General features: G+C 45.7%; 1 protein-coding gene and 1 pseudogene across 2 annotated transcripts; one reads left to right on the top strand and one right to left on the bottom strand.

The window, feature by feature from the left end:
* The first annotated feature begins 34,877 nt into the window (after positions 1–34,877).
* On the top strand, positions 34,878–69,672 carry LOC102927040 (transcription initiation protein SPT3 homolog pseudogene; annotated as a pseudogene).
* A 6,667-nt stretch (positions 69,673–76,339) lies between these two features.
* Positions 76,340–101,410, bottom strand: LOC102926738 (nmrA-like family domain-containing protein 1). Of its 2 annotated transcripts, none has more exons than XM_076548614.1 (5): positions 101,252–101,410; positions 88,632–88,870; positions 86,005–86,251; positions 84,093–84,283; positions 76,340–77,257 (listed from the first exon to the last, which is right to left on the bottom strand). In XM_076548614.1, exons 1-5 carry the CDS (start codon positions 101,289–101,291, stop codon positions 77,078–77,080), a joined length of 897 nt encoding a protein of 298 aa, XP_076404729.1. In that variant the 5' UTR covers positions 101,292–101,410; the 3' UTR covers positions 76,340–77,077. The 2 variants fall into 2 exon arrangements, with proteins under 2 accessions (XP_076404729.1, XP_076404730.1); XM_076548615.1 differs by lacking the exon at positions 101,252–101,410 and adding an exon at positions 94,470–94,555.
* Positions 101,411–101,966: the final 556 nt, after the last annotated feature.

Below are 101,966 nucleotides of genomic sequence, written 5' to 3'. Positions count from 1 at the left end.
GGTCTCCTATTCCTTGTTCTCCCTCTCTTTTCTTGGAATCTGGATGCAGACATCCACGGCTGGGCCCCTGGTGGAGCACTGGGAGTCTAATTAGTGAGAAAGAAGAGGGTTTATATGAGCGAGAATTGTTGAAGCCAAGGTTGGATAAAGCACAGGGACAAATAACCAAATGAATGGAAGCACAGGATCTATGAACCAAAGGCTGAGGGGCCCCCAACTGGATCAGGCCCCCTGAATGGGTGAGACAGTCATTTGGCTTGATCTGTTTGGGAGGCAGCTGTGTGTTGGTGCCGGGTCCTGGGCTCGTTGCATGAGTTGGCTGTTTGAATCCTGGGACCTATGCAGGGACGCTTGGCTCGGTCTGGGAGAGGGGGAATGGACCTGGCTGGACTGAGTCTACCAGTTCGATCCCGGTCCTCGGGGGAGACCTTGATCTGGAGGAGGTGGGAATGGGGGGTGGGGGAGGGGGAGGGGGAGGGGGGCGAGAGTGGGAGAACAGGGGAATCTGTGGCTATTATGTTGAACTAAATGATGTTGTAAAATAAATTTACTAAAAAAAAAAAAAAAAAAAAAAAAAAGAAAGAAAAGCAGAGACACAAAAACAAGAATCTGACCCCAGGGGTTGGAGGCAGGGATCCTACCCCAACACAAGGTGAGCTAAAATTGCCCCCAGGACCGCTTAGTAATTTTTTTCTCCTTAAAGCATGATTCGTTTGAACCTTGGATTGTGTGCAAAGATTAACTAGGCAGGGTTTTTGAGTCACAGAGTTTCTTTCTGGCTCAGCCCCTTTGGTTGGTATTTTGAAAACTGGTAAGCAACAAAGACCATGTCCTGATTTTCTCCCAACAGGTTTTGCTTTGGACACATGAAATACTTTATTGATGATAGTCCCTCAAAAGAACTAGTGTGTGTGTGTGTGTGTGTGTGTGTGTGTGTGTGTGTGTGTGTGTATTGATAGTCCCTCAAAAGAGCTGTTTATATTTTTTTCCTGGCATCTTTCCTCCATGGCCATCTCTTGGGGAAAAATACATACACACACAGAACACTTGAGAGAGATGTGGAAGGAAGTCATTGATAGAGCTGTGTAGCATTTTGTGTGCAGGGTTCCTGTTTCATCCTTGCTCTGCACTTTTTATTTGGGGCATTCAAGACTCCTGTTACAGTGTAGAGACAAAGTAGAGCCTCTGAGAGCCTGGAACAGAAGGCTTTCTCTAAGTTATCTCCTATCTTTCTTTGCTGTTTCACAAGCCCTTAAGTGTAGAAACATCCAAGACTGAATTGGTACACAGCCTCTTCAATGGGAACTTGTGGGGAATGAGTGTCTGCCGCATAAAACCCATTAGCTCCCACGGATGAGGAAAAGATGCTGGGGGAAAGGGGGCAGGGTGTGCCGGACAAAGGGGCCCTCCTCTCCGATTCCTGATGATAAAGCTCTGACAGTCGTCTCCCATTGTGTGCAGGCTCATTATCTAGCCTAGGCTCAGACCCAGATCATTAACCTAATGCCGGAGGTCACCCAACACGGTTGCCCTGCTAGTGTTGGGTGCTGGGGTAAGGGAGCCAGAAAACGGAAAGTTTATTCTCCACGGGGTCCCCTTTCACGATGCAAGTTAGAGGAACAATGCCCATTCGGCTGTTAGATGACAAAGAGGTAGTCTGAGGGCAAAAGAATGTGGTTTGAAAGCCAGAGCTCAAGTCTAAATTGTCATGCAGCTGGGACTGAGTGTGGAAGGAAAGCACCAGACAGTAGGGGACTTTGGGAAGAGCCGTTTGCCGGCAGTCAGGTAGTTGGGGCATAGTGTGGCTCCAAAACGCAAGCGAAGGGGGGTTGGGGGTGGGGGGTGGGGGTGAAAGGAGTCCTGAAAACCGATCCTAATACAAATGTAGAAGAAGCACTGGTTCTCTGGGGTGCAAGTGTATTGTGCTTCCTATAGACGGAGGGATCCACAGCGGGACACAGGAAGTTGTGTCCTGGTGCTGGCAAATACACAGACCCTACGTCCAGCCTCTCCATAGCCCTTCCAATTGAAGAGCTGGCTCTACACCCAGGCTTCCATTTGTTGACCTTGGCAGTGATCCTCAGATAGCTAACCATTTGGTAGCACTTTACAGTTTACAGAGCACTTTTTTTTTTTTTTAAAGTCTCCATTATCTTTTTGGCAAGCTTTCTTAAATGGAAACACTTGGTTGAAATCAAATCTGAAAATACGGCTCTTGGCCTCCAGAATTATTCTCTTCAGAATGTTCGCAGTAGCTCCCGGCGAACCCAGGCTAGCCTCTGGGTGATCTTGGAGGGCATCCTAGGTCAGTGAGGGCACTGGTGAGGTGCCACTTCCCAGAACACCTAGGAGGAAGGGAGGAGGAGGAGGCATTTCCCAGGGAATTTAAGGTGTATGTGCACTTGGGGTTGAGGGTAAATAGAACAGTTCAGAATATCTTTGCTTCACCTTTACATAACGCAGTTCTCCAAGCATACATTGTTCATTTTCTAAGCATCCACTGAGTGCCTACTGAATGCAGTCACTTGCTAAGGGCTTTAGAAACAGCAATTTCAAGTGAAAGGTTGCTCTGTGGCATGGTAATGCTTAAGATGACCCTTCAGATGTTTAATGCTCTACTTGCCAGCCCTTAAACACTGTTCCATCAGCTGGGCGGTGGTGACACACGTTTTTAATCCCAGCACTCGGGAGGCAGAGCCAAGTGGATCTGTGTGAGTTGGAGGCCAGCCTGGTCTACAGAGCGAGGATCCAGGACAAGCAGCAAAACTACACAGAGAAACCCTGTCTCAAAACGAAAAACAAAACAAAACAAAAAAAAGACACTTCCATCATCTTATTCTGACCATCTTGCCTCGATGCTGGACAGTTAACCACTAACCTTTACCCCTACTAGTTGAATGTTAACCCTAGAATATTAACCCCTTGTGTACTCTAGGGGGGGTGTAAGTACAGGGACTGGTGTGCTGGGAACTCCCGGCAGGTGCAGCTTACTCAGGTGATCTCAGAGCATCAGTGGTGTCTGCTGTGTTGCCCTTTAAACACTGAGTAGGTCTCTCCCCGAAGGTCCTGTTTCCATAGTGAAGGGGAATGCGTCTGGTTTCCATCACTCAGTTATGTCCAGGTTGCCAATGATGTGACAGACACTTGGGTATGGGAGAGTTACAACGGAACCCACCCGGGCCTTTCAAAGCTCTCAGGCTACTGACAAAACTTTTCTCTAGACGAAACTAGAACACATAACACTGTCAGCGTCTGATAAGTAGCAGCATTCCGTAGCAGGTGCTACTCCGGGGTGTGGAGCTGAGGGCAAGCGAATACCAATCTTTGTGCTTGGGACTTTATGTGACCAAGGGCCCCCCTCCCCCCCCAAAATGGCAAAAGGAATAAACAAATGCTAGCATTTGCCAGAAGGTGTTAACCACTGTGGGAAGGGGTGCCGGGAGACCCTGAAGGTGGGGTGATGGGTTGCAGCTTTAAATCTTGAAGTCAAGGAAGCCCTCACGGTTGAGCAAAGACTTGAAAGAAACTAGTGCCAGGTAGAAATCTGAAGGCAGAGTGAAGCTGCCTGGGGGTGTTGGGAAGGGCGTGGACTGAATTACCGGTGGGAGTTGGGTGGTCCACAGTGAGAGATGGGGAGCAGTCCTCCACGGGCCGCACAGACATTCACGATGCCAGGGTTTGCTTGGTTCTCGCTTAGCTGTTAAGAATGATCTGAGCTCAGAAGTGAGCTCATCAGAAGTTCACTTCAAGAAGTGGTCTTTTGACATCTAAAGTTGAAAGGGACTGGAGAGGACAAGAAAGGAAGCAAGAAACCCAAAAGCCTGCAGCTGCCAAATGCAGACGACTGGGCAGGGGGAGGCATACCCGGTTGCAGGTTTAAGTTGGCGCCAGTAAGTTCTGGACAGTTGGGGCCGAGACATGATTTGTGATTGGGGAAGAGCAGGCCTCCACCTCCACCCAGGACATAATTTAACTTACGCAGCCATTAGAAATCAGATGGGGAACCGGCGAGTTGGCTCAGGGGCGAAGAGCATTGACTGTGCTTGCGGAGCACCTGAGTTCAATTCCCAGCACCCACAGGGTGCCTAGCAACTGTCTCTAAGTCCAGCTCCAGGGGCCCGGCACCCTCTCTGAGGGCACAAGGCATGCACACAGTGCACATACATACATACACGCAGGCAAAATATACACATAAAGTGTAAAATTAGAAGAAAAGATCAGAGGCGGGACATCAACTGGGATCCCGAGTCCGGGAGTTTAGGGAGGAACTCCAGGCGGGAGCTAGAAATTAGAAGTGTGTTCGGTAGCCCCGAGAGCTGAGACTGGATGGAATCCCTAGGGGAACAAGCGTAGATAGAGGAGCTGTGCCCTCTGACACTCCACAACTAAGACATGGGAGAAACAAGAGTCAGAAAAGGAGACTGGGAAATTGGCGCGGGAAGGGAGGGTGGCCGCCAGGAAGCATCTCCCGGAGGAAGGCAGGGTCCGCTGGCTCGTTCAGGTGATTCTAACCAGACCTGACGGAAGAGGACCCGGACTGGCAAGAATAGTCTGGGTTGACTTGCGCAAGGCGTTCCATGGTATGGCAGACCTAACAGCTCAGCACGGCTGGAATGAAGGCCAGGGGAAGCCCGTGGATTTCAAAACCTTGGCTTGAACTCAGCTCGGCCCCTTGCCGGTCCTGCTGCCTCCAGGCACAACTTCTGGATGAGTGGCCGGATCCTTGCCCACAAGTTCATAGAGCAAAAAGCCTTTCGAAGAAGGAGGAGGAAGGAGCAGGGGCTGTTGCTGGTACCTTCCCGCCCCTTTGGGGTTCTGTGTATTCTTGTTTATGTTCTTAAAGCGCATTCCTACTTTTGGAACATTAAATATTTGTTATTACCTTCTTCGTATTTTATAATTAGCGCGTGTTCTTTGTGAAAAACTTGAAAAATCTGTAACCAAAATGTAAAACTGCTTCAGAAATTCAAACTAGAGATCACGTTTAACACCAGTGTGCTTCTTTCTCGGTGCTGTTTTTAAAATACACAAAGTTGGGCTGGCAAGGTGATTCAGGGAGGAAAGGCATCTGCTGCCAAGCCTGATGACCTGAGTTTAATTCCCAAAACCCACCTGAGAGGAGAGAATCAACTCCCCAAATTGTCCACTGCCCTCCACCGGTGTGCTGTGGAATGTGCTTACCTGCACACACATGCACATTGATTGACTGACTGATTGATTAGCTTGTTTTTGTTTTGTTTTTCAAGACAGGGTTTCTCTGTGGAACAGCACTGGCTGTCCTAGAACTTGATCTGCATACCAGGCTGGCCTCAAATTCACAGAGATCCACCTGCCTCTACCTACTGAGTGCTGGTATTAAAGGCATGCACCACCACTGCCCGGCTTATTAATTAACTTTTTAAAAACAAAATTGGCCATTACTTCATTGTACACAATTTTGTAACTTGTTTCTTAAATATTTTAAAATCTTTCTTATCAAAAAATATAGTTGAGGAGATGCTCAGTGGGTAAAGCTTTTATCCAGTCTTGAGAGCTGAGTTCAAGTCTCCAGAAATCATGAGAAGTCGGATGTGGAATCATGTACATCTGTAATCCCAGAACTCCGGGCAGGGACAGAGAAATCTCTGGAAGTTCATAGGCTAGCTTGTCTGACATAAAAAACCTGGCCATGGGGGTGGGCCGTATTAGTCTCAAGCAAGGTAGAGGTTTGGACCAACATGCAAGGTTATCCTTTGGCCTCCTTCCACACATGTGCTGTGACACCCTTGTGCCCCCATGCACACATAATACATATCATATACATACATGTAAAGATTTAAACATTTTTTACTGTACAGCACCATTTTTAATGGCCGCATGCATGCTATTCCATAGAACATGTTTACGGAGTCACATTTGCTGGGGATAAAGGTACCACAAAATGAAGCTAAGTATCGGCATCCACTGAGATCAAACAACAGTAAGCAACTCCTGTCAATGTTACCCCTGGAGTACCTCTCAGATCTCTCTCCGTCGTCTGTCCCGTAACTCAGCCCACCTGGACTGTGTGGCCAGCACTTAGCAGGCCTCACCTCCTCCTCCCTTGTCCCACCCCAAGCTCTTGTCCATAATGTACTGAGTGATTTTTTGTTTTAAAGCTCTAGACATCCCCACGGGCAAAGACGTTGCGGTTACACCACCAGATGATACTCCGTCTCCAAAGTGGGAACTACACACCCTGCACCTCGGTGATCTTAAAAAGAGAGTAAAGCTGGAAATACATAAATGGCAAACAATGTTGCATAGTACTATTTACGTGACGTCTTTTTTTTTTTTTTTTTTGGTTTTTTCGAGGCAGGGTTTCTCTGTGTAGCTTTGCGCCTTTCCTGGAACTCACTTGGTAGCCCAGGCTGGCCTCGAACTCACAGAAATCCGCCTGGCTCTGCCTCCCGAGTGCTGGGATTAAAGGCGTGCGCCGCCGCCACCCGGCCTATTTACGTGAAGTCTTAAATAGACAAAACGAAGCTACAGTAACAGAAATCAGAAAGCAGTAAACAGGGCTGCAGCATGGACAGCCGAGACATGCCTACTCGGCCCCAGGACCCACACAGTGTTACACCACCTTCATCCCTGACCTCTGACCGCCATGACGTCCACGTGACCACACCTCACCCAAGGAGAAGATACTCCGCGGATCTTGCAAAACACTGATTAATCAATCCCATGTTGTCTGCTGCTTTTAGTGGTTACCACTTCTTAAAGCAGAACTTCTCACTGCTTAATTATTCACCCATTTGCAAGATTAGTTGACTGCTTTTCCCAGCAGAGTATAAACTCCATGAAAGCAGAACATATTTATCTGGCTAACTGTGTTATCTTTAAACAGAAATCCCTAACTGAGGGGCTGGAGCGATGGCTCAGCAGTTAAGAGCCCTGGCTGCTCTTCCAGAGGACTTGAGTTCAACTCCCAGCACCCACATGGCAGCTCATACTGTCTACAACTCCCAGTGGCCCAGGGGGGTCTGACCTGCACACCTGTGGCACAGAGACAAATGCAGGCAAAATACTCATACACATAATGAAAAAATAAAATGTTTAAAAATAGTTTTTCAAAATATCTAACTCAGTGGACATGGAAAATGAGCATCGTTGTTCCCTGGACATTAGGGACGTGTGCAGGGTTCTGCCCCGTCTGGTTCATCAGCCACCTGCACACATGTGGCTTACACACACGCATAGATGAATAAAAGTTTTTTAATTAAAGCATTTTAAAAATTATATTTATTTGACAATAAGGCTCTATATTTTAAAAGTCATGTTGTATTGAGTACCCGTGATTGTAAGTTCATGTTTATCAAAAAACAAAGATGTAACTAAATCTGACATACAATTATTAAACCAACATTTCATAAATGAATATTTCAGCGAGCTCCATGGGAGGGTGACCGTTTTTCCACTAGTCTGAGCAAGATGAGCCTGGACTTGGTATCAGTTCTATTCCGACTTAGCAATTTTGAGTGAAGTAGTGAAAAATACCCAAAGGGAGATTTTTTTTTCTTCTGCTTGGTTAGTATTAAGACTGTAGCCTTATAGATGACTGCCCTGTGCTTCCCAGCATCCTTTGCAATGCAGCTGTGCCTATTATTAATATACAATTAATATAATTATTAATGGCTTCTCAACTCAAATTCACCATTTTTTTTTTCCTTTTGCTTTTTTGCATCTCTGAAATGGTTGAGTCCTTGAGACCTTCAAACATTTTCCTTTAGCGTCTGGCTCCGTCAGTGGGAGACGCCAGCGTGATGGTAAAGAGAAAGGATTGGCTTCCTGTGTGCACAATCCCGTGATGATCCCTTGCTTCTCCAAGACCTGGCTGCCACAGTGTCCAGAAGGCAGCTGACTTTGAGTGGCTTTGCAGTAGAGTGCTTCGGAGTCCCGTGGGGCTGGCAGCCTCTCTGGTGCCTGGCTCCTGCCACGCCGCTGTGTCCAGAAGCACCTCCCTCCCTGGCAGGTTGATAACACAGTTCCTGACCGGCTTCCCCCAGTGGTGGGTTTCTAGCAGATTCTACCAGCAAGGCACTTTGGGCCTTCAGCAAGCCAGAGTCATGGCCTCTTGTCAGTAAAGGATTAACTCATTCTGCATTGTCTAAACACTGCACATTCCACAAAGGTCTGGCCCCGACCTGGCTCCTGGAAAATAACCTTTAAGCCTCTGGGATATCCTGTGTGATAAGACGGTCTTTACTTACCTGGGACCTTGAGCTGTACCAAAGAGTCTTTACTAACAGTGTGGTTCTTGGTGGGGTCTTTAAACTGTGTGGCATGAGTTGGTCTCTAGAGGACCTAGGGATCCAATAACTAAAGACCAGTTATGTGGACAGCCAGTCAGATCTACGGGATTAACCTCAATACATCCCGGAACATCAAGTCTCACCAGACTTCTGTGATGGACAGCACTTTATTAGTGTCCCCGCACATCGTTGCTGAAAGAGTTCAATGCTATAATGACTCCAGAGGGGGACAAGTGGAGGCTTGGACCTGTGTCCCCCAGACACTGCTATGTGCCTGTCCCCTAGGCTGGCTCCAGTCTGTATCTTTTTACTCTAATGGGCCTCAACCCTGCCTGTCACCACTTTTCTGGGTTCTTTCTCACAAATGGCTGAGCCTAGTGGTGACCTTTGGCCCTCAAATACACCTCTCCAATGAAGCCTGGATCTTGAAAAACAATGTAAGGACTCTTCTCAAGTCCTCTCCTCTTCGGAGCGCTGCTTGCCCTGGGCTTGGGGACGGCCATTTGTGCTTCTCAAGTCCCTGGGAGCTTAGTAAGTCCTCATGTGAGACTGGTCCTATGCAAATTACTTTGTGGTTTCTTTAGTTTGGACCCAGATGGATACAGTGGTCATGCTAGTCGCTTGTCTCTAATTAAAGATAAGCAAAAACAAGACGTGTTATCTATGGTACAGGGCTATGAGATGAACGTGCGCTTCCTCCATATGTCTTTCCATTTGGATGGAGATGGTGGCGGGACCCCAAGCATGGTGGAGCCCGGGATGGAAGAAGCCTGGGCTTCTCACTCACCACATGCTCAAGAGCCAATTAAGAAATAACAGTTCAGCTTACCCTATCTAACACACTTCGTTCAGTTAAAAAAACCTCTCTCTCTCTCTCTGTCTGTGTGTGTGTGTGTGTGTGTGTGTGTGTGTGTGTGTGTGTGTGTGTCTGTATGTCTGTGTGTGAGTGTGGTAGTTTGAATGTAATTGGCCCCCATAAGCTCATAGAAAGTGACACAGTTAAGAGGGAGTTGAATAAGTGTGTCGCTGTGGGGGTGGGCTTCGAAGTCTCCTAGGCTCAGGATACCGCCCAGCATCTCATCTCAGTAAACTTCATGTTGCATGTAAGAAGTAGGACTCCCAGCTACTCCAGCACCACATCTGCCAGCACACTGCCATGCTCCCCATCATGATGATAATGGACTGAACCTCTGAAACTGTAAGTGAGCCACCCAGTGAAATGTTTTCTTTAAAAGTTCTGCTGTGGTCATGGTGTCTCTTCACAGCTATAGAAACCCTAACAAAGACTGTGAGTGTTTTGCCTTCATGTCTGTCTGTCTATTCACCTGGTGCCTGCAGAGGTCAGAAGAGGGTATCAGATCCCTCAGAACTAGAGTTACAGATAGTTGGGAGCCATCATGTGGGTGTTGGGAACTGTACCCAGGTCCTCTGCAAGAGCAGCAAGTGTTCTTACCTGCAGAGGCAGCCATTTCCAGGTCCCCACTGTGTGTGTGTGTGTTTAATAGCAATGCCACTCCAGGATTAGATATCTTCTCAAGTCATATGCCAAAATTCACATGCAAATTTTTTTTTTTTTTTTTTTTTGCCTTGGGGATGGAACTAAAGTCTTTCCATGAGCCGGACAAGTACACTGTCACTGACGGGCATCGCCAGCCCCAGGAACTGCTTTACCAGTGATTTACCAGTTCATAGCTCTTCTAGGTCCTTCTTCAATTTTGTTGAAATAAGAAACTGGAATTCTGGGGAATACACCGAAGAGTCTTCACCAGGACTTAGTTATCAAATGACTCTACATGTTTGGTTGTCAAAGGGCAGATTCCAAACAGGTCCCAGCAACATCCAACACAACTTGTTAGAAGGTAGACCCTCAGATCCCAAACATGAGAGATCAGAAACTCTAGGGAGATGCTGGAGCTGGCCAAACTACTTAGGAGGCTGAGGCAGGACGGTTACAAGTTTGAGGCTAGCCTGAGCAACATAGAAATACCTTTGTTTGAATATTAATAATAATAATAATAATAATAATAATAAGCAGGGTGATGGTGGTGCATGCCTTTAATCCCAGCACTCAAGAGGCAGAGGCAGGCGGGTCTCTGTGAGTTCCAGGACAGGCTCCAAAGCTACACAGAGAAACCCTGTCTCAAAAAATAAGAAATAATAATAATAATACCAAACCCCAGGATGAGGACCAACAATCGGTGTTATAGCAGGTGATTCAAATGTGCTTTCAAGTTTGAGAACGATTACTACACATTGTACTTGTAATTCCATCTCCAGAACCCCATTTGATCTGATGGTTTCTAAATCATTTCAGTATTGAGATATTCATGTCAACATACCTTTGCTGTTTGTAGTAGTCATCTATTGGTGTATAAAAACGCCAGCTCGAGGGCTAGGTAGCTGGTCCAAAGGAAACGTAGAGGGCTTGCTGGGAAAGTATGAAGACCTGAGTTCGAATATCAACATCTACTTAAAACGTCAAGCACAAGAGTAACTGCCTGTAACCCCAGCAATGGAGAGGCAGAGTTTGTGGCCGGCCAGCTGTACTGAGTTCCAGGTTAGGTAAGAGACCTTGTCTCAAAAAACGAGGTAGCCAACAATTGAGGAAGACACCCAGTGTCAACCTCTGGCCTACACTACACACACACACACAAACACACACACACACACACACACACACACACACACACACACACACACACGCACGCACACACACACACAGCCACTGTGTCAGAAAATTACATTTTGACAGATGTGTTACATCTGAAATGCCGCTGAGAAGACTACTTTCATGCTCACAGTCAGTGGCCCGCTGCCGGCCAGAGGCCACCCTCAGCTCCTTGCCATGAGGCTTGCCAATAGTGCCGCTCGCTTCTTCAAAGCCAGCACAGGACACTTTCCTAACACAACTGGTGTTACGCCAGGCATAGCGAGGCACATCTGTCATGCCAGCACTCGGGAGACCGAGGCAGGAGGATCATGAGCTTAAAGCTAACCTGGGGTCCATAGTGACAGTTTGTTTAAAAGAGAGAGAGAGAGAGAGAGAGAGAGAGAGAGAGAGAGAGAGAGAGAGAGAGAGGAAGAGGAAGAGGAAGAAGAGGGGGAGGAGGAAGTGAAGGATGGGAAGGAAATGAAGTAAGGCAAGGGACGGGAAAAGACAAGACCGGTCTTATGTTGTGGCACCTGCCTGTAATCCCAGCACTACTGAAGCAGAAGCTGGAGGGTCGCTTGTTTGAGGGCATTCCAGGTGACACAGGGGGATGTTATCCTGTAAACAAACAAAAATTTGGTATTATAATCTCATGTGACGTAATCACGAACATCTCATCGGCTGTGCAGGGTGGTGGTGACAAGCTGGCCATGCAAGCAGTGGAAGAATTCCCCAAGACACCAAAAGGCAGAAATGGGGACTTTATTAGATAGACTCCAGGCCAGCCACAGCAGACGGCAGAATGGAACTGCGCAGAGACATCCTAAGGGGCTGATTTTATAGGGCAGAGAGGTCCATGGAAGACCAGGCAAGTGGTGTTTCAATGTCAGCGTCCTGGAACAATTGCACTTGGGGCTTATTGCAGTTGGCAGCAGCCTGGCCATCTGTCCTAACCTGGAGTCCACACTTAGCTCTTGGGAGAGCAACAGTGTCAGATTTTTGACATTTGAATGACGGTCTTGTCTTCAGTAGCTTAAGTTGAGTAGGAATGATGTACGGGCCCTTACCTACCTATTACTGTTGGCCTGCCAGAAGTAGAACAGTGATGTCTCCAGGTCTGGGACAGGCAAGATGATATATATATATACAGATAGAGAGATAGAGAGATAGAGATAGATAGATAGATAGATAGATAGATAGATAGATAGATATAGATATATGGATGGATGGATGGATGGATGGATAGATAGATAGTTATCTTTCTTGTATAACTATTTGAAGCCAAATTTGTTGAATTCTAAAGAAACAAACCTGATAAAGCTGCTGAAAGGCAGAAACCAAAAGCATAGAGCAAACAGACAAAATGTTACCAGAGGGGTAAGATAGGCCAGCCACGGCTATTCCCATTTTAGCCATGTTGGTAAACTGCCAGAGAGAGGCAGTGGCAGAAGCAGGCCTGCTGTGTTGTACCCACAAGGAGAGAGAGCAGGAAGGCATGAGCCTACCATGCCATGGAAGGAGAGGCTGTGCGTGCGTGTGTGCATGTGTCTGTCCGTCTGTCCGTCTGTCTGTCTGTGTTTAAAATCCCTGTGAGGCAGAAGCAAGATAGAAGACAGGCTTAGAGGGATTGGGGATTTAGCTCAGTGGTAGAGGCCCTGGGTTCAATCCTCAGCTCTGAAAAAAAAGAAGATAGGCTCAGATATCTCCAATTAGTGTGTGCCCATTGTCCAGTGATGTTCCTGTGGTCCTCTGGGGTCTGAGACTCACGGGTGGAGTTAAGGATCTGTCAGGAAGCCTGGGGCTGTACAGGCCTGCATGCCTAGCCTGGGAATGATTGACAGCCCCTGGTAGGATAGAGATTTTCTCTATCAGTAATAAAGGAGACATTAAACAGAGAACTAGATTTTTATTTACTCAGATCCAGATAATTAGTTATGGCAGAAGAATAGAATATCTTCAAATGATTTTTATGGGAGTTGAGATTTGACTGTGAAATGTCCCCCATAAGCTGGGAGTGGTGGCATGGGCTTTTAACCCCAGCACTCAGGAGACAGAGACTCACAACAGTCTGTAACCTCAGTTACAGGGATCTGTAACCCATTACAGGGGGTCTGATTCCATCTTCTGTCCTCCAAGAGCGCTGCATGCACATGATGAATACACATGCATCTAGGGAAACACTCATACACATATAATTAAAGATAAATGTGTAAAGTTGTTTTGTTTTTATTCATGTGTAGGTGTGTATCCACATTTGGGTACGTACATGTGAACTCAGATAGGCATCGGGTCCCCTGGATCTAGAGTTACAGTTGTGCGCCACTTAACATGGGTGTCAGGCACTGAACTTGGGTCCTCTGCAAGAGCAGCAAGTGCTTTTAACCTTTGAACTGCCTCTCCAGCCCCTGGAATTCTGTTGTTAATAATCCCAATTATTTTATTCTGTGATCACGTGTTCCTTCTGCATGTTTGATACCGTGTAAATGACCAAAACATAGCCATTTTCCTTTAGCTGTGAAGGTCAGTCAAGATTCCTCAAGGTTACTCTTAGGGACATAGGAGGAACTCAGGCTCCCTAATTTTCTCTACAAGTTGTGCCATCTGCTGGGATGGGTCAGTCTTGCTGAAGATGTGACTTTCCATTGAGGCACAGGGGACATTTCCCTCTAATGACCCACCTCTTTGTGAGGGGGTGCACGGGTCGGAGTCCCACCCCGGGAGTCTCCATGGCTCTCTAAGGAAAAGGGCAGGGGACTTAGTGGAATTGCAAGGCCCTGTTATAGAAGATTCATCATGCTAGGGGCCTGGCTGACTTTGGAGGTCAAAGGCCAAAATCTTGACTGTTTTTGAATTCGACCTCCAAGCTTTGATTGTCCAATACCGCGAAACTGCAACAGAGTCACTCTGAGAGGCTGGATCACCTGGGCCACCTGTTTTCACTGGTGTCTGGAACCCTTGTTTTGAAAACACACAAACTTTTAAAGGTAACATACATATCGCATTAACACAAGTATGGAATATGTGGTGTGCACAAGTCAGTTAAAGATGATGTTTTTGTTTTGTGTTTAAGCAGGGTAAAAGGCATCTGTCAACTTTATAAGTCTGTTTGGACTGTATTACCAAACTGTAATATAAATCTCTATCCATGTCATATGAAAGGATGGCATGTAATAGTAAGTCATGAGGACTCTGTAGCTAACAAGATTTATCATGTCTCGTCTCGTCTCCAAGCCGTTCCCAGGCAGAGGGATCAGCTTACATGCCACCTGTCCTGTATCTTTCTTGACTTCCTCCCCCAAGTCTGTAGCCAAGATACTCAAGCGGTCTCCAATGGTCAAATCTGATCTCTATTAACCTGAAAGGAATCCACAGACTTTCATTTTCTGTGGAAACAAAAGCATAACCTCTTCCCCAATGTAATACATTTTTTGACTTCCATTTTAAAGTTAAGGCATTCCTAAAGTATGTAGGCTGGTTTAATTCAGGAGTCCCTTCCATAATCCAATGTCTCTCAGCAGCTGTTGTCTGTTCATGAGTATTCAAAAAATTCAAAATAACAAAGCACCATATAAGGTCCAAACCCTCCGTGTTATATTTCCCATCCTTATATGGCTTGTTTGTTTTTTTTAATTACTTCTCTCTTTAAAGACTTTATTATTTTTAAACTATTTTTTATGACTGTCTATATCCTTTTTCTTTTTTTTCTTAAGCCTACATACATTGTTAACCACACTGTAACCTGTTTAGAGATTTTTTTTCCATCTGAACTTGCTTTGCTGCATATCTGTAATCTGTTCTGTCTGCATGAGCAAAACCTTAAACCGCCATGCAGCTCAGCTCATGGCATACTGGCGCCTCAAGCCTGCAGGCAGTAGCCAGGAGACATGTTTGCGTACTGCAGACCACATGAGAGCCTGCAGGATGCCGTATTTGGCTCCATTTTTGTGTGTTTGGAACTCTTCTTTAAGCTTTCTCAGGTCTTATGTGGAAATATATGGCCCCACATCGTACACCAGTTGTACCAAGTCTTTCTCTGTCTCACCAGCCAGCTCCCAAATCCTGACATGGAGACTTATTATTAATTATGAAACTTGTTTAATACCTTAGGCTTGTTTTTAACTAGCTCTTATAACTTAAATTAACCCATATCTTTTAATCTACCTTCTTTTACACAGCTTGGTTACTTCCACTCTGTAATGCCCATGCTGTTTGATTGCCATATGGCTGGTGATTCTGCTTTTCTTCTTCCCAGTGCCCTCTGTGCCTGGAAATCCTGCCTAGCTATTGGCCATTTAGCTTTTTATTAACATCTTCACAGTGTACCAAAAGATTATTCCACAACATTTCCCCCTTTTTTGTCTAAATAAAAAGGAAAAGTTTTAACTCTAACACAGTAAAACTACATACAATAAGAGCAATTATCAGTTAAGACTTATATTCACAATGTCCAGTTTATTCAAGAGTCCCAGTGTTAAATTTCCACAAGAGTTTCTGGTGAGAAATGGCCTTGGACAGTGCATTGTTTTGGTTTAAGCAAAAAGAGAGGAAATGCCTAGAGATGGAATAATATGTTAACCCTGGGATTGCCTTAGACAGCAAATGGCTACCTTTCCTGATATACAAAGGAAGAGTGTCCAGTGGTACAGGCTGGACAGGAGACTGGGTGTTGGGTCCACTGGTGGCAGGCTGGGCCCACAACATTTACACTTTAGAGTAAGTCAGACATAGTGAAGAGGATGCTTTCCCAGATGGCGTGCAGGGCCCCACTGGCCACCTCACAGAAGTGGAAGAATGTTTTCTGAAGGACAGAAGGTAACTTCTCTCTACTTTCCTGAACTCCTGAAGTTCCTGAAAAAGTGTGGTACAAAGGGAGTGTTTCCGGGTTAGCAGGAAGAGCGATTAGAGAGAGCCATACCGGCCGAGGAAAGGACAGGAGGAGGAGAAGCCAAAAGAGAGGAAGTGGGGGTAGAGTTGTCGGGTGGAGTGGTGTCTTTTGCAGCACCTGTCATATGAAATATTGTGACAGCGTAGAGCACCATTGTGCACCCATGGAACACCAGTGTTCAGGATCATGAATGAGTTCAGAGAAGAATACACAGGGAGGCCTTCCTTAGAAATAAGTAAGACTCACTAAAGCAGCTAAACCTGATGCAGATGGAATAATCAACCAAGTTACCAACACAAGACGACAATGGGGACCTCAACACAGTTATCCAAACTGTAAAATTGACTCAAGCTGTGGATTATTATTATTATTATTATTATTATTATTTATTTTTAATTTATTTTATGTGTATGGGTGTTTGGCTTTGCCTGCAGTGGTCATAAAAAGATGCTAGATCCTGTGGAACTGGAGTTACATTCAGCTGTGAGCCATATGTGAGTACTAGGATTCGAACTCTAGTCCTCTGGAAGAACAGCCAGAGCACTTAACCGCTGAGCCATTTCTCCAGTCCTTTGGGCTATGGGTTATTATTAATGTTACTGGTGATGCCAAAAAGAAGGTACCTCTTTGACAAATGGATGTTCCCAAGGGTTGTGAATTCTGGTGGTGAGCTTTTAGGAATAATGCAATTAAGTTATTCATTTAAAAAGCCAAAATAGCCTCTTTAATTTCATCAGACGTCATGATTAAATTTCCCATGTATTTAATGAAAAAGGAAGGTATATACTGGTGAAAGGAACTAGCCAAGCAGCTAGCATGTAATCTTATTTTTTGTTAATAGAAGGTGCAGAATCTTATTATCTATCATCTGAAATGAGTATCAGCTATAATTATAACAAACATTTCCTAATACGGGCTGATAGAAAGGGCTGAATGATGCACAGTCTAGATGCGCTCATTTGAGATGTCCTAATAGCATGTACTCTGTGAGCATGTATTTCATTTCATTAGTTCAGCCTGGTAACAACTTCAAACCCATGAAAAGCAGGGGAAAAAATAGCATCATGAGCACTAATCAGCACTTGGCTTTAATTCTTGTAAGCTCCTCTCTGCTCCCCTTGTTAATGAACTTCAGCTCCTAGATGCAAGGACGTTCCCCAGGCTTATGGTTGAGTAGATTGTCTTGCAAGCTGGGCTTGTCTGCCACTCTCTCATGCTGGGATACTGATTCGGCATTTTGCCAGGGATGCTCCCGAAGAGTTGTGCGTGTCCCATCATCACACCACTCTGACAGCTACAGAGGGCATCACTAGCAGGAATGCTGTCTTTGATGACTTTGCTTTTGGTTCTATGAGTAGCTGTTCCTGTGAACTCAACCGAGGTGTCCAGCAACAGGTTTAAAAAAAAAAATGTGGTGCAGATGCACAATGGAGTACTATCTAGCCAAGTTTTCAAGTATTTTATTTATTCCGTGTGTGTGTGTGTGTGTGTGTGTGTGTGTGTGTGTGTGTTTGTGCTTGTGTATGTGGGGGACATATGTGTGTGGAGGTCAGAGTACAACTTGTGGGAGTTGGTTATCTCCATCATGTGGGTCCAAGGCATCAAGCTTGGTAGCAACCATCTTTGCCCTCTGGGTCGTCTTACCAGCTCCAGCCATTAAAAAAAATAAAATTTTAAGTTCTGTCTTATTTTTTTTCCAACACAATGGGCCTGGAGATCACAATGTTACCTGAAATAATCCAAGTCAGAACATCAAATGTGGCATGATTTTTCACTAATATGTGGACTCTGGAGAAGCTGAGCTCATAGGTGCTGTGTGGAATAGTAACTACCAGAGACCAGTGAGGGTAGGTGAGTGTTAAATCATAGCCAGATAAGGGGAACGCTCTGGTGTTCTACCCCACAGAAAAGCAACTCTAGTCATAAGCAATAGAGCTATTTAAAATAGCTAGAAGGGGATTTTGAGCGTTCACATCACAAAGACTGCTAAATGTTTGAGATGATGGACAGCCTCAGTACCCTGAGTCATACACAGGATATTAATGTGCTGAAACAGCACACTGTACTCATGCAGATGAACAATTTTTCTGGCCAATTCTAAAAATAGCGAAAGAAATAAATGAAATAACTTTTCTCCTATTGCTTAATAATAACATCCACCAACTAAATATTACCTGATTTTTTTTGTTGTTTATTTGTTTGCTTTTTGTGGGGGGTGTTGGGACAGGGTTTCTCTGTGTAGCCTTGGCTGTCCTGGAACTCACTTTGTAGACCAGGCTGGACCCTAACTCATAGAGATCTACTTGCCTCTCTGCCTCCCGAGTACTGGGATTAAGAACATACACCACCTCTACCTGGCTCACCTAAGGGTTTTGTTGTTGTTTTGAGATAGGGTTTCTCTGTGTAGCTTTGGAGCCTGTCCTGGAGCTCACTCTGTAGCCCAGTCCGCCTGCCTCTGCCTCTGCCTCCCGAGTGCTGGGATTAAAGGTGTATGCCACCACCTCCCAGTTCACCTAAAGATTTTTAACAGACTCTCCACCTCCGGCTCACCTAAGGGTTTTTAACCAACTCTGATATATCCTGCCTGGAAAAGGTTTCACCATCATTACACCGCCGGGCTGTTGTGTTGATAGCTGGTACCCCAGGGACAAACTCACACTGGAATGTTACCTACAATGAAAGCATTGGCTTGGCGTCTGTGGGGGCATGGTTTTGTTTTTCAGTCTTCTGGGATGATTGGCCAGTCTCAGCACCAGAGGCTCAGGCAACTACCAGCACTTTGTGTCTCTACCACAGAAATCTCTGCTTTTCACTCCGCCGCTTTGTGCCTGAGCTGTCCATAGCAAAGAGTCCAGAAAACCTGGGCTCACACTTTCACAGCTTCAAGTCCCACAGAAAAAGACTGCCTCTTCTGAAATATGACAACAGGGGAGTTAGAGCTCAGTCTCCTCGACTCTGATTGGCTTAACTTGACTTAGACCCCCCCACCCCAAAACCAATCATCGTGGTTAGGGAAATGATGCCAGGGTTGATTTATATGCCTGATCCTGAAGTAGGATCAGTCCCAAACTCTACAGGCTGAGTAGTGTCCCTACGGAAAAAGAAGAGGTTCTGTTAATGAAAGAGACAAGCTGGGTATGGTGGTATACTGTTGTGGAATATTAGTGTAAGATGTGTTACATTTATTTATGCTGTGGAATATTTGTTTAATGATGCAAAGATGTGTTGCATTCTTTTATGTTGCATTTGTTTTAACTCTGTAAAGCTGTGTTACTTTGCCTGGTGTAAAACACCTGATTAATCTAATAGAGCTGAACGGCCAATAGCAAGCAGGAGAAAGGTTAGGCGGGGTGGTGGGCAGAGAATAAATAGGAGGAGAAATCTAGGGAAGAGAAAAGGAGGAAAGGAGGATGCCAGGGGTCAGCCACCCAGCCACCCAGCCACCCAGCCACCCAGCTACACAGCTACCTAACCACCCAGCCACCCAGCTACACAGCCACCCAGCCACTCAGCTACATAGCCACCCAGCCACCCAGCCAACCAGCCACCCAGCCACACACCCACATAGTCACCCAGGCACACAGCTACATAGCCAGCCATAGAATAAGTAGGAAAGAAAGACATATAGAATAAAGAAAGGTAAAAAGCTCAGTGGCAAAACATAGTTAAAGAGAAATGCTATAATTTAAGTTAGAAAAGCTGACTAGAAGCAAGCCAAGTTAAGGCTGGGCATTCATAAATGAGAATAAGTCTCTGTGTATTTATTTGGGAGCTGGGTGGCAGGCCCCCAAAGAGTAAAAAAATAAAAAATAAAACCCAACTTCAGTAAACACCTATAATCCCAGCATTTAAGAGGCCGATGCTGGAGGATCTATGCAAGGACAGCTTGGACAAACCCGGAGAGTGGAGGGGGAGGGGGCAGGAGGCAAAGCCAACAGCTGTCCACTACAATGGGTCATTTCATTAAGATGCCCAAACATCGCTTAAGCCATTTAAAAGACTGAGATTGTAGGATAGAAAGTGAAGCCAGACATCCACACAGTCTTTACCTCAAATTCATTCCATATCCTAATTTATATATTGATAATAAAGAAAGAAGAAAAGCAGGTTATATAGCCCTAAAGAAAAATGAAATCATGACATTTGCAGAAAAAAAAAATGGACAGAGCTCAAAATCATTATGTTCGGTGAAACAATCCAGTCCCAGAAAGACAAACATCATTTTTTTTCTCATATGGAATATCTAATTTTCATATGTGTACATAGGTGTTTGAAGGTCACAAGACTAGAAAGGCGATCTGAGGAAATCTCAGAGATCTTAAGAAGGGTGAGAAATAGGGCAATAGAATTGTTACACAGGAAACAAAAGAAATCAATGTAATCGGAAGAGAACAGGTGTTGGAGAGCAAGTGAGAATGAAGAATTACCACCCGTGTGTATGAGATGCCAAGACTGAACCTGTGTCTTTGTACGCCAACCTAAAGTGAACAAATAAATCAGTGGGAACACAATACCATCATTTTTAATAGATGCTAAAAAATTTAATAAAATTTAGAGAACAAATATTTAAGTCACTAATGCTCAGCAGTTAAAAGCACTGGCTGCCCTTCCCAAAGATCCAGGTTCTATTCCCAGCACCTTCATGGTGACTTGCAACTGCCTGTAACTCCAGTTGCAGGGGACAGACATCTTCTTCTGACCTCAACAGGCAACAGGCAAGCATGTGGTGCACATATATACATACAGGCAAAACATTCATACCAATAAAATAAATATTTTAAAGTATTTGTAAATAAAGCTGGGCGGTCGTGGCACACACCTTTAATCCCAGCACTCAGGAGGCAGAGCCAGGTGGATCTCTGTGAGTTCAAGGCCAGCCTAGGCTACCAAGTGAGTTCCAGGAGAGGCACAAAGCTACACAGAGAAACCCTGTCTCGAAAAACCAAAAAAAAAAAAAAAAAGTATTTGTAAATAAATCACTAATAAGCCAGGCAGTGGTGGCACACACCTTTAATCCCAGTACTTAGGAGGCAGAGGCAGGTGGATCTCTGAGTTCAAGGCCAGCCTGGTCTACAGAGTGAATTCCAGGACAGCCAGGGCTACACAGAGAAGCCCTGTCTTGAAAAAAACTAATAAATAAATAAATCACTAATAAACATGGGATGGATGAGGATTTAAAGTGGCCATTATAATAGAATTAACCCTAGCTAAGAATCATCAATAGACACTGAGTGAAAAGTTTGAGGACTGACTAGATGTTTTTAAAGTCTCAGAATAACTCTCCAAACATAATCATCAATTATGAAGGACACAGAGGTGTCTTAACAGTACCAGTCAGCCATAAGTACTCAATATAAGATCGCCGGTTGCTTTAGCTCAGGCTGCTACAACAACATACTACCGCCCGGGTAGCTGATGGAGAGCAGAAACGTATTTAATTCTAGAATTTGAAAGCATGAGACCAGGGTAGAGCATGGCGGGGATCTGCAGGCTTCTTCCTGTGATGTCCTGAAGCAGACAAAGGGTGAAAGAACTCTAACCTCTGAAGTCTCCTCTACAAGGACATGAGTCGGAAGGGCTCCATCCTCGTGACCTAATCACCTCTCATGACCCCACCCTTCTAACGCCACACATGGTTGTCTTAGTTACGGTTTCAGCTGCTGTGGAGAGACATTATGAACACAGCAACTCTTATAAGGAAACATTTAACTGGGGCTGAAAGTTCCAAGGTTCAGTCCATTGTCATGGCAGGAAACATGGCAGTTGCAGGCAGGCATGGTGCTGGAGAGGAGCTGAGAGTTCCACATCTGGATGAGCAGGCAGCAGGAAGAGAGAGAGACACTGGGCCTGGCTTGAGCTTCTGAAACCTCAAAGCCCATCCCCAGTAACACACTTCCTCCAACAAGGCCACACCTACTCCAAGGAGGCCACACCCCCTAATAGTGCCGTGCCCTATGAGCTTATGGGGCCGTTTTCATTCAAACCACCATAGATGGTTAGAATGCCTATATGAATGGGGAGGGAGGGGAGCATTCAATCCGTAACCCTAACAGTAAATAGGACAAATGAACGGCTCATGCTGACACAAAGCTCTGAGGGAAACAGTGTAGTTCCTTGACTCTCCTGAAGAGAAGCTGAATTATATTCCAGTCACGAGGAATCATCAGGCATGTTCAAACTGAGGGAAGGATGAAGGAAGGGAGAGAAGGAGGAAAAAAAGAAAAGAAAAAGCAAATGCTGGCCTCACAGAAGCTGAAGCAGGAAACCCCAAGTTCAAAGCCAACTTGGCCTCTCTATTCCTTAACAAAGTCAATGTTAAGAAATACAAAGTAAAGCTAGGGACTGTTTCAGATAACAAGCCAAACCGTGACAGGCAAACACAAACATGATCCAGAATGTTCCTTTGTAAAGGATGTGACAGGGAAATGTATAAACCATTAACAGCCTTCTATGTGCAGATAATATCATATTGACATGGACTTCCTGATTCTGATCGTGGGGGTGGGGCTGAGAGATGACTCAGCGGTTTGCTCTTGCAGAGGATCCCAGCTCTGTTCCTGGCACTCACAACCATCTGTAGCCCTGCCTCCATGGGATCTGACACCTTCTCTGAACTCATGTTGTACACATACTCACACACAAACACATACATAGGTAATTTTTAAAATCTGAAAGAAATACCCTGAAGTATTTAAGGGTAAAGAAGAATCCTGTGTATAATAGCTCAGGAACACACACACACACACACACACACACACACACACACACACACACACACGTTTTCTATTTAGAAAGGGGGGGCAATTTGTAGTAAAATGTAATATTTGGTAAGTCTGGGTTAAAAATAGTTGGGAAATCTACTATCCTTGCAAATGTCTGTAAGTATGAAATTAAGAAAGTTAAAGTTACAAAGAAATTGGTATAAAATTTTTAAATCTCTTTTAATGTAATAAAGAAGAGAGGAATAAATTGGTCAAAGGATTTTGGTTTGAGCAAAACAAGAGAGAGTAATGGAATATATGTGTCATGAAAGCAGATGGCGGGTGGCGGGGGTGGGGGTGGGGAGTGGAGGAAGCTATGTCAGGGGGAGGGAAGGATGGGAGAAGCAGTACAGGGCAAATGAGAAGAAACCGTGATGACAGAATCAGAAAAAAAGCATCACAACATCACAATGAAACCCAGTGCCAACCAAAAATAACTAAGAAAAAGGCTTTGATCGGGTTTTAGTTTAGAAACATCAGCATGCATAAATACACGCGGAGAACGGGCTGAGGAGCGCACTTAGGTCAGGAGACGAAGGCTGACAGAATAGAGAAAGGAGGCCAGCAGGCCAGGGATCTAGCGCCCTTGGTAGAACGTTTCATTAGCGTGTTCGAGACTCTGGGTTCTATAGCAGCAAATAAACCTGGTGTGGTGGCAGATGCCTGTAATCCCCGAATTCAAGGTCATCCTTGTCTGTCCAGGGAGTTCTGGGTTTCTTTGTTTTGTTTTGTTTTGTTGTTGTTTTAAGATCCTGTCTCAATAAATAAATAAGCAAAAGAGAAAAAGGGGAAAGCCGTGATTATTGGGGGCAGGTATGTTCAATGCAGGATATGTAGAACTACCTATCAAAGAATGCAAAGCACACAGCCAATCACCATGGGACAGGAGACTCCCTGGTGAGGGACTGGGGATGGACAGGCCCGAGAGGGTGCCCGGGAGTGCACAGACAAGAAAGACACCTTTGGGCTGGGCTTCTCACTTCATAATTTCATAATTTCACTTCATAATTTCATGTGTCTGGAGCTCAGACACATGAAATTATTTTCTGTGTACAAAGAAGCTTGTTAAAGAGAACCATTCTCTGACAGATCCAGGACCCTTTTCACTGGATAGGGTCTCTGCTGACATTTCCAGTGGTTGCTCACGAGGAGGTGCTGGCCCAAAAAGCAACAGGAAATTTGGGAGTCTTTTTAGTAGGTTTAAGACAAGGGGACGCTGTTATTTCGTGAATGAGACCAAAGATGTTAAACTTGCAGAAAGAAGAGCTGTGATCCAAGTCCAGCCCACCCTTGCCGATGGGGTTGAGTGGCAGCCGGGCTCCAAAACCAGTGTTCTACACCAGACGACAACATTCGGTCATTTCAGTGCTGTTGGCACCTCTGAGGTCAGCAGAGGTCACCAACACGTTGACACAGGCAGAGGGACTTCTAAGCGGGCCATTTTGTCGTTCCCCACGGCTGAGCAGCCTCATGGGTGTCCTAAGCCATGATCTATAACATCTTGAATAATAACCAGGTTCTTTGTGGGAAACCTGGGTTACAAACCGTTTTCACTTACACCCTTTCATTCAGTCTCCGCCTTTGCCCCTTGCAGCGGTTACTCCAGCTTTACAGATGAGCTGTCCCAGACTTCCTGGCCAGTCGGCGATGTGTAGAGCTATGCCAGATCTTTGTCTTCTAAAGCCAAACACCAACTTCTTCTTAGACCGTCTACTGCCCCTGGGGTACACGCCTGTCTTGGTCCTACTCTGTCTGTCTAGCCTCCTCTCCTCCTTGTCCTCCTTCCTCCGGCAATTAATTCATCTCCCTTAGATGAAAACTAAGGAGTAAATAGTGGGGCCTCCAAGTGGCCCATACAACAAAGATTTACAAGGGTGTATGTAGGCTTTTGGTTGGGTGTTGTTGGTAATTATAAAACCAAACTACCGATCAACTTTGAAAATGTTAAAGTTGTGGTGCGTCCTGCAAAAATGTGCCAAGACTTAAATTTTTGTATAATCAAGCACATTTGTTTTTGTTCTCATAGTATTCAAAATTGCTTTCCTCTTTAATGAATGGAAAACTTACATATGGAGGGGGAGGGGGTCTGGAGAAGCTGTGGGGGTGATTGTGAGGCAAAGATGATTCCTGATTCAAACCTGAAAAGATCCCTATTGTCCTTTTCAGATGGGCGAGCAGAGAAGTCAGTGCCTAGGGAGACAGCGTGGTTGGAAGCGTCCAGGCTGAGTCAAATCAGGAGAGGAAAATAAAGGAAGGAGACTAGAAATTGGAACGTGCTTGTGAAGACGAAAGCAGATTCTTCCCTTCCAAGAAAGAGACTAGAGCCCCAGCAGGGCCCGGGAGACAAACCCAGCTTCTGCCTGGAGAGGAAGTTAGGCAAATGTCAGCGTTTCTCAAATAGCCTTGCCCAGAAAAATGTGTCAACAAACACCCAGCCAAACTTCACGGATACAACGCAAGGCAACTCGGCCGAGAAACCGGGGATGCATCTCCTGAGGGAGACGCGCTTGAATTGAGTTAAAAATACATTAAATTCACAGTCACTCAAGAGCTAAAGACCCAGAAAATACCTCTGGACTTCAGCTTTGAAATCCTTCGATTTCCTTTAAGGTAGGTGTCCTGGGTTGTTTTTCAAGCATTATCTGGGTTTGCCTGGGGCAGTGGAGGAATGACCCTGAGATGGGAAGCCTGATTTCACCTTTGAGTGGAGTGGTGTTCCCGACTGCAATTCCAGAGGGAATTCTGGGAATGGAAACCAGGTCCAGAATGCATCTCTGCAGCCTGGCAGGCAGCAGCAGTTAACAGTTTCAGGTGAAAATCGAGCTTCTTTTTACAGGAGCCTACAAGATGCCATGGAACCCTTCAGAAATCCTAACTTCTGTCTCCAACCAAAGTAGAAAGATTAAAGTCTTTTTAAAATAAGTTTGAAAGTTGTTTGAAAATAACTCCTTCTCACACTTGTGAAACACTGAGATCCAGATGTGCCAAAAGGAAGGGAATAAGTATTCTTGATTCCCTACTATGAAAAATGAGCATTTTGTTGTATTTATTGCATTTTAAAGTGTTTTAATTTTAGGGTTAAAACCAATCTTAGATATTTGTTTGTTTGAGACAGTTTTATTCTAGGGCCCCTGGCTAGCTTTAAACTCACAGTTCTCTGCCTCAGCCTCCCAGGCACTCAGATTACATGGGTGCCTGGCTTAATTTTGGGTTTTCGAATGGTTCAAAATTAAAATGCTGTAAAAATAAAAAACAACTTTTGAGAAGTGAACATTTTTAGTTGTAACTTCCTAATATTCCCTGATACAACTACAAGAACAGACACAAAATTTTTTTCTTTAAAAAAATTATTTTAGCCAGGTTTGGTGGTAGATGCTTTTATTTCCAGTACTTGGAAGGCAGAGGTAGGCAGACCTCTATGAGTTCGAGGCTAGCCTGGTCTGCAGAGTGATTTCCAAGACAGCCAGGGCTACATAGTGAGGCCCTATCTCAACTATTATAGTAATAATAAATAATAATAATAATAATAATAATAATAATAATAATATTTACTTCTATTAATTTTATTTGTTTGTCTGTTTTGAGACATGGTCTCATTGTATAGTCCTGGAACTCACTATATTGACAAGCCTGGTCTGGAACTCACAGATCCACCTGCCTCTGCCTCTGCCTCCTGAATGCTGGGATTAAAGGCGTGTGCCACCACATTCAGATTTTATTAGTTTTAATTATATGTATGTTTATGTTCCTACATACAGGTATGGGCACGAGAGTCAGGTGCTATGAGAGGCTGTAGCGTCAGATCTCCTGGAGCTCAAGTTACACATGGTTGTGAGCCACCCAACGTGAGTGCTGAGAACAGAGCTGGAGTTCTCTGAAAGAGCAGCAGGTTCCCTCCACCACTGAGCCATCTCCAGCCAAAAATTATTTTCTTTTAAAAAAAAAATTATTTGTGTGTGTGTGTGTGTGTGTGTGTGTGTGTGTGTTTGCGCGCGCGCGCGCGCACACACGCGCGTGCCATAGTGGTTAGGGACAGCTCTCAGAAGTCAATGCTATGCTTCTGCCTTGTTTTGAGGTAGAGTCCCTGGTTGTCTCTCCACTTGGCTGTACACTCCAGACTCGCTGGCCCATGAGCTTCTAACAAACACAGATTCTTATTTCACACTCCATCGCAAAGAATGGCATTTGGCAATGCATCCTACCGCATTCATCTTTCAGGTGTTTATGCAGACAATGACTTTTTACTGACGTTAGACCAGACTTCTGTAACAAATGTTTTTTAACTTAAGGATTTGTGTGGACATTTATGCTATCATTTTCAAAGGCTATGATGACAGGAAAAAGCCCTGAAATATTACTATGGCTCTCTGCCTCCCTCAGGATAATCTCTGGGATAGGAAAGAAAAATACTGTGGTCCTTGAAGTGCCAAGGCCTTGGATGACTTCAGGCTCAGCCAGGTACCAGCCATGTGAACTTGGGTGCTGAGCCACAAATCCCAATACTTAGATCCTTCTCCCTCACTCTTATGTTCCGGGGCTGTCATGAGAATGAAAGAGATGATTAGGGAACACTCACTTGATGTGAGGCAGTAAAGTACTAGAATATCCATATAACTGTGTCATACGCTCATGGCTGTACACACTCACACACACACACACACACACACACACACACACACACACACAGGTGGGGGAGGGTGCTTGTGTTCTGAAAGGAAGCTCTATTTGTTTACTTGTTTTTCCAGTAAACATCTTTACACAAAATTTTTGTTTTCTAAGAACATTTCTATTGTTGTACATTTCATATAGATGGAGGAATTAGGAAAAGTAAATAACCAAAAAGGATAAAATTGAACTAATCCATAACTTATTTGCAAAAACCCCTCCAGATATTTCATAAGTACATATGTGTATATGTGCAATTTATGAATGGTTCCTATTTTACATAATTATTCTTGTAATTTCCTCATGTCATACACAATATAAGTAATCTTTCTAAGTTCATAACAATAATCTTTATCATTATTAATAGTACATAGAATTTGGTTTTGGTAGCAAACATACAATGCTTTTTCTAGGCATTTTACTCCTGTAGGATACTTAAGTTCTCTGAAGATTTTTTTTGCTATCATATGCAATCTCATGAGGCCATTTCCATGTCCAAATATTCCTATGACTCAGAGCTTGAGAGATGGCTTAGTGGGTAAGAGCTCTTCTGAAGAACCTGAGTTCTTGTCCATGTCCATGTCAGGTGGCTCGCAACGGCCTCTATTGCTAGCTCCAGGGTACCTGACACCCTCTTCTGGCATTCAACAGCACCTGCACACAGACAGTGTGCACACAGATGGCATACACACACAGAGACACACTCACAAATACATAAATGAAATTACATCCTTAAGAATTCCTATAACTTAAAGAAATCAGTTTAGTGCTGGGCGGTGGTGGCGCACGCCTTTAATCCCAGCACTCGGGAGACAGAGGCAGGCAGATCTCTTTGAGTTCGAGGTCAGCCTGGTCTACAGAGCGAGATCCAGGAAAGGCGCAAAACTACACAGAGAAACCCTGTCTCAAAAAAAAAAAAAAAAAAAAAATCAGTTTGGAATAGGGTATATGCTTTCTTTCATTCTCTCAACAAATACTCTTAAGCTCCTGCTGAAGGGGCTCTGGCCAGCTCGAGCATGGCGTACACGGCTCTGGCAGGCTTTGCCCTTCTCTCCCATTCCCTCTGCCTTGCTAAAAACCATTAGATCACACTCTGGCCATCAAGGTCTGTTCCCTTATTTGGCCACTTCCTCCTTCTGAGGCTGACCACCAAGGCCCAGCCATCAAAGTATTCAAGTCCAGCAATCAAAAGTCCCTTCTGATTCACCTAACTAATTAACATGCCCAATCAAAACATACCACCGCATCCTAGCCCATTCTAACACAGACCTCCCCTTTTTCTCTTCTTAAAAATTACACCTGCGGGCTGGAGAGATGGCTCAGAGGTTAAGAGCACCAACTGCTCTTCCAGAGGTCCTGAGTTCAATTCCCAGCAACCACATGGTGGCTCACAACCACCTGTAATGAGATCTGGTGCCCTCTTCTGGCCTTCAGGGACACATGCAGACAGAACACTGTATACATAATAAATAAATCAATCTTTAAAAAAGAAAGAAAAAAAATTACACCTGCAAGGTCATTTGCTGCTGTTTTTCTGCCTAAGTCAGAAAGCAGTCACTTTAACTTTTTCTTCCCTACTTAACAAAGGATATCTCTGTGAAAATAGGCATTTAGATGTGGTTTGTGCCCAATCCAGGTTCCAGGAGGGAACCTTCACTGCGTGGGGGTCTCCTTCACTTACCATTTGCTATGAACTGCACAGAGGTTAGAGCTGCAGACAGGAATCTGACACAGGAAGTATTAATCTAGGAAAGGACATTGAAATAAGCCTGGCTATGCCCTGAGCTCACTCACCTCCCTGAGATTTTGCATGTGCCTGGCAGGACAGATCTTACAGCCCTAAGCCTTCCTCTGGGGGACCCACTCCACTCTAGCCCATAATGTTTCGGGATGTTTGTTTACACTGTAAAGATGTGTCTCTGCCTAAGGCACCTTCTGATTGGTTTAATAAAGAGTTAAATGGCCAATAGCAAGGCAGGAGAGGATAGGCAGGACTTCCAGGCAGAGAGAGAACTCTGGGAAGAAAAAAGGAGGAGTCGCCAGCCAGACTCCAAAGAAGCGGGTTGGGCAGTATGGAGGTGAGGAAATGAGCCACGTGGAAGAATGTATGTAAAGTTCTGGTCCTTAAAGGCTATTATTACAAACTGTTTAAGGTAATTAAGAAATGTAGGTTAGTCACCTGAGTGCAATCAAAATATCCCACAACAAATGTAGATTGAAAAATATGGGTTAATGTAAGTTAGCTTTTATAATAATTAATAATAATAAATAAATAAATAATAAGTCTCCATGTCATTATTTGCAGACTGGCATCCCAATGAGAAAATGCTACTACACTATAACATGGACTCATCCGTCAGAATCTAGTGCAAACAGCCTCTGCTCTGTGGTGGCTTCCTGATGCCCAGAAGAGAATGAGATGCTCCTGGAGTGTGACCCAGAGTCCTGTCATGGTCCATTTGTAATTATCCACAGGCCATCCTACCTTATGCCCCTTCCCACTAAGGGCTTCTTGGAGTTAGAGGCATTGTTTTGCTTTATTTCCAGCTGTGCTCAGGAAGATGAATATGATGTAGACCGCTCTCACTGAGCATGCACTGACTGAATTGCATTAAGCAACATGTGCTTAATGAAACACTGAATAAAAAACTGAAGGGGCTGGGGAGATGACTCAGCCGTTAAGAGCACTGGCTGCTCTTGCAAAGGACCTGGCATTGGTTCCCAGCACCAACATGGTATCTTACAACTGACTATACCTCCAGTTCCAGGGGATCTGATACACTCTTTTGGACCCTGAAGATACCAGGCACACACACACGGTTTTTTGTAGGTAGACATGCAGGCAAACACTCATACACATAATTATTATTATTTGGTTGTTTTGACAGGGTTTCTTTGTGTAGCCCTGGCTGTCCTGGAACTCTCTATAGACCAGGCTGGCCTTAAACTCAGAGATCCACCTGCCCCTGCCTCCCCAGTGCTGGGATATGTGACAGCAGGCACCCTTATCCATCTTTTTGTTTTGTTTTTCTGTGGTTCTTCCTTTGTCTCACTCCACCAAGACAACTGAAGACCTAGACTTCTTATTTCAGCTCACGTAGGCAGCCAGAGGGCACTGGGAACACCAAGAGAGAAGCCTAACACTTTTACAGGTGGGCAGACTCTTTTAAAGAAAATATTCCAAGTCATGAATACCATGTTGAATATAAAATAGTATTTATTTCAACCAAGAAAGTGAATGGTAAAAACTTACGAAGTTTTTAAGCTGGCCAATACTATAGACCCCAGCAGCCTAACATACTTCTCCAATCATTTTTTTTTTAATCTTCAATTATTCAAAGAAAAAAAATACATTAATCTAAACTTAAGAAGTATATAAGAAATTCAAATGTCTTTCTCAACGGTTATATCTGTAGCAGAAAATACATATGATGAATCTGTGGCATCTTCTGGTGCCAGAAAGCAAGGAAGCGGGGGGTGGGGGGGGTGGGGTGGTGGTGGTGGTAATCTTCCACGGAACTCAGGAGCTCCCCCAGCTCTCCCAGTGGCCAAGGCTGGAAACAATTAAGGCAGCAAAATTAAGGAGCAGTGCACGAGAGGCCACAGGAAAAGCACCTGAGGACCACACTTCTCTAAACGACCCAGGAGAGGTGAGGGGGATGAGAGGAAGCAGGGGGAGGAGGAAAGGGGGAGCTAGGCATAACCCCACGTAGTGGCAATCCTGGCGCTGGGGAGGTTGAGGAAGGAAGATCTCAGGTTCAAGGCCAACCTAGACTAACAGGGTCAAACCTTGTCACAGAGATGGGGAGAGAAAGGGAAGGGGTGGGAAGGGAAAGAGAAGAGAGACGCTGTCACAACCAAGAAGAGCCTATGGATACATGACAACTAAATATAATGTAGGCTTCTGACAGAGGTCATGAGGGAGCATGCTAAGAGTTCAAACTTTAGTGTGTCCATATTGGTTCATCTACTCTGACGTGTTTGTTTGTTACCAACATGTCCTGTTTAGGAGAAAACAAGGGGCAGGATATGTGGAAACTCCCTGTTCTGTCTTCACAATTTGTCTGTAGATCTAAAATTTTCCAAAAATAAAGTCTGCTAGGAGAAATGGCTATCCGGCTAAGCTGAATTCATAATTGTATACATGTAGGTATTCTCTTTTTTGTTGGTGCCTTCAAGACAGACTCTCACTCTGAAGCCTGGGCTGTCTGGCACTATGTAGCCCAGGTTGGCCCTGAACTCAGAGCAATCCTATTACCTTAGCCTCCTAAGTTCAGAGACAGGGTTTCTTTGTGTAGCCCTAACTGTCTGAAACACACTCTGTAGACCAGGCTGACCTCAAACTCAAGAGATCCGCCTGCCTCTGCCTCCTGAGTGCTGGGATTAAAGGAATGCACCACTACCACCTGGCAGTATTGTTTTTTAAGGTTTATTCATGTCTGTCTATGAGTGTTTTGCTTGCATGTATGTCTGTGGACCATGTGCGTGCCTGGTGCTTACAGGCCAGAAGAGAGTGCTGGGCTCCCCACAGATGTCTGTGAGCAGCCACATGGGTTCTGGGAATCAAACCAAACCTTCCTCTGGAAGAAGAGTGAGTGCTCTTAACCAGAGCCATCTCTCCAGCCCCCTAAATTATTCTTGAATTACAAAACTCAATTTGTGGGCCTAGCATAAGGGCAAATGCCTTTAATCCCAGCACTCAGGAGGCAAAGGCAGGTAGATCTCTGTGAGTTCAAAGACAGGCTGGTCTACAAAGCAAGTTCCAGGCCATCCAGGGCTACACATCAAACCCCTTTCTCAAACAACAACAAAAACAACAACAACAACAACCCCAATTTAATTTGTTAATTAGTATGTGTTGGATTATTCTCCCCCTTCTTTGGACTATTTTAACGTATCAGAACCCTCCCTTACTCACTTGCGTGGAAGGCCGAATTGTGTCCAAGTCAGCAGCTTCTATACTGTGCTGGGCAGCATCCTGCCTCTAGAACAAGCAACATACCAAAAAGTGTTGCTTTGGCTCACAGTTTTGGAGGTTCTAATCCACAGTCAGGCAGCCCCAGTGTACTCAGGCCTCGAGGGGTGCCAGGTCACAACAACAGGAGGTACGGGGCATAACAATCTGCTTACCTCACCTCCAGGTGAGGCCAAAGAGAAAGAGGAAATAACAAGGCCACACAACCAACCCCTTCAATCGCATTCCCCGGTGGCTAAAGACCAGCCCGCCACCAGGCCCCGCCTCTCAAAGACACCAGCACTTCTCAGTAACACCACCCAGGACCATGTGTTGAACAGATGGATCTATGGGAGACATTTGATGCAGAGTGTAGCGCATATCTTACTTGGAAGCAATTAAAAAATATATAATAATGGATAAATGTGAGCGTTTCCAATAGAACTAAGTTTGAACTCGAGTCCAAAAACTGATACCATCTCTCCAACCTTCCATGGCTTCCAAAGGCCTCTCTAGCGCTCTGATGAGCAAGTCAGCTCACTCATCCAACAAACATCTGTGTGTGCTGCTGAGAGAGCATTGACAGGTCTCTGCCTTCTGTCTGAAGTGATCTGGAAGCCTGTGGTGGAAAGCAGTAGTTCTCAATCCCTTTGAATCACCAGGAAAGCTCTTTAAAAAAAAAAGAAAAAGAAAAAGAAAAGAAACAAACAAACAAAAAAATCAACTCCGGCCTCTTCTTGTCCAATTAAACAGAAGTGCTTGATGGACATGGTAGTGTGTGCCTGTGATCCCAGCACCAGGGAGGCTGGAGGAGGAAGATTGAGGTGAGTTCAAGGACAGCCTGGGGTACCCAGCTACAGTCCGTCTCAAAGCAATCAGAATCTTCCAGGGGTTCAAATCTCCCCCAAGAGATTCAAAAGTAAAGCATAGACAAGACTGAGACACCCAGCTCTAACATGGGTGGTCCAGGGTCTCTGCCATCATGGAACTGAAGAAAAGGGCCCAGGAAGCCCGGAAAAAGGAGCGGAGTTCCTAAACTGAAGCCGAGCTGGTGCTGGGAGGAGTGGGCGAGGGGAGGGTGACGCTGAGCAGTGGTGCGCGGCAACCCACGCACTTGCTCCTTTTAGAACAAATCAGCTCTTCTCAGACATATGTACTGAAGCAGCCGCCTCCTGGAAATTTCCAGACAGAGCTGGGGACTACTCCTAGCATAAAAGTAGTCAGCCTACATTCTGCTTCTCCTGGTGCAAAGAACCTCAAGGCTGTGAGGTCCTTAAGGGTCACCAATCACCTCTTTCTTCTCTCCTTTCTGCCTCCCTCTCTTCTCTGCCTCTTTTCTCTCTTCCTCTCCCCTCTCACCTGCTCCTTCCAACTCTCTCTCTCTCTCTCTCTCTCTCTCTCTCTCTCTCTCTCTCTCTCTCTCTCTCTCTCAGTGCCAGGAGCTGTGAGCATTTCAGAACAGGTTCTCTGGGAGTATTTGCATATATCATGCAGATATCTGACCTACCATTTTTACACCACAAATAAAACTCAGCATAAGGAAAAGCCGGGAAAATATGACTTAGGGGTAAAGAAAGGAAAGGCAGACAATGCAGAAGCCAAACACGAAACAATTCCCCTTCCACTCAGACCCCGTGGGAAGGCTTCGTCCTCTTCCCTTCACTGATAAGGAGCCCGCTCTTTGAGCGGAATGTCTTCTCAGGGCCCTTCAGCTCACATGAGACAGGACAAGGACTTACTCCACCTTCACAGTGATTTTGCTCCTGTTTCCAAACGAGAAACCGGGGTGGGGAGATGGCAGTAGCAGATCACCAATCAGATGTTCTGGGGTCTCGGTGGAGAAGGAGCCAGGCAGGGCTCTCTCCTCAGAGTCACAGCTGCCTGTGGGTCTGCAAGACACCATCTGCCCCCCACACAGCAGGGAGGGCTCCCGAGAACTCTCTGTACTATCTTTGCAGCTTTTCTATAAATGTGAAGTTATTCTAGAATGAAAAGTCTATTTTAAAATGGCACATAATGGTGGCACACACACATGTGATCCTAGTACTTAAGCGACTGAGGCAGGAGGATCACTTTGAGTTCCAGATCAGCATGGGCTACATAGTGAATTCCAGCCTGAACCATGTAGCCAGACTCCGTCTCAAAAACAAATAAACAAGTCAATACAAATGTATTGAGACAAATGCATTTGATTATCCCGATTCAACGGTTGTGAGAGGAAAGGAATTTGGTGGCTCTGTATATAAAACTTTTGACAAATTGTGGAACAATAAGGAAAACAATGACTCAGGTTAGGTGGTCCTGGCATCTCTGGGTAAACTGACAAAGGAAAACAATAAACTCTGTGATAACTTTAATCAACTTCTAGCATCTCAGAATACAGTGAAGGCCAACAGTAAACTCAGTGATAAAACTGACCACCTCCAGATGCACATAAACAGTCTAAACTTCAGACTTTACAGGTTTCTAAGTGCACCCTGGAAGAAAATCTTCTCTCCAGCAGCCACAGAGCTCAAGTTGCAGAAAAATAAAAAAGAAGCGCTCATTATAAGGCTGGCTGAATTACAACTAAAATTCAAGTCTGGAGAGTGGCGCTCTCGCCATCTTGTGCCCCGCCCCCTTCAGCCTAGCCCAATCCCCTTTTTCCCTTTCTACAATCTCTGTCCCTCCATTCCCCGCCCCCCTGCCCATCATGTCCCGAACTGCCATCGCCACAGACACGGTGCCATCTCTGTTCCCTCTCATTCTCCCTGCGGGACACACAGACGTGACTTCACGTGTCAGAGACGAATCATACTGCAGCTAGCTGGATGTCTACTGCCACGTCAAGTAGTGAAAGGAATACAGGGACGACTATAAGCTTTGCTGCAGAACTGCAGAGCATGGTGCTTTCTTCAGGTGATGCTAGGAGGCCTCTCCATGAAACAGCAGTTTTAGTCGAAGAAGTGGTTCACACACAACTAATTAACCTGTTACGGCACGTCTCTCAGCTGTGGGGAGCAAGGGTGATCTCTGCTGAAGATCTTCTGTTCTTGATGAGAAAAGGTAAGAAGAAACTGAGAAGACTTCTAAAATACATGGTTATCTGTGACTGCAAATCAAAGACCATCCAAGGCCTTGACGAGGATGACCTCCTGGAAGAAAAACTGAGTGGCGGCAGCATCAGTACAAACAAGAGACAGAAGATCACTCAGGATTCAATCGACTCTATTGACCAGATAGGAGAGCTTCTGGCAACGTTTGAAGACAATGAACTTGGTGATGTTAAACAGGAAAGAATGGAGAGAGCAGAAAGGCAGACTCGAACTATGGATTCAGCTCAATATGCAGAAGTCTGTAAAAGCCGACAGCTAAGTTTCTCCAAAAATGCTTCCAAATTTCAAGACTGGCTGGACCGCGGCAGCATGGCGATGAAGCCGGATGTTACGGCGATGGAAATTCTGGCATATGTAGCACATGAAACAGTAGCACAGTGAGTGGATCTGGCTCTTCTCGAGAGGCAGGATATGGTATCCAAGGCAGGGGACCCCTTGAGCCGTGCCATTTCGGCAACCTCCATTCAGTATCACAGCTCTGCTGAGGGGCCCTGCTTGAAGTCCCGCCCACACGCTCCTGAGAACACACCGCCTCCTACACCAACAGCGCCCTCTTCTGGATCACAGCATCCCGGAAGAGCCACATCCGGACCCCTGGGGAATGGGGGTGCAGGACAAGACTCGACTAAAAGCAGAGAAAGAGGAAAAAGAGCACCCGCGGCCTGTGGTGTTGAGGCTCACGGGGATGCCGTCCAGCCCTGGCACATCAGAGAAGCCATTCGGCGCTAGCCACAAGACTGGCCCTCTTTCCCCATTCACAAGTGCCTAACGAAGGATTGGGATGGCTTCCTGGCCTGCTGAGGGGACCGTGGCTGTGCCTGCTGCAACAAGAGAGGGACCGGTACACCGAGGCCATTCTTCCCTGTCTTGGGCTGAAAATAAAATATGAATACACCTTCAAAAACAGAAAAAATTCAAGTGTCAGCCTCGGAGAGTGTCAATGGTTAAAGTAAGGGCATTAATTGATAAAGAATGAGATTCTGTAACTTGGAATGGCAATGTGGGAAGACCCTTGTTGTTTTTGCACTTTTGGGGGGCCCGCCGCCCAGCTCCTAAATAAATCATGCATGGAGATTTATTCTTAATTATAAATCCCCAGCCTTAGCTTGGCTTGTTTCTTGCTAGCTTTTCTTATCTTAAATTATCCCATCTACCTTTTGCCACTGGGATTTTTCCTTTTTTTTTGTATATCACACTTTCATTCTTACACTGTGGCTGACTGTGTGGCTGGGTGGCTGGCCTCCTTAATCACTCTTGCTCTTTCTCCTTTTCTCCCAGATTTCTCCTTCTATTTATTCTCTCTGCCTGCCAGCCCTACCTATTCTTTCTCCTGTCTTGCTATTGGCCATTCAGCTCTTTATTAGACCATTGGGTGTTTTAGACAGGCAAAGTATCACAGCTTTACAGAGTTGAACAAATGCAACATAAAAGAATGCAGCACATCTTTACATCATTAAAACAAATGTCCCACAGCATAAACAAATGTAACACATCTTAAAATAATATTCTATTACAGACCCAATTGAAGCTGAAAACTTTGAACCTTCAGATTCTCAAGGGTTTATCTCATTGAGGAAGTAGGTCTCACCGCCCTCAGCAGAAGATGTACTCCCGGCCCACCCCCTAAAATATTGCCTTTTCCACCTTTAACAGAAGAAATTCATCCTTTATTGTCCGCTAAACCAGCAATGACTTTCCCTGAAGGAAATGCCAGACAAGACAATACTGATGTCCCTCATGGCTGACCAATAGTTGCCGCTAGACCTACAAGGCTAAGCAGGCCTCCAGAGGAGAGATAGAAAGTGTAGTCCATGAGGAGGTACACTACACTACTAAAGAGCTTAATGAGTTTGCTAATTCATTAAAGCAGAAGTCTGGGGAATATGTGTGGGAATAGATTTTAAGGGCATGGGATAATGGTAGGAAGAATATAAAACTGGATCAGGCTGAGTTTATTGATATGGGCCCACTGAGAGGAGATTCTAGGTTTAATATTGAAAGAAGGAACCAAACTGAAGCCATTTTGGATAGAATTTCCATTTTGAATAAGGGTCAAATAAAGTTTAAGTTCCCAAGACCTCCCCAGACCTCCCTGGCTAACTGACATCACTGACATCCTGGCTGGCCAGCTGAGACATGAACGGTGAACAAGCTGCCCCACCACGCTTGAGTGAACCAACCAATGAGAACAAGGTGAGTGTACCACAGAGCAATGTCCCTAGGAAAGTCCCCTATCCCTGAATCCTGAAGGGTGGAAAATGGAACTGTCACTTGGCACAGATGTTTGTGGTTTTTAAGCTTAAAAACTGGACCGTTCTGGCTCAGGTCGCAGTTCAGCTCCCGAGTTCAGATCAGTTCTGCGACCTTGATCCATCGGTAGTGGCCTGATTGCACTAAACTTTCCTCATCTGCACTGACTTGGTGTATGAGTTGTGCTGGCTCCAAGTGGACTCCATAGCGATATGGAAGCTTGCAAAGTTGAAGAAGAGGAGGAGGGGGAGGGAGAGGGGAGAGGAGGAGGAGGAGGAGGGGGAGGAGGGGGAGGAGGAAGGTGTCAAAAGCTTGTTTGAATGTTGACCGAAGCATTTGTCAAAAGATGGCCTACTGAAAAGGAGTTGGAGATGCCTGATATCCCTTGGCCTAGTGTTGATGACGGGATTTGAAGGCTCAGGGATGCTGCGATGCTAGGGTGGGTACAATGGGTGAAACCTAATCCTCCACAATGGGAAGGCCCAGAAGACATGCCCTTCACTCATCCTATAAGACACAAAATGGTGAGAGGGGCAGCAGCACATTCGAAGAGTTTTGTTGTCACCCTTTTCCTGTGCCAGACCTTAGGGTTGGAGACGCTGCTGCTCAGTTGAATGAATTAAATGCACTGGGCCCCAAAGCAGCAGGAGCCAGGGGGCAGCATGGACTCACCAAAGGCGAGATGATTGTAATTATCGTAATGGGCAGCATGGACACAGCAATGTCTATAATGACCTGATCTGTAATGGTCAGCATAGGCAGGGATTTTTATGGTGGCATGACTCATACGGTATTGTCTAATCAATCATGGTGTTTCCAGGCATGAAATAGATATAAAGCCTACTGCATTTTTGTTTTATCTTGTAAGAAAAATTTCAGACAAATGAAAGGCTATATTGGATTGTTAACAAGGGGAATCTCAGCCTGTGGATTAATTTCCAGACTTGAGCCAGTCTGCAGATCCAGAACCCCTTGAGTTAAGGGAATGCCAGGTTCCCCTGAGGAAGGACTCAGCTAAATGCCTAAGAGATTTCCTGTTAGCCTTTCTCCAGTCCTTTCCCAGGGAGACCTATGACCGTTACAAAGGTAACCGTACACTGGGGGAAAGGAAGCAATCAGACTTTCTGAAGCCTGTTGTATACTGGTTCAGAATTGACGCTACTTCTGGGAGACGCCAAGATTCACTGTGGCCCTCTGGCTAAAGTAAGGGGTTATAGAGGTCAGGTGATCACGTCCGATTCACAGTCGGTCCAGTGGGTTTCTGAACTCATCCTGTACTCCTTTCCCAGTCTGGGGATAGACACTTGTGACAGACATACTTAGAAGTTGGCAGAGGCTGGGAGGTGGTGGCGCACACCTTTAATCCCTGAACTCTGGGAGCAGAGGCAGGTGAGTCTCTGAGTTCAAGGCCAGCCTGGTCTACAGAGTGAGTTCCAGGACAGCTGAAGCTACACAGTGAAACCCTGTCTCAAATATATGTACATATATATATGTACATGAGTATATATGTATATGGTGGGGGGTAATCTCTTTTTTCCTAAGAGGTACAGACTTATTATATAAAAAGACAAATGGATCAAATCAATATCCATCCTGCTGAGCACAGTACTTCATAGCTGTAATCCCAGCCACTCTGGAGTCTGAAGCAGGGGGATTGGGAATTTGAAGCCAGGCTGGCCACACAGTGAATTTGATACCATTCTGGGCAACTTAGTGAGATCCTATTTCAAAATGAAAATTTAAAAGATGGGGTGGGAGGGGTAGGCTCAGTGGTAGAGCCTCGCCTAGCGTGCATCAAAGCCCCAGGCTCCATTCCCAGTACTGCAAAAATAATCTTAAAAATGAATAAAGTAGAATCACTCCTACTTGGATGATCTGGTGGCTTACATTTGATTTATTTCCACATACGCATAGGATTTACTTTTGGTATTTTACTAAGATTCCACATTACGTCTGTACTACATTTTTGGGAAGAAAGGAACACAGGAAGATGCACAGTGAAGTCTCCTTGCTCTGTGTGAGCATCTTCCGGGGCCGTGTATTTCTCAGCCTTGCCGAAGGGGCTGTTAGCATTCAGTGTGAGCTGACCAGCAGCAGCTGGTTCTGGGATAGGGAAGGGATTCTAAGAACAAAAGGTGGGGCTTCTCAGGTGGAATTCCTGGCCTTTCTTACAGCACACCTTTCCTTCCTCCCTTCCTCCCTTCCTCCCTTCCTCCCTTCCTCCCTTCCTCCCTTCCTCCCTTCCTCCCTTCCTCCCTTCCTCCCTTCCTCCCTTCCTCCCTTCCTCCCTTCCTCCCTCCCTCCCTCCCTCCCTCCCTCTCTCCCTTCCTTCCTCCCTCCCTCCCTCCCTCCCTTCCTTCCTTTTCTTCTTTGGCTGACTACAAATGCTAAGCTCTGAACCATACTGTCACATTTCATGGAAGGTGATCACATACATAACTCCTTGAGCGGAGGTACCCACAGCTATCAGTGTCCTTTTCCGTGTTAAAATCCTACAGGCTGCCTGTGGTGGCACACACCTGCAGCCCCAGCACTTGAGAGGCAGAGGCAGGTAGCTCTCAATGAGTCCAAGGCCGGCCTGGCCTACATAGTCATTCTAAGCCATCCTGAGATCCTGTTTCAAAAATAAAATAACACTTATTTTATTTGTTAATGGAATGCCTCTCCCAAATTGATGTAGACTTCTAAAATTTCTGCTTCTGCTTTCTGTTTTGAGACCGCTTCATAGAACGTAGGCCACACTTACCTTGCTATGTAGCTGGGGATGGTCTCCAACTCCTGATCCTCCTGCTTCCCCCTCCCAGGAGCTGGAATTACAGGGATATACCAACACACCCAGTTTTATGCAATGCTGGAGACTGAATCCAGGGCTTTGAGCATGCTAGACAAGCATTCCACCAACTGAGCTACATCTCCAGACCATTAAATATAATTTAAATTTTTCTTGATGTATCATTAGGATATGTATGCATGCTGTGGCACATATGTGAGGATATACGTCAGAGGACGATAGTCAGGAGCCAGTTTACTCCCTCTACCTCGTGATGCACCACATGATCCAGGGATCAAGAAGTTACCAGACCCAAGAAGCAAGCACTTTTACCAGTGGGGCCGTCTTACTGGCCCCATAAGTATAATTTAGATTTTTTAAAAATATTCGTTACCCTGTATTGATTTATTTTTCCATCTCCCCAGCAATAAAATTAACTGGGCCATTTTATTGCTATTTTTATTTAATCTGTATTTGTTTTATTATAATCTTTTTTACTTTTAAGAACTTCATTTATGCATATAATCTGTTTTGATCAAATGCATTGTTTTTGTTCACTTTTGTTGTTATTTTGTTTTGTTTTTGAGACAGGGTCTCACTGTGTAGTTCCGGGTGACCTGGAACTCACAATGTATATGAAGCTGACCTCAAACTCACCAAGAGATCTACCTGCCTTTGCTTCTTGAGTGCTAGGATTAAAGGGGTTTGCCAGTGGACTGGAGCTCACGCCAATCCTGTCCCAGAATGTGCTTCCCAGCTGCAAGACCTTCCCGACTCTGGGCAGCAATGGGATATCGGAGATGAGTCTCAGAGATAGTCCAGTATTTATGATGCTTCAGAGACTTTGACCCAGACTCATTGCAGTAAGTCTTTGCGTGTAAAGCTGTTTGAGGGGAAAACTGCACTCTGTGACACAGCAGTTTATAACACCGCTTTAATAAATGAATCCTCAACAGAGAGATGGGAAAGATGGTTGAGTGGAACTTGGAGCTTGTACAGGTTCTGCCCTTGAACTCACTGCCCAGCCACAGGATCACCCTGACGACTCTGAGCAACAGCAAGCTATCTAAGGTGAAGAATGGTCCTTTTTCTGGATTAAACCTTCTAGAAAGAGCTCCATGGTCCACACTGCCACGGGAGAACACGCTGCGTTATCTGTGCTGCCTCCACAGGCTGTGTTGATGTCCATGGTTCATGTTACTTCCAGAGGCCACATAGATGGCTATAGTCTTTGTTGCTGCTACTGAAGGCCATGTTGATGTTCATGATCCATGCTGCTGCCAGAGACCATGTGGAGGTTCATGCTCCGTGCAGCCACTGGCTGTTATGGGCAAAGAAGCATCTTTTGTAGCGGTATGGATGACTGCAGATTCATAACTGAGAATAAGAGACATTGAAGGTTTCTGTAACAACCTCCTTCCTCCTCTCTCCCCCCACCTGGCCAAAGAGAGAGAGAGAGAGAGAGAGAGAGAGAGAGAGAGAGAGAGAGAGAGAGAGAGAGAAATAGTCCAGACAGGAAGCAATTGAAGAGAGGCATTAAGAATTGTGATAAAGATGCTGAAATGTAGCTCTTCACAGTTGATGTCTTTGGGTGGGGAGTGGCATGACTCTGTTACTTTAAGGGGCTGGCCACTGGGAGTCTGATCACGATTCAGTGACTACATGGGCAACACAAAGTGGACTTGGTGTTTTTGTTTTTTATTTTTCTTTTGGGGGAAGGACACTAGGATGGGAGGGCAGACCTGGCATGAATGGGAAGTGAGTGTAATCAGAGTACACTGTATGAGATTCCCAAATTTTTAAAAAAAATATTATAGCATGTGTGTGTGTGTGTGTGTGTGTGTGTGTGTGTGTGTGTTTGCCATCACTTCCAGAAAAATCCATGTACTTTAAGTTGTGTTTCTTGTTGTACTAGGAAGCTGAAGGTAGAACACCCTAAGTTTGAGGCCAGGCCAAGCTTCATAGGAGACACCATCTTAAAAAAGAAAGGAAAAAGTCCAGGTGTAGTGGTCCATGCCTTTAATCCCAGCACTCAGGAGGCAGAGATAGGAGGAGGATTTCTGTGAGTTCAAGACCAGCCCGGCCTGTGTAAAGAGTTCTAGACCAGCTAAAGCTACATAATGAGACCCTGTCTCAAAAAAATGGTGGGGGGAATAAACGGGAAAAAGAAACATCAGTGTTGTCTTAGTTAGGGTTTCGATTATTGTGAAGAGACACCATGACCACAGCAACTCTTATGAAGGAAAGCATTTCATTGAGGCCAGCTTACAGTTTCAGAGGTTTAGTCCATTGTCATCGTGGTGGGACATGACGACGTGCAGGCAGACATGGTACTGAAGAAGGAGCTGAGAGTTCTATATGTTGATCCACAGGCAACAGGAAGTGAACTGTGACACTGGGTATAGCTTGAGTATAGGAGAACTCAAAGCCCACCGCAGCGGTGACGCACTTCCTCCAACAAGGCCACACCTACTCCAACAAAGCCACACCTCCTAATAGTGCCGCTCCCTCTGGGGGCCATCTATTTACACATCTATTTACAAATAAGTGGTTGTGGTTGATGACAGAATATTGAAAACTGGGGTGGGGCTGCTGCTCATTTGGGAGGGTGCTTGCTGAATCTTTAATGCTGTAGGCTTGATTCTCAGCACCACATAAACTGGGCGTGATGGTACAACTTGTGACCCCAGAACTTGAGAGGTAGAGATCAGAAGATCAGACATTCAGGATTATCCTCTGCTCATAGAGAACTTGTGGCCTGCCTTGGATATGTGAGGCCTTGCCTTACAAAGAGCTAGATGGAGTAATTCACACACACACAAAAAAAAGCAAAACAAAACCCTATTTACGTCTTTCCAATAACTTGCACAATGAATATATTTTTGGAGTTAAAATTTGGTAATAATGGTCAAATTTAATTATTTAATGAAATGCTTTGTTTTTGAAAAGTTAAATCTAATCACAGTTGGATCAGTAACTGTAGCAACCACCCAGCAGCCAGCTCCCCTCTGGTTGGACCGGGCATCCTCTGCACACGACTGTTTTTATTACCTGGGATGCAGTCCATCTCTGTGCAACTTTATGAAATGTGTTTTGGCTTGGAGCACAGAAAACCCATTTAGACATTAATAGTCTAGTTGCGAGCTGTGTTACTCATTCATAAGAGTCACAACAGTGTGCTGGGATTTTTTTTCCCCAGCATTTCCCCCTTAACTTTATTGGCTAATAAAAATCCAAACACTGCGTCTTTTGCCCAGAAAGGGGCACCAGAGGAAAGCAGCTGCCCACCCAGGCCCCAAGGGGCTCTCCTGAAAGGACCAGAGTCCTGGATGAGGCCCAAGCAGAGAGAAGGCCTCTTCTTCAGCTGTCAGGCTCCCGACAGGGTCAGCCAGGAGCTGTCCTCGTTCCCCTCCCGACTGGAGGAAGAAAATCCACTCCTCTTCCCTCTACTCAGAATTGCTATTTGAAATTCAAAATGGTGGCATCAAACTGTAGAATGGTCCCCGAAAAAAAAAAAATCAGTTACAGGAAGATGATTCATGATCTCACTTACTTTATAATCTCAAGAAGCTGAACCCGTAGATCCAAGGAAGAGTGTGGCAATGTCCAAAGGCTAGAGGCAGGCAGGGTAAGGGGTGCTAGTGAGTCACAGATCAAAGAGCCCATTTCTGCATAAGGGCCATGCGGTTTTGAGATCTAATGCACAGCAAGGTGATGCTGGGGAGCTGTAATATGTGTTAGTTTTATTTCTTTAGTGTGTTTGTGTGTGTGGTGGTGGTGGTGGTGGTGGTGGCGGTGGTGGTAGGTGTTATATGCATGTGAGTGCAGGTGCCTGTGAATGCCAGAGGCATCAGATTTTCCCTGGAGCTGGACTTACAGGTGGCGTGGGCTACCAATGTGGGTGCCAGGAATTGAACTTGGGTCCTCTGGAAGAGCAAGGAGTGCTCATAACCTTTAATCCCAGTACTTGGGAGGCAGAGACAGAGGGATCTCTGTGAGTTCGAGGCCAGCCTGGTCTACATAATGAGTTCCCGGACAGTCGGGGCTATGTAGAGAGAGCTGTCTCAAAAAAGGGAGGAGGGTAAGGAAAGAGTTAATCCAAATGCACCTGTCAGTCATCTGCACCGGAAAATACCCTACGACAAGCTGTCTGTTCAGGGGCTATACGAAATAGTATAGGAACAGTACAGCTGGAGCCGCAGTCCAGAGCACCTGCTGCCGTTCCAGGAGATCCCAGCTTGATTCCCAGCACTCCTGTAGGTAGTTTACAGCCACTCATAACTCCAGCTCCAGGGGATCTGGTATCTCTGGCCTCTGTAAACACCTGCATTTACATGCACTTACTGACACACACACACACACACACACACACACACACACACACACACACGCCTGAAATAAAATAAAATCTTTTTTTTTTTAAATCTAGACATGGTGGCACACACCTTGAATCCTAACACTCCGGAGGCAGAGGGAGGCAGGTCTCTGTGAGTTCCAGGCCACCTAGGTCTAGATAACATGTTCTAAACCAGAGGCATTAGCTTCTCCTGAAGCTGGAGTACAATACAGGTATGTGAGCTGCCCAGCTGGGAAACAAACCCAGTTCTGTGCAAAACGCAGCAAGCATTCCTAACCACTGAGCCACCTCCCCATCGCAACAGCAAGTTTCAAGGCATCTTGGGATCTCTAGGCTCATTATTCTATGGTCATGCTTCCTAATCAGCCCTTCCTCTTCAGGAACTCATCTCTCTTTGCCTTCTTTTTTTCTTGGCCTGCTCTAAGTTCTTCTTTGGGAAGGCAGCCATAGGTCAGCTGTGGCATGTGTATCTGGCATGTGGAAGGCCCTGAGTGTGGTCTCCAGCAACACAAAAGAACAAGGTCTAAGATCCTAACCCCCTCTTAACCTCCCCCAGCAGTAAAAAGTATATTATTGTGGAATATTAGCTTAAGATATGTTACATTTGTTTAGGCTGTGAAGTATTTATTTAATGATGCGAAAATGTGTTGCATTCTTTTATGTTGCATTTGTTTAACTCTGGGAAGCTGTGTTACTTTGCCTGTCTAAAACACCTGATTGGTCTAATAAAGAGCTAAGCAGGAGAAAGGATAGGCAGGGCTGGCAGGCAGAGAGGATAAATAGAAAGAGAAATCTAGGCTAGAAAAAAGAGAGAGGGAAGAGGGAGAGAGAGAGGAGAAGACGACGCCAGGGACCAGCCACCCAGCCACCCAGCCAGCCACGGAGTAAGAAGTAAAGAAAGATATGTAGAACAAAGAAAGGTAAAAAGCCCAGAAGCAAAACGTATTTAAAGAGAAATGGGATAATTTAAGTTAGAAAAGCTGACTAGAAACAAGCCAAGCTAAGGCCAGGCATTCATAATAAGAATAGTTCTCCATGTATTTATTCGGGAGCTGGGTGACGGGCCCCTAAAGAGAGGAAAAAACAGTAACCAACTACTACACTGTATCCTACCCACTTTCTGTGACGTGAGGAATGTTTTTCTATCAAAGGCAGTCAGCCCGCCAGCAGCCAGTTCTCCACAAACCTCCACAGAGCCACAACAGTCACACACATGAGTGACAAGGAAGCTCTTTGTAACTACGTCGGTGGGACAAACCCTGGAATCGGCTTGTTTGGAAATTCAGTCTTTTGATGTGCCTGTTTTCCCAAACTCGGCCACATCCCTCCCCTGTGCCACGTGTCCGACTGTGACACCAACCACCCACCAATAGGATAAGGCAGAGTCACCACCTGTGTTAGGAGAAAAAGTCAGAGGCCTTCTTGGCCTCGTGTGCTCTCTAGCCTGCTTTGGGGAATGGCACACACTCTTTTTCAAGAAGAAATTGTCTTTCTGGTTCTTTTCTGCTTTGTTTATGTGGGATTTTCATTTGTGTGTGTGTGTGTGTGTGTGTGTGTGTGTGTGTGTGTGTGTGACAGACAGACAGACAGACAGACAGACAAAGAGACAGAGAGAGGATTTTCCAACATGACCACACCCCTTTACCAACCTTTAACAAACTCAGTCATATTATGAAAACATGCAAGAGAGGGAGTATGAAGAAACAATCGTCTTATTAGACTGTTAGAATAGAGACAACATTTTTTATTTCCTCTTCTGTTTGTTTTGTAACTTTAAAAGAGCAAAGCCAACCCCTGCTTAAAATTTCACAATGACATATGAAGTCATTCTCTGGGCATTTAGATTCTATGTAAGTAAGGCAGAGGTAGACGGTTTCATTCTATGGATGTTATCAGAATTATCATAGAATTATAGAACGTTGCTTTTAAAACTGCACCAGTCATGCATGTGAGGAAGAAGCCTCAGATGGAGACACCTATTTGTAACTGCGTTGTAGGACAGCACTAAGTGAAACAATATATCCCATTGTCTGAAGGTGCCGGCCACCCGCACACTTCCACTGTGAGCAGCCATGAGTCTGAAGGGCCACACTTGGCAGAAGAATACAAGATTCACCTTGGACTTGACCCAAATTCATCTGAGACTTTGTTTTTTCCTGCTGTCAATAATTTCTTCAAATGTTCCAGTTTTATGGTACGGTTTTTAGAGGAATTAAATTTGAATGGCACAAAATTGTATAATTATGTTACAACTCCATTGCAGTAATTATCGACAGAATCAAGTCTGCTACGCCATTATTAGGTAATAATGATGGTGATGGTAATGACAGCTAGCAGCCATAGTCTGTCCTCCATGTGCCAGATCCAGTGCTAAGCCAACTGCAGAGAAGACTGGTCCGCTAGCCTGATACTTTCTCTGTCCTACTTCTTCAGCATTTAAAAAATTCCAAGAATTTCAGAACTACAGAGACCAGAGGCAGATGCTTCTAGACTATATACACCGGTGAATAGGCTCCCATGTCACATGGCAACAGCAGGTAGAAGCCCTTCCACGGGACACTTCCCAGTCCACTGCAGTCTACCTGCTCACGGTGGGGTATGTCGCCGTTCAGATGTCATGCCTGTCTTCTGTGCATTCAAATGCCCCGCCCCCCACATCTGATATCAGGCCTGTGAGTCAGGCATCTACTATTACACGGCACAGTGCCAGACAGAGGGCTAGCAGAGAATGGCTGCTGGAGTGGGGAGGTCATTTTCCTTTGCTGATGTGGCCCCTGGTAGGGCCGCGCTCACACAGGGTAGGAGGGGATCATGATGAGAGAGAGACAAGGCACCTGTGGCCAGGGTGAGGGGGTCCAGAGTGGAGGGAGGAACTGGGCGTGAAGGTCATCAAGACACATTGTATATTAAAGAATCTATTTACATTTTAAAAAGAAAAAAGGAAAGGATGGGAGGGAGAGAGGGAGGGACATTGGCAATCATTTAGCCTAAGTTTCACCATTCATGTAACGATAGTGAAATCTTTCTTCCAGTAAAATCCTCCACACAAGCCCATTTCTAAACACAGAAGAAGAGCTCTTCTGACCGAGGGTGGGAAACTCCAGGAAGTATCACTTGATTCTCCCTGTAGCCTATGGCATTTTAGGGAGGCTGGCAACACAATCGTGGCCCTCGGTGAAAAGCACAGGGCACAAACAAGTGAAAACAAACAAACAAACAAAGACCATCTTCAGCCACACAGCCAAGGCGCAGCACCAGGTCTGTGATAAATAATCCACGGCTGACATTCCCTCCACTGAAGACACTGGAACACGGGCGTAGCTTAGTTGGTAAAGGGCTTGCTTTCCAGTGTGAGGACATGAGAACCTACATTTTAAAAACAAACAAGCAAACCAACAAACAACAGACGAAGCAGGTGTGGTGGCACACACTTGTAACGCCAGAGCTGGGGAAGCAGAACCAGGCAGGCAGACCCCGAGGTTCACTGGAGAACCGGCGCAGATTACTTACAGACAGTGCCTGAAGAACAATGCCATGGGTGGTCCTCTGGTCCCCACAAGGACACACACACACACACACACACACACACACACACACACACACACACACACGTTGAATATACAGAAAGTAAAACGCAACAATGACCAATGACACGATTACCTGTCTATTTCAAGCCAGCAGCAAGTATGAAAATTTAAGAACCAAAATGCAAACCTACTTTTGTTATTGGCTCCTAAACAGAAAATTATTCTATCCAGTTGCTGTGGCCGTTTCTAAATGCTATTTCCTGTTTTCTTTTCTTCCTTTCTTTTCTTTTTCTTTTTACATTTTATTTTATTCATTTTATTTTTTATTTTTTGAGGGTTTCTTTGTGTAGTTCTGGCTGTCCTGGAACTAACTCTGTAGGCCAGGCTGGCCTCAAACTCACAGAGATCCGCCTGCCTCTGCCTCCTGAGTGCTGGGATTAAAGGCGCGTGCCACCACCCGGCACTACTAAACTATTTTCATATTCGTCCCATCTTGTACCAGTAACAAAAACTTCAGAGACCAAGCCAGAGTTAGGCAAAACACCCCTCTGATGATTGCCCTTGAGATCGGCAGGCATGTTCATGAGGTCACTGGTGGGAGCCGATACTATTTCCCAACATTTAACACTGGTCTCAGTCAACAGTTTTGAAAATGTGGCTGTGGTGTCCAGTGTTTTGGGGCAAGTCTCCTGGAGGTGTACCACTCAGAGAAGAGCTGGACTGCTGGGGCTGGAGAGATGGCCCAGTGGTTAAGGGCACTGGCTGCTCTTCCCGAGGACCCGGGTTGGATTCCAGCACCCATGTGGTGGCACAAAACCATCTGTCACTCCAGTCTCAGGGGATCTGACACCCTCTTCTAGCCTCTGAGGACACCAGGCACACATGTTCACAGACATACATGCAGGCCAAACAGCCATAATAAATATATAAAGAGCAGCATAAGGTTCAGAGGCTAGAGGGTCTGTGAAATGGACTTGGAAGCTGGGAACTACATCCAGGAAGAGAAGTTTTTTTAAAAAATGACAAAAAAGCTGCTTTATATTTTAATCTAGAACCATAGGTCTGCCTGCAATGTGAGGCATGGTTTAGAAGGGTATCAGATCTACATGGAGGTTTGGCTACTGACCTTCTGAGGAGGGTACGCTTTGGAACTTGGGTGGTAGAAGAGCAAATGAAGATGTAATCTCAAGAGCGATTGAGGTGGCGAAGGGCAGGGAGGCATCCACAGTGATTCCTGGGTCCGGGTTTTGTCTTAAAAAAACTGAGACAGCTGGTAGTTCTGTTTACTGAGGAGGTGGGTTAGGAGTGTGGAGCTGAAAACAATGAGTGTGTGCCTAAAAGGCTGCACGTGAGCCCTCCGGAACCTGCTGCACAGGCTCCGTGTGGTAGTCTCTAAAGTGGGCGGCTCTGTCCGGATGGACGTTCGTTCATCAAACCCCAATGCTAAAAGGGCTTGGCAACCATAAAAGGATTTATTGAGAACTTTAAAGCAACATAAGAAAAACATACTGAGCAATATTAGGCAAAGTAATAAAAATGCAAATTAAAATGAGGTAAAAAAAATCTATGCTTATTAAATTGGCAGAAATTTTTAATTAAAATCTCCAAGACTGCCAAGGGTGTGGGGAAGCTGGCATCCTCACACCTCGCTGGTGGCTATATAAACCGGTACAAAACTTTTTGGAAGAAATTTGGCAAAATGTATTGAGAATTATAAACTAATTTGTATCCTGTGACCCTGAAATTCCACTTGTGGAAATCTATGCTAAGGGTTTAACTCAAAACGGGGGTGGGGTGGGGGGGGTAGGTAGAGGGAAGCACATACAAAGATGTTTATCACAGCAGAAATTAGAAATAGAAGCAGTCAACAATAAGACACCAGCTAAATAAACCAGGGTGAATTTATATGCTAGCCTCTTGTGCATAATGAAGACTATAGCTACAAATACTGTTCCATAATGAATGTTTGTGCTAACATGTTAACTCTGTATGTACAATATATGTCTACTGCTAAACCAATTATGTAAATGATTTCCATGAGAAAAAGATTAGACAGCAAGGGTAGTGATCATGGGCTAAGATAATAAATCCACAGATACCGTCAAAGTTATCTCCTGAATAAACTTCCCAAATTCCATTCTAAACGTTTAAAAAGTTTCCGTAGCAGCTGAGCATGGCGGCATATATCCTTGATCCCAGAATGGATAGGAAAATAAGTAAACGAAACAATTAACATGCCTGCATAGAGGATTTTCAAAATTCCTCATTGGAGTCGAAATATTATTTATGAAATTGGGTTGGCGTCAGTCCGTTTACTTAATTTCCCAAAGTCCTCACAAAGCCATGCTCGTTTCTTAAGACTTTCCTCGTTCCTGACCAAACACTGTAGCTGCTTCGGAGAGCCACCATGGCATTGGCTTTCACCCCTGAGCTGTAGTGTGCGTCACACTGGTGGTGATCACTGGGGTGCACCTGCGTGTGGGATTCAGGAGCTCTAGGGTAGACTCCGAGAAACGGCATTTCTAACAACTTCCCTACTGATGCAGTTACTGCTGTTCTGGGGGACTTGTTTTTTGTTTTTGTTTCTGTTTTTATTTTTTTTGGTTTCTTGTTTGTTTGCTTTTAAGGAGGTTAGTGCTTCAGAATTTCATACACATGCATATGTGTTTTAATCAAATCCATCTTCTGTTCCCTCCCTTCCAATTCCTTCCCTATTTCTCCTACTTTTCCCTTCCAACTTCACGCAATTTTTTTTTAACCCACTGAGGCAATTAAGGGTGGCCTGTGTGTATATGGTGTGGGACCATCTCCTGGAGCATGGCCTGCATCCTTAAAGAAAGTTGGACTCTCCCAGAAGCTCCCAGTTGTTAATAGTTTCTCGGCTAGAGGTGGGACTTCATGAGCCCCTCCCTGATCCGTGCTGGGATTGTAGCTGGTCTGTGCAGGTCTTGCGTACGCAGGTCCCAGACGCTCTGAGTTCATGTGTACAAAGGCCCTGTCACATCCAGCAAACACTGTTGCCCTGTGGGCCTCTACTCTTTCTGGTTAGAATCGTTACTCTTCCACAGCGATCCCTGAGCCTTGAGACAGAGGGCATTGTGAGATAAATGTCCCACTTAGAGCTGACCAGCCCACAGTCTCTTATTCTCTACAGGTGGACATTTGTGGTTCTCTGCATTAGTTGCCATCTACTGCAAAAAGGAACTTTTTTTTTAAACAGGGTAGAGAAACGCATTGATCTGTGGTATAAAGATAAGAACATATGTAATTTATTATTATGCCTATTTAGTAGAATAGTGTTAGTTTCTCCTCTGGCGCCTATGACCTAGCCAGTCATGGGTTTTTGGCCCAATTAAGGGTACTAGGTAATAGTTTTGTCTTGTGGAGAGGACTTTAAATCTAATAAGAATGTGGTTGGTTATTCCCACAATACTTGTACCACTATTCCACCAGTGAGCACACATTGGCAAGCTGGTTGTTATTGTAGCTGCAGGGGTCACAGCTGGGTAAGACTTCCCTAACAGCGTGCACAGAAACTTCCAGCATGCACAGAAACGTCCCGCACTTTGAAAGCTATCTAGTAGTGATTAAACCTCTCATCTAGCTTGACTTCTCCCTGTTCTATGACTTCAATATGTGGTGTCTCTAGCAACAGACTCTTACCATCAAATTCTAGAGGGTAACCGAAATCAAAGGCAGTGACTTGTAATATTCTTTTTTGACGAGGGGCTGTGGAACCATATTGACCAACAACTTGAAGAGAGGTGACTCATACTTAACACTGGGCTTCTTATTTGGTAGTCTATGGTGTCTGGGGAGAGGCACTGTCCCCCATTACTGGGTAGCTACACAGAAACCCCTTTCATGTATGTGTATGTGTTTGTTTAGGGAACTGCTACAGTAAGGGGTTTCCACGGGGCTTTTTCAAAGGTCTTCAGTGCTGGCTATCCCTCCCCCATCGTGGCCTTCCACCCCCACTCACCCCTCCTGTTCTGCTGTTCCTTGCCCTCTTCAGACTACCCTCATTCTATCCCCCATTCCCTTGAAATTCCCCCACGGCCCCTTAGTACTTTGCTGCTGTCTATGGATACTCCAATTTAACACACAGGTCCAGACTGTTTCAAAACTAGCATCTGGGCTGGAGAGATGGCTCAGCAATCATGAGCTCCAAACGTTCATTCTTCCAGAAGATCAGGGTTCAAGTCCCAGCACCCACATGACAGCTAACAATTATCTGTGACTCCAGTTCTAGGGGATCTGACAGGTTCTTCCTGCCTCTGAGGGACTGCATGTATTTGGTACACAGACCAAACACCCAACCACCTAAAAGAAAAATAAATAAAAATCTCAAAAAATGAAAACTAGCATTCACATATGAAAGAGACCCTGCAGTGTGGTCTTTTCAGGTCTGGGTTACCTCGGTCAGAATGATCAATCCAGCTTCATCCATTTACCTGAAAATTTCATAATTTCGTTTTTCTTTATGGCTAAATAATATTTCATAGTGTATATGAACTCCATTTTTATTATCCATTCATTCATTGATGGACATCTAGGCTGATTCTCTTTCCTAGCTGTTGTGAACACAGCAGTAATGAGCATGGATGAACAAGTACCTCTGCGGTAGGATATAGAATCCTTTGGGAATGCCCAGAAGTGACATATATGATAGTGGATCATATGGTAGATCTATTCATAGCTTTCTAAGGAAACTCTACACTGATTTCCATAGTGGCTGAACCAGTTTGCCTTCCCCTTGAGAGTGATTAAGAGTTCCCCTCTCCCTATATCATGCCAGCATTTCTTACCGTTTGTTGTCAGTTTTCAATCTTAGCCATTCTGACTGGATGACGAGGAAATCTCAAAGTAGTTTTAATTTTCATTTCACTGATGACTAAAGATGCTGGATCTTAAAAAACGTTTCTCAGCCATTTGTATTTCTTTCTTTCTTCCTTCCTTCCTCTCTCCCTCTCCCCTCCCTCCCCCTCCCTCCCTCCCTCCCTCCCTCCCTCCCTCCTTTCCTTCCTCCCTCCCTCCCTTCCTTCCTTTCCTTCCTTCCTTCCTTCTCTCTCTCTCTCTCTCTCTCTCTCTCTCTCTCTCTCTCTCTCTCTCTCTCTCTTTCTTTCCTCACTGTTTTGTTCCATGGCTCAATTTTTAATTAGGGTGTCTTCTTGATGTTTAGTTTTTCAAGTTCTTTGTATATTCTAAATATCAAGCCTCTGTCAGATAAATAGCTGGTAAAGATTTTCCCCATTCTGCATGCTACCTGAACATTCAAATGGTGGTATCCTTTGTCACAGTTTGGTCAGTACCATTGTTGAAGAAGCTGGTTTTCTCCAATTTTTCCATCTTTATAAAAGCGTCAAGTGACTGTAGAAGCATAGTCTATAACTCAGATATAAGCATGTCTGGGTTCTCAATTCTTTTCCATTGATTAATGTGTCTATTGCATGCTAGTACCATGCTGGTTTTATTGTTATTTTTTTTTATAACTTGAAATCAGCCAATCATTCTTTTATCATTCATGATTGTTTTGTCTATCCTTGATCTTTCGAATTTTCCTTCAAAATTTAAGGTTTTTTTTTTTCAACTTCTGTGACTAATTATGTTAGAATTTTGAGGGTATGGGGGTTGCACTGAATCTATAAATTGCTTTTGGCATGATAGCATTTTCACAACATTAATCAGATGGATCCATGAGTATAGATATTTCTCTCCATATTCTGATATCGTCTTCAATTTTGTCTTCAGTTTCTTTCTTTGGTGACTTAAAGTTTTTATTGTATGAGTTTTTCACTTCCTTGGTTAAATTTACCCCAATATTTTTTGAGGCAATGGTGAATGGGATTTCCCCCCCTGGTTTCTTTCTCAATAGGTTTGTTGTTGAGATATAGGAAGGGTGCTAATTTTTGTGTGTCCATTTTGTATCCTGCTACTTTGTGAAATGTGCTTACCAGCTGTAGAGTGGAGATTATATATATATCCAACTAAGACTCCAAGCACTATATTGAACAGGAATGGAGGAAGTAGACATCTTTACCTTGTTCTTAATTTTAGTGTAAATGCTTTGAGTTTTTCTGCATTTAGCATGATGTTGCTGTGAGCTTGCTTGCTGTAGAATGCTTTTATTATATTGAAGTATGTCCCCTCTGTTCCTAAAATCTCCAGGACTTTTATCATAAAGCGATATTAGATATTGTCATAGGCTTTTTCTATATCTAACAAAATGATCGTGTGGTTTCTGTCTTTGAGTCTCTTCATGTGGTAAGTGATATTCATTGATTTATGTGTGTTGAGCCATCTCTACATCTCTGGGATGAAGTCCACTTCATAGTAGTGGATGATCTTTTTGATATTTTCTTAAATTCAGTTTCCAAGTGTTTTATTGAGGATTTTTACCTCTTTGTTCATCTGGGAGATTGACCCTTACTATTCTTTTTCTGTTGAGTTTTATCTGGTTTGGGTATCATGATAATACTGACTTCATAAAAATAATTTGGAAGTATTCCTTCCTTTTTTATTTTAGATACTAATTTGTGGAGTATTAATGTTGGTTCTTTGAAAGTCTTAAAGGATTTTGTGTTAAGTCCATCTGGCCCTAAGCTTTTATTAGCTCAGAGATTTTTTTTTAGTCACTTCTCCTATCTCATTGGTTGTTATGTGTGTATTTAAATTATTTTACTTCATCCTGGTTTAACTTTGGTAGATCATATGTATCTAGGAATCCATTGATTTCTTTTAGATTTTCTAGCTTGGTAGGAAATTATATTTTTTTATTTTTGAAATTATAATTCCATCACTTCTCTCTTCTATTTCCTCTCTCCAAGCCCTCCCATGTACTCTTCCTTGCTTTCTTTCATATTTCTGGCCTTTTTCTTATTGTTATTACATGCATATATATGTGTATATGTATGGATATGAATATTGAGGCCTTGTATGCTCAGTCCACTTTGCCACATCTTTGGTATCCTCCTTGTTCAGCTCATGCTTAGGTAGTCATGTTGATGGGACTTTATGAGTGTAGCATCTGACATTATTAGGAGACGCGCTCTCACAGAAAACTCCTTGGTCTTCTGGCTCTTACAACTTTCCACCCCCTCTCCCACAATGTTTCCTGAGCCTTATTTTGGGAATGTTTTGTAGACATATCCACTGGGACTGGGATCCACAATTCTACATTTTGACTGGTGGTGGTTTTCTGTAACGGTCTCCATCTGTTGCAAAGAGAAGTTTCCTTGATGAAGGGTAAGGACTACACTTATCTGTGGATATAAAGATAAATGTTTAGAATGTTGGTAGGGATTATGCTGGTCTAGTCAAGTGGTAGCTGTAGACTCCTCCAAGATCCATGACTTCGTTAGCACTGACTTGTTGGCTAGGTTTCCAGTACCAGGCATGATTTCCCGAGACAGGGTTTCTCTGCGTAGTTTTGGTGCCTGTCCTGGATCTCTCTCTGTGGACCAGGCTGGCCTTGAACTCATGGAGATCCTCCTGGCTCTGCCTCCCGAGTGCTGGGATTAAATAGAAGAGAGTACTGCCCAGTACTTTATGTAGTTTCTATTGCTGTTGATGTCTATCTTTTGTCCACTGTGGTTCAATAGGGTGCAGGATGTTATTTAGTTTTCTATATTGGTTGAGACTTGCTTTGTATCCTAATACATGATTAATTTTGGAAAAAGCTCCATGGGCTGCTGAGAAGAATGTGCATTATTTGGTCTTTTAGTGGAATGGTTTGTAGATGTGTTAGTGTCTTAGTGTTTCCATTGCTGTGAGGAAACACCATGACCAAAAGCAACTTGGGGAGGAAAGGGTTTATTTTGCTGACTCTTCCACATCACAGTTCATCATCCAAGGCAGTCTAGGTAGGAACTCAAATAGGTCAGGAACCTGGAGGCAGGAACAGGAACAGAGGCCACAGAGTGGTGCTTACTGGCTTGCTCTTCATGACTTGCTCAACCTGTTTTCTTATAGGACTCAGGACCACCAGGCCAGAGCTCTTCCCACTCACAATGGGCTGGGCCTTCTCCCATCAGTCACTAATTAAGGAAGTGCCTTATAGGCTTGTCTGCCTACAGCCCAATCTTATGGAGGCATTTTCTCAATTGAGATTCCCTCCTCTTGAATGACTTCAACCATGTCAAGTTGGTGTAAAACTAGTAGGACAGTATAGTGGTTTTGAAAGAAAATAGCCCACAAGGGGAGTGACACTCATGGGAGTTGTGGCCTTATTAGAGGAAGCATGTCACTGTGAAGGTGGGTTTGGGGTCTCATATGTGCTCAAGATACACCTAGTGAGACAGAGTACTTTCTGTTGCCTTCTGATCAAGATGTAGCCAACACCATGTCTGCCTGCTCACAGCCATATTCCCATCTCCCATGCTCCCTGCCATGATGATAACAGACTAAATGTCTGAAACTGTAAGCCACCACCTCAATGAAATGTTTTCCTTTATGAGAGTTGCCATGGTCATGGTGTCTCTTGATAGCAATAGAAACCCTAAAACAGACAAGTAAGTTTGTTTGATTTATGATACCATTTAACTCTTACGTTTCTCTGTTTAGTTTCTGTCCAGATGGCCTGCCTATGAGTGACAGTGGGTATTAAAGTCACCCGTTGTCACTGTGTTTGGGTTAATCTGTAGTTTTAGGTCTAGTATTTTATATATATATATATATATATATATATATATATATATATATATATATATAAAATTTAAAGATTTATTTTTGTTATTTTAATTATGTGTATGTGTGTGGGTATACGCACATGAATGTAAGTGCCCACAGAGGTCTGAGGTGTCAGATGCCCCAGGAGCTGAGCAATTGTAAGCCATCTGATATGGGTGCTGGGAATAGAACTCAGGTCCTCAGGAAGAGCAGTCAGTGCTCTCAACCACTAAGCCATCTCTCCAGCCTCATGACATTATATTTTTTAATGAAGTTGGATTTGGTCCGTATGTGTTTAGAATTGTGATGTCCTCTTGGTGGAGTGTTCCTTTAAAGAGTATCAAGTGGCCTTCCTTATCTCTTCTGATTAGTTTTGTTTTGAAGTCTGTTTTGTCGGACATTAGAATAACAATGCCTGTTTGTTTCTTGGTTCCATTTGCTTGGAATACCTTTTCCATCCTTTTACCCTAAGATAGTATCTATGATTGACTGACAGTGGGGTGTGTTTCTTTTCTTTCCTTTATTTCTTTTTATTTGTTTGTTTATTTTTCAAGACAAGGTTTCTTAGCCCTGACTGTCCTGGAAGTCACTCTGTAGACCAGGCTAGCCTTGAACTCAGAGCTCTACCTCTGTCTGCCTCCTGAGCTTGAAGGGATTAAAAGCTTGTGTCACCACACCTGGGAGTGAGGTGTGTTTCTTGGAAGCAGCAAAAAGATGGATCCTGTTTTCTAATTCAATTTGCTAGTTTGTGTCTTTTTATTGAAGAATTAAATCCATTAATGATGGTTCTGATAAACAGAGCTGGTGGCGGCACTGGTTACCGGAGGAAAAGTCACAGGCCATGGCCACGACTACCAGAGTTACAAAGAGATTTATTAGAAAGAAGGAGGGGAGAGGAGGGAGGAGAGTCAGGCCTGGAGAGAAAGGAAGATGGCAGGAGCAGAGCAGAGAGCAGGGAGCAGACAGGGAACAGAGAGAGCAGAGAGAGGGTGGGGGTCCACGTCTGGCTTTTTAAAGGTGCAGACTGCATGACCACATAGTCGCCAGCACCTACTAATGACACAAGACCCCGAGCTGTGCATGTACAGGATCCTAACAATTAATATTAGGAGTTGTTGTTGGAAGATACACATTCCTGTCATTTTGTTGATTTTCCTAGACCTCTTTTGCTTAACTGTCCTGCATTGTTTATTTTTGGTAACTTCTTGGGTGTGTTTATTCTTCTCTTCACACAGAAGTAATATTTCCAGTATCCTCTGTAGGGATTTGTAGCTAGAGTTTTCCTCCCTGACCCACAGTCAGGACAAATCTTTGTCACCCACCAGTCCCACAGCCGCTCAGACCCAACCAAGTAAACACAGAGACTTACATTGCTTACAAACTGTATGGCCATGGCAGGCTTCTTGCTAACTGTTCTTATAGCTTAAATTAATCCATTTCCATAAATCTGTACCTTGCCACGTGGCTCATGGCTTACCGGCATCTTCACATGCTGCTTGTCGTGGCGGCAGCTGGCAGTGACTCCTTCCGCCTTCCTGTTCTCTCAGGTCTCCTCTCTGTTAGTCCCGCCTATACTTCCTGCCTGGCCACTGGCCAATCAGTGTTTTACTTATTGACCAATCAGAGCATTTGCCATACAGACCATCCCACATCAAGGATTGTTTAGTGGTCATAAATTCTTTTAGTTTACTTTTTAAACTTTTAATATATATATATATGTGTGTGTGTGTGTGTGTGTGTGTGTGTGTGTGTGTGTGTGTGTGTGTTGCCTACATGCATGTTTGTGTATCACAACTGTGCCTGGTGCCTGAAGAGACCAGAAGGGCATCAGATCCCTGGAACTGGAGTTACAGATGGTTGTGAGTCACCATGTGGGTGCAGGGAATCAAATCTGGGTCCTTTAGAAGAACAGCTAGTACTCTTAACCACTGAGCCATCCAGCCCCTTTAAACAGTTTTTATTGAGAAATTTTTTGTCTTTAATTTTGATGGAAATTTTGCCTGTGTTGACAGTTGTGGTCTTGCAGAACATGGAATAAACCTTTCCACATCCTTCTGGCTTTAAAAGTTCTGTCTAAAAAGCAGGTGTTATATCCAGGCAGTCATGGTGTACACCTTTAATCCCAGGACTCCAGCAGATAGAGTTTAAATCTGGTCTACAGAGGGAGCTCCAGGACAGCCAGGGATACAGGGAGAAACCCTGTCTTGAAAGACAAAACAAAACAACGAACAAGGTGTTGTTCTGGTGGGCCTGCCTTTCTCTCTTGCAGCTTTCAATATCCTTTTTTACTTCTGTGTTTTTAATGTTTCAAGTACAATATGCTGTGGGAAATTTATTTTCTGGTCTTCTATTTGGATTTCTATAGTCCTCTTGTACCTGGGTGGGCATCTCTTTCTCTAGTTGTGAACATTTTTCTTCTATGATTTTACAGAAAATATAGTCTGTCTCTTTGAGATGGTGTCCTCCTTCTTCTGTGCCTATAATCTGAGGGTAGGCCTTTTCATAATGTTCCAAAGCACTCTGTGTTCTGTTCATGGACGTGTATAACCTTATTATTGACATTTGCTGTGTGATTTCTTTACCTTGTCATCCAGCCCAGATATTTTTTCTACATTATCCACTCTTGAGCTTTTAACAGAGGGTTTTGTTTGTTTGTTTGCCTAGGACTTACTTTGATCAACTTGGCCTTGAACTCACAAGAGCTCTGCCTGCTTCTGCCTCCCAAGTGCTGGAGGTAGGCACCACCATGCCCAGCTTCACTGAGGGTTTTATTTAGGTTATTGGGTTTTTTATTTCAATTAGGTTTTTCTTTAGCAATTCTCTCTCTCTCTCTCTCTCTCTCTCTCTCTCTCTCTCTCTCTCTCTCTCTCTCTGGTTTTTCAAGACAAGGTTTCTCTGTGTAACAGCCCTAGCTGTCATGGTGCTCACTCTGTAGAGTTATTCTTATTGGGGTTCATTACTACGGGATTAGTAACTTTAGGTATAGCAATATACTATCTTGGTTTTTCATGATACTTTTATTTCTTCACTGGGTCTTGGGCATCTGAAGTAGTTTGTTAATTACATCTTTCTTTCTTCGTGTTCAAATTACCTTTCCTCTTTCTGTGTAAGTATACAATGTTTAGGAGCAAATTAAGCTTTAAGAGGGATAGGACCTTGTTTTCTTTGGTGGAAATTGTATTGAGGGCTACAGGCCCTGCCTCTAGTCTATTAAAACTGCTATTTATACAGACAGACACTATCCAAGGGTCACCCTCGATGGTCCTCTTCTCTGCTGCCTGCCCTCTGGTGTGGCTCTCCATGTCCACTTGAGTAAGTTCTGATCAACTAAAAGTTGGGGGTAAGTGTGTTAGACCAAGAGGCCTATAGGGGGTATGTAGTTCTGCATGGTCCTCAGGTGGAGGGGACTGGGTTCAGTGGGATGGGTGGGATCACCTGTGGGAGGTGTGCTGGACTCCTTGAGGCCTTCAAGGTGGCCAGAGCTAAGGACTTTATTTCAAAAGGCATTATAGTAGTAAGCAAAGATGCAAAGAGGACGGACACACGGACACACACACACACACACACACACACACACACACACACACACACTGCCTGGAGCAATGTTTATTCCCTTCCTCTGTCAACACTGTCCCCCGGCTGTTTAATCCAGAGAAGAGATAATTAGCCCATGGCTAATTCAGAACATAGCATGGCCTTAAGCAAACAAGCTATTCATAGTAGATCAATTAAGCCGTTCCCCGTGACTTTTAGAGCCATTAAGGATATGGAGTCTTCCACTTGCAAACCCTCAGTGGTGTGAAGCTATATAGAGAAAACCAAAGTAAATGCAGAATCTGAAGGTGTTTGAGTCTGTAACAATCTGGGTTCTTTGAGACAAAAGTAACAGGCCCTGAGCCAAAACCATGAACAAAATAAAATTTAAAAAGAAAGAAATTCATTTTGAAAAAAAAAAAAAAACAAAAAACAAATAAGGGGTAGAGAGATGGCTCCACATTTAAGAAAGGTCACTGTTCTTACAGAGGACCAGAGTTCCGTTCCCAGCAGCCATGTCATATTACAACTGCCTCTAACTCCAGTTCCAGGAGATCCTCAGACACCAGCACTCATACACACATACACGCATGTGCATGCACACATACACACAGAGAGATAAATCAAATCAGCATTGGAACTTAGAAAAGAAGCAACATACATGGTAATAAACAGAGTCTCCCCTGACGTGAGGTAAGGTGTCTCCAGGACTGTATGCTACGGATGCTGAACAATGTCACCAAGAGCTGAGCCTTTCCCCCATTCTGCTTTGGTTGCTTAGACATCATGCTTGGCTTAGCCCAGTTACCGGGGTAGATCATTTAAAATATTCAAGAGTAAGACAGGCCAAGGCAGTAGTTACAACCAACACAACCTCCAGATTCATCATGGAGTCACTTGCAAAGATCCCTCAGGACTCAGAAGCTGTCTCCAAGCCTGTTCAGCTGTTCATTCCATCAACATTCCTTCCTCCCCAGCCCCAAACTTCACTTGAGTCGGACGTAAATAACCATGGTCTTCCAAGGTACTTTAGTCGGGCGTCTTGTCATGGCAGCCAGGAAAGCACCCAAGACACGAGCCATAGTTTAACAATGGAGCAGGGGGCTGGAGAGATGGCTCAGAGGTTAAGAGCACTGACTGCTCTTCCAGAGGTCATGAGTTCAATTCCCAGCAACCACATGGTGGCTCACAACCATCTGTAATGAGACCTGGTGCCCTCTTCTGGCCTGCAGTCACATATGCTGTATATATAATAAATAAATAAATCTTAAAAAAAAAAATGGAGCAGGGAACCCAGCCCCAAGCTCATCAGCTCCTTCTGCCATCGCGGCAATGGTGAGCTCAGAAATGGTGAAAGACAGTGTAGTGCGTTATGAGGCTTTTGCTAGCAGTCCTGAGAAAGACATAACTGCCCGTTTCTCACTAGACGCCAACTAAATAGGTAGCCTCGTGGAGCTAGGGACAACTTAGAATCACAGAGCTCAAGACAGACTGTAAACGGAGTCAACCCAGAAAGGGACGAGGTGACTCCAGGGCCCTTCTTGTGTATCTTTGCATGGGAGCCAAGATCCCCAGGGTTGACGTGTTGACCAGCCCGGTCAGGAGTCCCACATTCTAGCAGACTCTCACCTCTGGCAAAGCCCGGGACTAAGGAGCAGAGAGACGATGACTGGACCAACCTCTGAGCTCAGGAGGAGGCTAATAGGCAATATCACAGTTCTCTCCTGTGAACGATGGCATAAGACTCCGGCTAATTTGGGGGAGGCCAGGAGCCTCTCAATTCCCAGCATGCCCCTGGCCCATCAGAATGGCTCTATGTGTAGAATTTCACTTTCTAAGAACACATAGCAAGGAAGGGAATGTGCGGGCTGTTCCTTCAAAGGGGAAATGTCTACTGACTATTTTTCTAGATAGAAAGCACTCTTTGTTCTTAGACAGCATGTCTGCATGGTGGGGCCCCAGATTACCTAAATTCCTCCCTTTGCTGCTAGGTGAGTTAGTTTGATCATACCAGCATGGAACCAGAAAAGAAAGAAGTAAGCAACCTGCTGAGTTTTTCCAGTTAATACCGAGGTCAGTAGGAGTCCCTGTCTCCAGGTCTGCGGAGCTCGCTGTAGGTAAAGATCATTGGAGCCGGGACAGACTGCAAGTCTTACCATATTATTCTAAATTAACTCTCAGGAGACATGGAGACCCTCCCTGACCCAGACTACTGCCTTTCTCCAATCCCACTTCTCCCAGTCTCTCTCTTAACAGCCTGATGATAACCTTGGAGGTGATCATTACAGCAAGCTGTCTACTTTTCTGTGTGTTTTCTCACACTGTTCCTCTGCCCAGATGTTTCTCCAGGCTGTATTCTGTAGTTGGAAAGTTTCTCTGGTCCTGCCCAGCCCTGCAGCCGTTTATAAAAGAATCACTCAGAAGCTTATATTAATTATAACTGCTTGGCCATTAGCTCAGGCTTATTACTGACTAGCTCTTACACTTAAATTAAGCCATAATTCTTATCTATGTTTAGCCACGTGACTTGGTACCCTTTCTCAGTTCTGCCTTGTCATCTTGCTTCCTCTGTGTCTGGCTGGCGACTCCTGACTCAGCCCTTCCTCTTCCCAGAATTCTCCTCTCTGCTTGCCCTGCCTATACTTCCTGCCTAGCAACTGGCCAATCAGTATTTTATTTATCAACCAATCAGAGCGACACATATCCACAGCATACAGAATGACATCCCACAGCAGTATCCTATTGCTATGTCTAACTTCCAAAACCATCTCACATGCCAACATCCTCCCCACTGATAGATCCCTCCTCTCCACTCCACCAATGATCTTCCAGTTCTGAATACCCATGGCTGTTACATCTGCCACCCCATACCTAACTCCTATACATCCTTTAACGTTCAGTTCCACAATCACCTCCTCCAGAAAGCCTACCTTGATGCTCCCAGACTTACCAGAACCTATCAAGCTTCATGCCTTGTATATGACTCTCGTCCACTAAGACCTTCATGTCAGGTTCATTATCACAATGAGAATGTCCCCTGAGTCCCCAGAGGACCCATCACACAATGAAGATAACCCCTGTGAGTGTCATGACCATCTTCAGTGTCAACTTGACTAGATTTAAAATCTAGTCACATTTCTAGGAGTGATGGTGAAGGTGTTCCCAGAGAGCTTAGCTGACATGTGAAGGCCCACCCTGAATGTAGGTGGCACCACCCCGTGGTCCGGGGTCCTGGAATGAGTCAAAAGGAGAAAGTGAGCTGGAGGATAACCTTCATGACTGTGGACACAATGTGACCAGGAAAGTAACTAATGCAGGAAACTTAACTGGGCTAAAAATCTTGCCAACTGGGATACTCTCTTAGAGACAGACATGCTCACAGTGATGAACACAGAGGCATAACCCACACCCTGTGTGGACAGAATCAGGGAGCCTGACACAGTCATACACTCAGCCTACTGCTCTGGCTCTTTCCTGGCATCATGGGAGTTTGTCAGCTTGCTAAGTAAATAAATAAATAAATAAATAAAGTAATATATGCTGAACAAGACAGTTGGCACAAAGTAGAAGGTGCATAATATGAACAAGGCATATTCTTGTCCCCCAAGGTCCCATATTGACACACATAAGCGCAGTACGTGAGTCTGCAGAGTAGACCAATGGGTGTGAGCTTTGCCTGGAGGAGCTGAGAAGAGCTTTGCAGATGAGGCAATATTTGAACCTGGCCCCACAGGACAAAGACAGACAGGGGGCAATCTGGGCAGAGGCACCAGAGAAGGTCAGCTAGAATGGGCATGTCATGTCACATCTGGAGGAAGGCATGGACCTAGCTGACTGGTACTAGAGTCTTCAGAGAAAATGAAGGATGACGTGAGGAGAGAATGTAGTATGGCTTCTGGGGGGAGGGGCTTGAACACTACACTAAAAGGTGACACCTTGACTTCATAAGCACTGGGGAGGCTTGAACAGCCTTCATAAAAACCGGGATCCGAGTTCAGGACAGACAAGGGGACAAGGAGATGCATCAGAAATTATAGCTCTGGTTAGTGAGGGTGACGAGGACCTGGTCAGGGTTCTGTGCTGGAAGAGAGAGAGATGGCTTGAGAGACATTGTGGGGGCGGGAGTGCCAGGAGCCAAGCCTGTTCAGCATCTTGAATCCTTCCAGATCCCTTCTCCACGCTACCCACATGGTCGCCCGCTCCCCAGCAGATTCTTCTCCCCCACCTTGGCTGTCAAATTCTAAGGCAAGGCAGTTCCAAATGCTGACTACATCTTCCTTGGCCCATCTCAGCTTTTGGCAAATGAAATGGTGCCATTCCCCAGAAAGCTTTTCTTGAACTTCATATAGTTAGCAAAGAGAGAAGTGTTAACGGTATGATCTGTTCTAATCCCAGCCCTAACACTAACCCAGCTTTTTTTCACTCCCTCGTGCGCTTGCCAAAGTCAAAAGAGAAGGCCTGGGCCAGACACAAGTCATTTCAGCTGAACAAGCACTCCGAGGGTCACAGAGCTGCGAAATCTGCAAAATGTTCTGCCGCTTCGGAACTGGCTTGGGGCTGTTGGTGGAGGGCCACGCGGGCGACAAAAGGGAACCTGCATGGTGTCTTTCTTTGATAAACAAATAACACACAGTTGATGCGGAATTAAACCAGAGACAAATGTCCTTCACTCAGAGAATGGGGGGAGTGGGAAGGTGCGATCTCGGACTGTTCCCCTTCTAACACGAGGCAGAAATAACGTTTTACCAGCAGTGGAAGAAAGACCAAGGGCTGAAGAACACACAATGTCCACTTTTTGTCCACTTCTTTAAAAAACACTCTTGTGTTTAATCTCCCCAACAAACCTATAAAGCAGGTGTGTTCTGTCCGCGCCCCAGAAGAGGACGCTGAGGTTTGAAAGAGGCATTTGCTCAAAGAGAATGTGTGAGCAAGCTTTGCTGAAACGCGGACGGCATAGAAGTACCCTTGCTTTAAGAAAGGGTTTGTTTGCATCTGGAGAGCTTGCAAAGGACATTCACAGGCATCTGTGCTCAGGATGGCTGGGAGGGAGACAGCGATGCGCCACGGAGACATCGGGGAACTGAGAGTCGACGAGGGGTCTGACAGATGGAAAGTGAGACTTAAACAGAGAACTAAGTCCAGATCCCATTTCCTTCTCGTGGGGGGAGGGAGCCTCTGTCAGAAACAAGGGTGACATAAGAACTCTGTGAGTTCGAGGCCAGCCTGGTCTACAGAGTGAGTTCCAGGACAGCCAGGGCTAGAAACAGAGAAACCTTGTTTCAAAAAGAAAAGGAGAGGAGAGAGAGAGAGAGAGAGAGAGAGAGAGAGAGAGAGAGAGAGAGAGAGAGAGAGAGAGAGAGAGAAGCACTGCACTGGTGAACTCCTAGCAGCTGAGAGTGTCTGCTCAAGGCTTGTCTGAGATCAAGCCAGTCAACACTCTAGCGTGGAGTGGAAACACATTCTTGAGCTCTCACCCCTAAGAAGCCATGGCCAGTAGACAGCTTTGGGGGAGGGAGAGTCTGTTTTCTTGAATGCTGTGGCTATGGGTGAGCTGGCCATGCTCCAGCAGATGACACCACATCCAGGAGTATGTGAGCAGCACAAATGCAGCCAATGGGTTACTAAAAATAAAAAGGACAGGAAGCTGCGGGGGGGGGGGGGGGGGGTACATAGGTAGAGTGGATCAGGAAGGAATGGGGTGTAAATATGATCAAAATAATTGTATGAAATTTTCAAAGGGTTAATTTTTTAAGTGAGAGAACAGGCTGGGTGTGGTGGCTCAAAAGTACTTAGTCACAGCACTGAGGATGAAGGCAGAAGCGTAGTTACAGGTTCAAGGCCAGCTTAGTCTACAGAGTAAATCCTAGGTCAGCCATGGCTGCATAGTGAGACACTATCTCAAAAGGACAGGAAGAGGAGAAAAGGAGGAGGAGAGGGAGGAGGAGGAGAAGCCAAGAAGCAGAAAACAAAAGAAGTGGCCGTGTGAGAGTGATGTTGAGTACTAGAGGAGCTGCTGGTGACGAAAATGGGGGGGGGGGTGCTGCAGGGTACGTGGAGTAAGTGCTGCTAGCCAGGGACAGGAATTCGGGGACTACCCATCTCTCCATCCAGAAGTGCAGGATGGTGGTGGCCTGACCAGTCAGAGGACCACAGAGCTGCTGGAGGGCGGAGATGATGGCCAGGAGGGTTCAGTTCCCAGCCTGTAGGTTCTGCATGGGGCTGCCCTCCCCATCTGAGAGAGCCAGCCTTAACACCTGCTGCAGCCCTACTCAGATAGGCTTTCCCACTCTGCCGCCTCACCCCGCACTTCCCTGCCCGTCACTGCCCCATCTTTTCCACTTTCTAAACAAGACACCCAATGTGAGCAGGGCAAAGCACATTTAGTAGGTGAAGAAAGGCCGTCTTCTCCTCACTCCCCTCTTCTCAGGACGCGCTCTGCCCAAACTTGCCGGTGCAAGAATGGAAAGGGGGGGGGGAATTATTTCCGATCAGGGCCACTTTAGCTTTACGTCCAAAACGACGAGCAAGCCATTCTTTTTTTTTTTTTAATCATTTCTAGTAATTGTTTTATTTCCTTGAAACATCCTATTGCAATTGTGGCTACCATGAGCCTGTAACTTCTCATTTCCGGATCCAGATATGAAAAATGTAGCTGTTGTTCGCAGGAGAAAGCCAGCACTAGATGATCTCCCGCTCCCCCACCTCACCCCGAATATGGCAAAAATCAGGGAAAAGAAAATGAATGTTCAGGAGGTTAGAGAGACGGCTCAGAGGTTAAGAGCACCGGCTGCTCCTCCCTAAGTCCTGAGTTCCATTCCCAGCAACCAGATGGTGTCTCACAGCCATCTATGGTGAGCTCTGATGCCCTCTTGTGACGTAAAGGCGTACATGCAGATAGACACTCATATACATAAAGTAAATCTTAAAAAAGGAAAGAGAAGAAAATGAATGCTGATACACCACAGGATAATGGACAGCCAATAAGCTTTGGAGCAGTGATGCACTCTGCCACTAAGGACAGCTCTGAGCTGACGCCCCCTCATCGAGTACAGCCAATGAGGAGCCAGTGAGGTAAGCCATGAGAGCGTTAATTAGGTCTTTGGCAGGTAAGTTACCTGCAGCAGCTCCCAGGCACCCCAGCTGGTGGGCACACGCACCCCAGGTCAACCTGTGAGCTTCCACGGGGACCAAGAAAAGAGTAAGGCCGAGGAGTTGGCTGAGGGTTTCGAAGAGAGGTCCTTTTTTTTTCTTGTTGTTTTGTTTGTTTGGTTGATTGTTTTTTGGGTTGTTTTTTTTTTTTCTAAGCGGAATACACTTAAATGTACAACCCTCCTGTCTCAGCCTCCCAACTGTAACTAAAGCCACGTACCTTTGTGCCCAACAAATCTCCCCTTCATTACACATTTGTTGTTGGTGGTGGTGGGTTTTTTTGTGGTTGTTTGCTTGTGTGGTTTTTTTTTTTTTTTTTTGGTTTTTTTTTTTTTTTTTTTGGTTTTTCAAGACAGGGTTTCTCTGTGTAGGTTTGGAGCCTGTCCTGGAACTCACTCTGTAGCCCAGGCTGGCCTCGCACTCACAGAGATCCTCCTGCCTCTGCCTCCCCAGTGCTGGGATTAAAGGCGTGCGCCGCCGCCGCCGCCGCCGCCGCCGCCGCCGCCGCCGCCGCCACCACCACCACCCAGCTCATTACACATTCGTATCCAAGTGTCAATCTGATTTGATTGAAATGTAAAGAAGTAGATATAGGGGTGGCCTGAGCAGCCTGGTTCCCTAAACTGATGACATCAAGGAGGACAAGCTCAACTCTAACTCCAAACAAAAATAAACGTTATTTATTTATTTATTTATTTATTTACTTACTTACTTATTTTTAAGATAGGTCCCACAAAGCCTAGGCTGATCTCAAAATTGTCATATGGCCAAGAACAATCTTAAATTACAGGTGTGGCCAACCATACACTCTAACAACTGAACTACATTCCCAGCTCCCAAAAAGTCTATTTCTTGCCAAAAGAAGGCCCAGGAAAACTACACCGTCTACCCCACCCCACCCTCACTGGTAGCTCCCGGAAAGGATCCAAGCACACTGGAGTTCCGGCTAGCCAAAAGCACCACTTTTGGAAATCGAGGGCAGCGAAACTCTGATTTTCATGTTAAATTCCCATTCGGCCTCAGAAATGTTAAAAATAAACCTTCACCTGCATCTGATTTTCTTTTGTTAGCATAGCCATTGTTCCTGAACAAAGAGGTAGCAGGGGCCTCTTAGGGCATTTCACAGAGTTCACCCCTGAGACCAGATTGGAGGGACACAGATGATAATGGACAGAGGACCAGCAGGAGTGTCTTGGGGATCAAAAGCTCTTCAGAGCTTCCAGGCTCCTGAGGGTGGACCCGGGCCCTGCAGTTTGCTCTGCCCACAACCCTACATGGTTCCCAGAAAGAGATTGGGGTGGTGGTGGTGGTGATGCTCAGATTTCCCCCTAAGCAGCTTGGTATCGAGTGGGGTCCTGGAGTCTTTCCTCTCTCTGGTTTGCAGCTGAGGTTCCCATTGCACGGAGAGGTGATTTACAATGGGAAGAGAAATGCCAGCCTAGGCACTGTAGAACTGATCCCTCATGCTGGACACTGCGTTGCTATGGACAGGATTGAGAGCTGGAGAATCAGGTTCACTCAAGCGAGTTACTTTTAGTTGTGTGACCTCATGCAGATTTCTTGACCTGCCTCAGCCTGCTTCCCTCTTTGTAAAGCAGGCATAAGCTGATACATTGGCAATGAGAATCACTGTGATAAACAAAGCATAATGCAAATTGCCTTTAGTACTATGGACATTTATTTCTGGCTCAAATCAAGTTCAAAGTAGGTATTTCTAATTTGCGGGACCTTTTTATTTTTCATTTTCACTATTTCCAGTTGTGCCTATGTACATGAAACACCTGGGGGCAAGTGCCTGCTGAGGGGGCCCGGAAGCATCGGTTTGCCCTGCATCTGGAGTCACAGGTGGACGTAAGCTGCCTGACGCCGGTGCTGGGAACCAAACTCGGGTCCTCTGGAAGAACAGTACACGTTCTTAACTGATGAACCATCGCTGCGGCTCCTTAAAGAGATGACTTTTGTGTGGGGGTGGGGGGGTGGGGGGAGAGGTTATCTTCAAGATGGAATTTAGGTAGCTGGGGCCACTGTCCCCTAACGTAACTTTCTGTATGCGTCAGTCCGGAGCCATGGAAGATGACGGAGCCGTGCACAGGCCTTCAAACATCCTGCACCGTTTCTCATCCGTGGAGCATCTGTAAGTCACACAGCTGCAGCTCGCTTCAGAATGCACTAGGAAGTGAGGCCCAGCTGTGCGCCAGGAAGCGCAGACACTGTCTCCCGAGTCTTGGCTGCGCCGCTGGCGCACACACACTCATGCTGAAAGAGAAGAGGCTGACCTGAAACGCAGACCACAAATGAGTAGCTGTCCCCTGGCTCCTCCTCTTCCACCGTGGCCAAGGGCTTGTCCTTTGTCATGACACAGACATTAGCTGCAGCTGCCCAGCCCCTGCAGCCCAGCCCCTGTAGCCCCGTGGTCATAGGCCCACACTTCCGCCAAAGAGCGGGTTCTGCCATCCTGTTGTGACTCCTTGCCCTGATCAGGCCACTTCCCACGTGATACCCACAGTCCCCACTCGGCCAGCCTGGGAAAAACGGAGTTCCAAGGCCAATCATAAAACCCCATGTTGTTGCCTCTTAAGGAGCCTCGTGTTGCCAGAGCTAGCCCAGGTGGAGGGCTGCCCAGGTGGATGGCTACTCAGCTGCTTTCTTTCTAAAAGTGTCTCTGTGCAGCCTCTATCAAATTCAGAGCTGCAGGGGTGCCTGGGGTGGAAGGGGATGGAGGAGGGTGGAGATGGTAGCTGAAGCAGGGCCCACAACAATAAAGCAAAGAGCCCAGCTCCGGGGCTCTGTGTTCTGAGCCCATGAGGCAGGGCCATGAAGCCCTCTGTCCACACTGAAGGCTTCTCCTCCTGAGGGCTTCTTCTGTGTGGGCTGAGAGTGTGCTAGATGGAGACTTTTCAATAAGCAGTTCCCTCTCCGGGGACTTCCACATTAGCCACAAACATAGCTCTTAGTCTAGTGCCAGACCCAGAGAAGATTCCAGGCCACAGAGGTGATTGAGAGCCTAGAAACAAGAGACCCAAAGGTCTATAATACGCTCTACATATCTCCTTTGACTCTGTTCCCCAAAAAGCCCTGAAAAAAAAAAAAATCTACCTGGAATGAGGCTCAAGCAACTCTTTCTCAGCTAGACCTGTCCTGCCATCTAGTGGCAGGCACCCGGAAGTGGTAAGGCCTAGACACAGGTGGTTAATAAGGCAGTCAGGGAGGTCAAGGTTGATAGTCAGGTAGGGATCACCGGGAGTAGGTCAGGTCACGGCACATCAGAACTCAGGGTGGGGTGGAGCGCTGTGAAGGAGTCTGGGTCAAGAATGGTCCTGTTTCTCCGTCACTTCCTTCTGACAAGTACCATACAAAGGGCTTTTCCTCCCCTCTGCATTTTGGCTCCCCCTGCAGTCCTTGTGAGGGGGCAGAACGGAAGCCCAGGGGTCAAAGAGCGTGACCAAGTTCACTTAACCTAGCAATGAAATCCAGGATTATCTGACTCCACAGCTAGGGATTCTGGGAAGGATTCTAGAGTCTCCAGTGACACCCTTCTTAGCAGAGCGTAGGGGCTCACACCTATAACCCCAGCACTAGGGAAACAGATGTAAGGATTGCCTCAAGTTCAAGTCTGCAGAGCAAATTCTAGGACAACCATGGGTACGAAGCAAAACCCCCTTCCTCTGTCTCTGCCACCACCCATGTCCAAACACGAGAGGCTCTCTGCTGGAGCTCACTGCGTGTCATGGCTCCACACCTACCTGCGGGGTCCCTTGGGTCCCCAAGTCTGTAGCCTAAACCGCTCCTGTAACAGGCCCCCAGGCCTCAGCACAACTGACTCCATGATCAAAGTTCCACTCAGGCCATAAAACTCAACATGTAGACAGCATCACCTACCAAGACGAAAACAAAGGCCAGCCCATCAAGGTCCACAGTTCTGGGGAAGTCTGTAAACGTACTAACCTTGATTTTCGGCTTCTGACTACCCCTTCTGGCTAACTGTTCTTGTTAACTAAAGTATGTCAACCCAGGGTGTGATTTTTGTGCTTAAAAGCTCACCATGAGAAAGACTTGGGGGCTATCCTGGGATACTAAACACCCAGTGTAGTCATTGGCCAGCTAGTAAAGACTTGATTGTCTTAAATCCATGCCCAAGCAGTCTTCTCTAGTGGAAACCCTACAACGCTCCCCAAAGAAGCCTTTGTCACTTTGGCCTGGAGACTAATTCTCTCTCTCTCTCTCTCTCTCTCTCTCTCTCTCTCTCTCTCTCTCTCTCTCTCTTAATGAGACAGGGTTTCACTCTGTAGCTCTGTGGCCTGTGACCTTGAACTCACCACACTGACCAGGCTAGCCGGGAATTCAAAGTGCAACCCCGAGTCCTGAGATTAAAAGCACCCCAATCCCTGGCCATCTTCAAATGTCTTAGATTGATATGTGAAGTTCTTTTCCCTACCTGCTGAATGAGCTAGAGATCCCTAAAGCGGACGATCTCACTGCCTCTGTAAAGCCTGGCTGGGCATCCTAAAAGTACTTACGCTCTTATAGAGCAGTGGAAGTTGGCCTGTGACTGCCCCTGCCTTGTCCCAAATAGGAAGAAGCCACACACCATTCTGCTGAACATGAGAGTTATTTAAGGGATCACAGCCATTCTTCCCACATGGCCCACCCAGATGAGTAATAAATCACCTATTTTTAGTTTAGTTTGGGTTTCTTTTTCCAACTTCAGCAATGCATCTAGACCTAATTCCTGTGCTGAGTGCTTAAAGTAGCACCGAGAAGGACGATCCCAGAACTGAAATGTCTGCAGAAAGGCTGCTTGCCGTCTTGAAGGCCTTCAACTGAGTCGGATCCCAGGCCATGATCTCCCTGCAGGCAGACTTTTCTGTCCCTCCTAACCTCTACCTGTGTAGCTATTGGCCATTTAGCCCTTCATTAAACCAATGAGAGCACCCTGGACTACCATCCCCGCTCTTGCTTGCTCCCAGAAACATGTGTCCCATGCATTAGGGAAGTCAGGGTCCCCTGCCTCTGCAGAAATAGACCACCCCAGGCCCTTCAAGTTGTAGTTGCTAGTTTTTACCATCCCTGCGATACCAACCTTTGTTTCTCTTTATTTTTTGTGACTTTTAGAGACAGAGTCTTTTGTGAAGGAAAACCCTGTACAGCAATTCCTCCTGGACCCCCGATTAGGCACAAACCACACCCAAACACCAGTTTTCACAGAGAGATCCTATGTTAAGGAGGGAAGAAAAGTTCAAGTGGCTGCTTTCTGACTCAGGCAGCAAATGACCTTGCAGGCGTGATTTTTAAGAGGAGGAAAGGGGGAGGTCTGTGTTAGAATGGGCTGGGATGCGGTGGTAATGGGATCGGGGATGAGGAAGACGGGGAAAGGCGCCAGGAAAGGAGAAAAGGGTGTTGGTCCCAGAGGGACAAAGGACTGCCTCTGGATAGAGGGGAGGCAGATGGGGCAGAGGGGATGGGGAGAAGGGCAAGGCCTGCCAGAGCCACATGCTGGAGTGGGCTATGTATTGTTATGTATTCCAGGCCTGCTCCAACTTGCTATGTAGCCAGGAACTGCCTAGAACTTCTGGTCTTCCTGCCTCCACCACCTGAGTACTGGGATGACAGGGGTGCACCACCATGTCCGGTTTATGTGGTGCTAGGGATTGAACCGAAGCCAAATAAATTGCTATGTAATTGACTTTACTATCTTGCTCAGTCAACATTTATTGATCACTTATATGCCAGGAGTTGGGGGGTTGGTGAGAAGAAGACAAGATCACTGAGCAAGTGGAGTAGTGTTAACAGCAATTGTGTGACAGTTTCTTCTGAAATTGACATATCCCCTCCTACAGAGAAGCTGCTTGAGCAGGAAGGCAAACAACTCAAAATGACTTCAGGAAGTTCCTGAAACTGACCAGATTCACTAGGCCCCTTCCTGCCAGAATAAACAATAAACACCCGGAGTCCCTCTCAGAGGGAGCTCAACTGAGCTGCAAAGAAGACACACTCAAACAAGCCAAGCTGCAAACTCTTGAGACCAGACCGACTGCCTGGAAGATGTAGGTCATTTGGAAAGGATTCTGTTCAACCTATTAAGCTGCGTGCAGGCTGTGCAGTGAGCTCCAGGTTCCCGGCTTTTGTAAGCTGTCAACCATGCTGGGGTGGGCTTTAGTAATGCAGCTGTCTTTGAGTTATTTATGCTCCCGTAAGTAACTCCTCATCCACACTCCTGTAAGTAACCCCAATAAAAGTCATGGTTCACCAAGTTGGACATTGGTGGTATTCATACTTTGGTCTGTCTTGGGCTCCCTATCTGGGGTGAGTAGACCTGTGTGTTACATCTCCCCAGAAAAAGTTTTGTCCCAGAACACCTGCCATCTCAGCAAGTGGGAGGGTGGAGGCTGGAGGATCTGGTGTTGAAGGTCATCCTTGCTACGCAGGAAATCAAGGTCAGCCTGGGCTCCTGTCTCGAAAGAACAAAACAAATACAAGTCATTCATCGCCAGAAGAATAGCAAATAAGACAATTAAGTATGGCATGGAAAGTGCTAACCCTGAGGATACACCTGAGCTAAGAGCTCTTCTTTCCTCATTTCTCACGGTCCTTGGCAGGCCTCACCTCCAGCTCCCTGCCCTCACCCTTGGCAGATGCTCTGGAGCCAAATGGTTAGATGGCTACTTCAACTCTGGGCTTGTCATAAATGTAGCTAAAAACTTAGAAAGTGCCGTATCATCCTTAGCCAATGGACCACATCGGTAAGAAAACACACAGGAGGAGGGAGAAAGCCACAAATGCACCCCCCCACCCCACCCCCGCCCCCCCCACCCACCCCCACCCCCCGCTAAAACATGGATTGCAGAATTGTGAAGATGCAGGGCAGCTGATGAGCGAATGATGATAAAATGGGTGGGTCAGTGAATGAATCAGAGTGATCGCACGATCTTGAAGCAAAGCTGAACTGTAGAGGTTCTTAGTCTTTTCTTATGGTTCAGGTCTTGGTCTTTTGAGGCAGGGCCTCACACTGTAGCCCAGGCTTGGCTGGAATCTACTATGTAACTCAGACTGGTCTTGAACTCTGGGCAGTCCACCCGAGTCTTGAGATTATAGGTGTGTGCCCCTCTGCCTGGTTGAATTTGAGGACTAATGCTCATGCTTGTCCACTGAATACAACATTCCCCAGAAAGTTCTATTGCAAGTTTTTTTATTTCATAAAAAAGTGTGTGAGAGCCGGGTGGTGGTGGTGCACGCCTTTAATCCAAGCACTCAGGAGGCTGAGCCAGGCAGATCTCTGTGAGTTCAAAGCCAGCCTGGTCTACAGAGTGAAATCCAGGACAGCCAGGGCTACACAGAGAAACCCTGTCTTGAAAAACCAATAAAAAAATTATTGAAAATGGAGTGAGCATAGAGCTTTGTGCTATGATTTTATGTAGGTTCTTAAGAGGAAGAGAGCTGGTAAGGAACAGGAGTGAGACTCCCATTGAGTTGTTAGTCTGGGGCTTTCTGCGGGATTTACAGACCAGCATTGGGATACGGCTGGTCGGTCCAGCTGTGTCACTAGCAATGTCCAGGTGCCTCTTGGTTTCGGTCAAATCTTCATTTATAGCTTCTCAGTGCTCATTTAGGTTCTGTCAGAGGCAGGAACAATAAGGACAAACCCGATGAGAAGCCGGAGCTCCCTCCTGGCATTCTTGGCCTCTGACCAAGACAAGACAAGAACATGTCAGGCTTGTATCCAAAAGCAAGAATTCGGGACTGAGAGATGGCTCAGCAAGGAACGGTGATTTCCAACCCTGCCCACCAGAGTTTGATCCCTGGAACACACGGAGGTGGAAGGAAGGGGCCCACTCCACAGAGTGCTCCCAACCTCCGTGTGCTTTGTGGCGCACACACACACACATACCCACAATCACTAATGTTTGGAAGGAGTCTGGTGGAAGATCTCTTTCCTAATCCCGCCCCTTCAAAGCCGGCCAAGCACAGCTCCTCCCCCAGAGAGGCTCAGGTTGACTCCCACACCACAGGGTATATAAGCAGCATCCCAGAAAACAGACTCCTCTCTGTGGGGGGCCCAGGGAATCGCCTGGGAGCACTTTACCCATTAAACCTGGGTGTTCCAATTTGGTCTGATTCAGTTTGTTGCGATGGCATGGCAGAGAGGCCTTCAGGGGGCCTAAAACTTATCAACCAATAATAATTAAAAAAAAAAAAAAACAATTAGAACTACTGCCTTTAGGGTCCCTGCACTAAAACTGCATGGCCAGTTTTCAACTCTCTCTTCTCATCACATGCAGCATAAAACCCTGCATGTAATCTTCGGCCATCTTTGAATATTACAATAGTTTGTGTAGGGTTAAAAAGTCCAAGCTCCCTTCCAGGTTTTGAAAACCCACCAATCCCTGAGCCCACCCAAGCTCAGGACTTGAAATTCCACCAATCTTCACCCCGGAAAGCTCCACCTCCCCGGAAGCTCTCTGTGAGCCCGCCTCCACTCAGTTCTCTGCTGCTTCTCTCCCAAGCGGAGGCAGCCATCCTCTTGTGTCTTTCCCAGTAAATCTCTTGTGTGAGGTTTGTGGTGCTGGGTGACTTTGTGGTATTTCTTGGCTCTCAACCTCCAGGATACTGTTCCCCTCGGAGCTGCAACACTTGCATGGAGGAAGCCTCCCTCTCCCCTCGGGGCTGTAACACTGGTATTGGGGAAACCTTTCCCCTCAGGGCCATAACACTTACATTTTGGAAAAATTGTATTGTGGCTTAGTATATACAACTTAAAACTTGCCATTTTAAGCATACAATCCATTGGCAATAATTACATTCACAATATTGTGTATCTGTGGCCTCTGTTGTCCAAATCTTTTTTCTTTAATCAACTTTAATAGAAACCCTGTAACCATTAAGCAGTGACGCACTCCCTCCCTGCCCCAGTCTCATGTCTACTTTTTCTATCTCTTTAAGGTACTCGTCTAGATAGTTCTCATAATTGGAATCATGCATCTTGTTCTGTCTGGGTTTTTTTCCAATTAGTTCAATGTTTTCAAAACTCAGCATGTTGTTGTATACATCAGTACTTCATTCCTGTTTTAGGGCTAAATAATATTTCCCTATACATAAAACACTGTATTTGTCTGTTCATCTTTTGATGGTCATTTAGGTTGTTTTTCATTTGCTGAAAGTTTTGAGAAAACCAAGCTCCTAGGGAAATTTCAGAAGGGGATCCCTCATTCAGAAGAAAGCTGAGTGACCTCCCATTTAAGGGAGATGTTCTGAGTCCCTGACAACTTGGATCTTGGACAGAAAGATCTGGAGTAGGCAATGCATTCTGGGACTTCTCAATTCACCACACAGCTCTACCACCATTAATCACTAGCTGGAAAGTTTTAAGAGAATGAAATTGCTGTGTTGAATCTCAACTGCAGTGTCTTTCCTGGAGAGAAAGCATGGAGAACCCTCGGATGGTACAGACAATCATCTCCTCAACCTAGCTGCTCTGAAAAGGGCAATGCTGTGTTGCAAGAACAGCATGATGTGAGGAGACCATGCAGCCTCAAGAGCCGAGGCTCCTCACATGTCCTTAAAGGCTCCCTGGTTCTCTGAGATAAACTGGCTGAAGCTTCTGATTTGGGGGTTCAGACGATGGGTGAGCTTGATGTCCCGGTCGGGTTTCATTTGATAGAAACGAAACATGTTGGCCAGTTCCTCGGCTCCAGGGAATCCCAGCTTCGCATAAGCTTCTGGCGTGATCTTTCAAGAAAAAGGAAGACAGCAGTCAATGTTACGGTTTGCATTTAAAATAGTTTTACATATTCATCTCTGTAGGGATGCAGGCCCACATTCTTTAACTCTGAAATACTTCTCACACACAGTTTGTCAGAAAACTGACTGGTGAACGGATTGGATGGTAAATTCTGATCCAAACTATGTGAAACTATTTATCGTCTTTAAGTGTGCCATTCAGTGGAGATAGTACTTCTCTGCTGAGTTACTGTGATTTGCTCACAGGCTCCGGCCGCAGCCCCTGTTGGTGGTGTTACACCTGACCATGCTGAAGGCTCGACAGTCTCAGGTCCAGGCATCTGGATAAGGTAATTCTGAGCATCTTCAGGGGGCTTCATCTTTCTTTTCTCCCGGATCCCCCCAGCAGGCCCCTAGGATGGTCTGCCCTCCATAGGCATTAGTTCCTCAGCGAGCTGGCTCTTTACTCAGCTGATAGCCCATCTATTTTCTTCTTTCATGGTTAGAGATCTGTTTTGTTTTTTTCCCCTTCAATCATTCCAGCCTCTGCCAGGACCAGACAAGCCCAAACAACAATGGAGCACATCCCATGCTTACTGACATGCCCTCTGTCCTTGACTCCTGCCCGACACTAACTAGAAACAGATAGCTGCCTCTACTGAAGACACGGTATCCTTCCTAATATCTGATCAATATAAGCTGCCTTCCCTGCAGAGATGAGCTGTGACCGTACAGTTCCACTTGGTTTTTTGCTCAATTTAAAAATTTTGTATGGGCCAGGCAGTGGTGGTGCACGCCTTTAATCCCAGCACTCGGGAGGCAGAGGCAGGCGGATCTCTGTGAGTTCGAGGCCAGCCTGGTCTCCAAAGCAAGTTCCAGGAAAGGCGCAAAGCTATACAGAGAAACCCTGTCTCGAAAAAAAACAAAAAAATAAAAATAAAATAATAAATAAAAAAAATAAAAATAAAAACAAAAATTTTGTATGTACTTATGTATATATGTATATATGTGTGTCTGTATCTATATATATATATATATATATCACCCACATATATATGTATGCGTATGCACGCATGTGCAGCACCAGGGTGGGGGGGTCCAAACAACCTGCAGAAGTCAGCTCTCTCCTGTCACCCCGTGAGGCCAGGGGATCAAACTCAGATCATCAGAGTTCTCAGTTGCCTCCTCTGCAAAGCCATCCCACTGGCCCTCCCCTTGTTCTTAGAAAAATATGCATGAGGCCAGGCAGTGGGAGGCATCACTTGGGAGGCAGAGACAGGCAGATCTCTGTGAGTTCGAGTACAGCCTGGCCTACAAAGTGAGTTCCATGACAGCCAGGGCCGTTACAGAGAAACCCTGTCTCAAAAAACCAAGAAGAAAAGAAAAGAACAATGTGTGTGAGAAATAAAAATGTATGGACAACCACAATTGTGTGGCTTCTGTGTCTTGAGGAGCCTGGACTTGGTGTACCTCAGCCTGGCAATAAACTTCCTCCAAATTCAAAACAGATCAATAGATCCATGATTATCATATGACATTTTTTTTGGGGGGGGGGGGGTTGTTTTTTTGTTTTCCGAGACAGGGTTTCTCTGTGTAGCTTTGTGCCTTTCCTGGAACTCACTTGGTAGCCCAGGCTGGCCTCGAACTCACAGAGATCTGCCTGGCTCTGCCTCCCGAGTGCTGGGATTAAAGGCATGCGCCACCACCGCCCGGCTATCATATGACATTTTTAATAATGAAAATTCCTGTTCCAGCTCTTGGAGGACTGCTTTGAGTCTAAGGCTGGTCTGCATTATATAGTGAGTTCCAGGCCAGCTTATCTCAAAGAAATAAAAAAACAGGAGAGGGGAAGAGAAAGAAAATTAAAGAGCAACATATGTGTCCATCAACAGAACAATAAAAACATTATCATATTAATATATTTGAAGAAGTTTAGCAAAATAGAAAAATATTCATAACATTGAGTGAAATGGCATTGAACGTTGTTTTAAGTATAGATAAATAGGTATGTTATATGGGGATAGAGAGATGGCTCAGCATTTAAGAGCACTGGCTGCTCTTCCAGAGGACCTGGGTTCAATTCTCAGCATCCACATGGCAGCTCACAACTGTCTGTAACTCCAGTTCCAGGGGATCTGACACCTTCACACCAATGTACATAAAATAAATTTAAATAAAACACACACACACACACACACACACACACACACACACACGTATGTATTACTTGTACTGGAAAGGGATTGGAGTAAACCAGCAGACCTTGTTATCTGTCAGAGATTAATGGGTGAGTTTTATTTTCTTTTTCCTTTTTTTTTTTTTTCTTTTGAGATGGAGTTTCTCTGTGTAACAGCTCTGGCTGTCCTAGAACTCCCTCTGTAGACCAGGCTGGCTCCAAACTCAACAGAGATTCACCTGCCTGTGCCTCCTGGGTGCTGGGATCAAAGGCGTGTGCCACCACTGCCTAGACATTTTTCTTTTTCATAATTGCTTCAGTTACTCTAATAAGCATTTGTTATTTTTGAAATAGAAAGATAAGGGCTAGAGAGATGGTTAAAAATGCATACTGCTCTTGCAGAAAACCTGGGTTTGGGTCTCATCACTCACACTGAGCCATTCTTCTGGCTTCCCAGCACACCTGCATGCATGTGAACATACAAACACATCACACACACACACACACACACACACACACACACACACACAAATTTTTAAAGGAGCGTTTTTGTTTAATTAGAGAAATATTTAAAACTTTGAGTTTGAAAACAGAATAATGTATGTTAGGAGCATGGAAATCTTTTTAAGTCACACTGTCATCTTGTAACTATGACAACTAACAAATCTCATTAAATAGGGATCTATTGCTGCAGACTTTAAAGGATTTTTGAGATCTGTTCTCTTGCAACTCACTTTTTGAGGGATCCGTGTTTCCCGGGGGTTTGCACGGACAGTTCAGGCAGTCCTGAACAACTGGTGAGAGTCTGGTGGACTTTGCTTACCCTGAATCCCTCAGTCCCACAGGCTCCCCCTCTTTAGAGAAGTTGGGCAGGTTGGAGGCCCGAGGGTACCAAACCGGGAGGGCTGGAGCGCCACCTTGTGGCCAGATGCATTCTTCCCAAAATCAACATAATGCCTAAGCGTTTTTTTGCCACCTGAAGGCGAATGTGGGCTTGCCTTCAAGACAGACTAGAATTAACCGTCAAGACAACAGTATTAACCATCCTGTAGAACTTCCTGCTCCTAGTGCCCCAGAACTTTCGGTGCTAGAGAAGCCTCAACTGCATTAGAAAACAAATAAATGGTCCAAGAACTTCCAGGGACCAGGCATCCATCTAAAATGCTAGGAAGATCCAGAGCCACCCACAACTATGTTCACTCAGTCCTGTAATCATGAATATACCTTGCATCCCATTATGCATATGCCTCCCCTTCCCTCTGTCTCTTCCGTATACAGGTCAAACCATCAAGAGAAAAAGGAAACAGGACCCAATGTGAATGCCCCAGGAGATGGACCACTAGGGAATATATGTATGCACAAGACCCTGCAAGACCTCCCACGAGCCTGCCTTTGAGTTAGGACTGCCTTCTTGGGCTTGGAAGAACTCACTTCCTCCATGAAACTTTGTGTGGTTTCAAAGATACCCTAGTTTCAAAGATACAGCTGTTCTCTTTTGTTTTGGGTTTTGTTTCTTTGTTTTTCAAGACAGGGTTTCTCTGTGTAGCCCTAGCTGCCCTGGAACTTACTCTGCAGACCAGGCTGGCCTTGAGAGATCCACTGCCCCTGCCTCAAGAGTGTAGGAACTAAAGGTGTGTTCATCTGGCTGGAAATATAGTTGTTTTATGTCTTGATTGACACCTATCATGGTTTTTCCAGAATAAAAAAAATCTATTAGTGTCCTTACAACTCTTTTTTTTTTTTTTTTGGTTTTTCGAGACAGGGTTTCTCTGTGTAGCTTTGCGCCTTTTCCTGGAACTCCCGGCTGGCCTCGAACTCACAGAGATCCGCCTGCCTCTGCCTCCCAAGTGCTGGGATTAAAGGCGTGCGCCACCAACGCCCGGCTTGTCCTTACAACTCTTAACACCCAACATGAATTGGCAGTCCACACAAAAATCACCACCAACACCCCTCCTCCTGTGAATGGCCGGCCAGGGAGAGAGAGAGAGAGAGAGAGAGAGAGAGAGAGAGAGAGAGAGAGAGAGAGAATTTAAAGCCCCCTACCCAACTCCCCTGTCCAAATGACACCCTACACCAAGAGCTGCTGGTGCTGACATGAATATGCTTTCCATTTCTGAGGGGAATTTGGATATTCAGGAACTGGGGTCAATACACTTTCTTTTCTGTTTTGTTTTGTTTTTCGAAACAGGGTTTTTCTGGGTAGCCCTGGCTGTCCTGGAGCTCGCTCTGTAGATCTGGCTGGCCTCGAACTCACAGAGATCTGCCTGTCTCTGCCTCCCAAGTTCTGGGATTAAAGTCGTAGGCCACCACTGCCAGGCTTCAGTAAACTTTCTCCTGGGGTGGGATGTTGAGACACAGTCTCACTCTATAGCTCAGGTTGTAACTCACAAAAATCCTCCTTGCCCCTACATCCCGAGTGCTGGGATTACGGGTGTGTGAGCCACCACACTGGTGTGGTGAGTTTGTCAACTCGACACAATCTAGAATCACCTAGAAAGTGCATCTCAATGATGGACTGTTTGGATTAGCTTGGCCAGGGGGCATGCCTGTGATGGATTATCTCAATTGGGTCATGTGAGGTAGAAGGCTCACGCTGAATGAGGGAAGGCAGCCAATTCCTTGGCTGGGCTCTGGGCTGAATGAGAAAGAAGAAAACAAACTGGGCACTGGCGTGCAGGAATCAATGTGCTGCTCTCTGCTCTGGACTGTGGATGGAATGTAACCGGCTGTTTCAAGTCCCCACCACTGTGACTTTCCAGCCATGGTGGACTGTATGAGCCAGCTAAGCCCTTTCCCCCTCAAGTTGCCTTTGCTGGGGCATCTTTATTACAAACAAAACGATGACACCCAGGGTAGATAACTCTCTCTTCAAGGGCCGCACATGAAGTCTTGATTGAGGCTTTTGCCAGCCATATGGTTTCTGTTGACTATTATGGTCAGTCATTGCACCCACAGGAAAGGCTCTTCTATCCCGCACCCTGTCAACACCTGTGTGGGGAAATGGTACCCATCCTTCTTCCCACTTGTCTGTGAAGAGCTGTCCTTGCCACATTTTGGACCAGATGCCTCCTAAGAGACTCATGGCACTGTCGGTGATTGACAGCTCACTAAGTGTCCTCAAGAGTCTCTTCAAACCCATTCCTTTTTTTAAGGATTTATTTTATTGTTGATGTGTATGTGGCTGTGTTTGAGGGTGCCCAAGGAGGACAGAAGGGAATGTCAGGTCCCCCCAGAGCTGGAGTGATTGTGAGCTGGTGATTGTGAGCCTCCCAGTGTGGAAGCTGGGAGACACACTCCAACTCTCCGAAAGAACAGCAAAAAGACTCTTAACCACGGAGCCAACCCTGAGCTGAGAGAAACCCATTTCTCGCACAAAATGTCCTCTTGGCACCTACAGATAGTCAGGACGACACAGTTAACACCTGATTGCACTATAAATTCCTCCAAGTTAGCAGTGGGCACAGTACTTGATGTATCCCTACTGTGTGCTCATCACTAAGATAGACTAAATATAGCCTGTCTCATTTTCACAAGGGCACCCTGAGGTGGGCACGGTAGTGCCAATCTACAAGTGAGGAAGCTGAGGCTGGGAGACTAGAATGCCTGTGTTCCCTGCCCCCACCTGCACCTGCCTCCCCAACCCACAGTGAGAGCCAATGAGGGGAGTAGGAACAGTGCGCGGGGTGAAAAAAAAGTTGTACCTTGATCTTCGGATTCTAAATTAGCAAGCCAATTAACCTAAAGCCAACGAGATAAAGCCATAAAAGAAGTGAAGGTTTGTTAGTATAGCACACTCTTTTCATTCTCTTCTGGGAGTCTGGGTTCCACTCTAAATCCACCGACAAATCTAATGAATGTATGGATCAAGGGGATGTTAGCTGAGGTAGCCTCCTGTGGTCACACCGATCACCAGTGAATTCACCTTTGGAGCCAGGCGTGACTGCGGCTGCTGTGATTCCAGCCCAAGGGGGTCTGGGGCGGGGTATTTACATCAAGCTTGAGGACAGCCTGTGCTACTTAAACCCTGCTTGGGCCCATGGCTCAGCAAGTTAAGGCTCTTACCGCCTAGCTAACAACCTGAGCTCAGCCTGTGGGCCACATGTGGTAGAAGGTGAGAACTTGCTGTGGGATAATCCTGTTGTTCACTGTAAACGTGTACTACTCTCATGGGTTAATAAAGAGCTGACTGGCAGATGGCTAGGGGCAGAGAGAATGCTGGGAGGAAGCAGGGCAGAGTCAGGGAGTTACCATCCAGACACAGAGGAAGCAGGACATGTGCAAAATGAGGTCATGAGCCATGAGCAGCCACGTGGCAGCAAGTGAAAAATAGAAATGGGTTGATTTAACTTATAGGAGCTAGTTAAAAACAAGTCTAAGCTATCGGCAGAGCATTTATAATTAATAATAAGTCTCTGTGTGGTTATTTGGGAGCTGGCTGGTGGGACAGAGCTGACCAGCGGTCCTGGTAAAAAACTTCACTACAAGAACTGACTTCTGCATGTTGTCCTCTGACATCCACACACACAATGTGGTATGTGCATGTACACACACACACACACACACACACACACACACACACACACACCAATCAATCAATCAATCAATCAATCAATCAATTTTAAAAATGAAAAAGAAGCCAACCGTGTCTCAAACAATAGAAGAACTCACCTTTGCATCTCGGATATCCTTCCCCAGAGTTCGGGACAGAACGTCAGCGTACTGCTGTACTGTTAGGGCCTCTGAGCTGAGGCCCACAGCCTTGCCTACAAACTCCTCTGGAGAAGCAAAAATGCTAGAGACTATTGCTCCGACATCGGCGACAGAGAGCCCGTCCATTGGTACATCTCCCATGGGCAGTGCTAGTGTCAAAAACAAATAAAAATAAGCTGTAGTATCACGTCCTCGGCAGGTCCTCCACCCCAAGCTAGTCACTTCATCAAGTCTAACCACTTGAACAAGAGGCATGAAAAGCAGCTGCTGTGGGAAGAGGTCACTGGGGGAGCAGACCACAGAAGGCATGGAGGGCATGGACCCATGCAGCCACTAGCTCTCACAGGGCTATAAAAAGCTGGTGGTTCCTTAGGGAATGTCAGCTCTTCCCACCGTAGAGACAGGCTCAGAGACAACCAGTGCTGCAGTCTGAATATTTGGGATCCTGTATGGGCGTGGCCATTTCCTCTTCACTCAGGGCCATTCTAACGCTATGCAGTCTGTGCTGGAGCAGGCTGGCGACCGTCTCCTGGGAGATTATGCTCCCTGGAGACTACTAACTCTGATGATGGGATCCTGTCCTCGACTGCTGCTGAATGTCAGCTAAAACAGCTAGGACTCCTAGTGGTCATCTTATTCAGCTTTCCCAAGAGACATGAGGAAGCTGAGGCCTGAGGACAGCATGCTAACTATAACATGGGGAATGTTATCATGGAGGGCTGGAAAAGCAACCTGTGTGCTGTGGATAATCCTTTTGTACACTGTGAAGATTTGTCACTGTGATTGGTTTAATAAAGAAGCTGACTGGCCAATAGCTGAACAGAATAAGGTTAGGCAGGAGAACCAGAGGAGAATGCTGGGAGGAAGAAGGATGGAGTCTGAGGAGACGCCAGTAGACACCAAGGAAGCAGGACATGTAGAAAATGAGGTAACAAGCCATGAGCCACCTGGCAGAGAGTAGATAAGAAATATTGTTGGACCCCAAAGTTTAGGGTCTCAAGTGGGCGCCCCAAGACCCAGACTCTAGTCCAGTTGATGCAACAGCACGAGGATTTATTAAGCTTCTGTACAGAAGGGCAAACTCTTGTCCTGAGAGCAAGAGTCGCATCTTACTGCAGCTCCATGGGGGCTTTTAAAGGAAAAACCCACAAAAGCCATAAGATTACAATTCCCATACAAGTTCGTTTCATAAGATCATGGTCTGATCACAGAGTGATCACAGAGGGGGATACAATTACGTCAGTGTGCACATTTTTCTTGAAACCTCAAGGGGGGTATCAGGGTGGGAGTGGAGTTTACATACAGGTCACAGTGGTCCTTCCTGGAACACTTGCAACTATCCCAGTCACAGTTGAGCACATCTCTTAACAGAAATCTTTTTACATTGTTACATTGTGGCAGGGGTGGTTGAATAATGGCTGAGTCAGGTTACTAGATTTTTAGTAACTAGATTTTTAGTTTCTCATTTCCTGGTGCTTCAAGTTTCTCCTTTCCTGAGGCTTGGGGGTAAAAGCCTGAAGGGCTAGGGTCTTTCATTATGGGTTAATTTAAATGTAAGAGTTAGCTGAGCTATTGGCCAAGCATTTAAAATTAATATTAAGTTCCTGAGTGATTATTTGGGAGCAGCTACGGTGGGTCAGAAACTTCCATCTACACCTGTGTGCATACCAGGTCCAATGGTGGCCTCTGGGGTGTGCCTGTCACTAGGAAGTGTAAGACAGTTCAGTGGCCCTCTAAACAGGTCATAGGGCCAAGAAAACCAGTGTGTCTACTGAAAAGGGGCAGGAAGTGGGGGATGGAGGGAAAACAGGAGGGGAGGAAGGAGGCAGGAACAGCTGACGGTAGACCTTCCCTGCAACCTGGCATTTACCTAGGGTGTAGTAGCCATCCGAGCTTTTCACTGGCTTCCACACAGTGAGGAAGTTCTCAAAATAAGCTGCCAAGCGGATGCTGGTCATGGGAACACCGATGGACCAGAAATACTCCTCCACTTCCCCCTTCCCATCGAAGTGCAGAACCTTCAGCTTGCCCCCGCTCAACCGATCCACGTTCTCCAAGCCGCTGTAAACCACGTGTTTCAGGCCCAGGCGCTTGGCTGCATCTGCCACCAGCTTTCCCTGAAGGTCAAAATTAAATCCTTTGCACACAAATATACATTTATATTTTTTTCCTAATATCTGCACACCATTTGCATTTTGTGGAGAATACGGAGGAATCCGTATAGTATACACATAAATGTATATTTTCTCACTCTCCTCTCCTTCCCTCCCCTCCCCACACCTCGCTTATGGATTCTCTCTCTTTTTTTTTTACGTTCTAAATTTCCAATTCTCCCTTCCCCTCCTCCCTCCCTCCCTCCCCTCCTCCCTCACTCCCTCCCTCCCTCACCCTCCTCCCTCCCTCCCTCACCCTCCTCCCTCACTCCCTTACCCTCCTCCCTCACTCCCCCTCCTCTCTCCCTCCCCTCCCCTCCTCCCTGGCTCCCCTCCTCCCTCCCTCGCTCCCTCCCCCTCCTCCCTCTCCCTCCTCCCTCCCCCTCCTCCCTCCCCTTCACACTCCCTTTCTTTCCCTCACTGTTGCTGTCTCACTCTTACCTATAAACCCTCTTGTGGCAGTCAGGAGATGTGAAGCTAAGAAGTGACACAGAACTTTAGGTTCAGGTTTGGGGTGTGCATGCGCATGTGCGCGTGTGTGTGTGTGTGTGTGTGTGTGTGTGTGTGTGTGTGTGCGCGCGCGCGCGCACATGAACATTAGAATTAGAATTCAAGAAACACACCAGGCCGTAGTGCCCGACACCTTTTAACTCAGTACTCAGGAGGCAGAGGCAGGCAAATCTCTGAGTTCGAGGCCAGCCAGGGCTACACAGAGAACCCTTGTCTCAAAAAAAAAAAAAAAAAAAAAAACTCAAGAAATACTCTTTTGGTTTTTTGAGACATGGTTTCTCTGTGTAGTTTTAGTGCCTGTCCTGAATCTTGCTCTGTAGATCAGGCTGGCCTTGAACTCACAGAGATCTACCTGCCTCTGCCTCCCGAGTGCTGGGATTAAAGGCGTGCGCCATCGCTGCCTGGCTCAAGAAATACTTTTAAGGGCTGGGGGCAGGTATGGAAACTGCACCTAATAGCACAGACCTGAAATGCCAACTACTTGGGTGCCTGTGGCAGGAAGATCACAAATTCAGTCTTCCTGAGCTACAGATTGAATTCAAACTAGCTGGGGCAAATGGTAAGGTCATGTCTCAAAATAAAAAGTTAAAAACTAAAGGGCTGAGGGTGGAGTTCAGTGGCAGAGCATCTGGCACACGCCCTCCCAGAACCTAATACTGTGACATTCTGAAATTAATCCGGGAAACATTAAGCGGTACGACCAATTCCACAAGCATTCCCAGGACAACTCGACCCATTATTTACTTTCCTGAATTTTGTCATTTCTACAGGTAGCTGATGCTCTCCATAACTTTTTAAAAATTTGATAAGTTTTTCAAATTTACACACACACACACACACACACACACACACACACACACACACATACACATACATACACACAGAGGCAAGAGGAGGGAATTTTCACAGGAAGATAGATCCTGTAATCTAAAAGAAAACAGTTCTAGGCTGGCTGTAATGGCTCACACCTATAATTCCAGCATTTGGAAGGCTGAGACAGGAGGATTGCTGTAAGTTGGAGACCAGCCTGGGCTACTAATACAAAGTCAGCCTACACAAAAACAAAAACAAGTAACAAATGAAAGCCAGTTTGCTGCCTCTGCATGCTGGTTAATACACGGCAGGGTAAGCATTTTCATCTCTCAGCTCCCTAACCTTGAGAAAACATGTTTACGCTGCATGCCTCGTTTTTTAAAACTTGTCAACCTAGCATGTCTCTAACAGTAAAGATGTAGCACATCTTATACATGCACAAAACTCTCTTCCACTGCTGTGCAAAGGCACAATTGCCTTTTTTCCTCATCCCACTGTGTGACTGGGGTGTGATCTCTGCTCAGTGCTACACACACACACACACACACACACACACACACACACACACAGCAGAGCTGAGTCACAGCACATAGTACCGGTTTACACACTTCCCCCACAAACCCTCCTTACCCTGGAGCTATTACTCCATTTACCTGCTTGCTTATTTCTTTTTCTTTGTACCCTTTACTAATTCATCCCCGTATTCTCTGCTTGAAGTATAAATATACTGATCATATTTTATCCTCCCCTTTGCTATCCAAGTAACCTCAATGTATGTGGGGCATCCCTGCCCTCCTCCTGCAAACAGTAATATGTGGAGGATTTCACGGCTGGCTCTATGAAGCGACTCTTCTCAAATACCAACCCTCAGCAAGTACCTAAATTGCATATATTTCCTACATGCCAAGAGAATGTTGCAGAGCAAGGCTTACTGTGGGGCCCAAACTGAGACTAGGACAGAAGTGGGTGGGGGAAGAGGAAGGGACTTCAGGGGGTAAAGAAGGAATGCTTCGGCTCCCACCTGACACACTTCCTTCTCTTTGCTGAGATGGTCCCAGAAGTTGGTCACCACAAAGGCTCCATGGGCCCCTTTCAAGGCCTCTTCCACAGATGCGGCGTCATCCAGGTCACATCTGACCACCTCAGCACCGAGGTCCTGAAACTCTAGGGCGTTTTTCCGAGTCACATCCCTGGTCAGTACTCTCAGTGCGAAATGTTTGTTCTCCAGAATAGACCTGGCCACAGAGCCACCCTGAGCCCCTGCAAGGTCAGGAAAAGAAGAAACACAGGATCAGAAAACAAACAAACAAACAAAAAACCCACTCACTAGAAGATTTCAGCTGCACATGGAGCTATTACTGAAGGACCCCACTTCTGGAGGCACCACGGGGAACTTTAGGTATCCCATGCCTTTCAAACTATCCAGACCATAAGAGGGAGAGGACCAGGAGAGGCTGGAGGGAAAAAGCAGGCCACATGGTCAAGTGCAGACCTCCAATTAAACAATTAAACACTATTATGCAGACATAGATACTAAGGGTTTTTTTGTTTTTAGTTCCCACCCCTTGAATGATTCTCTCTCTCTCCAGTTATATATAATATTTATGTCTATTCAAATTTTTCCGGTGCTGAGGATTAACCCAGGGCTTCACATATGCTTAGCAAATGCTTTACTACTGAGCTCTACCTTCCCAAGCTTAGTCTATATTTATAAAACATTTTGAAAACTTCTATAAGTTTTCCTTTTTGCTGTTGTTGTTTGTTTGTCATCCATGATGAATTGTAATAGGATCATCTAATCACCTAATTTGTGTTCTCTGAATATATGCCAGGTGCTGTGCTGGGTTACTGACATTTGGATTTCTCCATCAGAGGGACTGGAGGCCTGTCCTGGATAGTTCTTTGCACCTGTCTACTGCCCTGGGAGGCTAGCCATTTTGGATTCTGCCTGTTTGGGTCAAGTTGGCAAAACCCAACCAGCACAACTGATGTCTTGTCGACTAGACACAAAAATGCATCACTACCAACTATAACCTTTCCTTTCTTGTTTATCTCCAAGATCTCATATTAATATCAACATCACAATATAAAACACATTCCACCTTTTAAAAGTCCCACAATCTTTAAAATTTACAAGTTAAATATGTCCAGTGGTGTGTGCCCCCATGTACATAAATAAATAAAATAAAAGAATTAAACAAAAAATTTATCAAGATTAAAAAAAATACAAGTTAAAAGTTTAGTCTCTTCAGAGCCGGGTGGTGGTGGCACACGCCTTTAATCCCAGCACTCAGGAGGCAGAGCCAGGCAGATCTTTGTGAGTTCCAGGCCAGCCTGGTCTACAGAGCAAGATCCAGGAAAAGCGCAAAGCTACACAGAGAAACCCTGTCTGGGGCGGAGGTGGGGTTTGGGTGGGAATGGGGGAGTGGGGGTGGGGGAGTTTAGTCTCTTCAGAAGTTCAAAGTCTCTCTAAAATATGCAAGGTCTCATGACTGGGTTCCTGTAATGTTAAAATTAAGTCACATACTTTTTTACACCAGGAAACAGTTGCATTCAAAGCAAAACTGAAGTCCAGCTGTGTAGCACACACCATGTCGGACATTCTGGCTGCAAGGGGCTTGAGTAGCTCCTCCTCTCAGGCTCTGCCATCTACACATAGTGAGACACAGAACACTTCACAGACTCAGGCAGGCTCCACACCACAGCTGCTGCTGTCCTTGGTGGTCCTTCCATGGTACTGACGTCTCTAAAATACGGGTGTTTCTGCCGCAGCTGGTTCTGTCGCAGCTGGGCAGCACCTTCGCCAATAGCCTCTTGGCTTCAGGGGCTCTGACTGGCGACATAGTATCAAGCCTCAACCTCTCCTCTACTGCAACTGTGGCTGCATCTTCAATGGTCTCTCCTGGACTCCAGCAGGACCAAGCTTCAGCTGCTCTCCATGACCCACCCCTTCATGCTTTCAAAACTCTCACCACCTGGGAAGACTCTTACATAGTACCAAGTTGGGCTACAGCACCTTGACCGCTCTGAACCACAGCCTCTGTGTGCTGACTCTGAGGAAACACTTCAATGAAGATTTCAAATCAGTGATGCTGCTCTCTTCTTAATCACGGCTGGTTCTTCAGCCCCAGCTGACCAGAACCACAGATTCTTTTCTTTCCTTTCTTTCTTTCGCCTGTGTAGTCCTATCTGTCCTGGAACTCACTCTGTAGACCAGGCTGGCCTCGGACTCAGAGATCCACCTGCCTCTGCCTCCCGAGTGCTGGGATTAAAGCACCACACCCACAGAGTCTTAATCCATTAATTCTTAATGGCCCACAGATTTCTTAATTCAAAATATCAGACAGCCCCATCAAGTCTTTAAGGGACACTGCAACTTCCCTCTGAGACTTCACAAGCCTTCTTCCTCTGTCTGCACTGCTTTCAACCTTATCGTCTAAATTCCCATAACAGCTCACTAAGCACGGAGCACTCAGTAGTTTTTCTAGCCCAGAGTTTCCAACTCCTTTCACAATCATCTCAAAAACATGATCTGGTCTGTCATAGTAATATTCCAAAATCCTGGTACTAATTTCTGCCTTTGTTAAGGGTTTCTATTGCTATGATAAAACACCATGGCCAAAAGCAACTTGAGAAGAAAGAGTTATTTCATCTTACAACTCTCAGGTCACACACCACCATGGAGGGAAGTCGGGGCAGGAACTCAAGGTAGGAACCTAGAGGCAGGAACCTAGAGGCAGAAACTGAAGCAGAACCATGAAAGAACACTGCTTACTGGCTTGCTCGTCATGGCTTGCTCAGCCTGCTTTCTTTTTACTGTTTGTGTTTGTTTTTTTTTTGTTGTTGTTGTTGTTGTTGTTTTTGAGACAGGGTCTAATTATCTAGCCCTGGCTAACCTGGAACTAGCTATGTAGACCAGGCTGGCCTTAAACTCAGGGAGATCCACCTACCTCTGCCCCAAGTGCTGGGACTAAGGACATGCAACACCACACTCAGCGTTTTTTCCCTCCAGAAGATCTTGCTAAATTGGCCCAGCACTCACTCTGTAGCCCTGGCTACCCTGGAACTAGCTATGTAGCCCAGGCTGGCCTTGGATTTCTAGCAATCCTCCTGTCACAGCTTCCTGCACTCTGGCATTACAGGCCAGTGTCACCATGCTCAGCTTTCTTGTTTCTTAGGGGATTTGTTGTTGTTGTTGTTGTTGAGCAGGGCCTCCTGTAGTCTAGAATAGCCTTGAACTCACAAATGCATCCAAGTTCATCTTGAGCTCCTGACCCTCTTTCCTCTACTTTCCAAGTATTGGTATTACAGGAGTTTGTCACCACACCCTGCCGACTCTGAGACTTGAATATTCCACCAATGAACTACACCACAGCCCATTGAGTGCTCATTCTGTTTTTCAACCATGCCCTCCCCTTTACTGATTCTGTTTTCTTTTTATCAGTTTGTTTTAGTTTTAATTTTCATGGGGAGGCTTTTCTCAAACATCTGGTAAATTTGGCTACCTATTCATTCACCCTTAACCAATTTGCTACTGGCCACCTCCTGAGGCAAAGCCAGCTTGTGAAATGGTAGTTCTTCCTCTAGGGTTAGATCAGTGATACATCACGTGGATCCCACAAGAAGGGAAGCTGAGAACAATTTTACAAAAGTCAGACATAGTGATACTTGTCTATACCCCATCGTTTGTAAGTTCAAGGCTAGATCCTTTCTGCAGGGATGCCAGGATTTTAGCAACTCATCCTAAGGATCAACAGATGAGATTACAAGATACTGCCGGACGTTGGTGGCACTCGCCTTTATCCCAGCACTCAGAAGGCAGAGGCAGGTGGGTCTCTGTGAGTTCGAAGCCAGACTGATCTACAGTGAGTTCCAGGACAGCCAGGGCTACACAGAGAAACCTGTCTCAATACAAACAAAACAAACAGATATTAAGAGCCTTCTGCATAGCCAAGAAAAGAAAGTGAGGGAAAAAAATCTTTCTCAACTATATATCAGACAAGGGATTAATAGCCAGAATATATGAAAAAAAATCAAAAACCTAAACACATAAAAAGATACCTAATCAATAAATAGGCGAACAAACTAAAGAGAAGGTTCTCAAAAGAAGAAATAGTCTACAACCACACCACCCTGAACTCGGCCTGTCTCATCTGATCTTGGAACCTAAGCAGAGTGGGACCTGATTGGTATGTGGATGGGAGAAGAAATACAAAGGGCCAATAAATATTTGAAAAAGCATTCAGCATACATAACCATCAGGGAAATGCAAATTAGTGTTGCTTGAGACTCTGTCTTACACCAGTGAGAATGGCTGTCATCAAGACAACAAATGCGGACGGATGCTGGAGGCAGGATGTGGGGCAAGGGGAACCTTTGTATTCCATTGGCAGGAATGTAAACTGCTCTAACCACCATGGAAATCAGCATAGAGGCTTCTCAAGAAGTTAAAAATGGGGATGGTGAGATGGCTTAGCAGCTAAATGTACTTACTGCCAATCCAGCCAACCTGAGTTTAATCCCCAAGATCTGCGTGGTGGAAGTTGAGAGCTGACTCCTGCAAGTTGTCTTCTGACTTCCACAAGTGTGCCATGGAATACGCACATACTGACATGCACACACACAAATATACACATAAGATAAATAAGTTAAGCTAATTGAAAAAAAATATGTAAAGCTACCATGTGACTCAGCTGTACCACTTCTGGGTATCCATCTAAAGAACATAGGCAACATGCTGCCGAGACATTTCCACATCCATGTTCATTGCTCACTGTTCACATCACACACACACACACACACACACACACACACACACACACACACAGTAAGGTTGATGGGTAAAGACGGGAGTGGTGAATGAGAACAAATGTATGATGTAGAGATGAGAACATCACAGTGAAACCCAAAGACAAACTTCTAAACTTCAGGGTTTTTTTTTTAAAGTTTCTGGAGAACTGAGGATGTAGCTCAGATGGTACTGTTTGCCTATTTCACCACCGAAGTCCCGACTGAGAAAATGTCTCCATAAGATCAGGATGTAGCCAGGCAAGCCTGTAGGGCATTTTCTTAATTAGTCATCAGTGGGGGAGGACACAACCCATGGTAGGCAGGGATACCTCTGGCTAGTTGTCCTGGGTTCTGAAAAAAAAACAAAAACAAAAACAAACCAGGCTGAGCAAGCCATGGGGAGCAAACCAGTAAGCAGGCTCCTCCATGGCCTCTGCATCAGCACCTAACTCCAGGTTCCTGCCCTCCTTGAGTTCCTGTCTTGCCTGCCTTCAGTGATGATCAGTAAGCCAAATAACCACCACCCCACCCCCACCCCCACCCCCCCGCCTCGTTGTTTCGGTCATGGTGTTTCATCACAGCAATGGTAACCCCGACTAAGCATGCACAAAACCCTGGGTTTAGTTCCCAGCACCACATCAAACTGGTGTTAATACTCTGACCTGCCCCTTTGAAATCCTGCCCCGCAGGGCCGCCCTGCTTTCCGACATAGAAGCCTCTTCTTAAGCAAAATCTCTGCCCCTTCCTTCCTCCCCTTATTCCGATGAGGTGTTCACCCCTCGACCCCCCCCCCATCTCTCTTCCTCTCTTTCCTATCTTCTCTTCATCTCTCTAACATAATAAACCATTTCTGTGCAGATGTAGTGTCTGGGTTGTGAATGTCCACCTGCCGCCATGCCCCGCATGGAATGGGTTGCCTGCCAGCCCGCTGCTGCATCTGTCCAGCATGGCAGCATGTTTTCCTGCATGTGGGGGATATCCTTGGGGTCCCCGAATAACATATTATAACATTCTCCTGCCTGCCATCAGCCTGAAACACGTTAGGAGCCCTGGAACCTTCAACACTCACTGCATCCAACACCGGCATAATTGATAAATGTCATGTATCATCGTCTTCGTGTCCCGTGGCACCCCACCCCACCCCCCACCCCTCCCCGCACGCACGCACGTACGCACGCGTGCTTCAGTAAGCCTCCCCTTTGGCCATTTTTCCACAGCTGAGGATCCCCCTCATCACAGTGCCTGCACCACCTGTCTTGGGGGCTCATCGCCCCTCGGCTCTCACCCCTATGCGGCAGGATATTGAGGCGGCCTGTGCCCTCCATGGCCCATAGCCTTTGTGCCGACAGTGCATTGGCTGTCTTGCGAAGTTCATTAGTTTTCGCTGACTCTCCGGGATGCTGGAGGTCAGTCTCACTTCTCTCCCTGGTACCACATGTCTTTCAGGCTCTAAACCCCTCGGCCCCAGCCCCTATGAGGCGGCATATGGAGGCAGCCTGTGCCCACTCAGTTTTATGGCCCATAGCCTCTGTGACGATGGTCCATTGGCTATCTTGTGCTGTTATATATACTTCGTTCCTACCCTATCCCAGCTCCTTCCTCATCGCCAACTCCCCACGCTACTCCAGCCTCTGCTAAGCGGTTACATCATCACCTGTTACCAGGTTCCTTTCTGAGACGCGTAAAATTGCCCGCCAGGAAAAGCTCTCTCTCTCTGCCTGTCCCTTGCTGCTAATTCCTCTCCTTGTCTGTGATTTTCTCTCTTAAATCTTTTCCCTCTGTCCCTTAACTCTGTTTCCAGGACCTCCTGTCCCACCCTCAGGATTTTGGCTCTGAGCCCTTCTCCTGCATTACTGGCCGCTCCTCTACTGCTCAGAGCCAAGTAGCTCCTCCCTCCATCAGCCCCACTTTCCTCTGCTGCTCCCAGGGCTTGAGAGATGGCCACGTTAACTTGTTTCTGACTAACTTGTTTTTTTTTTTTTTTTTTTTTTTTGGTTTTTTGAGACAGGGTTTCTTTGTGTAGCTTTGCGCCTCTCCTGGGACTCACTTGGTAGTCCAGGCTGGCCTTGAACTCACAGAGATCCGCCTGGCTCTGCCTCCCGAGTGCTGGGATTAAAGGCGTGCGCCACCACCGCCCGGCGTTTCTGACTAACTTGTAAATGCTTCACTTTACCTGTTCCTTATCTGTTCAGTCTGTCTTGACAGAAACAAACAAACAAACAAAAAACAAACATGAACACATTGGTCAGGCACCATAGTTGATAGGGGCGATCACGTGATCGGGTGGTACCATCTTAAATAAGGGCAACCATGTGGTCTAGCTGCCATCTTGGCTAAGGTCAAAACAGGCAGGTCAGGTGTCCTCACCCCCATCTTCACTAAGGGCAGTGTGGGCGGGGTGCCCGGTGCTCAGGCCATTGGTATGGAGGGAGGTTAGAGAATCACCTCCCACCACACATTGTTTCTCCATTGTTTTATGGGCTGAGGGAAAGTCCTCCAGCCTTGACCTGGCATTCCCCAGCCGCCTCTCTCAGGCTCCAGCCATCTGGGGAGGGGGAAGTCCAGTCTGGGCCTGCCCGTTCATTCCTCCGCTGCTGCTAGTGTGGGCGGGGTCCAGAGAGGTATGCACTGCCCTCCAGGGCATCAGCAGAACCACATGCAGGTGTTATTGTTATAGTAAGATTTTAAATTTCAGATTTTAACATTAATACAATTCTGATATGCTTTGGGGGACAAGCTCAGGATTTTAAAAGGATTTAAAATTTTTCTTGGTTGCTCGTTAATTGCTTTTCTATGATCTGGATTTCAGTATAATAATCTGGCTGTACTCAGAGATCACACCCCCCCCCCCCCGTTTTTGCTAACTTCATTAAGCTGTAACTAACTGGGAAACCTGTATATTCAGACTTAAGTCATAGATATGCTCTCAAAGTTATAATACATCTGACAGATTTTGTTCCCCTAGTCCTCAAACACCTGTAGAGATCTGAGAATATGGCAGTTAATATCAAAGCCTTTTTATGATAGAGAGACAGGTCAGCTCCTGGCAGCATCCTGTATCTCCTCCAAGAAGATGGATGGCCGCAGAAGAACTTCCACCCAGAAGCTCATGGCAAGGCTGGCCACACAGTGAAAAGCTGAGTTCCTGTCCAGACTGCAAATAAGAGGAACAACAGAGAACCGAGTGCCCCATACTGCAGTCAAGGTGGGTCAGTCTCCCCAAATTTCTACTCCACAGAAAAAAATCTGTCAGATCTTCTGGGCTTATCAGCTGAACAAGTGCTGCCTTTGGGGCTTCTGTCCCCTTTCCCAGTGACCATGGAGAGACTTGGGATTGCTGCCCAGGGAGCTGGAAAGCTGTCTCACTTTCTAAATTTATCCTTCTCAGATCTGACGATGTTTGATGACTAGGGAATCAGTTTAACAGCCCCAATCCCAAGATCATAATGTGGTGGTATTGTGTTCCCCAAAATATTGTGTACTCTAATAAATTTATCTGGGGTCAGAGGACAGCCACTAGATACAAAGGCTACAAAATGGTGGCACTCACACCTTTAATCCTAGCATTCCAGAGATAGAAATCCCTCTGGTTCTCTGTGAGTTCAAGGCCACATTGGAAATAGCCAAAGCATGGTGACACACACCTTTAATCCCAAAAAGCCAGCCTTTAATCCCAGGGAATGGTGGTAGAAAGCAGAAAGATATATATAAGGCGTGAGGACCAGAAACTAGAGGCATTTGGCTGGTTAAGCATGTGGCTGGTTAAGCATGTGGCTGGTTAAGCTTCAGGCTTTCCAGCAGCACAGTTCAGCTGAGATTCATTCTGGATGAGGACACAGAAGCTTCCAGTCTGAGGAAACAGGACCAGCTGAGAAATTGGCAAGGTGAGAGATAGCTGTGGCTTGTTCTGTCTCTCTGATCATCCAGCATTGCACCCCAATACTTGGCTCCAGGTTTGTTTTATTAATAAGAACTTTTAAGATTCCTGCTACACACACACACACACACACACACACACACACACACACACACACACATATATATATATATATATATATATATATATATATATATATATATACTCTCCAATTACAGACAGGTATGCCTCATTCACAGACTTCATGGTACAAGATAGCCTGGTTTCAGATATAACTCAAGAGGTTCAAAGTTTTAATACTGATAAATGTAGCTTTGATAAACTGATAGAACATTGACTATAAAGAGTTCTTAAGATTCCTTAAGTGGATTTGTAACCCTGTTGCCATGATATAAATCCATTCCAGCTGTCTTACAGATAACTACAGACTCCTGGGAAAAGTTTTGCTACTGCATCAAGAAATCTGGTCTGATGAAAACTAACAGTCTCCAAAGCCCATTTCTGACTCCATCTATTTTTGAGCAAATGGCAGATGCCATGACTTCTATACCCCTAATTTGGTGTGCCATCTCCCCCCACCTCCCCCACCCCTGCTCCTGGAACACCACTGCTGCAACCTGCCTCCTCAGCTCCCTCAAGGAACGTTCCTGAGATCTTCTGCTTTGCATGACTCCCGGTTCCCCCCTCCCCACTTCGCCCCTTGTCAGCTTGAAGTAGCCACAAGAATTCAGCGCCCTTGTTCCCCCACTTGCTCCCATAACTCACCTCTTTTTATAATAATTAAAAAGGAGGAATGTTAATATGCTGACCTGCCCCCTTGGAATCCTGCCCCTTGGGGCTGCCCTGCATCTTGAGGTAGAAGCCTCTTCTTCAGGAAAAGCTTTGCCCCTTCCTCTTTCTCTCTCTCCACTCCCATGAGGTGTGCACCCCTCGACCCTCCCTCTCTCTCTCCCTCTCCTCTCCCTCTTTCCTGTCTTCTCTTCATCTCTCTATTATAATAAACCATTCCTGCACAGATGCAGCCTCTGGGTTGTGAATGTTCACCCGCCCCCCCACTGCCATGCCCTCAAGAGTGGGCCGCCCGTCAGCCCACTGCTGCATCTGCCCAGCATGCCAGCATGTTTCCCTGCACGCATGCACGGGACACCCTTGGAGTCCCCGCATAATATATCACAACACCTGGGATGGAAAGCTCGCGCCTGTAATCCCAGCACTCACGATATTGAAGCAGGAGAATCAGTGTTAAGTCATCCTTACACAGTAAGTGTTAAGGTCCACCTGGGCTACAAGAGATCCTGTCTCAAAAACTTAGACACACGGGGGGAGGGGGAGAGGTGTTCTAGAGAAGAATCTCCAAGAAATTCAGTGTGTTATAACGGAAATAAAGTTTCAAAAGGGAAGATTTGTGTGGCAGTGCACAGCCGTGACTCAGCACTCAGAAAGCAGCAGCCGGAGATCAGAAGTTCAGTGCCAGCCTCAGCCACACTGCAAGTCTGAAGCTAGCGCAGACTGCGAGGCCCTATCTAAAACAAACAAACAAACAAAAAACCCTAAAGAGACATGAAATTGACACATAGCCCAAAATTGGAGTGGTTTAGACAGACAGACAAATAGAAAATAAAAAAGAAATGTGAGGAGACTGAGGAATTTCAAAATGAAAGTGTGGAAACTATCTTAGAAAATAATTTCTCAGAGTCCAAGGATATTGACTGAGTCTCCAGAGCTCTGAGCCTAACACTTAAATCTCGTGAAAACTGCATCTCCAGTGGTGGCGAACGCCTTTAATCCCAGCACTCAGGAGGCAGAGGCAGACAGATCTCTGAGTTCGAGGCCAGCCTGATCTACAAAGTGAGTTCCAGACCAGCCATGACTGTTTCACAGAGAAACCCATCTTGAAAAACCAAACAACAAAAAACTGCGTCTGATTTCTTTCTCTTTTTGGTTTGGTTGGTGTTCTGCTTTTGCTTTCATTGAGACAGGATTTAATGTAACCCACAGTGTCCTTGAAGGTGACATCTGAACGGAGCCCTGAATGCTATTCAAGGACACTGTGGGTTACATTAAATCCTCTGCCTCCCAAGTGCTGGGATGTCAGGAGCATGTTAACACAACACCCAGCTGATTTTCTTTTCTATTTTCTTTTTTCACTCTTTGTTTTAAATAAATTTATTTAAAAACCAGGATGACTTGAGGGAAGGACTAGGATTTGTTTTAAGAGTAACTTGCCACTGGACAGTGGTGGCACAAACTTTTAATCCCAAAGGCAGGCAGATCTCTGTGAGTTCCAGGCTAGCCTGGTCTACAGAGCCAGTTCCAGGACAGCCAGGGCTACACAGAGAACCCTTGTCTTGAAAAACAAAAAATACCAAAACAAAACAACAAAATCTTCAGTCAGATAAGATTTGTGTGTTATAAAAAAAGTGGGAGCAGAATGCTGGAACATAAAAGCAAGCTGAATAAAGATGGCACCCATTCAGAATGGCGTGTTTGCACAGCGACCAGAACCTCCCCCAGCAGCGGAGCAAATCTCAGTGAACCTGAGCCCACAGGCACCAGCCTGCCCCTGAGAAGGTTCCCAATGCTCTCTGCTTACCAGACTTCCTTCTTAGCCTCTCCAGAAAACTTAGGCCAATTCCTCTGCTCAAAATCTTTCCATGACTTTTGTCTTTCAGGAAAAACATTCTCGCCATACTCTGCTTTTGTTTTTGTCTTAGGGATATGGTCTCACTCTGTAGCCCTGGCTGGCCTGGCACAGCACTCTATATGTAAACCAGGCTGGCCTGGAATTGACAGAGATCTGCCTGCCTCACAAGGGCTGGGATTAAAGGCGTGTACCATCTCGAAAGTCCCCAGCCTGTTTTTCTTTTCCTTCTTCATTTTCTTTCTTTTTGGCACATGGGTAACCTGCCTCCCTGGCCATGTGGAGTTTGTTATCCAGTGTGGAAAGACAGGAAAGACTGGTCAAGGTAGGGAGGATCCAGATGGTGACTTGGCTAGAGCAAAATCTCATGTTTTAAATGGAGGTCTGGAAACACCCATGAAGGTGACATCTGAACGGATCCCTGAATGCTGTGTGGGAGAAAACAGAGTGAGTGACAGGAAAGATCTTTCTAGGCTGGGGGAGCAGGTGCAAAAACTCTAGAGGGGTATGCAGTTGAAAAACAGCAAGGAAGAGCCAGCAGAACGGCTCTGTGGATAAAGGGCTTGCTTCCAAGTCCAGGATCACAACCTGCACAATTCCCTCATACACACACACACACACACACACACACACACACACACACACACACACACACACTGTACTACAATAAACAATTTAAAAAGAAAAGGGGAGCGGCAAGGAAAGCCAGTGGTCTAGGAGTTCTCACTGGGGAGGAGGTTTTTGGAGGACATTAACCAAGACTGTATTTTCCTTGGCGTGAGACACCATATGCTGACATTTTCAAAGGGGTCATTAAGAGGCTGGGGGTATAGGTCTCAACTGATTTGATTAACAATTTGCCAAGATGGCTCAAACTGTTGGGGGAGAGTGGAAAAGTGGAGGCTGGTTTAAAAGGCACAGGCTTCTCATGTCAGGGTGGTGGTGGCCAGGCTTCCACATTCCCTGCTTCCTGCTTGCTTCTGCAGCTTATCCAGCGGTGAGTGGGAGCGGTACCCCAGGCTGAGCTCAGTTTCAAAAGAGACCTGCACTAAGAAGTAAGTCAATGATGGGGAAGACTATCTTTATCTTTACCTTTCTAAGGGTAGGTTTTCACAAAGTCAAGTTAACCTGCTCACATCAAAAACACTGAGCACACGATGATGTCTTTCAGTTTGTTCCTAAGGGCTGTTGGTTCTGCTCACCCTCTGAGCCTCAAAAGCTAAAACCTGGAAGCCAGAAATGTGAGCAAAGTTAGCATGAATTTCTCTATGCCAGGGCTATGCAGAGGAACCCTGTCTCAAAAAACAAACAAACAAAATACTTTTTTTTTTACCTGTTGCTCCAAACACTGCGATTATTTTCCTTTCGGCCATGTTCCCAGGCAAAGAAAGAGGTGATGGAGAGCAGCCCAGCCGGCCAGCAGAGAGAACCGGGAAGTGCCGTTTCTCGCCTGGCGTGACATTTATAAGCAGGTAGGAGCACCACACCCGTGTACAGTGCCCCTCCCTGGTAAAGCTTTCTTGTTTCCACGAGGTCCTTCACTCACTCTGACTCTGCAGTTTTCCAGTAACGATTCATGCAGAGCAGGGGTGTGGTGGTGGGTGCTTGTGCACCATGCCCTTTCTAGAAAGAGATCTGCACGCACATAACTAAATAGGCTACTTGTTCTGAATGTTCCAGCCTAGCTGGTACCTGAAGGAGTGCAAAAACATTACCCAGACCCAGTCGTCAGAAAGTGCCTGAGTCTAGATGCCCAGGGAGGCCATAACCAGGTGGACAAGCAAGGGCCATAGTAACTGAGGTACAGGCATCAGTAATTTCAGGAGTGTGCCCACCACCTGCAGAAGGTGGGATTAGCTGCTCTAAAAGAGGGGATGCACTGTGAGGGCCATTCCTTTAAGATGTCAGCCTGCTACCTTTTCTTATCCTTTGAATAAAGCTCAGCTAGACTCTGGTCCTGTCCCTGGGCTGACGTCAGTGGTGACAGTACCATCACTGTATTCTGCTCCTCTGACTTGCTTTTCACAAGGGGACTGAACATCAACAAA

The sequence above is a fragment of the Peromyscus maniculatus genome, chromosome 12 (genome assembly GCF_049852395.1).
Source record: "Peromyscus maniculatus bairdii isolate BWxNUB_F1_BW_parent chromosome 12, HU_Pman_BW_mat_3.1, whole genome shotgun sequence".
Taxonomy (NCBI): Eukaryota; Metazoa; Chordata; class Mammalia; order Rodentia; family Cricetidae; genus Peromyscus; species Peromyscus maniculatus.
This window is presented reverse-complemented; position numbering and strand designations above follow the sequence as displayed.

Bases quoted from the DNA above. Each gene is read 5' to 3' on its own strand.
- LOC102926738 (XM_076548614.1), bottom strand. From the start codon at position 101,291: ATGGCCGAAAGGAAAATAATCGCAGTGTTTGGAGCAACAG. The intron at 86,252-88,631 runs GTGGGAGCCGAA...TTTGACCTTCAG, and splicing joins AAGAGAAGGAAGTGTGTCAG to GGAAAGCTGGTGGCAGATGC. The intron at 77,258-84,092 runs GTGAGTTCTTCT...TTTTCTTGAAAG, and splicing joins AGGATATCCGAGATGCAAAG to ATCACGCCAGAAGCTTATGC.